This window comes from Moschus berezovskii, chromosome 24 (genome assembly GCF_049115385.1).
Source record: "Moschus berezovskii isolate FMDL1 chromosome 24, NW_MosBer_1.0, whole genome shotgun sequence".
Lineage (NCBI taxonomy): Eukaryota > Metazoa > Chordata > Mammalia > Artiodactyla > Moschidae > Moschus > Moschus berezovskii.
Window position 1 is genome coordinate 12,703,999 of NC_142483.1, and position 141,274 is coordinate 12,845,272.

At 49.3% G+C, this 141,274-nt stretch overlaps 3 protein-coding genes, 1 long non-coding RNA gene and 1 pseudogene across 7 annotated transcripts in view; 3 read left to right on the forward strand and 2 right to left on the reverse strand.

Moving 5' to 3' along the window:
- The first annotated feature begins 5,287 nt into the window (after nt 1-5,287).
- Nucleotides 5,288-10,279, forward strand: LOC148773998 (uncharacterized). The gene is made up of 3 exons (XR_016036119.1): nt 5,288-5,368; nt 9,177-9,421; nt 9,814-10,279. It is a non-coding gene; the product is annotated as an uncharacterized LOC148773998 (long non-coding RNA).
- A 6,275-nt stretch (nt 10,280-16,554) lies between these two features.
- Nucleotides 16,555-47,090, forward strand: PRKCD (protein kinase C delta). Of its 2 annotated transcripts, none has more exons than XM_055414072.2 (19): nt 16,555-16,790; nt 20,237-20,349; nt 34,134-34,267; nt 35,384-35,583; nt 36,876-36,936; nt 37,103-37,265; nt 37,365-37,396; nt 38,600-38,685; nt 38,947-39,076; nt 39,647-39,747; nt 40,439-40,532; nt 40,719-40,816; nt 40,981-41,154; nt 41,452-41,543; nt 42,106-42,168; nt 42,927-43,065; nt 43,217-43,405; nt 44,007-44,135; nt 46,592-47,090. In XM_055414072.2, exons 3-19 carry the CDS (start codon nt 34,153-34,155, stop codon nt 46,748-46,750), a joined length of 2,025 nt encoding a protein of 674 aa, XP_055270047.1. In that variant the 5' UTR covers nt 16,555-16,790; nt 20,237-20,349; nt 34,134-34,152; the 3' UTR covers nt 46,751-47,090. The 2 variants fall into 2 exon arrangements, with proteins under 2 accessions (XP_055270047.1, XP_055270049.1); XM_055414074.2 differs by lacking the exon at nt 16,555-16,790 and adding an exon at nt 16,907-17,039.
- A 4,041-nt stretch (nt 47,091-51,131) lies between these two features.
- Nucleotides 51,132-58,627, forward strand: LOC148773999 (PRELI domain containing protein 3B pseudogene; annotated as a pseudogene). Its single transcript, XR_016036162.1, has 2 exons — nt 51,132-53,380; nt 54,307-58,627. The product of XR_016036162.1 is annotated as a PRELI domain containing protein 3B pseudogene (transcript).
- Nucleotides 58,628-66,369: 7,742 nt separating this feature from the next.
- Nucleotides 66,370-90,405, reverse strand: TKT (transketolase). Its single transcript, XM_055414076.2, has 14 exons — nt 90,175-90,405; nt 80,309-80,426; nt 79,465-79,578; nt 78,701-78,798; nt 74,355-74,546; nt 72,743-72,861; nt 71,263-71,456; nt 70,801-70,965; nt 69,511-69,667; nt 69,260-69,390; nt 68,561-68,644; nt 68,359-68,452; nt 67,641-67,763; nt 66,370-66,666 (listed from the first exon to the last, which is right to left on the reverse strand). The coding sequence occupies exons 1-14, from the start codon at nt 90,279-90,281 to the stop codon at nt 66,491-66,493; spliced, it is 1,872 nt and encodes a 623-aa protein (XP_055270051.1). The 5' UTR covers nt 90,282-90,405; the 3' UTR covers nt 66,370-66,490.
- Nucleotides 90,406-100,743: 10,338 nt separating this feature from the next.
- The window catches only part of DCP1A (decapping mRNA 1A), a 42,785-nt gene continuing 2,254 nt past the window's right edge, over nt 100,744-141,274 (reverse strand). The window contains exons 2-10 of one of the 2 annotated variants that reach the window (XM_088831985.1): nt 140,782-140,822; nt 138,145-138,272; nt 122,609-122,675; nt 117,609-117,747; nt 115,586-115,699; nt 109,780-110,529; nt 106,906-106,971; nt 104,997-105,215; nt 100,744-104,660 (exon numbers count right to left, since the gene is read on the reverse strand). In XM_088831985.1, coding sequence (XP_088688111.1) covers nt 104,553-104,660; nt 104,997-105,215; nt 106,906-106,971; nt 109,780-110,529; nt 115,586-115,699; nt 117,609-117,747; nt 122,609-122,675; nt 138,145-138,272; nt 140,782-140,822 — 1,632 coding nt within the window. In that variant the 3' untranslated portion in view covers nt 100,744-104,552. Of the gene's footprint in view, nt 104,706-104,996; nt 105,216-106,905; nt 106,972-109,779; nt 110,530-115,585; nt 115,700-117,608; nt 117,748-122,608; nt 122,676-138,144; nt 138,273-140,781; nt 140,823-141,274 lie in introns of both variants that reach the window. The other variant, XM_055414077.2, reaches the window with a different exon arrangement.

Sequence of the window (141,274 nt, forward strand, 5' to 3'; positions counted from 1 at the left end):
GTGGTGCTGGAGAAGACTCTTGAGAGTCCCTTGGACTGCAAGGAGATCCAACCAGTCCATTCTAAAGGAGATCAATCCTGGGTGTTCATTGGAAGGACTGATGCTAAAGCTGAAACTCCAATATTTTGGCCACCTCATGCGACGAGTTGACTCACTGGAAGAGTCTGATGCTGGGAGGGATTGGGGGTGGGAGGAGAAGGGGACGACAGAGAATGAGATGGCTGAATGGCATCACCGACTCGATGGACATGAGTTTGAGTGAACTCCAGGAGTTGGTGATGGACAGGGAGGCCTGGCGTGCTGTGATTCATGGGGTCGCAAAGAGTTGGACACGACTGAGCGACTGAACTGAACTGAACTGAGGACACTTGCTCTCTGAAATTCCACGGATCTGTGACTCTTAGAGCAATTGCATGGATTCCCCCACGTTCTGCTCCCATTCTGATCCTGCACGGCCTGCTGATCCCTACTCTCTCTGGCCTTAGTTTGGCATCTGCTCAATGGTAAGGCTGGTCAGGTTGGTCCAGGCAGGCCCTGGAAGAAGACCCTGCGTGTGTGGGCTGATTTCTCATCCATGTCCACACCACAGTTGTCCAGAAGCTGCTTTCAGGAATCTGCTGACCTCACTGTACCTGCCCATCTGATGTCTTGTCCGTCCTGCTGTCTCAGGTTGGAGGCACCCAGCCCAGTGCCCTCTTCTCCTTGTGGTCCAATCTTCATGAGCCTGCCAGCCCATCAGCTATGGGGCCAGATCTCCCACCCCAGATCCACCTTCACTGGCTGAGGGCTGTTCCCTCTCAGAGCAGGAGGAGGCACCACCCAACCTGGGCCGGGTTCCCCTCAAGCCTTCCGCCCCACCTCCCTCCCTCTATCTGGGGCTTCTCCCTTTTTTCCTTTCCAGAAATGGACAGGAAAGTGGGCCAGTTCTAAAGATATTATAAGATTTTTAGAAGGATTCTGAGAGAGGTGCTGAGCCAAGAGGACAGCAAGTCACCTTCCGCTGGAGGCTGAGGTCAGGCCCGTCTAAGGTTTCCGCAGGCTCTTGGCTCTCAACCCCAACAAGTTAAAAGGCGCCTGCTTCCCACATAAAACATGTCTGAATCACTTTATAAGAGCTGTGCTCTTCTCTTACGTGTGCTCCAGGTGACAGGTTGTCCTAATATTACACTTCGCAGACATTTAAAGAAACGTAAGAGTTGCAAGCTTCCTGTCCCTGAGCTAACACCCTGTGCTGTGTGACCTCAATCTACTCCTCCAAACACGGTACCACCACGAAAGCCAGGGAGCTCTGGGCCACCGTCTGTCTGGGTCTGCCCCTCCCCATAGCCCAGACCTTTGCTACCCTGGATTCCCGGCTCTGCCGCGGGGATTCTGGGGTGTGGACTTGAGGCCTGTGGGGTTCACACCTCATTAGAAGAGCTCGGAGCTGCTGAATGGCCTGGCCTGCTGGACAGAGCCCTCCTCCTGGCCCAGTTAGATGCTTGATGCAGATGCCCTGGGACTCCTCCCAAGGGTGAGCTGCAGGGCACGTGGTTTACCTGCCAGGAGCCCGGAGGCAGGAAAACAAACACCATAAATCATCAGGAAGCCCGTGTAAATATTTTATAGATGGGGCAGTAAATAATGCAGCTCCCTGGATGCACCCGACCTAGTTCATCTGCCCCACATTTCGTACTCAGGTCAGTCTGTCTGGGCCCCCTCTCCTGCCTTGCACTTTTTAAACAAATGCTGAGGCCCAGTGCTGAGCCCTTTCATATGCACCATCTTCACTGCTAAACTTTTGCTCAGGCTGCTCCCTCTGCCTGGAACACCTTTCTCCCTAAGTCTGGCTAATTCATCCTCCTCCTTCAAGAGTCACCTCCTCCAGGAAGCCTTCTTTGATTTCCTAGGTGGAGTCAGGCATTCTCCTGGCTCTCATAGTACCTAAGCTTCCCCAGTGTGAGCTCTGCTTCCTGGAGGTGGTCATTTCCTAGTGACTTGCCTGCTCTCCTTCTGATTCTCAGCTCCAAGAGAGCAATCGTTTCCCTGGAACTAAAGTCAAAGCTTGGCATATAGTAGGTGCTCAACAAACAGTGTTGAAGACTAGCAAAAATTATCTTGTTTAGCCTTTAAATAAGTCTGTGAAGTCTTATTGGAGTTACTGAGTTTCTTATTACAATCATCCTTATTTTACACCGGAGAAAACTGAGGCCCATTGGCAGCGCTGGGATTGACTTTCCACCTGTCTGACCCTGAGGCTTTCTCAATTACCTTCCTGGGAACACATCTCTCTTATGCAGACCTCAAGCTCCTTGAATCAGGGACCCTATATTTCTGCTGGGAGGGCTTTGACCCCTGCCACAGGCTCTGGCATCCAGTAAATGTTAATTCATTTGTGTGAACGGCTACAAAAGGCAAGGCAGCAGTCAGGATCTTGCCCTCAAGCTGGGAAAGAATGCACAGTGAGCACCTTGGGAGCAGGAGACCAGGCCAGGGGACTTTCTGGACTCCAGAGCATCTCTGAAAAGATGTGTTTCTGGGGAGGGTCTTGGGCCCCTGATGGAGGTGGCCTTGGAAGGTACTGACACTTAGTGGCCCACATGCCTTCCATACAAAGGCACTGCACCACTTTGGGGCCAAGTCCCTAACCAGGCCATCACAGCCTCAGAGGAAGCTGAGATGCAAAGACAGATGATCCTGTCTGCCCTCTCCCCAGCCTGTGTCAGGTGCTGAGAACGAGGACAAGGAAATCAGGGCACAGACTGTGAGAGGTGGGACAGGACAGGGACAGCTTTGCCCAAGGCCTGACCTTGGCCTCAATCCTTGGCAGGAGGTGGGCTCCAGAAAGGAGGGAGGGTAAATGGATTTCAGCGTATGTGTTGATTCCAGCTGGTTGCCAAGGGTTCCCTAGAGCTGTGTTAAGGATTTGAGCTGTATCCCTCCAGGCTCAGAAATGCTGTGATCAATTGGTAATATCAGCCACCAGTACAGAGGGGGACACAGTAGCCCATGTCACAATTTGTCAGCCCCTCCTTTCACCTCTCCTCTACTCTCAGCACAGAGTAGGGACCCAATAAAGTTCTGAAGTTTCACTGTTTTGTTTAAGGTTGTTCTTTTTTTTGTTTGTTTGTTTTTTTAATGTGGACCATTTTTAAAGCCTTTGTTGTTTTGATTATTTTTTTTTTTTTGCCCCAAGGCATGTGGGATCTTAGGTCTCCAACCAGGGATCGAACCCACACCCCCTGCATTGGAAGGCAAAGTCTTAACCACTGGAAGTCCTGTGGTTCTTTGTTGACTACTAAGGTCAGGACAGAAGTCATTTCTGCCTTAGTTATTTGTGGAGATGGAGATATGAACCCAGGGACTCTTTACTACTGCATTTGCAAGAACCAGAAAGGGAACAAGGAAAAGAGACTAGAAAAGAATGACAGACAGTAAGTGAGAAGTTAGATGCGCAAGAGAACTTCTGGGCACTGTGGACTGAGATCCTGAACCCAGGCACAGATCTGCCCTCACCAGTCAGCAAGAACCAAGAGTTTTCAGAGGCAAGTTCCAGAGATAAATCTTGGCAAGGACCCAGAGGGTGGTGCTTTGTGCTGCAGGAGGTGGGGCCCGGCCTTCTATGAAGTCCCGCAGACTCAGGCATCCCCATTGGGCCTGGGGCAATGCAAGGGGCACATAGGGGTACCAGACGCAATTCCTGCATGAGCCCCTCCCTCACACAGCTTCCCAGGTTGTCAGGAAGGAACGTTGTTGGAGCCAGAGCAGGTGGGGCCAGGCAGGATGCTCCCTTTGGGTTGGGAGAACCTGGGCAGGTTTCCAGGGAAGGGGAAGGGCCCAGAGAGCTGATGGTGGGGCAGCCTGTGTGTGCCTACCCGGGTTCCCTCAGCCTCTCATTGCCTCTTGCACATCCACCCTGTGAGGCCACATAGAAAGGTCTGCACAAGCCTTCACTGCTGGGGAACTAGCCTCCGGAAGGGGTGTCATGTCCTCGCCCTGTTAGCAGCCAACACCTCCACACCCATTGCTCATCTGACTTCACCCAGACCAGTTACCAACTGCTCCCCCAGCCCCAACTGCTCCCCCAGCCCCAACTGCTCCTGTGACTTTAGCGGTAGCCTGGCCTAGGGGCTATGAGCTCTGGCCTGGAATTCAGAGTAGTCTGGGATGTGAGGCTCAGTCTGGCCGCATTGTAGCTGTGTGAGAATCGGCATGTCATTTTGCCTCTGTGGGCCTCAGTTTCCTCTCCCGTAAAATGGGGCTAATGATGGTCCCCACATCATAAAGGCTTTGTGGAAAGATTGTGAGTTAATAAACATCAAGGGTTAGTTCAGGGCCTGGTAGGTAGTGAATACTTGATATGCGAGGGTTGGAGTTATTGTTCCTGTTATGATTCTAATCGGAGACCAAGTTCACGTTTACCTCCTAGGGGCCCTCTTCTAAGATTGGTAGGCATCAAGGCTGGTGGAGGGCTGGGGACTTGGGATGCCCTGAAACTGAAGGCCTGGGGCAGAGTCCGATGGGCCAGGCAGAGGTTCTGTGCAGCCCTGAGGCCTCTGGGCCTGCTGAGCTCTGGGTTGTGGGCAGAGTCAGCCATCCCAGACCATCTATAATTACCTTCCAGCAGAGCTCTGTGGCACTGGGCGGGGGAAACCATTGTCAAGTTTTACGTTGCTGCCCATTCAGTGACCTTGGGCAGCCCCACACCTGCTGGCCACTATTAGACGTAGATGAAGATTGAGTTCTTTGGGAAGGAGACCCTTCCAAGGAGGCTGACCTCTGAGTGCAGGCTCCAAGAGTTCAGGATCCCCACAGTCTCCAGAGATCCACCTCTGCCCAGGCCCGGGGGCAAAGACTACTCTGGGGAGCCAGGAGAATTTGTGGAGAGCTCTCCAGGGCCTCCTGGACACAGTGTGAAGCCAGAATGTGAAGGAGGCTGAGGACCCAAAGTACATTCTCCATCCTTGTCCTCCTAGCCCCTGTCCCCTTTCCCTCCTCCCCTGACACCCAGGCCTTGATTTTATGAGGACAGTTGCTGGCCATTGGGGTGGTGGCTGGGAATGATGGTGCCTCAAGGGCAAACCTGGAGCCTGAGCCTGAGCCATCTCTGGAGGTCGCGCACCCTTGCTTGGCTGGAGTCTGACCTTCCACTCTACACCGTGTGCACTTGCACCCTCTGGCTCTCCCACGCTCCAGGCCTCTCACACGTCCTTGTCCAATCAACCACGTCAGCAATTGCAGGGTGATGAAGGAGGAACTAATGGTGATTTCCCACCCCAGACTTCCTCATCTTAAAGCAGCAAGAGGTGGAGACTCCAAGAGTCAGGCTTGGGGTTGCAGAGAGGATCCTGCGTCTGAATGCTATGGACACTCTCGGGCATCAGCAGAGGTGGGTCTACCCTGAGCTGCTTCATCGTGTATTGCTGCTCCTGATTCTTCTGGGCACATCCCCCCCCACCTAATGTATCTTTCTCCCCATGACAGGGCTGGGTGTCCCTGGATCCACAGGAGGGCTTCCAAGGCTGGGGTACAGGACAGGGAGCCCCAGAGGCTCAGGCCAACCCCAGCCACCCTGACTTCCTTGGGGAAAGGTCTCCTGCCCCGGCCCCATTGCCCTGTGGAGACCCAGAGGAAGCCAACAGGTGCAATGAACAGATGCTGCTGAGCACTGCTTGGGCTTTGGGTACCACCCCGGGAAAGCCAGTCTTCACTAAGCACCTACAGTGTGCCTGACCCTCATGGGCTGGCAGTCATGTGTGTGGAGGTAGGAAGAGGGCTCAGGAGGAAAGGACATAGGCTCAAGGGGATGTGGCCCTACGGCTAGGGAAAGAAGAAAGACATACAAGCTCAACCCTCCAGGCACCAAGAAGGTCACATGCCAGAACCACGACACCAGGGAGCCCAGAGACCCATAGGCAAAGGTTCCAAAACAAATAGTGAAAGAAAGGAAGGGTGTTTGAGGTGGTGCAGGAACCCCATACACACACCCACACTCTCACCCCTAAATCTGTTGCTCAGAGTCCCAGAAACTCAGCGCTCAGGGCTGCACCTCCAAGCTCACAGAGCAAAGGTCAGAAGGGCAAAGATCGGAGAAGTCTCCCTGGACCCACACCTGTGTGCCCTTTCATGTGGGCAAACCTTGTGCTCAGGGAGCAGGCTGTCACCAGCCTGGCAGCAGCAGGGGAGGGGTGGGCGGGGGGGGGGTGCGTGGAGGGCTCTGCGTGGCTCTATGTCTCCACCCCTGCCCTACAGGCGCCGTCAGCAGGAGGGGGTAGGGTACTCTGATCCTCACCGTTCTGGACCCACAGGGCAGCATGAGTGATAAAGGCCATGCTGCACTTACTCACTCATTTAAAGGTGCTTACTGCAGCCGGGCCTCCTCCAGATCCCTGCCCTTTTCTCTACCTAGGATGCCTGTCTTCCCAATCTTCTCACCTCCAGTTTCTGTCTGGAAAGTGCCTTTCCCAAATCTTCATTTCCCATTATCTTCAGCACAGGGCCCAAATGTAGGTCCTGCCCTTGCATGGCATCCAAGACCCCTGAGAATGTGAATCCCCCACTGACCCCTAGGGTCCCCTGTGCACCCCATGCTCCAGCCTTCCAGGCTCACCTCGATGTACCTAGGATTGGTCTTGGACATTGTCTTTGCTCCAGCTGTGTGTGCCTCTTCTGCCTCCTCACCACTGTCTGAGAAGGAATTCCTCCTTGTCCTTTCTGGCCCAGGCCAGGGGCACCCTGCGGTGGAGCCATCCTTGCTTCTTCAGCTCTAGTACAGGCTCAGGCACACAGTAGGTGCTTGCTAAACAATTGCTGGAGGGAATGAATGAATTAGGTTCTATTCCAGGCTCTGTTGGAGTCTGTGCTGGTTACCTAGGCAAGTTACTTGGCCTCTTGGGACCTTAGTCTCCCATCTATACGATGGGAAGTTAATGGGGAGTTAGATGAGATGGTTGTATTAAGCTTCTAAGAGCCTTAGGTTTCATATATATATGTATATTTACTTGTTTAAGATGGTAAAGAATCTGCCCACAGTGCGGGAGACTCAGGTTCGATCCCTGGGTTGGGAAGATCCCCTGGAGTAGGAAATGGCAACCCACTCCAGCATACTTGCCTGGAGAATTCTGTGGACAGAGAAGCCTGGCAGACTACAGTCCATGGGGTCACAGAGAGTCAGACATGACTGAGCGACTAACACTTTCGCTTTAATTTGTTTATTTATTTGGCTGCACTGGGTCTAAGGTGTGGCATGTGGGAACTTTTAGTTGTGGCATGTAGGATCTAGTTCCCTGACCAGGGATTGAACCTGGGCCCCCTGCATTGGAGGTGCAGACTCTTAGCCACTGGACCACGAGGGAAGTCTCACAGCCTTAGGTTTTATGCAGAGGACTTCAGGCCATGTAGGCTTCCCCTCCCATCCCTAAACACATCCTAGTAATATTAAATCATATAACAAAAATAGCAGTAATCTATTGAGAGTTCACTCTGACCTAAGCCCAGTGCTAGACCTCCTCTGTCTACATTCCCTGACCCTCTGAGGGGTATTAACAACCCCAATGAGAGATAAGGAAGATGAAACCAGAGAGGGGAGATGACAGTCCAAGGTCACACTGCAAGAAACCAGCTCCCAGTGGCCAGGAGACTCCTGGTCTCAGACTTGGGCCTCCTGAGCTCAGCCACTGCCTTCTAAAACCACCTATAAGGATAGGCCCTTTTTGGGAGGCTCAGGCTCAGGGCCCTGGGCTGCACTGTGGACTGGAACCCCACAGGCACATGGAAGGGAAGAGGGAACCCTGAAGGGCAGTCACCCAAGAAGGTGGCCTCTCACATCTGACATCTGGGCCAGGCAGAGAAAAACAGGTGCCCAGCCCCCAAAATCATGCTGGACTCCATCCCTTCCTCTGGTGGGGATACTGGCCAAAGTCCCGGTTGCCATCTGGGCTCAGCCAGGCCAGACAAAACAGCTGCCCCTGTTCCAGTTTCCTGAGAAACTGTCCTGAATCTGCCCCTCTCAGAACCAACTGGAGGGCAGCAGAGCTGTCTCCCACCACACCATCCAGCCTTTGTCTAGGGAAGGGGCAGGAACCTTTTTACAGGACATGTGGACAGGCAAGGCCTTGGACTGCTGCCTCAGTCTCTTCCAACAACCCTGGCCTTGTGTGGCCTTGGCCAGGGATGCACCAGAGCCTCAGTTTTCTCATCTGTGGGGTGGGCTCAGAATGCTTAGTCTATCTAGGTGGAAGCAATTAGAAAGCAATCAGGGGACTCACCATGGTGCCTGAGTGAGGCTCCTAGCCAAGGGATAAAGAGAAGAAAGTATCAGGGTAGAACTGTAGGATTGTGGGAACCTGTCCACGCTCCCAGCAGGTCCTCCTGTGGACCTGAGGAGTGGGGAGAGATGGGACAGGGATGTCTGTGGCCTCCTCCTTACCCTCACTGGGTCAGTTAACCCTCACGGCCACTGAAAGCTGGAGCTCTTAACATCCTTCATCATGTTTCAGAGAAGTTGAGCCACCTGACCAGCTGTCAAACAAGCAGAGAAGGCTGAGCTGGGAGGGAAACCCAGAAGCCTGTGGCCCAGGTTTAACTACCAGGTGCCCCTGTGTCTGAAGCCACCAGATCCTCCTCCTGAAGTTGAAAGTCTAGTTCATCTTCTTTGCAAGGCTCCCAAGCAGGGTCCTCAGATATCCCTGTGATCTGAGGCCCCCCTTCCAGTGCCCATCTGGGGCAACTTAGAGCACCTGGATATAGCCTGGCCGGAGTCTTCATGCCCCCTCTTCCTGTCTAGAGTGAGGGTGTAAAGGGTCTCACATGGCCTGAACCTGAGGGTTTAAATTATATATCCCAGCCTCTGACCCAAATGTCACCCCCATCCGGAAATTTCAGCCTTCTTCTGGAACTCCTCGTTCTATTGCCCTGGGATGACCGCCTGGTGCCCACAGATCCTGAGGGGCTGGCCTGGGAACCGGCTGTGTTTCTAGCCCCAACGGCTCACCATCCTGCTGTCCAAGTCCTGCCCAGTAGCCTGGCCACCTGCCTAGCCACTGTGGCCAAGATGGCCGCAGCCTGTGCCTGCAGAAGCCTATGGGCAGAGGCAAGGCCAAGGCATGTGAAAGTGGAAGGGTGGGCAAGTAGCCTAAGGGTGAGCCTCAGCTCCCTGGGGAGGCTCCTCCATGTCAACCTGACTCTTTCCACTGCAGGCTGCTGGACGTTGACGAGGAGGCATATGCCTGCCTAGGGAGCTCAGAGCCTGGGGAGACAGACACGAACAGCCCAGCTGCCTGTTTCCAGTGCTGGGCACAGGTCTGGACACTCTGCAACCAACATTTCAATCCATCCTCAGAGCAGCCTCAAGGGCTCTGGATTTTACAAATGAGGAAACTGAGGCTCCGAGATGGCTGGCACTTGCTCAAGGTCACACAGCCAGTTAGTGTGGAAGTGGCATGTGAGTTCTTCCTACTGTGGAGCCTCTGTACATGTGGTCAGCGCCCCAGGAAAGACCCTGAACCGCGCCAGTAGTGGGATGGAGGTGAAGGCAGAGCTCATAGGAAGTAGAGGCCCTCCTCAGAGACAGAAATCTAGAGGAGGACCTTTTGCATGGGGTCCTGTTAGACGGTTAAGAGCTTAATGGAATGGCATTTTAAGAGCAAAGCATAACCTGAGCAGTGGCCTTGAGGTAGAGCGTGGGGGGGTTGGGGATGGTGGGTGAGTTGAAAGGGCTCTCCTGGCGCCCCAGTGCCTCTCAGATTCCTGGAGGAGTCAGAATGGAAGGTGCCGGCTGTGCAGGTACCTTGCTCAGGCTCTGCTGGTCCAACTGGCCTAACCACTTCTCACCAGGCACTGCTCATCGCCTCTGCTTACAGCCTTGCCAAGCGTTGATGGCAATCCCTGGGTGAAGCTTGGTCAGGAGCCTGGGATCCCTCATCCTGGTACCAAGGTAAAATGATCTCGGGGTCTTGAGGCCGTGACTGCTCTGCCACCACCACACAGCCACCTTCTCCAGGAAGCCTGCCCTGATTGTGCCTTCCAGTAAGACAGTTTTTAAGATGCAATGACCGTGTGGAGTGTAGGTCGGACTGAGGAGATGAAATTATCCGTGCAATAACGACAAATTTCTACTTATCTCTGTAATCTTGTCTTTGTTTTCCGTAACTTGCTCTATTTTTCATCACAACAGCCACTGTGTGCCATTCATTTCTTTTCTAGGTTTCTGTGACTTTCCGTCTCCATCTGGCATCCCCCATCCAGCCCCCTGTCTTCCCAGACAGGGAGCTGGTTGAGGTGCCTTGGACAACACTCTCGCCCGGGCTCTCGGTTACGCCATCCATGAAATGGGCGTGCCCGAGTCTCTGTGCCTCTCGAGGACTGAGCCAGCAGCTAAGGGCGAGAGGGCGCCGCCTCGGCCCAGGAGGCGGCGCCACTCCAGCCTCCAGGTGGCGGCCCGACCCGGGAATAGAGCCGGGTCTTTTATAGCCGGGCCCGAGTCACGTGACGGGGCGGACGCCTCCGCCCGCAGCTGAGAAAGGCCTCCCGGGGGCCAGGCGGGGCGGGGCCCGGGGCGCGGTAGACGCGCCTGCGGGGGCGTGTGCGCGGCGGCCGCTGCTGGGGGCGAAACTGCCGGGGCGGGGGCGGGGTGTGCCTGGCGGTCGCTCTGCACCCTGTCAGCTCAGGGCCGCTGCTGCCCGCGGTGCCTGTTTCCCACCCGCCAAACCGGGCTTGGAGAGCTGCCCGCTGCGGAGGGAGACTGAGGCAGGTGAGCAAGCCAGGGAGCTGATGAAGCCCGCGGCCCTTCACGCCCTGTGGGTGACGGAGCCCCCTACCACCCCCGACTCCTCAAGTGTCAGAGCCTAGAGTGAGACCTGGCAGATCTTAGCGGCCGCGGGTACTGCTGTGTGCGGGTGATGGGAGAGGTAGGGGTGGTGCTGGAAAGCTGGGAGTTCCTCTGGGTCTCCTTGCCAGGGAATATCTATTACTCTGTGACTGCCCCTGACAACATCAACACCCACCCACGCCCCTTTGGTGGGCAAAGGGGGAGAGGAGGCGGAAGAGCAGACCCAGATGAGCAGGGGTTGTGCGGTGGTCAGAGCAGGACCAGGGTAGTCCAGGGTCTGCTTACCCTGTAAGAACCCCAGGAAAGCCCTGTGCCCCGAACTCCCAGAAAGCACCTTCCCCTTGTCTACTCCAAGTATTTCTGAAGTTCCACCCAAACACAGATGTATTGAGGACAGAACTTGTGAACCATTAGCTGGCCTCACTAAGCCTTTCCCAGTTAACACAAGTATGGATTGAGCTCTGCTCCCAGAGTACCCCGAAAGCTTGATCTTGTCCATCTTCTCAGCCACCCACCAGGCCAGTATTACTGTTATCTTGCCCATTCCACAGTTGAGAAAGCTGAGGCACAGTTAAGACATAGGGCCAGGGTGGAGCCAGGGTGTAAACTTGACCACTGGAGGCCCCTAATCTGGCACTTCCTGCCATTTGGTACTACCCCCAAGGCCTCTGCCTTTACTACCCAGTGTCTGAGGCAGAAATCCGGGCCCACGATCATCTCGGTGACCTGAGGCACTGCTACATGTTGGACTATGTTGCCAGTGCCCTTCTCACTTGCTCTAGACCCAGCAGGATCCATCCAGGTTCTGCCATCCCTAGGAGTTGCCCAGGAGCACCATCTCTGCTAGCCTGGCCTTTTTAACCTGAAACATGAGCCCCACTCTCCCTTGGCCAGCCTAGTGCTCTGGGTGTGATGGGGTGGTGCTGGCAGCCAAAGCCTCAGGGAGAGGGATGGTGATACAGAGAAGCAGAAACAGAGGGAGCAGAGGCAGAGAGGCTAGATCAAGGACCAGCTCTTGGCAGGGCTCAAGTGAGGGACCCCTTCCTGCCGGCTCAGGTGGACAGTCCACCCCCAGAGATTGAGGGATGTCCAGGTCCTTTCCAGGTTGCTTGGCTGAGTCCTGGACTTCCTGTGGAGGGGTCTGAGGGCCTCCAGGGTTCGTGGCCTCTGTGGCGTAGTGGTTGCAGGGGTCAGGCTGCCCCTCCTCTGGACTAACCCTCCGGGAGTCTTCAGGGGCACAGGGTGGATGCTGGGGGTGGGAGTCTGGTGGCTGGCTGCTCAGTGCTGCCTCTGATGAGCCCATTTCCTTGGCTGCAAACCTAGAGAGGGAAGAAGGGAAAGTACCACTTATGGGTGGCTGCTGTGGACCCAGCCGTGCTTGGGGATTTATGCCCCATGTCATGACAGGCTATTGAGGACTCTTCCAAGGCTGACAGCTTGTGACTCGGCAAAGTGACCTTATCTGTGCCGTGGCTAAGTTGAGCTGAGCCTCACCAGGTGTCCACCCTGGCTGAGGCTCCACGCACATCATCTCACACAACACTTAGCCCCCAAAGTGGTGGTTTGTCATCAACCCATTTCACAGGTGAGAACTCAGGATCAGAGAGGTGTGGTCACCTGCTGAGAGTCATACAGTTAGCATGTGACACAGCCCAGGCTTGCTCCCAAGCCTCAACAGGCCCTACTAAGGTCAGTACCATTCAGGTTGTGGGGGCATAGAGGCCAGCTCATCTGGACCGTGCCCTTGCACATCCAGTGTAGCACCAGAGGGCAACTCCAAAGTGCAGAACCACTCCAGCCCAGCTTGGCAAGGATTCCCTGGGTCCTAGATCCCAGCACCTGTCTCTAGACGGGAGCCCATCTGCATCCCATCTCTGCCTTGACCACAGTGTGATCTGCACAGCCTCAGCCCCTCCACCTTCTCTGAGGACATCTTGCCTTCCCTTGGAGTCTCCAGGGGAGAAAGGTTGGCTGAGGCCAGTGTATGCTTGCAGCCCCTGAGTTCCCGAGTCTGCATAATCCTGAGGGCAAGGAAAGTGCTTCCTGTTGTCTACTTTATAAATCCTTGTTCCTACAACACTAACCCTGCTTTAGAGTAATGGTTCTCAAAAAAGGGTGGTTTTGCCCCCTAGGGGTCATTTGACAGTGTCTGCTGCTACTGCTGCTAAGTCACTTCAGTTGTGTCCGACTCTGTGCAACCCCATAGATGGCAGCCTACCAGGCTCCCCTGTCCCTGGGATTCTCCAGGCAAGAACACTGGAGTGGGTTGCCATTTCCTTCTTCAGTGCACGAAAGTGAAACGTGAAAGTGAAGTCGCTCCGTCGTGTCCAACTCGTCGCGACCCCATGGACTGCAGCCCACCAGGCTCCTCCATCCATGGGTTTTTCTAGGCAAGAGTACTGGAGTGGCTTGTCATTACCTTCTCCGTTGACTGTGTCTGGAGACATTTTTTTTAATGTTATTTTATTGAAAGATAGTTGATTTACAATATTGTCTTAATTTCTGCTGTGCAGCAAAGTGATTCAGTTTATATATAAACTATTCTTTCCATCATGGTTTATCACAGGACATCGAATATATTTCCCTGTGCTGTATACCTTGTTGTTTATCCATCCTGTATATAATACTTTGCACCTGCTAATCCCAAACTCCCAATCCATCCTTCCCTCATCCCCCTTCCCCCTCAGCAACCACAAATCTGTTCTCTATGTCTGTGAGTCTGTTTCTCTTTTGTAGATAGGTTCATTTTTGCCATATTTTAGATTTCCTTGTGTACCTGGTATCATATGGTATTTGTTTTTCTCTTTCTGACTTACTTCACTTAGTATGATAGTCTCTAGGTTCGTCTCCATGTTGCTGCAGTGGTATTATTTTGTTCCTTTTTATGGCTGAGTAGTATTCCATATGTGGGTTTCCCTGGTGGCTCAGTGGTAAAGAACCTGCCTGCCAGTGCAAGACACGTGGGTTTGATCCCTGGGTCAGGAAGTTTCCCTGAAGAAGGAAATGGTAACCCACTCCAGTATTCTTGCCTGGGAAATCCCATGGACAGAAGACTTGGGCTGGCTACAGTCCTTGGGGTTGCAAAAGAGTTGGACATGACTTAGCAACTAAGCAGCAACGATATTCCATAAGTACCACTTCTTCTTTGTCCATTCATCTGTTGATGGATAGTTATGTTGTTTTCTTGTCTTGGCTATTATGAATAGTACTGCTCTGAACATAGGGGTGCATGTGTCTTTTCGCATTATAGTTTTATCTGGGTATATGCCCAGGAATGGGATTGCTTGGTCATATAGCAACTTTATTTCATTTTTACTTTAGTTTTTTTTTTTTTTTTTGAGGAACCTCCATACTGTTTTCCATAGTGGCTGCACCAATTTATATTTCCACCAACAGTGTAGGGGGGGTTCCCTTTTTTGGAGACATTTTTAGTGGGTAGAGGCCAGAGATGCTGCTAAACATCCTCCAGTGCTGAGAACAGCCCCCACAGCAAAGAATGATCTGACCCAAAGGTTAGCAGTGCTGAGACTGAGAACCCTTGAGGTAAAACATGGACTTTGGAGCCTGGCAGACCTTGGTTTGAATCTCACTTCTGCCATTTACTAGCTGTGTCTCCTTGGGCAATTTGAGACTCAGTTTACTCATCACCAAAACTGGCACTCATAGTGACCTTCACTGTGAAGGGTCTTAGGGTCTGATCAGGTGCCCAGATCCAGTACCCAGCACAGGACCTGTCACTGGGACAGCTCCATCACTGATGGCCATTATTCTTCTTTTCCATTTTCCAAGGTGAACCTCAGGGTGTGGGAGCAAAGGTCCAGTGACTGGACCTAGAAATCTCCAAGTGGCAGCCCTCATTGCCCTCCTTTCAGTGGTCCCTGGCAGCAACTGGGCCTACTGTTGACATTGAGGGAGAGGCTCAGCTGGCCACTGTGGACATGGAGGGAGGAGCCAGAGAGGAAACTTGATTCCAGGGGAGCAAAAGTCACCTGAAGCTCATCTTGCTCACCCTTTCTTCAGCTCAAGCCCAAGTAAGCCATGGGGTGGGGGTGGGGACTAAGACACAAAACACACTAATGAATGGAGTCCTTTATTTCAAGGAGGTCCCATGGATTCACAGCTGGACATCAGGGAGGAGTGGCATTTGAATGGACACAACCAAGACAGGTAGAGATTTGGGAATGGGTGGGAAATGACATTCAGGCCCAGGGAACAGTGTGTACAAAAAATTGGTTGTAAGCAGTAAGGCATAAGATTTCTTTCCTAAATGATGGTCCAGTGTGACCTGAAGGGTCCATCTTGATGGACAGAGCCAACCCCAGTGGGGTAAGGGACACGCATCAGAGCTGGGAACTTAGACATTAAGCAGTTTTCAAACGAGGTCTTCTTTCTGGAATGTAGGGTAGCATGCATCCCCACCCCCCATGTGTGGGAAAGATCATTGTGTCAACAGTATTCTTCTTTCCAGCTCAGACACACCCCTGCCACACACACACAGAGTTTCAGATTCACATCTTGGCCAGGGCTCTGCATCCCTGGAGGTGTCATTAGACAACCCCTCCCTCCCCATCCCCACAGCCCTGTAACCCAGAAGGTCTGGCCCCTTCTTCCCACCCATCTTCCCCAACCTAGGGTCCCCCCACCTGAGCAACACGGCAGCTCTTCTGGCCCTATCCAGCCCTCCTCTTCTCCTCATCTATTTCCCATCCATTTCCTCCACAAGCACGTTCCATTCTAACGGCTGCCAGCACTCGCTCCTTGAGAAGACTAATGTCCTGGCCATGGCCTGTGTTGGCCATGGGCCCCTTGATCAGCTCAGGCCTCCTCAGGGGTTGTCTTCCATTTTCATCCCTTTGTCTCAGCTGGAAGGAGCTGTCCAGACCGTCTGCATGACCTTAAGGTGGTCCCCCAGGAGGATAGGTCTGGAACTGGAACCCTCTTCTTTCCCTCTGAAAACTGCCATTTCTTTGGAGTATGGAATCGTTATGGAATGGTTTTCTGATATTTGGGGGCAAAGGAATGGATTCCCTGGGCCTTACTCTCTCTCCAGACTTGAGGCCCAGAGGATACTCAGTGAATGAATGAATGAGTTATGCCAGATAATCAAGTTCTGAGTCTAGAAAGGAAGCTCAGAAGCCTCCCAGAGGCGATGGGGAACTCTGAAAAGCAGGGGCAGGGGAAGGAATACTCATGGATCAGGGTAGGAGCTGCTCTCAGAATCGCTTGACTAGCATCGGTGGACCAGTCGACTAGAGCCTCCCGCCCTGGTGTCTTCCCATTCGTCTCCGGGCACAGAGCCGGGACTAGCCGGCCTGGCGGCGGGCACCGAGCCCGGCCGCGTCCGCACTCCAGCCAACAGGAAGAGAAAAGAGCGAAGGCCCGGCGAGGAGGGCCAGCTGGCGGGCAGGGAGTCCCGGGCGCCAGCGCTGGGAACTGGGGAACCCCCGCTGTCGCCTCCCCGGCTCCGTGTGCGGGTAGGGTGGGGAAAGCGCCCCCGGGGCCTCCGCGCCCTCAGTAAAATGAGGCCCCTTCTGAGGGCCCGTTCGTGCCCTAAGTGGGGCGAGGGGTGCTCGGGCCGGCGGAGAGGCCCAGACACTGAGTGGCGGGCCCGGGGAAGCAGTGCTGCTGGACCCCCAGGGCTGGCCGGCGGAGGCGGGGCCTCGGAGGGGGCGGGCCTACGTGGGGGCGGGCCCAGGGCGGGGGCGGGCCGAGACTGGGGCCGGCACCTGGGTGAGGTCGCGCCGCCCCGCCCCCTCGCACTTCCGTGTGCCGCTGCGCGGGAGCGGGAGGCGGCGGACCTGGGATCTCTTGAGCGACCCCCGGCGTTCGCCCGCCGCGCCGAGGCCCGGGTGGTAACTCACCGGCCGCCGGGCCCGTCCGGGTCTGGCGCGCACCGACCCCTCTCCGCGAGCGCTCCCGGGAGCCGCGCCGCGATCCGGACCCCAGCCACCGCGACCCCTGACGCCTGGCCCTGCCCCCGGAGGTGAGTGCGGGCCCGGCCGCAGGATCGGGCCATAGGATCGGGCTGCCCCGAGGGCGCGCCGCCCCTCCCTTCCCTTCCCCGCTCCGGTTCCCGTTTCCGAAACTAAGAAACTGAGCTGCGGCCGGCGAAAGTCCCGCCGCGCTCCGAGACCCGCCGGTGCCTCCGTAACCCTGTCCGTCAGTCTGGCCCTTTGTCCAGCGGTGGGGGCCGAGGGGCTCTCATCCGTCTGCTTTCGGCCCTTCTCTATCCGTAAGTGTCTCCAGCGCCTCTGAGGGTCCGCTCGTCCGTTCCAAATTTCTCGAGCTCTCTGTCCGTCCATCCGTCCCACTCCCTCAGTGTTCCCCCCCGCCTCTCCCTGGTCCCCATCTGTCTGCCCTTTGCCCTGCTGGTTCCCCATCACCCCATCCGACCCTGACTCCCGCTACCCTCTAGATCCTCTCCTCAGGGAGCTGCGCCCCCGGCCCACGCTCGTCGCCCCCTGCCTGTCCGCCGCCTCTCTTTTTTACCACGGGGCTGAGACCAGGCTATATCCACTGGGCCTCGCCTCCCGCCCCTGGGACCCTGCCCGGCCCAGCCGCCGAGGCGCCTCCTCTTCGCTTGCACTCTTCTTGTAGTCTCTGTCTTTCTCCCCATCTGTCTCCGGGCTGGGCGTGGCTCCAGTCTCCACCATCCTCCCCCCTTCCGTCGTTCCCTGCGCCCCCTCCTCTGGTGGTCCCTTCCCAATCCAGATGCTTCCCCTGTAGGGGCCCAGCCAGGAGAGGGGAAGGGGTGGAGGAGTGGAGAGGTGAAGAGGCAGGCGATAGAATTGCCCCACTTCCCCAACTCCCCTGTTTGTCCTTGTCAGGGAGGGGAGAGCCCACTGAGCCCCCTACTTGAACCCGGTGAGAAGGATTTGGAGTGAGTAGAGGGACATTCCTTTCTCTTCTGGCCCCTACACTATGCGCCTGGACCTTATCTTCTTGTGCTCAGTTGCCTGTACCTGTCACGTAGGTATGTTGTGTATCTGTGCCTCCTTGTGTATTCTTTGTCCCCAGGTCTGGGACTTGCCCCTGTGTGTCCTTTTAAACATGTGTGACTTGCCTGTGTGTATGTGTGTGTGTTTGTTTGGGTGTCCTGAAGCTCTTTGTGCTCTTTGCAGCTATGTATGGACTATGTTTTTTGTCACCAGACTCCCCTCTGTGTGTTGGGATGTGTGCCCATGTGCTTGGAGGGTCCTGTGTTGCACACTGGGTCTGTCATGGTGAGCCACTGACCATGAATACATACAGCCTTCAGTGTTAGTGTCCGCCCCCCAGGCTCGTGTGTGTGTGCGCACGCGCACACTTACATGCTCTTCTCTGCACTGAGCCGCTGTGACCAGGCTGACCTGGTCACTGAGGGAGGTGACTGGTCCCTTGGGTTTCCTCGTTCCTGCTGTGGACTGAACTGGGGTGTGGTGGACAAGCCAATAGAGAGCAGTTGTGTGTGTGTGTGTGTGTGTGAGATGTGGAGGTGTTTAGATAGTTGTACTTGACTGTAGGGTGGTATGAGGGATCTGGCGTGTGACAGGAGTTTGGCTGGGGGCGAGGCTAAGCGAATGACTGGTGGGAGACTCACACTGTGGTTATATGAAATTGTGCGGATGTGTGCTTGGGGAGTCACTGTGACTGTGGGGAACCGAGAGTGCTTGGGCGTGGGTGTCAGTAGCAGAAGGAGGTGCAGCAAGGTGTGTGTTGTCTGTGCCCTGGGGTGGCAGTGCTGGGAGGGAAGGGAAGAGCCCTGTGTGTGTGCGTGCACGTGTGTATGTACATGTGGGAGGTCATGAGGTTGTGGATGTGCATGTGACACACTCAAGCCCAGTGCTGGCTCCTGGGAAGATGGGGAAAACCCTCCACCTCTCACCTTCCTCCACTCTCTCAAGTTCACAGACACCCCAGGTCACCATGTTGTGAGCAAGACCTTGGGCTTGACTGAAGAAAGATTTAAGCTCAACTACTCACTGTGCCTTTTAAGAACAAGAGCCGGGAACTAGGCCTCTCTAAGGTGGTTTCCTTATCTACAGAGTGGACAAAGTTGTGAGGACCAGAGGTCCTCTAGCCTTGGTCCATAGTGAAAGCTCAGCAGATGCTAAATTTTGTTTGGTGAACACTTACCTCCCCTCAAATGGTGGTGTTGTCGTCATCATCATCGTTGTTGTTGTTTAGTCACTAAGTCATGTCTGACTCTTGCGACCCCATAGGCTGTAGCCCACCAGTCTCCTCTGTCCATGGGATTTCCCAAGCAAGAGTACTGGAGTGGGTTGCCATTTCCTTCTCCAGGGGATCTTCCCCCACCCAGGGATTGAACCTGTGTCTCCTGCATTAGCAGGTCAATTCTTTAAAACTGAGCCGCCAGGGAAGCCCCTCCAAACTGTATGGTACCCATTCTCCTGGGAGTTGGAGCTGCTAAAAGCCCAGATAGCCCTGTGATGTAGCTCTTGCCCCCTCCGATCTGCTTGGAGGGAAGATGGCTGACAGAGACCCTACCTACAGCCAGCCCTGTTGAGGCCAGCCCTCATGATACCCTCCACCAGTCTCAGCAGCAGCAGTGGTGCTAGTGGAGGTGATTCGGAGCTGTGACCGCAGGGCACTGACACCGTTTAGCTGGCGCAGCTAATTGGAGTTTAAAATTAGAAATAACTTAAAGTGCAGACCAAAAGATAAAGCTCGAGGATGCCTCGGCCTGGAGGGAGTGGAGATGGGGGTCTTCAGTGGGAAGAGGGGCTTGCATCTGGGAAGGAGAATCTTTTGTGGAGACCTGGCCTGGTCTGCAGAGAAAGTGCTTAGGCCTTTCAGCCAGGAGACCTGAGGTATCCTGCTGCCTTTGCTGTTCCTTCCTTCTAGGATCTTTCTGGGCCTCTGTTTTTAAAGCTGTATAACGGGCATAACAGTAATGAGAGAATCACCTGAACTAGAAGGTACAAAACAAAGAATGAAAAAGTGTCATTGTTCGTTTGGCACTCCAGTGAGTTCAGTACAGCAGCCAGCATACCACATCATTGGAACCTCGCAACCACTTGAGACATCTCCCTACTTCAGAGATGAGACAAACTGAGGCTCAGAGGAATTGCCCCAGGCCACAAAGCAGTGGTCCCTGATTGTACCGTAGGCCTCCAAGCCCACAGGGCAGGCTCTTGAAGACGAGAGGATTGGGGACAGCTTTTTTGCTGTGTCTGTCACCTGGAAATGCTCCAAGGTCTCAGACATAGTCTTCCGACCCCTAGCATAGAGTAGATGCATAGCGGGTGCCCTGGAAAAGATGGCCCCAATACCCCACTTCACAGAAGAGACAGCCAGGCCCAAAGAGGCCAAGGTCTCAGAACCAGACGAGGCTGACCCAGGCCTGTGTCAGCCATGCTGGGGCTGACAGATGGGGAGAGCCTGTTTGGTGGCGCCTACCGGCTTAGCTGTTTTCTTTTGTTCTTGCAGGTCTGCTGGGAACTGGCCCAGGTGAGGGCACAGGCCTACTTCTGGTGGTGGTTGTGTGGCAGTGGAGGCAGCGGCAGCCAAGTCTAGAGGCCAAGGGGATCTGGGAGCCTCAGGTAAGACTGGGTCCTTTTAGGCAGGTGGACAGATGGACAGTGTACAGGTATGGCCTTCCGCTTTGGGCTTCTCCCCTTCTGCCCTGGGCCTGGAGTCGGTATGGGGTTGGGGGGGGCGTTGCACACAGAGTCCTTAGTCTGGGTATGGGGTCTGGGCACCCAGGGAAAGTAGCAGTTCACTCTGGCCCTGAAAGCTCCCTGCCTGGAAGTGGCTTCTGGCCCAGGGAAGGCTTTGGCCTTGAAGCTCAGAGACCTGGGGCCCACTGGTGGTTGGGTGCCAAGAGTGGTGACACTGTGCTGGTCGGTCAGAGAGGAGGTGGTGTTTGAGCTGGAGTGAGAGCGGACGTATCAGCTTTCCCATGGCCCCTTTCTCTGCCTCAGGCTATCCTCATCACCACACAGGGAAACTGAGGTTTGCCCTGGGCCTTCTAGGGTTTGGACACAAGGTCTTCCAGCTCCTGGCACAACCAAACTCTCTTCCACATCCCCAGTTCCCTCTGTTTCCCTGGTCTTTCTGGGGCCAGAGGAGAGACCTGAAATCCCCGTCTGCAGCCCCCAGATTCAGGGTGGGAGTCTCTGTAGAATGCTGGGGAAGGCTGTACTCTCTCAGGCGTCTTATAAAGCTCAAAGTTCCCTCCTTCGGGTCACACTTGCCTCCTTCCACCTGCATTAGAGTACAGAAGTGAAAATTACCCTTTGGGTATCCAGAGTCCAGTGAACAGGGTCCTGGGGGACACTGGAGGCTGCTGAGGGTGGCAAAGATATTCTTTCCCCCAAGAGTCCTCCTGGATCAACCCCTCAGTCCCACCCTTCCTGGCTCTCAGGCACCTACACAGATTTTGAGGGTGAAGAGATGGTGGGGGTTGGGGTCCCCCTTGGAGGGAGGGCAGGACATCAGTGCCCTGACTCCTGGAGTGGGAGTCGGGGCTGAACAAGGGCAGGGTCTATGCTGGGTCTTCTGTTTATTCAGCCTCTCCCCAAACTTGGTGGGAAGGGGGTGATCTGTCCTTGGTTGGCTGGGGAACTCTGCTATGTGAGGTCAGGGGGCCATTCCCGCCCACCACTGAGCCTCATTCCCTAAGAAGTCCAATTAATTAACCTTGAAGCCAGCCTACTTTCTGCTCTCAGAGGTCACCTACCTCAATGGCATAGGCATATAAACACACACAGGGATACAGAAGCTGAACCGTTCTCTGCCCCCATACCCGCAAACCCGCAAGTGCCTGCACACGCACCACACATGCGCACACACGTACACAGGTGTTCACATGCACTCACTCGCAGGCACGCTGAAACACGCACACAGACGCTCACCCGCTCACCCAGTCATCCGTGCACTCAGACGCCTGCCCACACATACCACACTGTGCCCATTCTGGGTCAGGAAGGCGGGGGGGCGGGGGGGGGCGGTCCTTGGTCAGGGTCACAGCTCAGCCTGCATCTGGCACTGAGGGTGAGGTTTGAGATGTAACCGTGACCACAGGCACTCCAGGGGACACCGCCACCCTGGGAGGTGAGCTTTGCCTAGACCAGTTATCCCGCCTCGGCCAGGCCCCCAGGCTCAACGTTGAGGGGGCGGGGGGATGAGTGCGGGGAGGAGCCATGTCAGCTGTGCCGTTTGTGGCTGCTGCCACAGAGGAGGAAGCGGGCTGTCTGTGGTCATGGGCCCAAGGTGCTCACAAGTGGGTGGGCGGTTCTATCAGCTTGTCTGTCCCCTGCAGTGTCCACGCCTGGTACACGCGGAGTTGCTGGGCCCCGGGGACTGGGAGGCTGGCAGGGGACTTCTCCCGGGGCAGTCTGTGCACTTTCCAAGGCCTGGGCCCAAGGAGAAACCGTCTGAGGTGTTTCCGGAGGCCCACTTCCTCTGGGCTGCCCAGGAAGTGGTTTTAAAGCGGGACTGACCAGCTTTCCATCTGCGGCTCGTTCCGCCCCAGCTTGGCCCCCGAGGGGAACGGTGTCTGGACAGTGGGTTAGGTCGACCGATTGGGCTTTCCATGGCCAGGGCTGGCCAGCCCAGGATGGAGAATCAAGGAGGGGAGTGGGGGTGCTGAGGCCACAGAGTCCCCCGCAGCCCCCATGACCCAGCTCCTCCTTTCCTCCAAGCTGTAAGCCGAGGCTCAGAGCACAAGCTCTGGCCGGAAGGGCACCTTGTGTGTGAAAAATGCTGGGCTACATCTCTGGGATTCGGCAGCTCTAAGCAGCTGTATGAATGGACCTGGGCAAGTGGCTTTGACTCCCACTGACTCAGTGTCCCCCTCTGACACCTCAGACCACGACAGCATCCACCTTTACTGGGTTGGCTGGAAACAACAGATGATGTATGCAAAGTAGCCAGCACTGTGCCTGGCATGCTGTTCATGTTTAAGGAGTAGCAGTGGTTTAGTCGCCAAGTCGTGTCTTTGCAATCCCATGGATGGTAGCCTGCCAGGCTCCTCTGTCCATGGGATTTCCCAGGCAAGAATACTGGAGTGGGTTGTCATTTCCTTCTCCATGAAGAAGTAGAAACTGTAGTTACATAAAGCACGCAGCTCCCGGTTTGTGGTAACTGCTCGAAGAACAGCAAGTGGTACTGATGATGGGATTATTATCGGCTGATGGCCTGGGCACGGGCCCAGTGTCACAGGGCCAAGTGGCTGCGGAGCCTGACTGAGAAGCCAGGTCTTGATTCTGCCTCCGGTGGCAACGCTGCAGGGTGGGGAGGGTTCTGTTGTTTCAATCTGCTCTGGGTCCTCCAAGGAGAAGAACTCCAGGGTGGAGCAGCTGTGCCCACTCAATGGCCCAGCCTTCTCCTGCTCTTCTCCCCCTCACTCCCTTTCAAAAGGAGCAAAACAGATCTCCTGACAAATGGATGCAGGGAAGGGAAAGGCAGGCACAGCTGCCTGCTGCCCCCACAGGCCTCCCCCAGACCCCTCCCCTGCTCTGGCTCCCTGCGGGACATGGGGCTTGGAAAAGCTGAGGCTGATGGTGTAGGAGTAGCTGCTGAGCCCTCCTGCTAGCCTGCCTCCACTTGGGACCCTTGAAGTCAGTCTTTGGGCTGGGGAAGGAGGCGGACATCGGGGCTGATGGAGCCTGGAGGGGTGGGGAGAGCTGGAGATCGCCTCACACACATTAATGCACACAGGTGGCAGCTGGTGGCAGGACCCTGCCTGTCCCAGGGACATGCAGGTCAGCCCTGTGAGGGGGTTGCTGAGCTTCGGCTTTTGCTAGCCAGGGCTAAGGGGCTGGGGGCCTCAGGTGTTGAGTGGTAATGATGATGTTGTAGTAGGAAGAGGCCAGAAGCCTGGAGGGTGAGAGGGGCAGGGGCCTGGACTGGGAGTGTAAGTAAGGGTCTCCTGAAGGTTTAGGAACAAGACTTCCGCAGGCATCGACAGATCTGACTTCAAATCCTTGCTTGATATTTACTGGCTGTGGACTGAAGCCAGGGACTAGGCTGCTTGAAGGCTCAGTCATATCATCTGTGAAATGGGCAGATCCAGGAGTGTGCATCAGAGACCTGAATGATGAGAAAGAGCCAGTGTGTGTTTTGGGAGAGGAGCAGGAAGATGAAACAATGAATTTGGAGGCTCCTGAGCAGAAAGGAATGTGGTTGTTTAGGGGACCAAAAGTGGTTTGCTGGGGTTGGGGCTGAGGAGCAGGGTGGAGTATGGCCAGGAGGTCAGGGAGAGGGGTCTGGGAAAAACCAGGGCCTTGAACAAGGGGTGACAAGATCTGCTGTACTATCTCAGGAGATCTCTGTAGTCACTGGGGCAGAGGGAACTTGGAGGTTAGAGCAGAGACTGGAGGATAGTGAGCAGGCTGGCGCAGGCCTGGGGAGGGCGATGGTGCTGGGATGGGGTGGTGATGGAGAGAAGAGAGGACTTCAGGACAGACAGGAGGCAAAAGTGATAGCCTTGCTATGGGGGGAGGAAGGGGAGGGTGGAAATGACCCCCAGGTGTCTGACCTGAGTGCTGTTGCTGCTAGGAGACCAGGGTACTTGTATGGGGAATGTGTTTGGATGTATTTGAGCACTTCCAGAGCATGGTGGAGTTAGGGATATTACAGTTCAGGAGGGTCTGGGCTGAAAGCGGAGACTTGAGAGTCGAGATCTAGCACATAAAGCCGGGACTGAGGGAGGAGAGAGTTCAGCAGGCCTTCGGTGGGCAAGTCCAGGAGGCCCTGGTTATAGGACTGGGATGCCTGTCCCTCGAAGGTCCCTGCCAAGGTGCCCATGAAGGCAGGCTTGTGGTGGCTGAGCCACTGTTTTCACAACAGCCCCGGAAGCTTTGGATCATGTCTGTGGCTGTGTTGGGTAAACAGGCACACTGGAGTAGCCAGTCACCAAGACCTGAGGCTGGACCAAATGTCCGCTAGAGGCAGGCTGTCGGGGCTGGGATCTGGGGGGAGACAGGAGGAGAATTGCAGGGTCATTCAGCGTCAGAGCTGGAGAAAGCTGAGAGATGTCCATTGTCAAGATAGGGAGACTGAGGCCCTGAGAGAGACAGTAGCTGGCCTGGGGTCTGCCAGTGGACTCAGCTACCTTTGCTCAGCCCGGTCTCTTCTCAGAGCAGCAGAGCAGGGGATCATGGGGCTTGCGGCTCTAGAGAGCCTCTTTCCCCACTGATCCAGGGAAGTCTGGAGGCCCCTGTGACTATAGGACAGCTGGAAAGGGGCAGTGGGGAAGGTGGGGAGAGGTCATGGTGTGAGGATGATGGTGCTGACAAGGATGCCGCCGCAGCCCATGCTGATCCGTGGGCAGGCCACGATCACCCCCTTCACAGGTAATGCCAGAGCACCTTGACCAAGGTCACAGGGCACCCAGGGCAGACACGTCCTGAACTAGACTTGCCCAGCCTCACCCAGCCCACACCCAGCCCCTGCTCGCCACTTCCTCTGTTCACTACCCGCCGTGGGATGGCACACCACAGTCCTGCCTCCCACCAGCTTGCTCCCCATCACTAAAGTGGGGAGGCATCCTAGGGGCCCTGCTCGCCTCCTGGTGCTCTGCTGTGCTTAGTCGCTCAGTAATGTCCAACTCTTTAGGACCTCATGGACTGCAGCCCACCAGGCTCCTCTGTCTATGGAATTCTCCAGGCAAGAATACTGGAGTGGGTTGCCGTGCTCTCCTCCAGGGGATCTTCCCAACCCAGGGATGGAACTCAGATCTCCCACATTGCAGGCGGATTCTTTACCATCTGAGCCACCAGGGAAGAGATGGAGGCAAAAGCCTTTAGATGGCCATCTCTCCTCCTCCCGGACACAAAGGCTACTGTCGACAACTAGGAAAACCACAGGGACTCTAGGACGAGGTGCACTGAGAGAGGGCTGGGGAGTGGTCTCTGGGGGTTGGCAGAGGGGCCATTCCCTGCATCTGGCACTGGCCCTTGTCTCCCTCAAAGCCAGACACGCAGTTCTGGGGCTGGAAACAGAGAGTCCCCTCTCCGTCCCCCTGGGGACCACCCCGTTGAGTTCACGGCTTTGGGTGAATTACCCACTCTCTCCTTGTCAGTTTCTTCCCAGTGAGTCTGGAGGTCCTGGATGGGGTGCCCGCACAGCTGCCCCACCTACACAGGAGCACCCACCCCTCCTTCTGTGCACCAGGCCTTTATCTGCACCTGCGACCCCGGCCTGTTCCCAGCCTCCAAGGACCTCCCCTCTTAGAAGGAGGAGGGCTACCCAGGGAGGAGCCTGACCGGCCCACTCCTTCCTCTGTGTCCTTTGGACTTTGCCTGGGGCCAGGAGGGACTTTCTCCACCTCCCTCAGTAGGGGAAACCCAGCCCGCCTGACATCCAGTGGCCCTTCCCTCCCCTGTCCCCTGCCACTGGGCCCCAGCGGCTGCAGTAGAAAAAGCCACGTTGGGACTTTCTGGTGGCGGCCCCTCGTCAGGCACATGTGGGTCCTTCCTGGCTTGTGAGTTGATCTCTGCCTGCCTGGAGCGTCTCCGTTCCTGTGTGTACCTTGTATGTATGCAGATCTCTCTGCTGGTGAATGAGGGTGTGAATGTCCCGTGTGATCTGTGTGGGCCTGGATGTCTGTCAACATGTGAGAGCCGCTGCACGGGGGTGTGTTTCTCTGTTTGTGCTACTCAGTTGTCATAGGAGTGTGTGAGTGCCTATGGTTACAGCTGTGCCTATGTGAGGGTGAGGGTGTGTTCAGCTGCAAGCAGGGTCCCCACATGTAACGGTGTGTTTGCTTTGGTGGGTGTGCCCATGTGACGTTATTCCGAGAAAGGCCCAGATGTACCCCCCACCCCGGCTCCTCACAGAGGCCCCCTTGTTCTCAGTCTGGCTGTGAAGGGGCTCTTGTTCCTCCCTCAGGGGTACCTGGGGCCCTCCCTCTGGCTGAACCCAGGGCTTCCCCAATCCGAGGGCCAGCTGAGTGATTCAGGCCTGTACCTCACAGGTCCTGCATGCCATACTTGCTGGCAGGGGTGAGCGTGAGCCAGGAACAGCCAGTGTCCCAAGACCTGCCCCTTTAACCCTTCCAGACCCTCTGGCTAGGTGGCCCTGTGTCATGCTGGGCGTCTCCCACTGAAGCCCTTCCTGATGTCCTCCCACCGACAGGCCCCTTTGGCCCCCATTCCACCCCAGCCCCTCTCGCTGCCTGAGCGGTGGTCCTGTCCTCCTCTATAATGGCATGTTTGTTTGCATGTCCTCTGTCAGGCTATCCCATGGGCCTGGTGTATCTTGTCACTGTGGTGCCCACTGGCTGTGTCTGAGGAGGGCTGAGGGTGACCTGGGGCCAGGCTGGGCGTTGGAGCCCTAGAGCCAGCATGCTATCCCGTGCAGAATCATGCGTCCCCAGGCACGGGTTTCCCTGCGGGGGAAAACCAGGTCTTTCATTGGTTCTGAGGGAACGACAATGGCAAAAGGTTGAGTTGTGATGCCCCGGCCTCTCCTCTGATTCTTGTCTGCGGGCCAGGTTGACCAGCAGTGGAGGTGTTTAGTGTCCCCGAGACAGTCAGATGTGTGGCCAGAGCTGGGAAGGCTGAATTCCAGGCAGACGCTCAGATCCTCCGCTGAGCATGATCCCAGACACCTGCCCGGGGAACCTGCTGGGGCCTGTGAGGTGGAGGAGCTGCTGACCTCCTGGAAAGAGGGGAAGAAAGGACTGGACTTCAGAGCAATCTGTAAGGATACGTAGGAATTCAGGGGGACATTCGGGCTGAGAGAACAGTGTGTGCAAAAGCATGGGGGAGCTGCAGACAGAGGCAGGTGAGATTTGAGGTGGCGAGCAGGCCAGGGCCAGGCTGAGAGGTGGGCCTTCTCCAGGAGGTTCCGAGCTGTGACAATGGAACAGGGAGGGACCAGGAGTGGTGACGGGCAGGAAGGGTCACTGGGGAAGAGGAGGACAGTCCACAGTGATTGGAGTCTCAGCTGGGGGATAGGTGCTAGTCCTGACCTGGGGTGGGGGCAACATGTCTCCTGCTCTGGGCCTTGCCCATGACCTGAGACTGTGGCTGGTCCTCCTCCCAGGATGTGGGGGCTGGGGTCACAGGCCCAAGGGGAAGGCCCTTGGAGAGCTTTGCTAGCCCTTCCCTCCCCCACCTCCTTTTCTTGCTGAGCCCATTTCCTGGGTTGTGAAACCCCTGTGGCCTCTTTAACTTGCTTCCGTCTGGGAAGGCCATCTGGGGAAGCCAGCCTCCCAGCTGAACTGCTGCCTGCCTGCCTGCCTGCCCTGCCTGACTGCCCGCCTGCCTGCCCTGCCCGGCAGCTTCTGCCACGCCCAGCCCCCTCACCCTGTTGCAACCCTACCGGGGCCAACCCTGCTCCCTGCTGCCATCACACTGCCTCTCTCGTTCCTTCCTTTCCACTACCTGGGCTTCCTGGGTCCTCCTCCCTCCGGTCACCCCTCAGGACTGATGTGGCCTGGACTTTGAGCCCCCACTAGGCAGGGTTTGCATCCCCAGAGGTCCTAGGCTGACACTGCCCCACTTTGCTTTGCTGCTGCCCCCACCCGCCTTGACTGGCAGCAGGTGGTGCCTTTCATGGGGAGGTGGCAAAGGCCGCCCCGAGCTGGGCAGGTGTGTGTCTAGAGGGAGGGTGGCATGGGAAGGGAGTATTCCTCACCCCTCAGGGGTCCGTTCAAGGGAGCCAGAGCCTGGACTCACCAGAGCCTCATCTGATCCTGCTCACCCTTGCTTTGCTTGACCTCAGCCTGCCTCCTCTTGTTCCCCTGGCTGACTTGGAGAGGACCCTCCCTTTATGTTTTCACACTATCCCCCAAAAGTCTGCCCGAAGCCTCTTTTCTCGGGCTCTGCTTTGTTCCTCAGTCCAACAGGCACTCCCCTGTGGCTTGTGAGGCAGAACCAAATGCTAGGGAAGGACTAGGGTGGAAGGGAACCAGCTGAATCTAGGGACCAGGGAACCTTTATGGCAGGACCCCGTCCTCAGTTCCCCCTGGGTATAAAGAGGAGGTGGACAGGTCAGTTTCTGAAGGCCCATCTCTTGGGAGATATTTTGGCTTGATGGGTTTTATTTTTTACCTCTAACAAAATGGTTACACGTGATTGTTGTAGAAAAATGAGAAAGCTCATCCTTGTTCCTGAGAACGCCCCTCGGGCCATGTTCCTATTCGCCCCCTTTACTTCCTGGAACACACTCACCCTGACACACACACACAGGGCGATATAATGTGCACGATCGTCCTCCATGCACCAGTAACTTCGGCTGGCGTAGTCACTCTGGTCACCTTGAGGTTGGTCTTGCCCACTGCTCCTGACTGGCTGGGAGCAGGTTTCCACCGCCCTGGAGGAGGCGGGCTGCCTGCTCTGGCCTGGCCCGGTACCACCTTTCCTCACCTGTGGGCTGCAGTCTGGGGCAGGAGAAGTAGTAGCAGTTCAGGAGTCTGTACCCACCTTCTTTGTACAGTAGTGGGGGGGTCCCCAAGGTAAGGCCTGGAGAGGGTTGGGTGGTCAAACATGGGAGACTTATATTCTGGTCCCCTCATCCCCTTCTTGTTTTCTCTATCCTCACGGATGTGTTTCTGTACACTGCCCCCAGCACGTTTATCTATCTCTACCTTTGTCCCCTCTTGCCCTTCATCTCCTCTTCCTGACATGGCAGACCAGGAAGAACGTGGGCTGCAACATCAGACAGGCCTGGATTCAGACCCTTCTTCTAGCACTTGTTAACAGTGTGATCTTGGGCAAATCCCTTGGCCTCTCTGAGCCTGTTTCTTCATCAGTAAATTACCCACCTCTGGGATCTACACAAGGATAAAGTGAGTTAATTCCATTAGAAGCTTGATCTGGTGTGTGTTGGCCTCAGAGAAGGATGAATTCTTTTTTTAAATTCTAATTTATCTTTTTTTCTTAGATCCTTTTTTAAAAAACTCTTAATTGGAGGATAATCGCTTTACAGTGTTGCGTTGGTTTCTGCCATACATCAACATCAATCAGCCATGCATATGTCCCCTCCCTCCTGGACCCTCCCTCCCATCCCATCCCATCCCATCCCAGGCCACCCCTCTTGGTTGTCACAGAGCACAGGTTGAGCTCCCTGTGTTATATACCAAATTCCCACTGGCTAATCTGCTTTACATGTGGTAATGTGCATGTTTCAGCACTACTTTCTCAATTCGTGCCAGTCTCCTTTCCCCATTGTGTCCCAAGTCTGTTCTCTGTGTCTCTATTGCTGCTGTACAAATAGGTTCATCGGTACCATTTTTCTAGATTCCGTATATGTGCATTAATATACGATATTTGTTTTTCTCTTTCTGTATTGTTTCACTCTAACAGGCTCTGGGTTCATCCACCTCACAGATCTGACTCAGATTCATTCCTTCTTATGGCTGAGTAATATTCTGTTGTATATATGTATACAACTTCTTTATCCATTCATCTGTTGATGGACATCTAGGTTGCTTCCACATCCTGACTGTTATAAATAGTGCTGCAGTGAACACTGTGGTACACGTGTCTTTTAGAATGGTTTTCTCAGGATACATGCCCAGTAGTGGGGTTGTTGTGTCACATAGAAGTTTTATTCCTAGTTTTTAAAGAAATCTCCATATTGTTTTCCATAATGATTTTATCAATTTATATTCCCACCAACAGTATAAGAGGGTTCCCTTTTCTCCACACCCTGCCCAGCATTTATTGTTTGTAGATTTTTTGATGATGGCTGTTCTGACCAGTGTGGGTGATACCTCATTGTAGTTTTGATTTGCGTTTTTCTAATAAGTGATATTAGGCATTTTTTCATGTGTTTATTAGCCATCTGTATGGAGATGATCTTTTTTTTTCTAAGTGAGGGTACTGATTCACACCCAGGCCCTTTGACTCCAAGTCCAGTGCTCTCTGCTTCATAGGGCTGCCTCTATTGTGGGCTAGAGAAGCAGAAGAGACAGGTGGTCGGGAAGGGCTTGGCTGGCTTCGGCTGGCTCCAAGAAGCTGGTCCCCATGGAGGCCTATGAGGAGTCCAACCCCTGCTGCCTACAGGGTCCTGCAGAGCAGGGATGAGGTTGAGCCAGTGGCCTTCCTTTGGGGCCTGTGGACCTGAGCCAATTTGCATGAGGGCTATAAATAGTTGCCTCACCTTGTTTTTGTGCCATCACTCTACCCCCTGGCCTTCCCACCAGTGTTCAGATGCTTTGCAAGGTAGGTGAGTGATTCTGGCTCCGCTGTGCAGGGAGTCCCGGTGTGCCGGGGCCCAGGACCTCTCTTAGGATCTCATGGCGATCGATGGAAGATGATGTCCGCTTCCAGTGTCTCTCTTCCTCTGGGGATCCACACAGTGCAGTTGGGGTGGAGATGGTGCTGGGAACCTGGCTGGGGCCCGTGCTCTACTTTTAATCCTCGGTAGTTGGGGCTATGTGACCTCACCCTAGGTTACTGCCAGGTAGTCCCGGGGCAGTCCGTGGTCCTCTTCCTCATGACGCTGCGGTAAAGCTGTGCAGGTCTGGGGCCAGGACAGGGCCCACTGTGGTTGTGGTTTTCCCTCCGGTGGCTTCTAACTGACTGCAAGCACCAGCTGTTCTGAGTGCTGCAGGGCTGGAGGCAGACTGATGACTGTCTCTGCCATGGTCCTGTGGACGGCTGGCTCCTGCTAGGTGACGCAGAGCCCATGGGCCCTGAGGGGAGACAGGGATGGGGGGGAGGGGGATGAGGAGCCAGCCTGCAGGTGCTGAGCCCATTGACCACTTCAGGATGAGCAACTGTGTTCCTGGAGACAAGTTTTCCTCTCTGAGAGATAGGGTCAGTTATCAGGACTGTCTTCCCAGGCTACTAGGAGCCTGGAGACCTGGATGTGGTGAGGATGTTAGTGTACTTTGTAAGCTGTGAAGGATGGTCCATAGAGGAAAGAGGGATGCTATTAGCAAGAAGGGATGATAGTGGCAAGAGGCGCCCCCACCCTGAGTCTTGTGGGGTTGGTGTTGGCTGTACAAGTTCTCATCAATGCAGCCGCCCTCCAGCAAGGCACTGTGCCTCATCCGGGGGATAGGGGTGACCGAGACTCGGGCTGGGTGACTCTCAGAGTCCCCTCGCCAGGATGGTTTATCCTGTTGGGAAGCCTGAGGCTGAGCCATGTCTGCTGAGGGTCAGGCCCTGGAATGTGGTTGCAGACACGAGGCAAGTGTGTGCTGTGTAGGGGTCATGCTGATCCTTCTGGAACCCTAGACTGCATAGGGTAACAGGATGAGCGCAATAGCCTTTTGCTTAGAAATCTTGAGACCCTCACCCGGGCTCTGACATGCACTCCCAGCCAGGCCTGTGTAGCTCACTGTCCACAGCAACACCGACTGTGTGCCCACCGCCCGCCACGCACTCACACATCCTCACAGGCACACACATCTCCATGGCCATGGAGTCACACCCCCATGTACGCCCCCCCTTCCCCTCACACCAGCTTGCATACTCATGCCTGCTTGGGGCCCAGGGAGGGGGCGGCAGCAGCCCACAGACGGCTTTCCCTCCCTGCCTGCTGAGTGGTCAGTGCGGCTGGTCTCTGACGTGAGCTCACACACCCACGCTCACTCCTTCTAAGTAGGAGCCAGGCCCGGGCAAGGGACGTGGTGGAGTCTGCCCTGCCTGGTCCCTCTTCTGTATTCTGGTGACTGGCTTCAGAGGACTGGCTGGACCATTGGGCTGGGCTGCAGGCTGAGGTCAGTGTTTCCTGTGAGCTCATCTGGGCTTGGAACTCCCAGCAGGCCTGGCTGCTGCTCTGCGCAATGTGGAGGAGCTGGGGGAGACATCCCAGGGCCAAGGTGGTGTTGCCTGTGCAGACGGGCATGTGTGGCAGGGGGATAGGGATGCGTGTCTTAGTCTGCCTCTGTGCCATCTTATGTTCAGGATGGAACAAGACTGTGGATATGTGGATATACATGAGTGAGCATTCCTGTAGCCATGGTGGTGGAGCTCCCCGCTATGGACCCTAGACTTGGAGCCAGTGTTCGGGCAGGTATATGAGTGTGCACCTGTGGGCTTTCACAGCTGAGCATCCTTCACGATGACAAGCCAAAAGACCCTCAGGGTCACCTGTCATGACCATTGATTTGAGGAACTGTGAGGAATGGGGGTGTGTGGAGCCAACGTGTGTGGTATAAGATGCAAATTCAGCATTATGTTTAATATTAAAAGTTATATATTTGGGAAAAAGTTCATTTAAGTGTGCAGGCAACTTTCCAGGTAGGCGAGAGGTGCCTGAACCCAAGGGGCTCGGGTTCAGAAGTGTCAGGCATACTGATCTGGGTGGGGATTTTCACTACCCTGGTCCCAGACGAAATGGGGACTTAATTAGTAAAATCCCAGCTTTAGGTTCTGTTTCATCCTCAGGATTTCAGTTTCCTGTAGGAAAAGTGGGGGTGATCCTCTTGACCCTGGTTGTCTACTTGGGTGCTGTGCTTAGTTGCTAAGTCATGTTGGACTCTTTGCGACTCCATGGTCTGCAGCTCACCAGGCTCCTCTGTCCATGGGATTTCCCAGGCAAGAATATTGGAGTGGGTTGGGCGACGAGTTGACTCACTGGAAAAGACTCTGATGCTGGGAAAGGTTGGGGGCGGGAGGAGAAGGGGACGACGGAGAATGAGATGGCTGGATGGCATCACCGACTCTGTGGACATGAGTTTGAGTGAACTCCGGGAGTTGGTGATGGACAGGGAAGCCTGGCGTGCTGTGATTCATGGGATCGCGGAGAGTCGGACACGACTGAGCGACTGAACTGAACTGAACTGAACTGCCATTTCCTTCTCCAGGGAATCTTTCTGACCCAGGGATCGAACTTGTGTTTCCTGCATTATAGGTAGATTCTTTACCACTGAGCCATCAGGGAAGCCCTGTCTGCCTAGGTAGTTATGAGCAAAAAACAAACTATGAAAACCAAGGAGGGCTGCAAGGGGCAAGGAGGATGGGGTACTGTCCTTCCCATCTTGGCTGCCACTGAGGTGCTGGGGCCCAGCATGTACTAGGTACCTGCACATAGTAGGTGCCCAGCCATTGGCTATTAAAGGAGGCATTGAATGACTGACTCTCCAAATAAATGAGATGGAAGTCACAGGCTCATATGTCACCAGGGCCCAGGTAGGATTTGGAGAGAAGTGAAAGCAGGGCTTTGAACTAGAGTGAACTGGCAGGGGTGCTCAACCAAGGGGGTGGTGCCAGCCAGATACTGCCCAGTGGCCTGATGTCACACCTTCTAGTTTCATCAGGGAAGTCACAAATCTCGTCTTACGTAAAACTCAATTTTAATGTTGGCAACTAGGACTAGTGCCTTTTAAGCAGCATGTGGGAGCTGTGAGGGGAGTGGGTACCTGATCACCCTCCCCAGGCTGTGCCTGCTGCCTGCCTCAGGTCTTCTGTCTCCGCAGCCCCACTGCAGGCCCCAACATGGCACCATTCCTGCGTATCTCCTTCAACTCCTACGAGCTGGGCTCCCTGAAGGCCGCGGACGAGGCAAGCCAGCCCTTCTGTGCTGTGAAGATGAAGGAGGCTCTCAGCACAGGTAGTGCTGGAGGCTGGACCCCACCCATGCTGCAGCCACTGGCAACAGGGAATTTCCAGTGGGACAGGGAATTCAGAGCCAGGAGGCGACGGCAGTGGATGGAACTGTGTCTTGTTCTTCTAGAACCTTTGAGGGATCCTTCTCTTCCTTGTCCTCATCTCCCTGCCCAGCTCACCTAGCAGTGCAGGACTGTAGAGACTACCCACTTGCTTATAGGACCTACTGCACTGGCTATACGGAACCTTTTCTGGGGGCCAAGGCTTCTGGTTCCTCCCCATTAGTTGTTTTGCCCAAGAATGGGCTCCTTGCAGGAGCTCCATGTGTCCGTCTGTGCCAGGCCCTGTGCTGGGAACAGAGGACACTGCCATGCTCCAAGGCTGACCAGGCTTTGCCCTCATGGGGCTCACAGTCAGGTGGGGTAGCCAGACAGTGAATCCTGTGACAGGGAAATCCAGACGAGGTACCATCCCAGGCTGCAGTCAGGGAGGGCTTCCTGGAAGAAGCAAACATCTCACATCATTCCTGCTTGCTTCTGTCCTTGCCTGGTGAACCCTGGCTCATCCTTTAGGTCTCAGCTGAGCTGTCCTTTTGTTTAGGAAGCCTTCCCTGACTCTTAGGCTGGGGCAGGCCACCTGACCATGGGTAGGTCTAGACTCACTGACTTGCCCTCTTCAGTCTCATCACAGCTATGATTTAATATTCACTTGAGGGGTGAATTGATTCATGTCTCTGCCAAGGACTGGGGCTCTAGGACAGGTACCGTGTTCTTCGCCTCCAGTATCATGTCTGGCACGTGGGAGCCCGCAGCAGAGTTCACTGAGTGAATGTGTAAGGGAAGGTGACATCTAAGAGGGGCTGGAGGAAGAGGGTCACAGGAAAAGGAAATAGCGAGAACGAAGGCTCAGGCTGGAACCTGGGCCGGTGTTTCTGTGCTCTGGAACGGATCATGAGTGAGGTGGTGAGGCCTGCAGAGCGCAGTCGTGAGAGCTGAGGCGTGGAGACCTGGGCCCTCGGGGAGAGAACAGGCAGATTCCACAGGGTGGAAGGCCGTGGGGAGGCCAGGGAGGGCGGGACAGAGGGGCCCTAGCCCGACCTTGCCTGCCTGGCCCATTGCAGAGCGCGGGAAGACGCTGGTACAGAAGAAGCCCACCATGTACCCTGAGTGGAAGTCCACGTTCGACGCTCACATCTACGAGGGCCGCGTTATCCAGATCGTGCTGATGCGAGCTGCCGAGGAGCCAATGTCCGAGGTGACGGTGGGTGTGTCAGTGCTGGCCGAGCGCTGCAAGAAGAACAATGGCAAGGCCGAGTTCTGGGTGAGGGGCACAGCCACGGGCACACAGCATGGGTGGGCAGAGGGAGAGGGGATGGCCAAGGGCACCCCACGCTCTGGCCACCAAACAACCTGGGTTTGAATCCTGGTCCTGCGAGTCATCAAATCCTTAGCTTCTCTGAGTCCGTTTCTGAATCTGTAAAAGGCGAAGCTGCTAAAGAGACCTACCTTAGGGCCGATTGTTTCAGGGAATGTAAAGCTGAAAGTGAAGGGCTTACTGCAGCACCTGGCCCTCAGGCAACTCTCGAGAGAGCCCTTCTATTGTGGCTGATTTTTTCCCTTTTGATTTTGCAAAGGCAGGATGTACAGAGTTAAACATCTCATGCTGTACGAAAGGGCAGCTCCTGGCCCCAACACCAGGCCCCAGTCCCCGCTTCCCAGAGGCCCCCATTGTTCCCAGTTCTGTTTGGAATCTTCGCCGATATTCTAGGCCTGGGCAGGCACTGGGGAACACCAGTTATGATCTTCCACAGCAAAGGGGTGGGGAGCAGGATCATAGCCTGCCACTCACCTGCCCAAACCTTGACTTTGCACCTACACGTGGCCGTGTGTCCCTTGTGGCCACAGGATACCCATGCTGGCAGAGCATCCCTACCCCCTTGGGTTACATGTGGGCTCCTGCAGCCAAGATGCCACCCCCCCAGGAAAGACCCTGTGACCATAGAGACTCTGCTCAGCCTCCAATGAGGGGTGAAGGAACTGGCCAGGACAGAGGTTGACCTGGGGCTGCACCCAGTCTTGAATAATCAGGCAGAGACACCTCGTGTGTCTGTCCAGTACCCCAACGGACAGAGTCAGGCTCCAGGCCCCGGGTCTGGGGAAGCTGAGGGTCCTGTCCTGAGGACCAGTCAGTCTGTGTGAGGAGACTGGCCACAGAGAGAGAACCAGCACCCCCGTTTCAGTGCACATGTGCCTGTGTATGTCGGGGGGTGGGGAGGGGTACCTCCATTCTAAGATCCTTGTGAAGGGGGTGGCCAGGGTTGAGGGTGGGGAGTTTCCCTTCCCACTCTGTTCCCAGGGCCATGTGGCCAAGTTGGGTGTGGGCTGGATCCTTTCACTTCCCCAAATGTAATAATACCCCAGGATGAGGGGTGGGGGCGGGGCTCAGGGGTGGGGCCCTGGCTCAGAGGTGGGGCCCTGCCCTCTCTGGGCAGACAGGTGGCCGGCCGGAGGCCAGGACTCCCTGGGCCTTGAGGGACCAACCATGGGGGCGGGTTCTGAGTCTGGCTTGGCCCAGGCCCGCCCTCATTGACTACCCTACCCTCACCCCTGCAGCTGGACTTGCAACCCCAAGCCAAGGTGTTGATGTCAGTGCAGTATTTCCTGGAAGACGTAGGTAAGCCCCTCCCTACCTGGGCTGGGGATGGAGGTTCAGAGGCCAGAATGGAGGTTTAGGGAAGCAGCCTCCATCAGCGGTCTGGCTGGGACTGCCCTGGGAGGGACTGAAAGGGTGAGGCCCCTCCCAAGGGCCAGGGTTGACTTCTCTGCTCACCGGCCCCCAGATTGCAAGCAGTCTATGCGGGGTGAAGACGAGGCCAAGTTCCCAACAATGAACCGCCGTGGAGCTATCAAACAGGCCAAAATTCACTACATCAGGAACCATGAGTTCATTGCCACCTTCTTTGGGCAGCCCACATTCTGCTCCGTGTGCAGAGAGTTTGTTTGGTGAGACTGGTTGTGCCCACTGGGATGGGGCAGCGGGGAAGGAGGACCCCCATCCCTGGCCTTCCCCACACTCACCCAGACTGGCCACTTGCCTTTCAGGGGTCTCAACAAGCAAGGCTACAAGTGCAGGCGTAAGTGTCTCCATGGCTCGGTGTGTATGCGCATGTGTGCGCACATGTGTGCCTGCGTGCATTCACAGCAAAGTCTGCGTCCCTGTGTTGCGATGGCGTGTCTGCATGAAGCCTGTGTGTGTGTTTGCGTGTGTGGTGTTCCAGGTGGGTGGGCATGTGTGGACGATAACTGCAGCAGTGAGTGCCAGAGCTGGAGTGTCTCTTCCCAACATTTCCCATTTGGTGATGTCACATTGGTGGCCTGGAAGAGGCCCCAGTGGAGTGCGCACACAGAACCCGCCAGCACTGCACATCAGGGCTCTTTCCCCCCAGAGAGGCTCTCAGAGCTTTGCCGGTGCGTCCCTGGCTACACATGTGCTCCTGTTTAGACCCATGTGCATCTGGGTACACACATCACCAGCACACCATGACAGTGCGTGCACACAGTGGTGTGGGCCTCTGCTGGTGAGCAGAGGTTCTGCAGCCAGCCTGCCTGGGTCTGAACCCCAGCTCTGCCACTGCCTTGCTGTCAGACCTTTGGCACAGTTGCTTAACTTCTCTGTGTCTCAGTTTCCTCATCTGTGAAATGGGGATAATAGAGTCATTGTGAAGACCAAATGGGGTAAAATCTGTAAAGCTGTGTTCTAAGTGTGAGTGGCGCACTGTAAGCGTTCTGTGTAAGAAGTCTTGTCCTTACTTCCCTGCTGTGTATGTGTGCCCGAGGCTCTCTGTAGGGGTGCATCAGTGTGTGTGTGTGTGTGTCAGTGTGTGTGTGTGTGTGTGTGTGTCCGTGTGTGTGTGTGTCCGTGTGTGTGTGTTGGGGGCGGTTAGAGGGTGAGAGAGCTTAGGAGCTGTATGCTGTCTGGGGCCACAACAAGGACTCCCCTGCCTCCAGTTCTCTCAGTGCCATCCTCACCCCATCCTTCACTTCCGCCCCACTCCCTGCCCACTGAGACTCCCTGAGCCTTCCCTAATCTCTGAGGACTCCCCACCCCAGATCAGCCTGTCCTCCTTGCTCCATCCTTCCCAGGCTCCACCCACAGGGACTGGCGGGAGGAGAGAAAAATCAAGCTCCGGGCGAGGCCTCTGTGGAGTGAGGGTGTGGGTGGTCGGGGAGAACGGTGGCTTTGTGTAGAGGGCAGGCCTGGGGCGGCAGGCCCCAGCTCACAGACTCTGCCCCTCCTGGGCCTTCCCGTCCCCCTCCTGGGCCTGTGCCTCCTCAAGAATGTAACGCTGCCATCCACAAGAAATGCATCGACAAGATCATCGGCCGGTGTACAGGCACTGCAGCCAACAGTCGGGACACCATAGTGAGGCTGGGCCCAGGGCGGGGGTGGGGGGGTGGGGGCATCTGAGCTGTCCTCTCCCCTTCCCTGTCGGGTCACCCTTCCTCCCAGTTTTCCTTCATCCTTCCCTCTCCTGGCTTGACCCCTGGGATCCCTGGATTTCCCATTCCCCATGGGGCCCTCTTGGGAAATCTACCATGTGTGGCATTGGGTTGGGGAGAGTTAGGGGGTGAGGAAGGGGCTGGAGCTGGCATATGACCTTTGACCTGTGACCCTGCATCCCAGTTCCAGAAAGAACGTTTCAACATCGACATGCCGCACCGGTTCAAGGTTTATAACTACATGAGCCCCACCTTCTGTGACCACTGTGGCAGCCTGCTCTGGGGCCTGGTGAAGCAGGGATTAAAGTGTGAAGGTGCATGCCGGCGAGGGCAGGGGTGGGTGGGAGGGGAGGGCCACCCCACCCAGACCCTGGAAACCATGACCAGCTAAGGTTGCCTTTGCTTCCTCACTTGGGGAATCTCACGTGGGTGAGGCCTCCTGGCCCCTCCCCACTGGCCCCACCGACTACCCTTTACTGCTGTGAGACCATCAGAAGGTGGCCCTACCGCTCTAAGCTCCGTGTCTTCAGTTATAAAGCGGGGCTTCAAGTCAAGTTGGCCCCAGTCCCTGAGGAGAATGGTGCAGAAGGTGCTCAGTCGGAGGGGCCTGTCTCAGCAGCTTAAAACACGCCCCTCACTGGCCCTCCCCCACCTCCAGCTTCACTGTAGCAGGAGACCTCTGGGGGAAAAGGGACTTCTCTAGTTTGTCCCAGACGTTTGTTTTTCGTTTTTTAAGTAAGAAAAGATTCGTGGTGATGATTTCAGACACATCTTTTTCTAAAGGCAGGAAACCCAGCAGACCCTGCCCTCCTTTCTCCTCCGTCCCTCCCTGTTCCTGCCAGCGGGGCCAGCGCCCTGATGGTCTGCTTCTCTGCCCACCACAGACTGTGGCATGAATGTGCATCACAAGTGCCAGACGAAGGTGGCCAACCTCTGCGGCATCAACCAGAAGCTCTTGGCCGAGGCCTTGAGCCAAGTTAGCCAGGTGGGCAGGGCTCTGTGCGGAGCCTGGACCGAGGGCCTTGGGGCTGGGGACCAGTCAGGCTCGTGCTCACTCCTGGGGGGGTGAGCTGCAGTGAGGGGCATTTATACCTAAGACCCCACTTCTGGAAGGTCCATTCCAAGGTCTGGTCATTAGAAAGTGGTGGGCTTGTTCTCCTAAGATATTCGTTATTCAAGCAGTGCTCTGAGGGTGAACCTGGAGGACTGCAAGTTTGGAACTCTTGGAACTAAAGCCTTTATATGTGTATGTTTTTTGTGTGTGTGTTTGGGTGTGTGGGTGGAACTTGAAGGATTTCACAAAACTTCAAAATTGTAGAATCCATCACAAGTGAAGGAAAAAAACAACAACAAAAAAACCAAGTACAGGTTCTATTATTAAGTGGTTGGGCGCGTAGGATTCAATTGCCAAAACTTTTGTTTGTAACCCGTGCCTTTCAGACCTCCAAGGCATCTCTGGCTAGAAGTGTGTGTGTGTGTGTCTCTGTGTGTACTCTCTCACACATGTGTGCATGCAGATGCTCCACCTAGGGGTCCTGGGCTCTGCCCCTCGCTGTCCCCCGTTGGTATTGAGGGTGGGGTTATGGATGGTTGGGGTCCTCCCTCTGGTTTGGGAGTTCTGACCATGCTATGACCTCTGGGCGCCTCCCCCCCAACCCCCCCACCCCCTCCTCCAGAGATCTTTAAGGAAGGAATCAGAGACCCAAGACACTGTTGGGATCTACCAGAATTTTGAGAAGAAGCCAGGAATCTCTGGAGATGATCTTGCAGGTAAAGCTATGCCCATGCCTTCCAAGAAAGCCCCTCTCCTCTCCCACCAGCATGGGGCCCTGTCTCCCCACACAGTCGAGTGCACCTGTAGAGGAGGCCCCTCTGCTGGGAGGGATCCAGCAGGGCAGGGCCACCCTCTGGGCCTCTGGGCAGAGACCAGAGTCAGAAGCATCTATGTCTCGGCAGAAACGGGGACCTACGGCAAGATCTGGGAGAGCAGCACCAGGTGCAACATTGACAACTTCACCTTCATCAAGGTCCTGGGCAAAGGCAGCTTCGGGAAGGTGAGAGCCCAGGGCCCCAAGGCAGGCGGCCCGAGCCGCCTGAGCCCAGGATCCCGGGTACACCTGCTTCCCACCCTCTGTCTGCTTCCCGGTTGGGTGGGGCTGTGCACCCTGGGCTTGGTTCTGGCCCTTCCCCTGCTCAGCACCCCTGTTACATCCATCAGGTGCTGCTCGCCGAGCTGAAGGGCAAAAAGGAATTCTTCGCCATCAAGGCGCTCAAGAAAGACGTGGTCTTGATCGATGACGACGTGGAGTGCACCATGGTGGAGAAGCGGGTGCTGGCGCTGGCCGGGGATCACCCGTTTCTCACCCACCTCTTCTGCACCTTCCAGACCAAGGTGCCTGCCCCCCACTGTCGGTGCCCCTGGCCCAGAGCCCTCCTCAGCTGCTCAGGTCAGGGCCATATCTCCCATTGAGACTCACCAGAACAGGGCCCCTTCTTCTTTTCAGGTGACTTAAGGCAGGGCTGAGTTCCTCCATCCTCAGATGTCTCAGGGTAGGGCCAGTCTTTCCCCCGCAGGTCCCCCAGGGCAGAGTCGTTCCCTGCTCCCTGTTAGGACTGACTCTGGTGATCCTGTCAGGGTGCCTCCCTTCGCTTTCTGTCCCTCTGCTCACCATCCTCCGTGCCTCCGCAGGACCACCTGTTCTTTGTGATGGAGTTCCTCAATGGGGGCGACCTGATGTACCACATCCAGGACAAAGGCCGCTTCGAGCTCTCCCGTGCCACGTACGCGAGTCCTGGTGTGGGGAAGAGCCCTCTGCCCGCCTGCCTTCCATTCCTTCTTCTCGCCCCCTGGAGAAGCTAGCCTGGGCTGGAGCTGGGGTTGGAGAGACTTGGGGTGGCCAGGGCCATCCCCTGCCCAGTGTGGGAAGCCAGGGGTGGTGGGTGAGCTGTGGCTGGGAACCCAGCCTGGTCATATGCCAGATCCTGTCCGCTCCTTGGGCCTCAGCCAGGTGGTTGATCTTGTTCAATCCAGGACCCAGGGTGGGTGGGCCTTACCATGCACCACTAAACTGTGTGTGTGTGCATAAGCATATCTGTATAAACACATACACTCTTAGGACAGAATAGTCTCCTTTGGAGCTTTTTCCTTCTTAATTTTCTTTCCTGTCTTGGCTACCAGCCCCTACTTGCCCGACACAAGATGTACTTGATGAGGCCCAGGTTGTCTGTGAAGTTATGCACAGCATTTCCTGTCCCTCGGGGGACAGAAGAAGACCTAGGGAGAAGCAGGGGCTGCTCACAGAAATCTCAAGATGTGTGTGTGTGTGTGTGTTGTCTCATCCAGGTTTTATGCGGCTGAGATAGTCTGTGGACTACAGTTTCTGCACCAGAAGGGGATCATTTACAGGTGTGGGGATCGGGAGATGCGGGCTGTTTAGGAGGGGAGGCCCCAACCACATCATATCCTCTGAAGTGCTCTGAATGGGGACCGGTCCAGCTGTGGCCCCCTGCATGGAGTCGGTCTTTTAGTTGGGTATTTACCTAAACCACCTACTCCATTGCTAGAATTCCTTGTGGCCCTTTAGCTGAGGCTAGCACAGCTTCAGGAACTGGGAACTCCCAAAGCATACTTGATGCCAGTCAGGGAGTGCAGCAGTGACTAGTATGGTGTCTTCCTCCCTGTGGTGTCTCCCTCTAAAGCCCCATCCGAGCACTCTGAACTTCCACCCATAGGGACTGGTTTCATAAAGTCTCACCCAACAAATGACAGTCCTATCCTGCTGTTAAAACATATCCATGCCAAAGGATGAGGCCGGGCTCTGTGCTGTTGTGGGATGATGCCAGGGGATGCCATCAAGTGGAAAACCAATCCATGGGACAGTGTGTACTGAGTACTAAGGTCCAGGCTTTGAAAGGTGGTGTGAGATGCACATTATAACATGCCGTCCATGCCTAGACTTACTCTAGGGAAGCAGGATAGTGTGTGTCGAACATGCAGTAGCCAGCTTGCAGGAAGCACTTATATTTAGGACTTCTTTGCCCTTCTCTTCCTCATTCCCCCATCCCCGTGGGAGAGTGCTAGACCGACAGTGGGGACATGGGAGGGAGCTGCCTGGAGGAGGGGAGTGGGCCCTAACGACTCCTTCTCCTGTCCTTTCCCCGCAGGGACCTAAAGCTGGACAATGTGTTGCTGGACCACAATGGCCACATCAAGATTGCCGACTTCGGCATGTGCAAGGAGAACATGTCCGGGGACAAACAGGCCAGCACCTTCTGCGGCACCCCTGACTACATCGCCCCCGAGGTGAGCAGCACCCTCCTGGCCCCAGCCAACACCTTGCTTCCACAGGGTGGGCGTGACTGGTGATGTCTGAACCGCAACTGGGAGGCTGAGGAGATCCGGCTGGGGCTTGTGTTCCGGGGCCCCCTCAGCTCCGACGCTTTGTCTGCTCCAGATCCTGCAGGGCCTGAAATACTCGTTCTCCGTCGACTGGTGGTCCTTCGGAGTCCTTCTCTACGAGATGCTCATTGGTCAGTCCCCCTTCCATGGTGATGATGAGGACGAACTCTTCGAGTCCATCCGTTTGGACTCACCATACTATCCTCGCTGGATCACCAAGGAGTCCAAGGACATCCTGGAGAAGGTGGGAGGCCCTGGGCGGGGCTGGCCCAGGGTAGGGGCTGGCAGATACCAGGTCTCAGGAGTGCCAGAAGCCCCCTGTCTCAGGGATGGTGGCCTCGCTGATGCTTTGGTCCTCACCCACCCAGGGGAGTCACCCTCCTGCTGCGATCCCAGGACCTCCTGTCTGGGTTCCCTGCACTGAGTCAGTCTGGCATGGCAGTGACAGGCTTGGGGTCAGGAGACAGACGGACCCTAGGCTAAACTCTGAGTCTGTCTCCTTATCTACAAAATGAGGCTAGGAAAGAATCTTTCTCACAGACTTCTGGGGTGGGGGGAAACATAAATGTGTGATGCTCAGGCCTGTGCCAGGCAGACGGTAAACACCCAGTAAATGACCACTGCTTTGACTCACAAATCCCACCCGCTGAGAGTACCAGCAGCCCCCATCCATGCAGACTTGGGAGCAGAGACAAGAGAGGACTCCTCCACCCCGGAGGCTCTGGAGTGTGATGCCGGGCTGAGCCAGACTGGCCCGGGTACCACTGGGCCTGCTTGGGGGTTTTCTGAGGAACCCATTTTCTGCAGCCCTTGGGTGCTAACCGGGTTCCTTTGCTGGGTTGCAGCTGCTTGAACGGGACGTAAGCAGGAGACTGGGAGTGACAGGGAACATCAAAATCCACCCCTTCTTCAAGACCATCAACTGGGTTCTGTTGGAGAAACGTGCAGTGGAGCCGCCCTTCAAGCCCAAAGTGGTATGTGATCCTACTCTGGTGGGGGCTGCCACTCCACATTGCCCCCTGCTGTCTTCCCGGGTGGGCTTCTCCTGCTTTGCCCTTCCCCGCTCCTGTGTCATTGACGTGCTCTCCTCCTCTCCCTTCCTCTGACGAACCCGCCTTCCCAGCCCTTCCTCTGACGAACCCGCCTTCCCAGCCCTTCCGGCAGGCTGAGTCACAGTCTCTGCCCTTGTGCTCTCGTGGTCTCTCCCCAGTCAGTCAGCCATTCAACAAACATCTGGTAACAGTGGGTCCAGCACCCTTCACCATACATTCTCTTCTATTTATTTCTTTATGGTTGCACTGAGACTTTGTTGCGTCATGCAGGCTTTCTCTAGTTGCAGCAGCCGGGGGCTGCTCTTTGGTGGTGTGCGGGCTTTTCATAGTGGTGGCTTACCGCTGTGAAGCACAGGCTCCAGGCACACAGACTTCAGTAGTTGTGGTGTACAGGCTTAGTTACCGAGGCATTGTGGAATCTTCCCAGACTAGGGATGGAACGCATGTCCCCTGCCTTGGCAGGTGGATTTTTATCCACTGCGCCACCAGGGAAGTCCAACCATACATTCTTTAACTGTGTGCAGGGGAGTATGCTTTGGTAATCAGAGTTAAGGTCTCCCTCCCTCCATCTATCTATCCACCCATTCAATACATTTTGCAATAAATATCGAAAATGCTGAGTGCTTTCTGAGTGCAGAGCACTGAGCTGGGCTGCACGCACAGCAGAGTAGGAGGCCCAGTCCCAGGACTGGAGGGCCCCAGCTCCGCAGAGAGATAAGAAACTTGCATGCTGATGATCATTTATGATAAAAGACATCAGTATGAGAGATGTCACGAGGCCACACACGATCAGTTGCCATGCGGAGGGTCTGTTGGCAGGAGCCAGGATCCAGAGTTTGGAGTAGGTCTGAGAGGAAATGGGATGCGGGCAGGGCTGAGGAGGCTCGGCCAGGCTGGGGCCAGATGCTTTCCAGGGAAAGCAGGGTTGCTGTACACAACAGCCTAGAATCTAGAGAAGCCTCCAAGAGCAAGCGGGAGAGCAGAGGCAGGCTGGACTTCTCAGAAGTCAGACACCAAGGCCCTTCTCTGGTCACAGCTCTTCCCTCCTTCCTCTTTCTCTCCTTTGCTCCCCTCGCTCCTTGAGGACACTGGCACCACCCAGCGGCCTGTGTAACGTGCTCCAGTGTTCGTGCCTTAAAACCGCAGAGAACTCCCCCGACTCCAGGGACCTAAAATTCGCTGCCTCCTGCACTGGGCACATTACTACCAGGCAAGGCAGGCTGTAGGAATATCCCACAGCCTGCTTTTAGTGTCATGCTTTTGATAGAGGAATGCACTGATTTTAAACAACCCCAGGCATATGTGCTAATCAGCAGCAATCCCTCTCGGAAGGAAGAGGTGGGGGCCTGTGATGAACTGGCCTCAAGGAGTTTCAGCAGCAAGAGTTAACAGACCTGCCAGGAAACTGGCCCAAACTGCTCTGCTCTGTCAGTTTTTCAAAGAAGCCAGAAACCTGGATTTAAAAAATTTTTGGGGGGCTGCACCGCACAGCACTTGGGATCTTACTTCCCCAACCAGGGATTGAACCCATGGTTTTGGGAAGTCCCAAAAACTTGATTTTGATGTCATATTGCCTAATTTAAAAATATTGGCTCAGGAATTTCCTGGCAGTCCAATGGTTAGGACTCTGAGCTTTCACTGCCTAGGGCCCAGGTTCAGTCCTTGGCTAGGGAGCTAAGATCCCACAAGCCACGTGGTGCGGCCAAAAAAAAATTGGCTCAGATGCCATTAAAACTCATGGCTAGTCAAAATGGTTGTACCTGCAGCTCAGTTTGGCCTGAGGGCCACCAGCTTGAGATCTCTTTCTGTCACACTTTCACTGTACCCTGAGAACCAGAGTTGGCAGACTTTTCCTGTGAACAGCCTGATAGGAAATATTGTAGGCTTTGCAGGACAGATAGTCCCAAAGTGGCCATAGATGTAACCATAGACATAGCAGCATGTCAGTTAGTAGGCATGGTTGTGTACTAATAAAACTTTATTTATGGATGCTGAACCATTGAATTTCATTTAATTTTTACATGTCATGAAATTTTGTTCTCCTTTGTTTTTTTTCTAAACTTTTAAAAATGCAAAATCCAATCTGGGCTTGTGGGACCTACAGAAACAGGTCGTGGGAGGGGTTTGACCCAGGGCTGTATTGCCTGCTTGGGCAAATGCCCACCTTTCCTGCACCAGGCCTCCTGCTGGCTTCCCTCAGCCCCTTGGGTAACAGCATCCCTCTTCCAGCAGAGAGGCTCCCTTTTGTGTTCTCAATAAGGATGGCTCTGCTTGGCCCAGCCCAACAGGGATTCTGGTCCCAGGGGTGGATCCCTGGAACCTTAGGAACCTTCGCCCTTTGAGTTCTGCTTACACACCCCTGCCCTCTGTGCTTGCAGAAGTCACCCGGAGACTACAGCAACTTCGACCAGGAGTTCCTGAATGAGAAACCGCGCCTCTCCTACAGCGACAAGAACCTCATTGACTCCATGGACCAAGCAGCATTTGCTGGCTTCTCCTTCGTGAACCCCAAATTTGAGAGGCTCCTGGAAAACTGAGGTTCCTGAACGTGTGCCCCAAAAGCCCATCCCAGCCCGGGAGCCTGGGTCAGCCAGCACTGCCTGCTGACCCGGCAGCGCAGGTGGGGCCCACACTTCATCGGCACCTGCCTGCCCCCCACGATAAGCAGCCGTGCAGTTGTGATTTCTGCTGCTACCCGCCCCCTATGTCCCCCAGAGGGGCCTCAGCTCCTGTCCGGCTGGGCTTTCATGGTACTTCCTCTGTGAATTGTGTGTGAATTTGCTTTTCCTCTGCCCTCAGAGGGAAATTGTAAATCCTGTGTTTCATGACTTGAATGTAGTTATCTATTGAAAAAAATATATATATATATTATATATATATGCACATACATATATATATATATATATAGGCTGTATATATTGCTCAGTAGAGAAAAAATGTGGGGGACCGGTGATATGTTTATCTTTTAAAATATATATATTATATATATATATGACACACACCCTCCTGACCTCCTACCCCATGCAAAAGAAAAAGGAGCACAAGCTGTTTGAACCACCAGGTGCTTTGATTTGTCTGTCTAATAAACTCCAAGTGGTACCGACCTGGCTGTTGGGACACATTTGTCCCAGGAAGCTGGTGGCCGCTGCTCCCCGCTTCCGGCAGCTGTCTTGGCTGCTAAACCTATCTGTTAGCTGCAGATGCAGAACCCCTGGGCTTTCATGCAAATGTGTTTGTATTTATGGGTTTCCTCTAGCTCCAGAGCTGGGGGCCAAAAGCTGAAAACTTTTCTGGGTGGCTGAGAGAGCCCCAGTTGTCTCTTTGGGGTGATGGGACCAGCTGCAGAAAGTCCATCTCAGAAGAATGAGGGGCGAGTGTGAAAGAGCAGGACAGTGCAAGGCCCGGCCCGAAGACATAAGCAAAGGTGGCGAGGCCAGCCCGGACCGGGGAGAAGAGGAGGGGAGAGGAAGGAAATACAGCTCAGACTTCAGGCAGATGTGGATTCAAATCGCAGAAGAGCCAAAAGATGTGGCTTTTCAGATGTCACTTAATCATCCGAAATCTCCATTTCCTCATCTGTACAACGGGCCTGAGTTATTCAGTGTAACTCCTCAAGTTTGTCCCCACCCTTGCCACAAAGGAGTCTGTGTCTGAGTTCTAGAATCTATTCCCCAGGAGCCCTGGGGACAGGGAGGGGAGCAAGGGAGGAGAAAAAAGGGAGAAAATGCCAAGTGGCTGGGTCAGGGTCGAGAGCCTTGCCCCAGTGTGCCCTCGTGCAGCCAGGAAACGGGGTGGCCGCTGCCCACTGAGCCTGCAGGTCTCTGACCCCAACACCTCAGTGGCCTGCTCTTGGCTTCCTGTTTCTTCCTGTCTGTCTCTCTCGGGGCACAGGCCTTGGGGATGGTCCACCTTCCAGCCCTTCAGATCCAGCCGCCTCAGCCCTCGTCCCTGGAGGTAGTGAGGTGCCCCCAGAGCCTGATTGGCTGGCCCTGGCAGCCAAGCAGGTGGCTTCCAGCAAGTTCATTTCTCTGAGCTGAGGTACAAGATTCCACAGCTGGAGAGGAGTCGGATGTGGAGGGGGGCTGGTGCTGGCCAGGGGAGGGGGCTGGGGGCTGTCGAACCTTCCCTGGAGAGACCAAGTGTCCCCTTCCCCTCTCCCCGCCTGCCATCTTCTCAGGAAACGCTTGAATCCCAGCTCTGTGTCCAGAAGTGGGGCTTTGTCCCCTTGGGCTCACAGGTCGGGGAGACACCGGGTGACATGGGCTGTGCTGGGGCATGCTGGGGCCATGAGAGCCCAGAGGAGGAGCCTGGGGACCCCTGTTCCCCACCTCTGCTGCCCAGGCCCCAGAAAGACTTGGGCTGGTCCAGAGTGGGTTTAGAACAGAAATACAGTTGGTGTGTGAATTCAGAGCCTCTCGCCATCTTTCTGCAGCTCCAAGGTGGGGCCATGACCCAGACCTCATTTCCTCCAGCGTGGGCTGGGGGAATAAGTAGTTTTTCAGCCAGAGGCAGTGGAGGGTGGCAGGAAGAATGGGAGTGTGTGTTTAGTCCACCACCCACACACTGTAACTGCCATGAGTTTCTTCGGTGGACCTCAGTTCCTCATCTGTAAAATGGCACCATTACTCCCTGCTGCCTCGTGGAGCTCCTGCCTCTGAGGGACCTGTTGGAGACTGATGCTGAGTACCTGGTGGTGCTGGGCGAAGCCTAAGAGACAGAAGAGCAAGCTACCAGAGATGCTACAAAACTGCCTGGAAAGTCGTGCAGCTCCAGACCTGTTCCCAGAGTTGGGTAGGCACCAGGCCTGCCTGGCAGCCCAGGAAATGCCTGCAGTGGCTGGGCCCAGAGTCACACTTTCACTGGGATCGGGGGTCCAGAAACAGGCAGACAGGCCTCCACTAGCCAAGTAGGTTTGCCGGCAGAGCAGCAAGCTCCGGTCCTACCTCAAATGTGTAGCAGGCCTCACACTCATGCCAAGCAGACTAACACAGATGCAGGAGGTCCTGGGGGCAGGGGCAGGAGCAGGGCTCTGCTGTCACATGCCCCTGGTTTCAAACCTGGCACGTCCCCAGTTGTGTGGCCTCAGTATGTGACAGCCTCCTGGAGCTCCAGTTTCCTTTACTGTAAATCGGGGATAGAGGCAGCAGACCGTGTTTCGTTGCGCTTCACTTTAGTGCATTCTGCAGACATTGTGTTCTTTACAAATGTAAGGTCTGTGGCAGTCGTGCATGGAGCAAGTAGATCAGTGCTGTTTCTCCAATGGCAGTTGCTCACTTTGTGTTTCTGTGTCACATTTTGGTGATTTTCTGGATATTTCAAACTTTTAGATAATTATTATATCTCTGATGTTACTATTGTAATTGTTTGGCAGTACCACAAACTGCACCCATATAAGAACTTAACCCGTAAATGCTACGTGTGTTCTGTCTGCTCCACTGACTGGCTGTCTCCCCATCTCTCTTCCTTTCCTTGGCCTCCCTATTCTCTGAGACACAGCAGTATTGTGTTTTGTTTTGTTTAACATGTTTTCTTTTTAAAAAATATTTATTATTTATTTTTGACTGCATTGGATCTTAGTTGCAACACTCAGGATATTTTTTTGCATTGCACGGGCTCAGTAGCTGTAGCTTGCAGGCTTAGTTGCCCCACGGCACGTGGGATCTTAGTTCTGTGACCAGGGATCAAACCCATGTCCTCTGCATCGGAAGGCAGATTCTTAACCACTGGACCGCCATGAAAGTCCCAAGACACAACAGTTTTGAAGTTCGTCCGATTAACAACCCTTCAGTGGCTTCTAAATGTTCAAGTGAAAGGAAAGAGTCGCACATTCCTTTAAACCCAAAGCTAGAAGTGATTAAGCTCAGTGAGGAAGGCATGTGGAAAGCTGAAACAGGCTGAAAGTTAGGCCTCTTTGGCCAGTTAGCCAAGTTGGGAATGTAAAGGAGTTCTTGAAGGAAATTAAAAGTGTTAATCCTGTGACTGTATGAATGATAAAGTGGAACAGCCTTATTGCTGATGTGGAGAAAGTGTTAGTGGTCTGGAAAGAACATCAAACTAGCCATAGCATTCCTTTAAGCCAAAGCCTAATCTAGAGTAAGGCCCTGAAAAAAAAGTAGAAGTGTTAGTTGCTTCCCTTGTAGCTCAGCTGGTAAAGAATCCGCCCGCAATGCGGAAGACCTGGGTTTGATCCCTGGGTTGGGAAGATCCCCTGGAGAAGGGGAAGGCTACCCACTCCAGTATTCTGGCCTGGAGAATTCCATGGACTGTATAGTCCATGGGGTCGCAAAGAGTCGGACACGACAGCAACTTTCACAGTCAGTCGCTCAGTCATGTCCGATTCTTTGAGACTCCATAGACTGTAGCCTGCCTGGCTCCTCTGCCCATGGGATTCTCGGGTCTCCTGCATTGCAGGCAGATTCTTTACCGTCTGAGCCACCAGGGAAACCCAGACTAAGGTCCTCTCTTCAGATCTGTGAAGGCTGAAAGAAGTGAGCAAGCTGCAGAAGAAAAGTTTGAAACTAGCAGAGGTTGGCTTAGGAGGTTTCAGGAAAGACCTTTCTCCAAAGAAGTGCAAGGAGAAGTAGCAAGTGCTGCTGTAGAAGCTGCAGCAAGTTATCCAGGAGAGCTAACCAAGATAATTACTGAAAGTGATTACATTAAGCAACTGATTTTCATTGTAGATAAAACAGCCTTATCTTGGAAGAAAATGCCGTCTAGAACATTCATGAAATGAATGAAAGTCGCTCAGTCGTGACCGACTCTTTGCGACTCCATAGACTATACAGTCCATGGAATTCTCCAGGCCAGAATACTGAAGTGGGTAGCCTTTCCCTTCTCCAGGGGATCTTCCCAACCCAGGGATCGAACCCAGGTCTCCCACATTGCAGGCAGATTATTTACCAGTTGAGCCACAAGGGAGCTAGACGTTATTGCCTGGCCTCAAAGCTTCAAAGGACAAGCTGACTCTCTTGTTAGGGGCTATTACAGCTGGTGAGCTTAAGCCAAAGCCAGTGCTTATTTACATTTACAAAAATCCTAGGGCCCTTAAGAATGATGCTAAACCTACTCTGCCCGTGCTTTGTAAATGGAACAATAAAGCTTGGATGATAGCACATCTGTTTACAACATGGTTTACTGAACACTTTAAGCATATTGTTGAAACCTACTGCTCAGAAAAAAAAGATTCCTTTCAAAATATTACTGTTTATTGACAGTGTACCTAGTCACTCAAGACTTCTGATAGATATGGACGAGATTGATGTTGTTTTCGTTCCCACTGAAACAACATCCCACCTATGAACCAGAGAGTAATTTTGACTTTAAAGTCTTATCTTGTTAAAAATTACCTTTCAGGGACTTCTCTGGTGGTACAGAGCATAAGAATCCATTTGCCAATGCAGGGGACACAGGTTCAATCCCTGGTCCAGGAAGATTCCACAAGCCATGGAGCAACTAAGCCCATGTGCCACAATCACTGAGCCCATGTGCTCCGACTACTGAAGCCTGTGTACCTGGAGCCAGTGCTCCACAGCAAGAGAAGTGACTGCAGTGGGAAGCCTGTGCACCTCAATGAAGGAGTAGCCCCTGCACACTGCAACTAAACAACAAGGACCCAGCACAACCAAAATAAATTTGAAAAGCTACACTATCTGTAGCTGCCACAGATAGTGATTCCTCTGATGGATCTGAAAATTGAAACCCTGCTGGAAAAGATTTACCATTCTAGATGCCATGTGATCCACGGGAAGATGACCGAACATCAACATTAACAGGAGTTTGGAAGAATTTGATTCCAACCCTCATGGATGACTTTGAGTGGTTCAGATTTCACTGAAGGACATCATTGCAGATATGGAAATCACAGAAGCCCTAGAATTAGAGCCTGAACACAACTGAATTGCTGCAATCTCATGATAAAACTTTTAACGAACAAGGAATTACTTCTTATGGACAAGCAAAGGAAGTGGTTTCTTGGAACAGAATCTACTCCTGGTGAGGATGCTGTGACGATTGTTGAAAGGATTTGGAATGCTGTTACATAAACGTAGTTGATAAAGCAGTGGCAGGGCTTGAGAGAACCAACTCCAAGTTTGCAAGTTCTACTGTGAGTACAGTGCTATCAAACAGCACTGTGTACTCCCAAAAAATTGCTTGTGAACGGAAGAGTCATTTGATACAGCAGACTTCATTGCTGTCTTATTGTGAGAAATTGCCACTAGCGCCGCCCTGACACCGTGCTGGCCACCAGTCCCATGAAGATCTGGACTTCAGAGCACGACTTTGACCACCCATGGGAAACTGTTACAACAGCTGTGGTTCAAACCCTTTGAACCTGAGTGTGGTTGGAGTTGATGTACTGGACAGACACGTAGATCCCTCTGGAAAGTTGCACAGCCACAGACTTCTCAGCACAGAGTGGGGACTGCCTTCCATTGTGAAATCTATTATTGGTGCAGCAAGAACCAAAACATCTGTGCAAGAATATTCTGTAGTGGATCCTGTAGAGAAAACAATGGAATTTAAGTCTACAAATATTTCACTTACAAATATGGTTTCAATAGATGGGAGACTTACAAACCACATCCTTAAGACTCAGAAAAACTGTTTTGACTCACGAAGTCGTAATTACTGTGAAAAGAGTCAGTCTCAGCCATTACCTTGAAGGGCTGATGGCAAGTACGATATCATCAAACACTAATAAAGGCCAAGAAGCAATGGAGTGGGTAATACATAAATTAAATGCTGAAACTGAGGAACTGACAGCTTCGGCAAGAGGAAGCATATGGACGCCAATGGCAGCGGCAGCAGCATTTGGGGAGAAATGATAATGGAAGTTAATACACAGCACCCGGTCCCCAGCTCACAAGCTGGCAGTGTATTTGTTATTTAAAAAATACAACTCTATTTTAGGTAGAATGTTTTTTTTAATAAGTTGAAGAAAAGCTAAGTGACTTGATCAAAGCAAAGAGGTGCAGGGTTTCTAAATAAAAGGGATCAGCTGAAAAAAAAATTGCCACAGCTTCCTCAGTCTTCAAGCCGCCAACACCTTGATCCGTCAGCATCCATCAACCTCGAGGCAAGACCCTCCACCAGCAAAAAGATTATGAGTTGCTGAAGGCTCAGATGATGGCTAGCATTTTTTAGCAATAAAGTACTATATAAGTGAGGTATGTACCTTTTTAAATTTTAAAATTATTTTGTTATTATTTTACTTTTTGGCACAGTATGTGGGATCTTACTTCCACAACAAGGGATCAAACCCATGCCCCCTGTAGTGGAAGTGTGGAGTCTTAACCACTGGACTACCAGGGAAGTCCCTGTACACTTTTTTCAGACCGAATGCTATTGCATACTTAATAGACAACAGTATAATCTAAACACAACTTTTATGTGCACTGGGAAGCCAAAAACTCTGTGTGATTCATGCTTTATTTTGGTGTCCTGGAACCAAACTTGTAATATTGCCAAGTTATGCCTGTAACTATGATGCTGCTTGTGGACTAGGATGCTTTCTGTAAGTGCATCCCATGGGCTCCAGATACAGTAGATGCTTAGTAAATAGCAGCCTCTGTGACCCCATCCCCTCAAGGGGATGAAAGTTGCTTAGGACAGCAGCCTGTCAGTTGCACATTGGAACCCCTGGGCCTTCTGACCAGACTGCAGGAGGACACCTTGGCAGTTTCAGTTAAAACCTAAAATGCACCCACCCCATGAGTCAGCAGTCCCCCTTCCCAAGCAGTTACCCAAAGGAGACTCACCCAGAGGCCCTAGGGAACTGATCAGGATACCCACCACCTCATGGATTAATTGGGGAAAACCGGAAGCAAGCAGGACCCTCAACAGCTAGGGCGGTGGGGTGGTGGTTAAATACTTCCCTGATGTGGAAAGTGGTGCAGGCCAAAGGGATCGAGAAAGCAAGTTAGAGAACCATAATTTCAGAGTGACTCCACTCTGTGGTTCCATGTGCCAGCTTATGAGGGCACCCAAAAGGGAAGGATGAATGAATGGGCTGCGCAAACCACAATCCCTTCACAGCAGTGGCTCTCACAATCAGCCTGCAGCGCATCCTGACAAGATACGTCCTTTATGCCAGATTCTAACCAACAGGTCTCAGCCCTGACTGTGCGCTGGAACATGATGCCCAGGCCGCCCTGGGTCTAGTTCTACGTGATCTCTGGAGGGGACCCCACATCAGTATTGCAAAATCGCCCCACAATCCAATGGGTACCACGACTGAGAATCACTTGGTTGAGATTCAGGAATCTACATTTTGCCCAGTCATCCTGTCGGAGCAGGGAGATGCTGCTGTGAGCGGGCCACACCCTGGAAGGCAAAGTCACCAACCAGTACCATCCAGCCGCTGTGTGAGGAAGACTCCACTGCTGGACCCTGCTACCCCTGTGGGAGCGACCACCATAGGCGGAAGATTGGTGGGTCAAACGGGCACAGGGGAGGGAGCCTGCAGCGGCTGGGGTGGCTATAGCGCCCTCTGGCGGGAGGTAGGCTCTCGGGCCCAGGGAGGACCGTTTTGTGCTAGACATATACTCAGAGCTGCAACCCACCTACTGTCATTACTCTCTGGGTAAATATTCCAGCAACAAGGTGCCTCAGGACCATTTTGCAAAGAGTCAGAGATGTGGAGATTACGCATCTAGACAGCTCCCGTGGCATTAAGAGGGTCTCTGGACTGCCCCAAACCTCAAACCCATTCCCTAGCATCCATCACCCAATTAGAATCCCATTTCCCCCAATTTATTCCTTACTAAGGTGTGAATGACTGATATGAGTTCCCTTAACCCTGCTCTGGGCACTCAGTAAAGAGCAGGTAAAAACGGGTGGCTGCCGGTCCTGCTTTGTGGCGTTAGCAACAGCAGGTGACCAAACCCCAGGAACTCAGAAATCAATGTCCTCCAGCTGACAGGTGGCATTGGCCCACTGCTCCAGCTGAGGGTTGGGGCCTGGCTCAAGAGCAAGACAGCTGTAGCCAGCCACAGCCCATTAGAAACTTGCCATCAAGGGTATCGGCAAAACCTCTCTGAGCCATTTCCTGGGTTTAAATCATGAGCTGAGAAAAAATTAAGCGAATTAGATGCATTTTGCATCGATGACAAGTTAAAAAATAACGCACTTCACAAAATGCTTGCATTTCATTAAAAATGGGTCAGTTAGTTTAATTGTTCTTGAGTACTCTGGAAACAAGGTATGCTTTTTTTAAAGGAAAAAAAAAGGTTGCCTTTAAACCCTGGCTCAAGTTTGTAATAGCTGGATAGCAAATGCCCCTGTTTATATTGGACCCATACTCAGACTCAGCCTACCATGGGACAGGAAGTGGAGGCGCTGATGACAAACCGTGAGACGCAGACTTGGAGTCAGATCTGGTTCTGTGCCTGCTTGCCCCATCCTCCTCCCCATGCATCCATCCAAGCATCCATCCATCCTTACCTGGCCTCTCTGAGCCTCAGTTTCCTCCCCTGTCACTGCGCATAATCATACCTGCTTTATAGGGTTGTTAGGAGGCCAAAGCTTGGAAAACTCTTCATGCAGCTTGGCACCCAGTGAGTGCTCAGGAAATCTAAGAATATTGTTCTTAACTCCATGAACATCTTCCATGTTTCCAAGCATGTCTGCCTCAGAACAGTGCTGTAAGTACAAAGCATGGCTGGGCCCAGGCTAGTGTTCAGGAATCTTACAGAAAGGGGACACAATTTTCCTGGATGGGAGTGGAGTGAAGAGCCCTGGATTTTGAGTCAGGAGTGGGTTCCAACAGGGCCCATCCCCTCCTCCCTCGCCTTGGGCTTTGGGCCAGAAAATGAGAGTCTAAAACTGACATGAGTGGCAGGTAGGTTTCATGTGGTTTTAAATTATGAAAAAGAAATTTAGAATGTCAAATACCCCCAGTTCTTGGCACAAACTAAAACCAAATGACATGAAAGGTAGTAATTCCCACTGTCACAAAAATCCATTGAAAGTTGCCACAGCAGCAGGAAGAGCAGCCGATGCCTGGAGGGCACCCCTTCTCTGCCTCCTCTTGTTTGATGTCAGGGCCACAGCAAAACCTTTCCCTTGACCCTCATGACCTTCCCCAGCATGTTTCCGAGGCAGAGCTGGAGAGTCTCCAGGGGGTCCCCAAATAGCATCCGAGATGCAGACATACACAGGTTCGGTTGATGTTTCTTGAACAGCCACTAAGGTCAGATCCTGCACTGGATGCTTCTTTAGGACATTTGTGGTCAGGACTCTGAAATGAAGGCTGGATTTATCAGTTCACTCTGTGAGCATTTAGTAAGCGCTGACTGTATGTCAGGGATTCTACAGGATGGTGGGAAACTGTGCAAATGAGGAACAGGTTCGTGGTTTCCTGGGGGAGGCATATCTGTAAGCAATTACGATACTAGGGAAGGTGGGGGTCAGGGTGCCCGCTGGGGCTGTGGGTGCACAGAGGAGGTGCCAGTGCTTCCTGAGAGGGCAGCAGGAACTGGCAAGACCTCCTGGAAAAGGAGAAGTTTAATCCTGAGGTCCAAAGAAAGAGTCGGTCCAGTTGTTGGGCCAGCAACACTTTTAAAGTCTGCTAATACAAGGTATTGCAGAGATGTGAAGCTGTGGGTCCCTGTTAGCAAGCAGTGGGAAGGAAATTGGCTTCACTCCTCCAGAAGGCAACTTGACACCCTTGGGAACTGCTGAAGATCTTCTAGCTAGAGAAAGTCTTGGTCGCAGTATTGATGGCCAGGCAGGAAGATTTTTCCTGGGCACATTGTAAAGTGCAAAACTGGAAACAGCTGAATGTCCACACAGAAGACTACATGGAGAAATGGAAGTGAGTCCACGCAGTGGGTGTGGCTCATCTGCCTTCGCAGTGGCCAGAGCTGCCAGCTTCAGTGCTGACAGACCTCAAGCCCACGTTAAGGGGAAATGTGGAAGGATATGTGTGGGGTGCTGGCTCCTCTGAAATAGGTGGGGGAGGCCTAGACTCCAGAGGCTACCTAAGGGCTGGGCTTTTCTGCCTGTAAGGCTTTACCTCACTAAAAAACATCTGAAGCATGTACAAAAACCCCATAGAGGTTCACAGAGCTAAGTGGAGGGTCTGCAGATGCTTATTTTATTCTCTGCGCTTCACGCTCCTTTTTTTTAAGAGAACAGGTAGATGTTGTTTCTTGACCTGACTGCTGGTTACCCAGGTGTCCCTTTAGCATGACTTTTTTACACTGCACATTTGTGCTTTTCTTTACAGAAGTGACATTTCACAGGTTTTTTTTTTTTTTTTTTAAGTTAAAAAGAATGAGTAGGCGACAGGCTGGGTTCGGGGAAGCCATTCAAGGCTGAGGAACTGGCAGAGCAAAGGCCTGGGCACCGGGAAGGGCCCTGGGAGCCCTGGCCTGAGGCTGAGTAGGGTCCCCTGAAAACAGCCCTGCACCCAGCCCTGGCCCGCGGGTGGTCTGTCTCTCTGCACTGGGGGACCAGCAGGGCTGATTCCTGCGTGAGGCTGAATAGAAAGTGGGGGCTCAAGCAGGGGCACTGGCTGGAGTGAGAGGAGGGGCTTAATGAAGTGGTTTAAGCCCCTCCTGGTGTGGTAGTGGGGGGTGTGAGGTCCCCAGGCGGGGCTTATCATGATGCTGGCATTTCTCACTGCAGGCAGTAGCTGAGCTAATGCAAGAACTCATGGCCAGGGTTTGGCAGCTTGACAGGCTGCAAAAAGAGGGCTGAGGACCCTGGACGCAGAGTAGCAGCGGCCCCACTGGGCCCCTGAGGTTCTGCTGATGGCCACCTGCACCAGCTCGGTAGGCTTTTCTGCAGCTTTGGGAAGGTTTAGGAAGACACAGAATGGGCGAGAGTGATGGGCGGCTAGTTGAGTTTTCCCAAGGGAAGCCGGAAGCAAGCTCAAGAGTTGTTTTTAAAACTCTCTGGTGTTCTTTCTGCATCAGTGATGGGAAATCAGGCTCTCTGGGGCGGGTGTTCCCAGTAGGGTGCTGGGCCTGCCCAGGGATGGAGGGGCACAATCGGTGGAAATGGGGCTGATTTATCTGACAAGCCATCTTCTTAAGAAAACTTAAAAAACAGGGTAACACGTCTCCCCTGATAACTTCCTCATTTCCTCTGCATTTTTCCAGAGGGAACCAGCAGCTGGTTTCGGTGTGTGGAGCGTTTCTCTGTACCGTAAGCGACCCTGAACATCGCCTAGGCAATTGTTTTGCATGTTTTTTAAACGTCATTATAAATAGAGTTCATGCACAGAGGATCCTTCTGCCCCCAGATTTCCCCTCAAACCCCCCCACCCACGCATGCTTTTAAAATTTACCTTTACTAAGCCCTTGTAGCTCAAGTGTATTTCCTTCCTTCTTGTGAGAGCTTTGAGATATAATTCATATATACCATACAATTCCTCCACTCAAAGTGTACAATTGAATTGTTTTCAGTATGCGCATGCTGCTGCTGCTGCTGCTAAGTCACTTCAGTCGTGTCCGACTCTGTGCGACCCCATAGACAGCAGCCCACCAGGCTCCCCCGTCCCTGGGATTCTCCAGGCAAGAACACTGGAGTGGGTTGCCATTTCCTTCTCCATCAGTATGCGCATAGTATTATATAAATCATTACCACAGTCGATTTTAGAACACTTTCATCACCCAAAAAAGAAACCCCATACCCTTTAGCCCTCAGCTTCCCACTTCCCCCATATCCCCAGCTCTTGGCAACCACTAATCTACTTTCTGACTGTATAGATTTGCCTATTTCAGGATGCGTCATATAAATAGAATCATGCCATATGTAGTCTCTTGTGACTGGCTAAGGCATTTCTTTCAGGATTGTGTGATATTCTATCTTATACAATGACCACACTTCATACAAATAAATGCTGTAGAACCCTGCTTTTATCCTTCCAAGATGGAGTAAAAGGGACTATGTTTACCTTCCAGTCCTGCCTGAGCAGGGAGAAAACAAAACAAAACTTAAAAACACAGACAAGATAAGATCAATGAAACAGTTCTCAAGATTCTGGACATGAGGCAACAAAAGACAGTGTTCCTCAAGAGACGTGAAACACGGGATGTGAGTCCCATGCTTTACTGCCTTAAGACAGTCCTCAGGCTGAGGCTCCAGGAGGGGAACCCAGGGAGTGCCCTGTGGGGTCCCCAAGCTGGGAAGATGAAACTGGGTGTTCAGGGAAGCCAAGGTGGCTAGAATTCACAACGTAGTCCTTGGGGGATGAGAGAGAAAAGCCTGGAGGTTTGTAGAAAATTCTCCTGGAGTACTCAGCAGTACATGTGCGTGAGAAACACTCTAAGGCAAGGCTCATCTGAATGGGTGAGAGGGAGCAATCCTCAGAATTCACTTGTCAGGAACAGTACCTGTTCCCCAGCAGCCAGACTGGAAATCCTCATGATTCAGGGTCATTGTGTGGAGTACCCAGAAGGTACCTAGAACAAAGCCTACGAATATTTATGGGAATGTAGAAAACATCCAACACCCAATCAGGTTAAACCCCCAATGTCTGGTATCCAATCAAAAATGACCAGGCATGAAAATATACAGGAAAATTATCAGTCAATTGAAATGGACCCAGGACCAACACAAATCTTAGAATTTGTGGAAGAGGACACTAAAATCATAACTCTTTTATATTTCAAGAAATAGAGGAAGAAAAGGACAGTGGATTTTTTAAGCAATGAGTAAAAATCTAATAATATATTGATACATTTCATTATACATTTATTCAAACTCATAGAATATATAACACCAAGAGTGAACTTTAATGTAAATATGGACTTTGGGTGATAATGATGTGTCAATATAGGCTCATCAATTGTGACAGATGTACCGCTCTGATTGGGGATGTCAATAGTGAAGGAAACTATGCACATGTGGGGGCAGGGGGTATCTGGAACTCTCCCTTCCACTCAGTTTTGCTGTGAACCTAAAACTGCTTTTAAAAAATAAAGCCCACGTTCAAAAAAAAAAAAAAGCAGAATATATGTTTGATATTTAAAAAGATCCCAATGACACAGTGATGTCTGAGATTTTAAAGTATGCTGGCTGGGATTCACTGCAGATTAGACATTACAGTTAAAAACCTGAAGACACAGCAATAGAAAATATCCAAAATGAAACCTGGGAGATGGGTGGTGGTGGTGGTGGAATTAATAGCACCAGTAAGTCGTGGTACAATTTCAAGCAATCTAATGTCTATCTACGTGGATTCTGCGAAGTATAAGGAGATGATGGTACAGAAAAAATACTGGAAGAAATAATGGCAGAAAAATTTCTAAACTTGATGAAAACAAGATCCAAGAAGCTCAGTGAATCCCAAGCACAATAGTATGGATGACCTGGTATAGTAATGAAGTTTTGGTGAACTATTTTCTAGAATTGCAAATGGAGGCCATCTTAGTTCCAGAGGTCACATGATTTAACACGGCTTTATAAAAATGTCACTATTGCTATAAGGGTGGATCCAAGGCAGGAAACTGTTTCTGTAGACAATGAAGTACAGGAAATTAGCAATGCATCTTCATGCACCTTTCTTAACCACCATAATGAAATTTTCTCAGGTTACTTGTACTCTTTTGCTATTCATTTCTATTTATTTGCTAAAAAAATAATTCGGCCACATCCCATGGCATGTGGGACCTTAGTTCCCCAACTAGGGATCAAACCCACTCCCCCTACATTGGACCTCCTGTATTAACCACTGGACTGCCAGGAGGTCCAAGCTACTCACATGGCCATTCATGTGACATCTGTCTTGTACACAATACAGCATGCTACTGGCTATGTAGAGAAAAAGATGAGCCAGAAAATTACCCAGGTTTTAAGGATTTCACAACCTAGATTAAATCACCATGAGAGAAGGTAATAAGTATAATTGCTTTATGAAAGGAAGAAATACAGAAGAGGCCAGGAGGGATTTCTCCCAATCAGAGATCTAAGAAAGGCTATTTCCTAGGTAACCCTCCAAAGCACGAGAATTTAGAAATATTTACTTAAGAAAGGCTGCACCTTATCTGTCATTTGCTGGCAACTGCTGATTAAAATATTAAATGCTTAAAATATAAAATTTCTCCCCCTGCTTCATGCTCTAGCCTTCTGTTACTTTACTATGTTTGAAACTGGAGGGGAATGGAAGGGAGATGGGGAGAGAATGCACGGATAGTGGATGGTGAGGCAACAACGTGGAGGAACACAGTTTTCACCACCAGAATATCCTGATTACCTCCAAAGGCGGTGGGTAAGAGGGTGAGTGGACTTGGAAATCATGACTGTTGTTTGGGCTTGCTTGCAGATTTCTCAGCTGTTGTTCAGTCACTCAGTCGTGTCCCTGCAACCCCGTGGACTGCAATATACCAGCCTTCCCTGTCCTTCACCACCTCCTGGAGTTGGCTCAAATTCATGTCCATTGAGTTGGTGATGCCATCCAACCATCTCATCCTCTGTCATCCCCTTCTCCTCCTGCCCTCAATCTTTCCCAGCATCAGGGTCTTTTTTAATGAGTCAGCTCTTCACATCAGGTGGCCAAAGGATTGAAGCTTGAGCATCAGTCCTTCCAATGCATATTCAGGGTTGATTTCCTTTAGGATTGACTGTTGTAGGGGGTGTGAGCAGAAAGATGACCTTTTTGGTTTGGGAGGTTCAATCTGTGGAAAAGTCTAATTAATGTTATACTCCAAGGGAATTATTCCCTGGCAGTCCAGTGGTTAGGACTCCATGCTTTCACTGCTAAGAGGCCACAAGCCACGTGGCATGGCCATAAAGAAAAAAAATGTATTTCAACTACTCTACGCACTTATACTTTTTGCTTTCTCTTGGTTTAGTGGATCCTTCTATGAGAATTTCAGCCCATCTGTCTTTGCTAAGAAAAGTCACAGAAAGGTGATTTTCTGGGCCTAGGACTTGATTTGTGTGGCAATCTCCCATTCTGTTCATTAGCCAAGTTTGGGGAATCACTGGCCTGGATTTTGGGCCAGTCCAGCTTTGGATTATTTGCACAGGACCCACGCCGTGGAAAGCATTCAATAAAATATTGGTTGGAAAAGGAAACCAAGAAGTTCCTCTTCCTGTGAAAGTAAAATTGGAAGTCTTTTTAGGCAGAGTTGAGATCTAAATTAGTGAAGCTAGCATTCAAGGGTGCATTCTTCCTCTCCCCACATCCCCTACCGAATCCCCACCCCGCAACGTGTGCCCTCTAGTCACACTAGGCGTGGGCTGTCACCCAAATAGGCTGTGCCATCCTCCTAAGAGGCCCTCGCCCGCGTCCCCGTGCCTCCGGCAACTCACGCTCTGGTCAGAACCCAGTCTGCCCCTGAAGGCTTGGCTTAGGTGCCATCTCCTCCCAGAAGTCTTTTCTGATTCCCACCCCCTCCCAGAGCTTTCTCTTCCTCCTCTTGGGTCCCCGTTTCTTCCTACTGTCAGACTGCCTCGTGTCTTCCCCAGCACCGTGTTCCAGCACCGACACAGCCGGGGTGGGGCGCGCGTGCGTGGCGAGGGGGGCAGAGGAGGAAGTGGGAGAGAGCATGGCGGAAGCCACAGAAACTGGGCTGGGGCTGGGGCTGGAGAGCCAGCGGGAGATGGTTTGAAGTGAGGCTGGAGCAGGAGGTCATTCAGGGGCTCAGCCAGAGGCTGGTCTTCATCCAGTGGGAGTCGTGACGAGGCAATGTGCTTGACCAGTAAGTGCTTGTGTCAGGTTCTAGAAGGTTTTCCTTGAGTTGCTATGTAGAGAATGAGCTGGAGGCAGGGGCTGAGGTCAGAAGGCATCCTCACTGACCGTGCTCTGTGTAAGAAGAGATGACGGAGGTCTGGAGCAGGATGAAGACAGAAGCTGGCATATTTGGGAGAAATAAGAGACCTGGGTTCAATCCCTGGGTTGGGAAGATCCCCTGGCAGAGGAAATGGCACCCCACTCCAGTATTCTTGCCGGGAGAATCCCATGGACAGAGGAACCTGGTGGGCTGCAGTCCACAGGGTCACAGAGTTGGACATGACTGAGCAGCGAAGCCACAGTAAGCAAAGTCAGTGAGGCCTGGAGTTACTGGAAGAGAATTCTGTCCAGGCCCATGGGCAGGGTTGGCGGGGTGGTAGGGATTGGGGGTGAGTAATTGCCCCAAACCTTCCTGTTTGTCCCAGGATGCATCTTGAAGCCTCAGTGCTGTGTGACTACTGGGAACCATTGCTGCAACCCAGGGTCTTGGTCCATGAGTCAGCCCCTCCCTGACCCTGTCACTGGGGTGCAGGCTCCTCCTCCACACGGGCCCCTGCTTCCCACAAAGTGATGTGACTTGGACCTCTGAGGTGATGGAGAGACAGGCTAGTTGCTGAGGTCTGTGTTCCCGGGATCAGCTAAAATGGAATGCCTGGTGAGCCTAAACTTCAACCCTCCTCATCCTTGGCCTAGTGGACCTGGGCTCATCCAGGTGTAGAGGCCCTGGCTTGTCTCCAAATACCTCTTGTGGGGATAGACCTGCTCAACCAGGGACTTCCCTGGCAGTCCAGTGGCTAAGAATCCACACTCCCAATGCAGGGGGCCAGAGTTCAATCCCTGATCAGGGAACTAGATCCTGCATTGCCTCAACTAAGATCTGGTGCAGCCAAATAAATTTATGAAAAGAGAAAGAAAAGAAAAAAATAAAAAGAGAAAGAGTGAGCAACGGTATAAAACAATAGCAACAAAAAACTACTCATCCAGTTCTGAACTGGGTGGTGGTTTTCTGTCTTTTGGGCATGGGGGAGCAGAGGTGCAAACGTCTTGAATTTAAGGTGCTGTGTACGGATAGGACGTTTTTGTTAAAACTCTGATTGGCTGCCTCCTACCCCCGTGAAGATATGTGAAAAAAATAGCATGTTGAGATCTGAAAGCAACATAAAAATGGGCAGGGTACAACTTATGTACTAATAAACTCACCCTTGGTATTTTGAGGACCGAGGCAGAAAGATCTTTTCTGGGGAAAAACATTTGCCAATGTTGGAAACTCTTTGTTTTTTTGCAGTGAGACCTGGATAATGGGGGCTCTGGGTTTCCACCACCCTTGGCCTGAGTGTGTGTTGGAGGGTGGTCAGTGACCTGTGGATGCATTTCCGTTCCCCTCCTTCTGCTTAAAAAATATATATATTTCTTTCTGGCTGTGGTGGGTCTTCTTGGCTGAGAGGGCTTTCTCTAGCTGTGGTGTCTTCCCCTGTTGCGGAGCATGGACTCTAGGCACACAGGCTTCAGTAGTTGTGGCTCACAGGCTTAGTGGGTCTGAAGCATGTGGGATCGTCTCAGGCCAGGGATTGAACTTGTGTCCCTTGCATTGGCAGACTGATTCTTAACCACTGGACCACCAGGAAAGTCTCATCGATTGCTTCTGGAAACTTCTCTGCATGGGCCTTAGGCCCCGAGGACCACAGGTGGCTTTGCTGACAGGTGACAGAATCTGAGCTCCAGGCTACTCCCTCCACATTCCCACGGTCATAGTCCTGCAGGAGGACCCAAGACCCTTCTCCAGGGGGGCCAAGGGGCAGTAAGGTGCAGATGTCAGGGCCTCTGGAATCAGAGAGATGTAGCTTCCAGTCCCAGCTCTGCCCTTTGCTGTGCTGGGGTAACTGGTGTCTCATTCGAGTCTCAGTTGTCTTCTGAAAGATGGGGATAATCCCTTGCAAGTGCTACTTAGATATGTACACATAAAGCGCTGGCTTGCAGGTGTTAGGCCATGTCACCTTCACTCCCCTTCACTCCCCACTCCCCATCCATCCTGACTGGCTGCTGCCCCACTCCCATTTTCAGCCCTACCTTAGGGAGCCATTCCAAGCATCACAATACCAGGGATGACCACCAGATGGCACCCACCCCTCTAGCTCCCTGTCCCCAGGCTCAGCTTTGCAGACTACCATGGATTTCCTTTACTCTTCTTCTATGGTTTATATTCAATAAAAGGGGCATCGTGGTTACATCAGGATCCAGAGTTCTGGCTGAGAACTCTCTCCTTCCCCCACCCCCTGGGGCAGGCAGAAGAGAGGGCTTGTCTGTTCCTCTCCTCCCTCTACCCACGTGGGCTTTCTATGGTGCCTGGGGCCAGCCTCCCTGGTATTCACCCTGACTTTGGCTTCTTCTGTTTTAAGTCACCTCGAGTTGGTGCCAGCAGGCAAACAAGCCCTGGCCCAGGGCTCTTCTCTACCCCTGCTCTTCCTGGCACCCTCTAGAATTGGTATCAAAAGGCACACAGCCCCTGGCCCAGCCAAACCTGGCTGAGTACCTGTGATCAGCAGCTTGCTGAATGTGGGTGTGACTTGGTTCATACTGTCCAGATTGTTAGGCGGACAAATGGACATGCCTGTGAATGTCTCATCTTCCCGAAGACTCAGGATTTCCTGGGAACCCTGCCAGTGGCTGGGAGTACCCAGCCCTCTTTCCCTGGCATCAGTTTGTCCTAGGTCAGAATAAGATTCTATACATTTGGCTATAAGCAAGATTCCCTGATGGCTCAGCAGATAAAGAATCTGCCTGCAAAGCAGGCAACAAAGGAGACGAGGGTTCAATCTCTGGGTTGGGAGGACCCCCTGGAGGAGGAAATGGCAACCCACTCTAGTATTCTTCCTGAAAAACCCCATGGACAGAGTGGCCTAGTGAGCTACAGCCCAAAAAGGTCGCAAAGAGTCGGGCATGACAGAGTGACTAAGCACAACATGGACTACCCCAGCTGAGCCAAGGGAGCGAGGGGGAAATCAGCGGTGGTCCTGGGAGCTCAGGCCTGCAGCGCTAAGTGTGAGCAGAAGCTCCTGGACGGTAGAGTCCCCGGCCCCACAGGCAAGGCATTTTCACAAGTTGAAGGGAGTTCTGCACACATGGAATTGAGGAGAGCTGGTCTGCGGTGCTGGGTGAGAGCTTTGTTTTTTTTGCCACCTGCAGTTCTGATGCCAACCTGAGAAGCACCTTCTTCCCCAGGATAAGCTGCTTCTCTGGGGCTGACGGGACTTAGATTGTAAAGCCAGCCGAGGGTGAGGGTTTCTGCCTCTGGGCTGGAAGGTGGTGCCTGAGAGGTAGCAACAGCGCGGACAGCGTGGGGCAGATGAGGGGCTTTCCTGGGTTGTAGTCCAGAACCAAGTGCACCAAGCTCCCCACCTTTCCCTCTAGCCTTCTTCCTCTGAACCAGCACCGGCTGCATTCACATCCAAGAAGAAACATTTCAGGAGCCAATTCATTTTTCTCAAAACATATATTTTATGACTCCTTCAGTACATCTTTTGAGCACCTTCGCCAGGATCTCAGGAATGTGTAGAACTCACTCCCACACCATACCCCATACCCCACGCCCTCCCTAGGCCCTGGTCACCAGGCCCCGCACAGCCTGCGTGATGGCGTCCCTGTCAATGCCAAACATCTTCAGCAGCTCCGCTGGTTTCCCGCTTCTTGGCACCTGGCTGACCGCCAGGCGGGTGACGGTGACGCCAGGCTCTCCCACAACTGCAGAGGCCACTGCCTCACCTATACCACCTGGACAAAGGAAAGGAGGTGAGTAAGGGGATGCCGCCTCAGGGTGAGTGGTGGGCAGATCACCGCTGGTTGCCCCCCAGCCCCGAATCAGTCTGAGTTTATTCCCTTTCCCAAGGATGTGGGAAGGGCATATACTCCACCCTGCCCCATGCCTGTAACCAGACCAGACGTCACCAATCACAGCACTTTTTTTTTCCCCATAAGCCCAAATATGGCCTCTGAATCACTTTTAACACCATTCTCTGGGCATCAACCAATCAGAGTATGCACTTGACTTCAGGATCTAAGCCTATCTCTTCCCCAGGGGAGGAATGGCTTGTGGAGGATGGCTTTGTGAAGAACTACTAAAAGCTTCCCAGATGTATGTTAGTCACTCAGTCACGTCTGACTCTTTCAAACCCCAGGGACTGCAGCTCGCCAGGCTCCTCTGTCTGTTGATTCTTCAGACAAGAATACTGGAGTGGGTTGCCACTCCCTTCTCCAGGTGGCTCAGTGGTAAAGAATCTGCCTACAATGCAGAAGACCCAGGTTCGATACCTGGGTCAGGACAGGAAGATCCCCTGAAGGAGGAAATGGCAACCCACTCCAGTATTTCTGTCTGGAGAACCCCAGCAACAGAGGTGTTTGGTGGAGTCCATGGGTTCGCAGAGTCGGACACAACTGAAGCAACTAATAAGCAAACACACATAAAAGTCTGATATTTGTCTTGCTTTCCCAGCTTGATTGTCCACAACAGCCTTAACTTTCAAGAACTTCAGGGACATAACCACCGTGTGTTCTTAGCAAGGCTGGAACCCTTGCAGGTTTCCTGGATCGGGCAGGGATCCAAGGAGCCGTTCCTGCCATTGAGTTGACTGGTCCACAACCCAAGCCTGAGGTCTAATAAGAAACCAAGTGCCAGCTGCTCTGGGTTTCCGGGCTGCAGCTACCCTCCTGGGGCAGGATGTCCAGCTGCGGGCCCCGAGCTCTCTCACCTTCATGGTAGTGATCCTCCACTGTGAGGATCCTGCCCTTTGTAGCACGGGCACTGTCGAGAATGAGCTTCTTATCCAGGGGCTTGATGGTGAAAGGGTCCAACACACGAATGCTGATCTTCTCTGTGAGGGGAGAAGAGGCGTGGGCGAAGGCAAAGGAGCTGGTGCTGTGGGTCTGCCCTTTAGGGCCTTGGATGGGCACCCCGGGACACAGCCTGTCACATAGCTACCCACCCCTAATAGCTCACTCCCTCCTCTGTCAACCTGTGACGCCATGTCCTCCGCCACCCACCCCTCCACCTGGGAGCCTGCCTGGCCTGATTTGGGAGCAACTGGTCTCCAGGAAGATGAGAGCACCCCTCCTCTCCCCTCCTGCCCTGGGCTGCAGGATTTTAGCATTTGGACTTTCAGGAAACTCCATCAAAGATGCTTTTCAAGCTAAAGAGGAAGCCAGAGGGACATTCCAAGAGTGCCCTGAGGTAAGGTAAGGCACAGTGATTCTGAATAACATACTTAGAGGCCAGCTAAGTAGATTCAAGTCCTATGGTCAGGCCCCAGGGCTTCTGATCTGGTCACCATGCTGGGCACACAATAAGGGCTCCAAGTCTGGCTTTTGTTAATATTCTCATCATTTAATTTATGAGATTCTTCCTCACCCCCAAGACCTGGTCTGCAGTCAGTGCCCCGCCTAAGACTTTGCGGGTCCCACCCCTCTTACCTCTCTTTAGCAGGTCAGCAGCTGCCAAAGCCTCGTGCAGGGTCACCCCAGCACCAATCACAGTCACCTGGTCATCCTTGCTCTTCAGGACCACCTGGGGGCAACATGGGGGCCAGTGAGGCTCAGAAACTGGTGGCCTGGGGTAGGTCCCGACCTCGGGTTCACTCTACGGGGTCTCACTGGGGCATAAACTGCAACTGACCTTGGCTTGTCCGATTTGGAAATCTTCATTGTTGTTGTAGATGATGGCATTTTCTGGGCGGCTGGTCCGGATGAAGCAGATACCCTGGAATGAAACAGAATAATGAAGGATTTCAGGATGTAGGACATCTAATCTCAAGGGCAGGAGTCTTTCCTCTGCAGCATGTGCCTCTCCAAATACTCCTCTTGTGTGAGAGCCAGCCCCAAGTCCCAGACAGAAGAGTCTCCGTCAGGTAGACTAGCTTCCAGGAAGGGCTGCCCCAACCAAGTGCTGTGCCTCGGTCCCTGTCCTCAGACAGAGGAACGAGAACCACGTGGGGGCTGTCGGGTCAACAGCAGGTCGCTCTTGGTCAGGACTCAGTTCATTCTGTTTTGGAGAATCCAACTCAGGAAGGGCAGATAAGCCTCAACTGCTGGATTGGAGGCAGGGAGCCAGACTGGAGTATCCCAGGAGCTGCTGGGATGCTCAATGGGCAAAGAGTGCGGTGATCAATTAGCAATGTCTGCCACATAGCAGGAAGGGTGGTGTGTATTTCATTTTTCCTGGTCTAACTCCTCCAAGCTACACCACCAGTGCAAAGTCAGGAGATACCCATTCTGGGGCAGCAAATGATCTGCTCTGGGCTGGCATGCTGGCTTCCCCTCCTGTCTCTCTAGGGAAGGACTAGCTGCAGCCGAAGAAAGAAGTCACATGACCCACCTTTGTATTGGCTGCTAATTCTACTGCCTTCTCCGTAGCCACCCCATCACTTGGGTAAAAGACAGTTGACATGGGGACAGATCGAAACATGGCCAGATCTTCCAGGGCCATCTGGGAGGGCCCGTCTTCTCCTAGGGTGTGGGAAAGGATATGTCAATGTAAGACCCCATGCATGTAATGGAATCCTGGCCCCATACCCTGCTCCAGAAGTCTGAGGATGTCACAGGTATAAGCACCCCAGCTCCACTCACCGATGGACACGCCGCAGTGGGAGCCGCAGAGGTTGATGTTGCTCTCAGAGATGGCTGCCATGCGAATTTGGTCAAAGGCCCGTGTAAAGAAGGCTGCGAAGGTGCTGCAGAAGGGCACCGTCCTGTCGCGTGTGGCACAGCCCACGGCGATGCTCACCTGGGGACAGAGCAGACGGTGTCAGCCCCAAGGGAGAGCCCCAGGACCTCTCAGGGCCCCCTCCTGGGAGGTGAGTGTCCTGTTATCCTAGTAACCTAGTAACTGTTAATTCTCCTCCTCTCATCCAAGTGATTCAGTGCACCTAGGGACTCCAGTCTGTTTCCAGACTTCTTTGAACTGATATAACCATTTCAAAAGTTCTCTTAAAAAAATCACTCTCCTGGGGAATACTTTTCTACCAGCAAGCAAAGCCTTTCACAAAGCAAGCTAGTCAGCTTGGGCATGGATGGTTCATCCTTCCCAGGCCCGTGCAAGTTCACCTCCACCATCTCCCTGCTGCCCCAAGGCCTCTGCAAAGAGAAGTCCTTGCACCCCTAAGCTCCAGAAGCTCCAGGCCCCAAATAGCACTGAGTGCAGACATCGGTTCCAAATCGGCACCACCTCCACAGCTATGACATCCATTAGCCGACATGAGCCCTCCTTCCCGAGCACACCTGGGGCCTCCCCAGCCCCCACTCTCTCCACACCTCACCAGTTTAGTCTGGATCTTCCAGCTGCCAAGGCCAGAAGCCAGAGACAACTTCCAGTTCAGCTATTAAGAGGAAGAATGTTGGCTGCAATAGAGCCAAGTGGCCACCAGGGGGCGGAAGCTCCCAGCTCCTAGGGGCCTGCAGGCCCTGCTGGGCTCCTCTGCAGAAAGGAGGGGATATTTTGAAAAAACGGGACAAAACATTGTTCCTTATTTAACAACCACTGTTCCTGACGTGGAGTTGTGAATACAGCCATGCACATGGTAGAGGTCCACCAAATTCTGTCATCTCTGTATCCCGCAGGGTGGCAAGAGCCAGAGCCTTGTGCATGAGTTCAACGGCCTTTGCTAAAACTGCCAGCCTCCTGGCCATGCCTGCCCTTCCATCTGCAGAGCCCTTTACCCCCATAGAAAGTCCATCCACCAGAATACCTGACTGGCGTGCAGCATCCCCTGTTTCCACTCACCCAGCCCTTGGGTGTCACATCACCCCATCAGTCACTTGAGGTCATGGGTCCATGCTGGGTCAAGGGCCATATAGCTGCTCAAGGGAGTGGGAGGCTTCAGCCCTACCCCTCACCCCACAGACCCCAGCTCTACCTACCATGTTCTGCTCAGCAATGTAACACTCAATGAAACGGTCTGGGTGCTCCTTTTTGAAGAGTTCTGAGAAGGTGGAGTTCTTGGTGTCCCCATCCAGGGCGATGATGCGGTCGCTGGCATGGCCCAACTTGGCCAGGGCCTGTCCGTAGGCCTTGCGGGTAGCTATCTGGGGGGAGGAAAGAGTGGGTAGGGTGAGCACCTTAGGAGGCATGAGGCCTGGAGCTCTGCTCAGCCCCTGGGCTACAGCTTCCACCATGGAGAAAAGGGATAAAACATAGGGACAGAAAAGTAAATAACTCCAGAGCTGGCTGTCCCCATGAAAGAATTGCAAGGAGCAACATCTCAGGGTTCCTCCTCAACCTGAACTAATCTCTTTTCTCTCTCCCGGCCCCACTCTCCAGAAAGTAGAGTACTGTTGCCACCCCAGCCTAGCCAGTCCAGAAAATTGGAGTCAACTGGGTACCTTGTCCCCAACTTTGTAGCTGGGTGGGGTGGGCATTCGGATGTTGGTGATGTCCACTGAGGGGGCATCCTCCTGCGGGGGGGTCGCCAGGATCTTCTTCTTGCTCTGGATCTGACCGTAGATTTCCTGGACGATCTGATCGGCCATATTTTTGGGGAGGGGCTTCCCATGCCAAGACTCCTTATCTTCTATCCCTACAGGTACAACACAGGAGGACAGAGGGACAGGTAAGGTGACAGCTCCCAGGGGACCAGGAAGCTGCTTGGGGGAGCCTGGTCCTCCATGTGAGGGCAGACCACCACCACAGAGGGTAAGGAGAGGGCTGTGTTGACCAGCGCTCAACTGCAGGCCCCTACTGAGCAGCGGCCCAGAGCTCCCAGTGGGAGGGGGCATGCGCGGGTGGACGAATGTTGCTGGCATGCTGGCCCAACCCGTTCTCTGCGTCACCTCCCCACCCCCAAGCTTGCAGAGAGTGGGGTCTGCTGCAGAAATCATACTCTGTTGAAGAAGTTGGGAGGGAAGCTGAGGACCAGGGCAGGGTCAGCACTGCCAAAAGGCATCCCCTGCCATGGTGCCTGTGGGAGGGCCAGTGAGGCTTAGCACCCCCTCTCCTCTGAGGTCACCTCAGATGTCACCACAACCCAGGGAAAGCCAAGGACACAGGCCACCCCCAGGAGCTGTTAGCAGTAACACCTAAAGGGTGAGTGTCAGTAGCACCAAGGCTATGGCAGTATCCCAGAGGCTCAGAGGGCTGTACACCTCCCCAGATTCCAGTGAAATGTCCTCAACTGCCCCAAGTCCACGAAGGCAGAGAGGGACGTGACCCCTGGCGGGCAGGGGGCCAGCTGGGCACAATGCACAGTGAAGTCAGCCCAGGGTCTGCAGTTAGTTCTCTTAGTGCCAGACTCCATAGTCAAGTTCCTGGCCACTTTTAGCCCCATCTTCCCTTCTTTACAATGGGCAATGACCATCCTAGCCCCAAACAAGAGTCTGGAACCCATGGCTGGATGCTAGGGAGGGACTTAATGCCTGCAGAGCTCTCAGGCCCTGCTTAGGAACTATCTTCCAGACCCTCCTGCACAAGCCTCTGGAATCCCTTTTCCATTGCATGAGGGGTACCCTGCTCACCTGAGGGGAGAATCTAGGTCTCCCCAAGCTCTCCTGGGGCTCCCTGCCTCAGCCCTTCAGCTCAGGGCAGACAGCTGGAGCTGCCAAGGTTGCTCTGCGAAAGCCAGGTAGTGTCCTTTCTCCTTACCCAGAGGCCTCTCAAAGTCCTCCTGCCCATACATGGCCACCCAACCAGGGTCCTAAATCCCAGCTCAGCCACCCTGCCCACCGAGTCTCCTTCACCTCCTTCCCCACACTGGGTACACTCCACTGAGCACGCTCTTCAGTGGTACCCCCTGAAACCGCCAGCTCTAAAGTCAGCTGCAGGGCCCAGTCCCGGGAAGGGCAGGGAGTAGAAGGCTCACGTACAGACCTGTGATGCCTCGGCCCTTGAAGGTCTTGGCAATGATGGCTGTTGGCTGGTTCTTCACCTGCCCGAAGGCCTTGCACAGTTCCTCCACGCTGTGTCCATCTACGATGACAGCGTTCCAGCTGGGAACAGAGAAGGGAGGGGTATGAGGGGCAAGGGCCCTGATAAGGGTCCCAGGAAAAGGCCTGCCCTCCTTCCACTGCATAGAAGGACCTGGAGGAGCTGGGATGGCTCAAACCTGTCTGTTTCCAATTTGGGTTTAATTTTCTCTTTGCACATTGTTTTACTTCCTCTTGTTTGCCTTTGGACCGACCTTCCTCCTCTCTTCTAAGTAATGCACAGCCCAGTGTGCTTATTGTCTTTCATTCCTGAGCTATTCATTTCCTACTGAAAGCTGCTCTTGGGACAGTGTGCTGAGTTTGGAATCTACTACTAGATTTTTGATGAATTTTTATTTAAGCTGACCTCTCCATGGCTGCTGGATGCAGTGTTAGAAACTTGTATAAAACAAGCTATGTTGTCAAACATCCAGAAGGAAACTTCCTTTCAGCCAGTCCTTTCTGGAATTCTTTTTGGCAGATTAATAGTAATAGAAGTGGCAGCTCACACTTACTGAGCACCCACTCTGTAAAGCATGGAGCCGAGCACCTATTAATTCACTTAAGCCTGTTGTTGTCCCCATTTTATAGACAAGTAAACTGAGATACTGAAGGTGGAGCAACCTGCCCAAGGTCACAAAAGCAAGTGGTGGAGTCAGGACTTAAGGAATCTGGTTTCATAATCACAAGGTTATGGACACAGACCCAAGGACACTGCCAGGGTTATTCTCTAAGTCCCCAGGTCCATGTGGTTTTGGGGAGGTCTGTCCCTGAGGCATTTTGTGGCTCTGTTTCTTCCTTCATCCAGAGAAAGCTTTCCTCTCTTCATTTTCTCCCTCTATAAGGTCACAAAAGAGGTAACAGCCCTGTATCTATGTGACCAGCTACTGCAACTCCACCCCCACCTTCCCTGGCCATCAGTTCATCTCTGCAGGGTGGCCTTGGAGGCCCAGGGCCCTCAGATCCCAACTGCAGAGCAGCTTGTACCTGGGGCAGGGGAAGGACATCAAGGTGGGGGCCCCTCTGGATGCCACCCACCCAGACAGACCTCCTTGCTTTGTAATAGGTGACTCTGTACTCACAACCATCCGAGGCCCAGGGAGAGATCTGGAAATCCTATCTCCCATGTCCCTAGAAGAAGGGCCCGCTCCTCCTCCCCAGGCTGGCTGGTCGTAGGTGACCAGTGGACTGATGTACGGAGTTAGCCTGGCCTACACTGTACCTCCTGCCCCCTCACCCAAGAAGAAGTAAGGATGTGTGAGATCGCATCACGTGGAAGCTCTGAGAGCCATCACACCAGTGTGCAAACACAGGAACTCAGCTGCATCTCAGCCCACAAACCCATGGCACTGGCTAAGGCGGCCCCTTTAAGCCCAAATGCCATGTGAGTCGAACTCTCAAGTGAGGCTGCATCATAACGCAGCTTAACCTCCGGCTCAGCCCCTGCATTTACAAAGCTTCTGGCATAAGAGGTTTCCTTCGCTATGAGGGTCCTCAGGCCACTGCCCCATACGTACCCGAAGGCCTCGCAGCGCTTCTGGTAGATGTCCATCTGGTGCTGCAGTGGCGCAGGGTCACTCTGGCCCAGGCGGTTGATGTCAAGAATGGCGACAAGGTTGTCCAGCTTGTAGATGCTGGCGAAGGCCATGGCCTCCCACACGGAGCCCTCTGACAGCTCCCCGTCTCCCAGCACGCAGTAGACCCGGTAGCTGTGGGTGGGGGCGCGGGTTAGAGGCTGTCCCCGTGCCCCTGGCCTCTCCGCCTGGGACATGCAACAGCTGTGCCAAACCCAAGTCCACACCCAGTGAGCAAAGGACCGCGATGGAAACTGTCAGGAGCTCCAGAAAGTAGTACCGGCTGCCAAGAAAAGAGCTCCGGACAGCAGTCTGGCCAGTAAGATCCAGACAATCAGGAGTTGTTAGGGCATGAAGAAAACGGTGAGGTTCATGGGGGCTAACTACTCACCCTGGGTGGGAGCCACCCACCACAGGGGTGCATCCGCTTCTCTCTACCCCAGTTTGAACCAGGGCTGCTGGGGGAGCCCTGGGACTCACTGGGCGGGCCAGAGGGACAGGAGACCTTTCTGCTCAGAGGAGGTGGGCTGGCGAGGCTGCCTGTGAGCACACCGGGCAGCAGCCTAGAGGCAGGCTTCAGGTGAAGATGAGCACACACAGGAGGCTTAAAGGGCAAGGTCACTGTGGGTGCAGGTGCCTCCTAGGACAGGCTTCTCCCCAGGTTCTGGGGCTGGTTTTTGCCCAAGACTAAGGCTGGGCTTAGGAGAAGGTAATGGCACCCCACTCCAGTACTCTTGCCTGGAAAATCCCATGGACGGAGGAGCCTGGTAGCCTGCAGTCCACGGAGTTGCTAAGAGTCAGATACGACTGAGCGACTTCACTTTCACGCATTGGAGAAGGAAATGGCAACCCACTCCAGTGTCCTTGCCTGGAGAATCCCAGGGACGGCGGAGCCTGGTGGCTGCCTTTTATGGGATCGCACAGAGTCAGACACAACTGAAGTGACTTAGCAGCAGCAGAGCTGGGCTTAGGCTTTCTGCCCCTCCAGGGGCCATCTCCTGCCCTCAACCCAGGTAGCCATGATTTTCCAAAGGCAGTATGACACAGTATAAAGGGCAATGAGGTTGGGATAAATTACCCAGTAATAGAACCTTCCGTGGGGAGGGTGGAGCCGAGAGTGAGGCTGGAGGCAGGGAGAGCAAGTCAGAGACCTTGACCCCACCTCCTACCCCCTAACTGTGCTTAGCACTGAGTAACCCTCTCAAGAAGGTAAAGTTAAAGGGAAAGGTGCTCAATCGTGTCCAAGTCTTTGCCACCCCCATGGACTATACAATCCATGGAATTCTCCAGGCCAGCATACTGGAGTGAGTAGTCTTTCCCTTCTCCAGGGGGTCTTCCCAACCCAGGGATCGAATCCAGGTCTCCCGCTTTGCGGGTGCATTCTTTCCCAGCTGAGCCACAAGGGAAGCCCCTTGTGAAGGTAAGCCCCTTGTGAAGGTAAGCCCCACAAGAAGGTAAGTGCAGTTGTTATTCCCAAAAAAACACACAGATAAGGAAACAGGCTCAAAGGCTGAGGGACTTGTCTAAAGATCAGCTGAGCAGCTGAGTGGGGATTCAAACCCGGGCCTGACTGCCCACTCCTTGCTGACTAGGATTGCACGTAGCAGAAGGAGCGCCCGGATGTGGAGAGCCCCCTCGCCTGCTCAGGGTCAACTATGTGAAACCAGGAAGTGAGGCTGCTGCCGGGATGGGTCAGAGAGGACACAGCCTGCCTGCTGCTGAGTGGGTCGGGCCTCCAAGCCTCCCTATTGCAGGGCCAAGGCAGGAGGAGCTGGAGAAGAGGCGGGGCCAGCCCTGCTGGTCAGCATGACTCAGCACCACCACAGGCCTCTAGGTCACAGAGAGCTCCTTCATCCTCTCCGTGTCACGTCAGGCCTGCATCTTCCCTTCTGCGGCCTCCAGTGGGCCAGGCCACTGGTTCCTCTACCCGGTGCAGGGGTTCCTGCACAGCCGTCCCCCAAAATGACCAGTCTGATGGGGCTGAGCAGAGAGGCCGGTAGGGAACTTGACTTCTCCAGAAAGGGATTCCAGGGAAGCTGACCAGCTACCCTCCCAACTCCACACCCACTTCCAAGGAAGTTGACCTGAGGCCAAGAGCAGAGTCACAGCACAACCTCAGATTGAGGTCAGGAGGGCAGCCTGGGGAGACACTGGACTGGAGAGAACAGAATGGGCACCCTGCAGAAGCTGGAGCTAACCCTGAGGCTGTGTATTGCCTGAAGCTGTGAGATTTGGGGCAAAAGTGGCAAATACCCACAGTCCTGAGCGACCATGAAGAAACCGTAATGAGAAGGCCAATATTTGGTGCAGGAGTTGGGAAACCACTTCAAATGTCCAACAACAAGTGACGGTCTAAACGCATTATAGCATCCCCATGAAACAGAATGGACATTAAAACTAGCTCTTGACAGTGCGTGAAGAAATGTTCAGATTTTCCCAAAAAGCATTAGGTAAAAGTGTATAAATACTAGGATGATAAATCTGTAAGTTCCTTCTCACAATAACATGGAGGAAATAGAATGCATTGTTGTTAAGAAGGCTGAAATGGGGCTGGGGGGTTAAGAATAGGGAAAATGTTCATTTCTTTTTAATGCATTCCTGTGTTTCAGATTAGTACGTATTGTATAATCCCCCCAAAAAATTATTTAAAAGAAAAATGGGGAAATTCCCTGGTGGGCCAGTAGTCAGGACTCCACCGTCTCACTGCCCGGGGCCCCAGGTTTGGTGCCTGGTCGGGGAACTAACATCCCACAAGCTGCAGATGCAGCCAAGAAAAAGAGAGGGAGAAATGGAAAAGAGCCAGAAGGCTGTGTGCTCCCCGGCTGCTGGCTGGACAGACCGGACTGGAGGCTGGATCTGCTCTGCCAGGAACTCTGGCAGCCGGCACAGCCCGATAATTCCCTCGACCCCTCAGCCTTAGCCAACCCCGGCTGCCGAGAACCCCGCTAAACCCCTTCTCCCTCTACTGGCTTCTCCCATTCTGTTAAGGGTCAGGAAATGACCCTTCACGAGGAATTATTTCAACCAACTGTAGAGAATAATTAACTCACAACTCTGGTTCTGTGCCAAATAAAATACTCTTAAACACACATCCCATTCTTTGTGACTTTCTTCACTTCACGGTGCATCACGTCTGGGTGGAGCTGAGCCCGGCCTGGAGCCCAGCCGGGGAGGCTGTGCAGTCAGTTGACATCGGCCTGAGTCTGGAAGGCCTCAGAGCCCCAGTCTACCTCCCGGAGAAAACTGTCTCAGCAGCTTCCCCTGAAAAAGTAGGTGCTCACTGAGGAGCAGCATCCAGTCAGGCTCCCTGCAGCCACCTGCCACCTGCAGGCCAGGATCCCTCAGCCTCTCCTCTGGGAAGCTTCCCACTCGCAGGGCCCCCGACCCACCTGTGCTTCCCTCGGGCACCTCAGAGCAGCCTTGGGGACCCTGAACATGGACTCTCGATGCACACCCTGGGTTCAAAATGGTGCCTCCACCACAAGGCAAACATCTTACCTCTGTTTCCTCATTTGTGTGGAGGGACAGATGTATGCATGTCACCTCCCAGCCCATGGGGCTTATCAAGGTGGAACCCTAGAAAGCTCTGAGCAGAGTAGAGAGCCCCAAAGGGTAAAGGAATGCAGAAACGACCTTAACAGCCTGTAGCCAACACTCCTCCCCTCCAGAGCAGACTCACCTGCAGGCCATGGCGGACAGCCTTGTGGCTGAAACCTGCCTCAAGGGGCATCTCCCCTAAACTGCCTGAGTGCTGGAGCAGCAAAGCTCTGACCAGGCTGCTCACTCCCTACAGACCAACCTCTCCAGGCTTCACCGCTTCCCTGGCTGACAGTTGGGGCTCAGGGAGGCCCAGAATTCCCCAGAACACACATCTACACCTTTCCTGAGGTAAGGTCGAGTGGCTCAGGCCTTGGTTTGTGGCACCTGGTCAGGCACTGTGGGATGGGGCCTCCTAAGACTTCCAAGGTCCAGGAGCTGGGCTCAAGAAGGCGACAAGGAAATGAGTCAAAGCATTCTGGCCAAGGAGCACGTGGCCTTGGATGCAAAGCTGGCCCTGCTGGCCACTCTCCAGGGACTCTGGACACATCCCTTCATTCCTCTGAGCCGATTTCTTCATCTTAAAAGGGGACTAGCCCTGGTACCAGCCTCACACCACACACGCAGTTAATGATACAGCTTCTACTCAGTCTCCACCAGGCAAGGAGGTGCTTGGGGGCGGAGAGTAAAACTGGGCCCCCAGGACCACCCACCAAACCACTGTGGGTGGGGTTGGGGAGTGGGAGCATTACCTGGCTTTGTCGAAGTATTTGCCTGTGTAGGCCATCCCGCAAGCGGCTCCAAGGCCCTGGCCCAGGGAGCCAGTGGCCACATCAGTGAAAGCTTGTTTCTGTCATGACAGAGGGCTTCAGTTACCACAGGCGATGTTTCCTAGAAGTGCCTCCCAGGATCTTGGCCATGACAGTCTTGCAGCCACGCCCCACCCATCCTAGCGGGTGTGATTTCCCACTCTCCCTGCAGCAGTAATTGTGGGTGTGGTTCAAATACCAGCTCAGTCCACAGGGAGCTGTGTGACCTCAGGCCATGGACTGAATCTGTCCCCTCACCTGTAGAAGAGCCCACCTTGTGAAGTGGGTGGGAGAACTCAGGACAAAACTGAATATTTAGCCTTAGTGTGACAGTTTTCATGGTAACCTCTAAGGAACACACAGGGCCCTTCCTTGGATATCACCAGTATCCTGCTGCCACCCCTTTAGTGAACCCCATCTCCCAAGCTATGTCGACATGGCCGAGGAGGCCCAGCATGGAAGGGAAGCTGGTATTTGGGGCTGGGGAAAGGCCCTCCTGGCGGTCAGCCCAGAGCACCCTAGGTTGGGGCTTGAAAGGCCTCAGACTTCAGCATAAGCTTGGGGCAAACAGAGTTCCCCAAGCACCCACTGAGTCTGCCGTCTAACAACCTCAGTTCCTCCGTGTGCGCCCTGCCCCCTTCCCACAAGCCTTGAGAAACAGGAAATGGAGGCAGAGGCCTGCAGGGCTCCTGGTGAGGTGCACTTACCGGGACAGGGTGCCCATCCAAGTCGGAGCTGACCTTCCGCAGGTTCAGCAGCTCTGACTCCGGCAGGAAGCCGGCTTCAGCCCAGACGGCATACAGGATGGGCGCCGCGTGGCCCTGTAGGGACGGACCGTGGGGAGAGGTCAGATGAGGAGCTGTTCCCGCCGGGGCCTGGCCGAGCCTGCCGGCCAGGATATCCCTTTCAGAGAAGGAAGCAAGCAAAGGCCACTTCCCCTCCCTTCATCCTTCTCTAGCCCGAGGTTCCCACAGTCGAGGCCGAGCGGAGCCCAGGACAGGTGCAGGGGGAACACAGCTGTGAGGCTGCAGAGGCCAAAACCCCAGCAGGCAGCCAGCCGCCCTAATCCCTGGATTCTGGCATGTGAGCCCACTTGGACAGACTTCTAAGCTCTCATGCCTGCCTCGAGAGACCAGAGGCCACGGAGCCAGGCCTGGGTACTGGTGGACTTGGGGGGTTCGTGGCATAGCTTGCGGCTGCGGCTCTCACGTGGTGGGTGGGGTGGGGGGCGGTCAGGGCTCCCCATCCCAAACTCTGTTGCAGGGCACCCCCACTCCTGAGGGAGAGAGCATGGCCTGGGTATTCGAACAGCAGAGACGCCTGCAGAAAGCCACCAAGCTGTACCCCAGACCTGGACTCCAGTCCTGCCAGTCAACACCAAACACGAGTGGAACTCCCAAGACCATTTCCATTCTCTCCTACGAATTCAGTCATTTATTTCTTAGTTAAACTTTACCCTCAGGGTCAGCACAGAGCAAGATGGGGCCAGGCCGGGTGGGGCAGGTGAAGAAGGAGCCCGGGGTGAGGAAGGGTGGTGGGCCGGCCTCCTACCTTGGAGAGAACAAAGCGGTCATTGTGAGGGTTCCGGGGATCCAGGGCCTTGTAGCGCATGGTGTGGAAGAAGAGGACAGCCATGATCTCAGCAGCGCTGCAGCATGACGTGGGGTGGCTGTGGCCCGGGAGAGACATGGACACATGTATCACGGCCCCAGATCCCCAACCTCAGGGCTCACCACACCTGAGCAATGGGGGTGCCGGTGTCAAGGAGTCACAGGCCTGATTTATCAAGGAGTCACGTGATCTGGGCCCTGGGAGGGCTGTATGGGGTGTCAAGGAGGCCACTGCTGACAGCATGGGGGTTGCACCCTGAGAGATATGGAGGAGGAGGGGCCCAGGAGACTGAGGAAGCCCCTCTAGGACCAGTGAGCTAAATCCCAGTGCGACTGCCCCAGACTCTGCCCACCTGTCAGGGCAACTTGGCCTCCATGGCCCTCACGGATCCAGGGCCCTCCATGGCCACGATCAGAGGTGAATGGACTGACACTTCCGGTAGACGCCACCCATAGGGTGGGTAGTCTGGCAACTGGGGCTTTAGGCTCTCCAAGAGCATCACTGGGCTACTCAGCAGCCTTTTAACGGGTATTCTGAGGGCTGGTGTAGCACCAGAAACCATGCTTTCGTACAGAAGCGAAAAGGCAAAAGCAATCTCTTATCTTCTACAAAGGACACAATTCTAAAAAAATAAAAATTCCTTCCGCCTTAGACAAGAGCTGGGGTGGGGCCGACAGTAGCCAAGAGCCTGTCCTTCCAGATCCTGGTGGGGTCAAGAGGGCTGCCTTTATTGGGTTCTTTTTCTATTCATCGCATACTTACTTGAATGGCGACTGGGCAGAGGGCTTAGCTAGAGATAGTACATCTTAGAAATGAGACTTGTTCAGGGTTCTCAGGACCCACTTGGTTGATTCAGCCCCAGCCCCCAGGAGTAGAGACTAGGGCTCCTGACAGGACATGCTATAATTCCTGAAGCCCTCTGGTCCACAGTCTGATTACAACGTCAGCCTCAGGGCACGTGTCTCCCAGCCGCCCCCTCCACACTGCAACATGCCCACTGCCAAACCCAAGGGCACATGCACCATCTGGAGTTCACGTGGGCCTCCCTCCTCCCTGCAGCCGGCTCCCCGCATGGGTTAGGGGTGAGTCACTCCCAGAGCAGACACATTAGTGGAGAAGAAACCCGGCACTGTCCATGCTGGTTTAGTAGTCAGATCCCCAGCACACAGTTGTCTTATACTTAACCACTTCTATGAACTCCTGGGTCACGGGGAAAGACACTAGACCTGAAAGAGGGAGGCGAGGAAATGTGAACGAGAAACCTCTTCCCTGCCTGGCAGGAGCTCAGCTTCCCTTGTCCCTGGCACAGAATTCAGCGGGGCAAGGGGGGGAAGGTGAACACCCCAGTCAACACCGGCCAGGCTGTCCTCCTGTCTTCCCCTCCCTCCGAGGGCAGCCTCATCCCTGAGGAACCTTGTTTCAAAAATCAAGATCCTGTGAGGAGAACAGTGGGGGAAGGATGCGGGTGGACAGCTGGCCAAATTGCTCCAAGAGATAGAAGGCAGGCATAGGATGGGGCTCAGCCTCTCCTGCCCATCAGTGGTTTCCAGGAAGGGACTTCAGGGATAAAAGGCCTGGCAAAAGTACTTTCTGCGCAAGGCAAAAGCATGACTGCCTGGGCAAAGCTGGTGTGGAGGGAGGGAGGTCATCTACGAAGAGAACCCAGAAACTGAAAAGTACTTGATTTTAACCAGGCTTCCTTAGTAGCTCAGTTGGTAAAGGATCTGCCTGCACTGCAGGAGACCTGGGTTCAATCCCTGGGTTGGGAAGATCCCCTGGAGAAGGAAATGGCAACCCACTCCAGTACTCTTGCCTGGAGAATTCCATGGACAGAGGAGCCTGGCAGGTTAAGTCCATGGGATTGCAAAGAAGAAAGCCTGCATGATGGACACACTGTTGGCCCTACCTTCACACCTGCCAAATAAAAACATACAGAGTAAGGGGTGCTTAGGGTCCAGGCATCTGCCCACCCCGCCACCCCAGAGCTTTCAGGGAATTCCCCGAGATGTGTCCCATGGTGGGGATATGCGCCACTCCGGCTGTGTGACTTCAGCCTGTGTTTCAGCCCCCTGTGGCTCAGCTTCCTCACTTGTAAATGGGATGCTATGTGGGGACATCCACGGTCAAGGAACTAAGGCAGTGAACTCAAAGTGCCCAGGTCACCATCAGCCACCACCCTCTGCTGGAAGGCCAGATGCCACACTGTGGTCTTCAACAGCGCCTCCCACTCATCAGCAGGCTGAGACTGAGACCCTCTGCTGACCACGGGGCAGGCAGGAGGGAAGAAAGCTGCGGATTGAGATGGGGCTCTGCTGAACACATGGGAGACAGTTACTTTTAGGCTCAACTTACTAGAGGAGCTCCAGTGTACAGACTCTGGGGCCCGAAGACCTGTGTTTCCCCAGCAACTCCAGCCTTCCCTGGGGGGGACAACTGTGGTTGGGGGGGGCCTACCTCACATGCTGCTCAGGACACGTCTATGAATATAAACTGGCTAGAGATGGGGAAGGGCAGGGACAGGGTGGGCAGCTGCAGGGAACTTTATCCACTAAGCAACTCTTTGTAATGCATGGGAGTTACACGGTTGTTCTAAAACCTGTCTACTTACTCCCAATTAGTTTAGTCTATGAAGGTGGTGCTGAGGGAGCACGGCCTAAGTAAGCCTCCCAAAGCCCTGTCCACCCACCCCAGGGGAGGACACACCTTCCAGATGTTCCCTTCTCCCTTCCATTCCACACTCTGCCTGCTCACAGGTTTTCCTACAGAAAAAGTGCTGAGAAGATCCCTCAGCCCTCTGGCTCAGGCTCCGCTCCATTATCAAGAGATAATACTGCCAGCTACCATGATGGCCCTTCTCCCCGCCCTACACATACCTCAAGACCTCAAAAAATGAACAAACCTGGGAGGTGAGCATGGCCACAGCCTCTCTCATGCCTCAAAACAGGAAGAAAAATAATCTGTTATGAATTAAAAACTAAGTTCCTGAAGGAAAAAGTAAGAAATGTGAGTTGAAAACCCAACAGTGAAGATCCAATCTAAAAAGTTAAAAAATGCACTGAGCTCAAAGAGAGTAGAAAGATAAAAACATAAATTTATGAAATACGGAGCAAATGTACGATCTTTAAAAATCAAAGCCAAAAGTTAGCTCTTCAGAAAAGAAAAAAAGATGAAAGGCTTAGCTAACTTCTGTTAAGGCAAGATCCAGAAAAAGGAAAGGGTGCTATTAGAAGTAGAGGGATGGGCATAAGAACAGATGATAAAATACTCCAAACAACCCGATGCAAATAAATTTGGAGACAGGAAAATGTCTAGGGAAAAATGATTTACCAAAACTGACTCAGGAAGAGATAGAAAATCTAAGTAACCTTTTAACTATTAAAAAGACCAAATCAACAGCTGTAAATGCACATTCCCTAAGGCCCAGCATCTCCACTTCTAAGACCACATTCACAGAGAAATGTGCAATGATCAGATCTGAAAGCTACCTTCATGTCTATCAAGGAGATATTTGATGACAACATATTTCTGGAATACTATGGTGGCTCAGATGGTAAAGCGTCTGCCTGCAATGCGGGAGACCCAGGTTTGATCCCTGGGTTGGGAAGATCTCCTGGAGAAGGAAACGGCAACCCACTCCAGTACTCTTGCCTGGAGAATCCCACGGATGGAGGAGCCTGGTAGGCTACAGTCCATGGGGTCACAAAGAGTTGGACACGACTAAGCGACTTCACTTCACATGCAGCAATCTCAATAAAATCTCACAAATACGACACGTGAACAAAGCTCACTGCAGACCGATCTCTACCAGGGAAGACCATACTGTCCATGAACTTATACTATAAGGAAAATAATAAAATGCAAAACTCAGGGTATATCTCTTGCTTGGGGGAACCCTCCTTCTATGAGGAGGGAGAGACACCCAGTAGGTTCTAAAGCCCTGTAATATCCAAGTTCTTAGGCCTGGTGGAAGGTATACAATCAGGTTCTTTTTTATAATACGGACATTAGTTATACTCTTTTTTTAGGCATATGTTAAAAAAAAAACTCACGAGAGAACCCTAGGATGCCAAGGCAGAAGCAAACCTTTTAGAAGCCATCCTTGTTCTTCCTGTTCCAGGAACCATGAGGGGTGGCTCCTGCCTGAGAAGACTGCCTCCACGCCTCAGATTGAGCCTTTTCACTGTAGTAGCCTTGGGGCCTGAAGAGCATCTGGCACAAACAGTGCACAAATAAATGATGTGTCAAGGCTCTAAGACTCCAGGGGTGTGAACTCTCTGAGCCTCAGTTTCCTCCGTGTAAAATGGAGATATAGCAGAATCTGAATGAGGTAGTTTCTGTGTGTAAAGAGCCTGGCACGGTGCATAAAAAATGGCAACTGCTCAGTAAAATCCTAGCTCTAAAAATATCAGATATGAAGTCTAAACTCATTTGAGGATAAGACCACTGAGGTCCACAGAAAGGAAGTGCCTTGCCCAAGGTTGCAGTCTACCATCAGAAGAGCCAGGAGAAAAGCAAAATGCTAAGAGCAAGGGAAGAATGAATGGATAAACAAAATGTAGTTTATCCAAACACCTGACTACCCAGCAATGAAAACAAAGTCCATTCACCACCTGCCACAACATAACAACCTTCCAAACATTGTGCTAAGTGAAAACAGCCAGACCCTCAAAGACCTCATTCCATAGGACCCCATTTATATGAAATATCCAGAAGAGTTAAAATGGGAAGCGGTAAATTCACCAAAACTGCATTAATAACTCACAGTCAATACATTCAATCTGCTAGAAGCCACTGAACCGTACACTAAGAATGCCATGATATGAAAATTATACCTCACTAGAGCTGTAAACGGAGAAGGCAATGGCAAGCCACTCCAGTACTCTTGCCTAGAAAATCCCATGGATGGAGGAGCCTGGTGGGCTGCAGTCCGTGGGGTCGCTAAGGGTCGGACACGACTGAGCGACTTCACTTTCACACATTGGAGAAGGAAATGGCAACCCACTCCAGTGTTCTTGCCTGGAGAATCCCAGGGACGGGGGAGTCTGGTGGGCTGCCATCTCTGGGGTCGCACAGAGTTGGACACGACTGAAGTGACTTAGCAGCAGCAGCAGAGCTATAAAAGGATGGTGTTTAAAAGGAAGAAGGTGCTCAGGGCCCAGATGAGGAAGTTCTGGAGGCCACACTCCCTTACCCAGTTGTGCAGTCCTTAGAGATTACAGCCAGGCCATGGGTGCAACTGACTTCTGAGCAAGAAGGTCAAACAGTGCAGCCAGACCCACATACCGGGGGAGCTACCAGCTCCTGCACGCCCACCTCAAGGAGTGGACTTGACCTCACTGTTTAGGGAAAAAGTACTGCGGAAGAGTCTGCAGAAGGACCCAGAAACCAGGGCAGGCAGCTGTGTCATGGGCACAATAAGGGAGTTCCTGAAGTTGTGGGACTGGGCTCTAGTGACAACAGACCTACCCACAGAGGCCAAGTCCAGGGAGGGGTCAGAGAGATGGTGGCCCAGGGGCCACAGTGCCATCAGCTCATGGGAAGCCAGGAGAATGTCTCAGACCCTAACTAGGGGCACCAGGTTCTCAGCTTCAGGAAGCTTCCCACCAGCCCTGCTGAGCTCAGAGGCAGAGAACAGAGTCACTGCAGGACAGCCAGGTGTCCTCACAGGGAGTTGAGAAATGCTGCTTGCTGCTGGGGTAATCCCAACAGGCTTGTTCTTGCCTCAGTCAGGGCCAAGCTGGGGTGAAGACAGACCAAATGGAGAAGGCCTGGGCAGCCGTTCTCTGCCCAGATAGGCTGGGCCCACAGGGTCCCTCTGGGCACTCCAAGCCCCTAATCACCAGAGCTGGGTGACAAGGATGCACTTTCAGCCACTTTAAGGTCACAGGGACATGAAACCCACTAGAGGTGGTGGCAGGACCCCAGGACATGAAACCCACTAGAGGTGGTGGCAGGACCCCAGAGCTCACTCATTCTGGTTCCCCAGCCCCGCTCTCAAGAAACCCAGTTTGAAAACCACCTAGCTATAAACTTCTTTAGAGATGGGGAAACTGAGGCCTCAGACGGAACAGGGTCTTTTCAACAAAGGCACAGTCACTCGGCACACAGCTACGGTGAGATTCTTGTCTCTCTGTGCCCACCAGCCAGGCCTGGCCAGACCTTCTGTTCCTGAGTACTCGCCCCAACGCTGTGGGTCAGAGCCCTGGGGACCTCTAAGCACAGCCTGAGCCTTCAGATTCAGGTTTGATTCTGATGGAGTCCTCAGATAACACTTAGCACTGTTTGGATACTGTGAGTCTAGCACGGTTGGTGAGAACTATGAAATCTCCGCCAAGAGCCTTAGCAGTCAGGGCCCCTCTGACAAGGCCACTGAGTGTCACATTTTTTTTTTTTTTTGGCTGCACGATGTCTTTTTTGCAGCATGTGGGATCTAGTTTCCTGACGAGGGATCGAACCCAGGTTTCCTGCACTGGGAGCTCTATGTCTTATCCACTGGACCACCCGGGAATTCCCTGAGTATCATCTTTTAAAGACTGGGTGAATTGGACCCTTGCCACGGCTGCCACAGCTCCTCCGGCACACGGAGGGAGGGTGAGGTGACCTGGAGCAGCCTTGGCTGCTGCACAATGAGCCCTCTGTGCAGGCTGTCCCTCAGCTCCACGACACAGAGGCCAGTGTCCTCACTTCCCAGGCCTGGGGAGGTTCACTGTCACTTGCCCAGAGACGGCAGAGGAAGGGGAAAGCCACCAAGATATCAGGACCCCACGGTCCTCACTGACCCGCTATCAATCCAGCATCTGCAATGACCGTGCAAAGACTTTTGGTCAAAGTACTGTTTACATCACTGGGGATGTAAGCTCCGCTAGGAAGGAGACAGCCTGGCAGGATGGTCACTTTGACCATGATTGCACAGCGCCAAGGCCTCAAAGCTGCACCTTCACTTTGCAGAGCTTATCTACTGTCATGAGGTAACTGCCTCAAAACAAACATCTTGGAGGTCTGTTCAAGTCTTCCTTTATTGTTTTTTTTTTTTTTGCACACAGAACTCTTGGCACATGCCTTTCAAAATCTCTTTTGACAGAGGTTACATAGTAATGCTACTTCCTTCTGAAAATTCAGTTTTCTAAGAATTTCTTTCTTCCTTTTTTTTTTGTCTTGAGGCATGTTTCTCTAAGTATTTCTTTCCTGAATTTTTTAGGCTTGCTCACCATGCACAGGAATCACTGTATCTTTTACTTTTTTTCTCTTTGTAAATGGACACTTTGAGTTCAGTGAGTTCCTCCTTCAGGCTTTACAGTATAAACCTGCCTGTAACTCAGTTGCCAAATCCAGTATCTTTTCCCTATAGAAATCAGAGTTAACTATCTAACAAAGACCTAGGCAGGAGTCCCACTAGACACCCTCTCCCTTTGGAAGCCCCCCATTCCAAGTTGTAAATATTTGTTTCATTTCTCACCAAGTGCCTTCAAACTGCCCGAGATGCCCATCACTGATCCTGGTCTCCCCCTTTCCAGTCTCTCTCCATTCTCTGGCCTGGTGCTTCCCACCTGTCCAAGAAGTCTTCCTGGTAACATAAGCCCCTCACTGGAGCTTAGGATTTACTCATTAAAAACGTCCTAGGAGAGGGTGAGATGTATGGAAAGAGTAACATGGAAACTTACATTACCACACGTAAAAGAGACAGCCAACGGGAATTTGCTGTATGGCTCAGGAAACTCAAACAGGGGCTCTGTATCAACCTAAAGGGGTGGGATGGGGAGGCAGATGGGAGGGAGGTTCAAGAGGGAGGAGATATACGTATACCTATGGCATCCGGCCCCATTACTTCATGGCAAATAGATGGGGAAACAGTGGCTGACTTTATTTTTCTGGGCTCCAAAATCACTGCAGATGGTGATGGCAGCCATGAAATTAAAAGACACTTACTCCTTGGAAGGAAAGTTATGACCAACCTAGACAGCATATTAAAAAGCAGAGACATTGCTTTGTCAACAAAGGTCCATCTAGTCAAGGCTATTGTTTTTCCAGTGGTCATGTATAGATGTGAGAGTTGAACTATAAAGAAAGCTGAGCGCCGAAGAATTGATGCTTTTGTACTGTGGTGTTGGAGAAGACTCTGAGAGTCCCTTGGACTGCAAGGAGATCCAACCAGTCCATCCTAAAGGAGATCAGTCCTGGGTGTTCACTGGAAGGACTGATGTTGAAGCTGAAACTCCAATACTCTGGCCACCTGATGCAAAGAGTTGACTCATTTGAAAAGACCCTGATGCTGGGAAGGATTGAGAGGGGGAGGAGAAGGGGACGACAGAGGATGAGATGGTTGGATGGCATCACCGACTCAATGGACATGGGTTTGCAGGACTCCGGGAGTTGGTGATGGACAGAGAGGCCTGGTGTGCTATGGTTCATGGGGTCGCAAAGAGTCGGACATGACTGAGCAACTGAACTGAACTGACGGCTGATTCAAGTTGAGGTCTGACAGAGGACAAAATTTTGTAAGGCAATTATCCTTCAATAAAAAAAATATATATATCCTGTAAGAAATTAGCCAGAAGGTAGAATCTTGTCTTTGTTCTACAGACTTAATTTGGGAAGGTCCCTGGAAACCATCCCCCACCCAGACTTCAAAATCATTTCATGAACCCATCATGAAATGTTGTCTGGGCAGCCTGGTCCCAAGCCCTAAAGGGCTGAAATTCTGGAAACCACAGAGTTGTGCAGGAGCTACTATTGTTCCCATTTTACAGAGGGGGAAACAGGATCTGAAGTGACTTACTGGCTGACTTTCTTAAGTACCCCAGCAGACGCCTCCGGCTGCAGTGACCGGTTATCATTACTGTCCCCGCAACTGGCCACCTGCAGGGAAGGCTCCCTGAGATGGAGAGCAGCCTTTCTCCGCCTCTGAGCCACCAGGGCTGGCGGGAAAGAGCGTTGGGGGATGGGCCTGTCTTGGGGAAAGTGCATGTGGAGGCTGGCCCTGCATGTTCACCCCAAGGCCCTGAGACGTGGTTCTTGGTTCTCTTAGCCTTTCAAACCTCTCTTCCTCCACCCCATCCCCTTCTCCTGTCCCCGCCCCAGAGGAGGTCTCACTTAGACCTTCAGTTCACAAGGTATGCAACGGCTCTGCATCCACGTGGCCACCTCCCTCCTCACCCTTACTCCCCTGGAGTCGCAGCACTCTCGCTCGAAACCCAAGGTGGCAGGAATTTGATTCTTAACAGGAATGTGAGGTGGCGACAGGGACGGGTACTTTGAGGTAGGGACTAAGGCCAGGGGCCCAGGCTTCCCAGCAAGATGAGGGGTTAAAACAGGCGCTCCCGTCTCGGGCAGAGCCGGTTCAAATTCCAGCTCTCGCCGCGCCCGATCCCGGCCAATTGACAAATTCGGAGCCTCGGTTTCCTCACGTGTGCGTGGAACGTTATCAATTACCAGGGGGTAAAGGGTCCAGGGGCCGCGTGTGCCGATCCCAAGCACGGGGCCTGGCTCTCGGCGAGAGCGCACTAATGGTGGCCCTCTGCGCACGGCGGTCGAGAGGTTTGCGCACTGCCAAGCCGCGTCTCTCGCGCCTTAGAGCCGAGGGGAAGGAGGGGCCGAGCCGGCCTAAGGCGCGGGGCCGCAGCGGACGGAAGCCGGGCCGAGGACCCGGGCGGCGGAAGGATCCTCCGCTCCAGACCTCCGCGGCGCGCGCTCCGCCCGGCGACCGCGCCCCCACCCCCAGCCCCGGCGCCTCCCCCGCGGCGGCTCTGCAGCGCGACCCGGAGCCGGCGTGCCCGCACCCGGCGCCGCCGCCCCGCGTCCCGGCTCACCCCGATCCGGCCGCCGTGGTGGCTTGGATGGAGCTGATACGCAGGCGGTTGGCCGTGTCCTTCAGGGCCTGCAGTTTCTGCTGGTCAGGCTTATGGTAGGCCTCCATGGTGCGGCCGGGCGAACGCACGGGTGGCGGGGCAGAGGACGCAGACTGGGACGCTGGGACGCAGGGTCGCGGAGCTGCAAGCAGCGGCCGACGCCGGAGGCCGCTCGCGGGCGCGTTAAGAGTCCCGGGAGCCGCCCGCGGGGCGGGGCGCCGGCATCACCCCAGGTTGCCCCGCCCCGCCCCGCCCCCGGACCTGGGCAGGCAGCTCCGCCCCAGCCCTCCAGCGCTGATAGGGATACTGAGGCCGCCGCGAGCCTGGGCGTCTTGCTACCCGACCCGACGCTGTCCACCCGCCTCACCTCTCGGTTCCTCTTTCCTTCCCCCCGAAATCTGCGGAGCAGCTTCGAGCTGCCAGGCTCCTGAGTCAAGCGGCACTGCCCTGCTCGGATTAACCACACACACAAATAATGTGATCATAACTCCAGGTTCTAGGCCAGGTCCAGAATTCTCCTTTTGATTCGAATCCTCCCTGCAGACAGCTCTCCTCCCTCCCCATAGCCCTGAGCGAAACTGACAGGGGAGGCGTCACTGGTAATCCAGTTTTAAAAATGAGCAAATTGAAACTGGCAAGGTCAATTAAAGTCACAGGGTTGTTGGGTATTGGGTTCAATACTAGCAAACGTGCCCCATCCTAGAGAGGGAGCCCAGGGCTTGAGCCTCTAGGGGGATGAGGACTATGAAAATGAGATTACATAATAGTGGTAATGGATAGGGGTAAAGTACCCGCCTGACAATGCAGAAGACGAAAATGTCGCAAGTTCGATCCCTGGGTCGGGCAGATCTCCTGAAGTAGGAAATGGCAACCCATTCCAATATTCCTGACTGGAGAATCCCATGGACAGAGGAGCCTGGCCGGCTGCTGTCCACTGGGTCACAAAGAGTCCGACACAACTGAAGCGACTTAGCACTAGCAATAATAATATCAGCTAGTGTTAACTGAGAAATTGCTAGAGGCAAGCCCTTCACAGTTATTAGGACCGGATAACACGGCTGACTCAGGGAGATCATTGGGTTTGGTCCCAACACCTACAGGGTGTGGGGACAGGAGCACTCACCTCTGCTCTCACCATGTCGCCTGAACCCCCAGGGATGAGGGTCCCCAGTGTGGGAGTCAGGAGGGGACAGGTATCACAGATTCTGTCGGTGGAGTCCACCCACCTCACTTGCCCCATGAGGCAGATGCCCTTTACTATGTCTTGTACAGGAAGGAGCTCCATTTTACATTACAGAGGACAGAGAAAGGGATCCCCTTAAATCAGTGGCTGAGGAGGCTCTATCAGATCTGCGGGAGGCAAGTGGCCAGGCCTTGCTCGCCTGTGCCCTCTTGTCTTTTGCATGGCCCACACTCAGAGCTCTGGGTCATGAGGAACAATGTGAGTGTGAGTCCTGCACCCCACCTCAGTTGCTCCTTGGCTGTTCCTCTGCTGGCCTGGCACCCAGATGCCCAGCCAGACCCTAAGCCAGGTGCATCCCATGGCCCTTGGCTCCTGCTGGCCCAAACCACGGAGGCCTGCCCACCCAAGTTTGGCCCCAAAGCTGGCAATGGCTGCAGGCTAGATCAGAGTGAGATAGTCCCAAGGGTATGCCACATCAGAGACCGGACATGTGCCTCTGCCCTCAGTCTGATAAGAAAGGACATACTTTTGAAACCTTTGTAAGCTCTGTGCCTTCCTGAAGCAGTTATTCTACATACAATCCCTGGTCACCACATCTAACCTTCTGAATCAGAATCTCTGGAGAAGGATTGCTGTTGTTGTTTAGTCACTAAGTCGAGTCTGACTCTACAACTCCATGGACCAGCCCACCAGGTTCCTCTGTCCATGGGATTTCCTAAGCCAGTATACTGGGGTGGGTTGCCATTTCCTTCTCCAGGGAATCTTCCCAACCCAGGGACTGAAACACCACTGAGCCACCAGGGAAGCCCTATGGGGCAGGGCCTAGGACTCTGCATTTTATGAAGGCCCTCAGGCAGTTCTGTTTTGGTGTTCTGTGAACTCTCCAAAGGAAAACACCAGGGAGATCTGAGTCTAGTGCCTTGCTGGTTGCCCCATGGGGCTGAGTGAAGCCCTGAAAGATCAGCTATGGTGGGGAGATGTCTGTGCCATGTTGTAAACGGAGTAAAGCAAGGTGTGGAACAGCCTGTAGAGTGTGATCCTGTTTCTCTCAAAAATAAACGAAAGCGTGCACACACATGCATGTGTTCTCATGCACATGGATGTTCGTAAGTGTGCCTGGGCAAAGCAGAGGCTGCAAGGATGCACTCCAAGTCACAGGGGACTTTGGAGGAATTTGGACCTTATGGTAAAAGCTATAATTTCCACCTGTGGAAGCTGGATAATTATCTTGCAGCCATAAATGTGCCAGAAAAACCCATTGGTTAATTTTTCTCTTCAGCAAGAGTATTCGGTTTCTATGAATTTTTCTTTGGTTGTAACTTAGTGAACTTAGTGTTGACTTTTATAATCCGCCACCCCCGCCCCCCCAAAAAAAACAGCCAGCAAAACCAAATTCTGTCTTGAAAAAATTACTGTGTCAATTGGGAAATGCACTTTTATGAATGTACTTTTTCTCATCATTTCTCGTGATTATGTAAAGCTGCTTCTGTGTTTCATAAGCCAGGCCATTGCCCTGTATGTTTTTGAGTTGGGAGCAAACCTCCAGGCGGTGCGGGTGCTCACCAGTGGGGGCCCCTCCTGCCCTTGCCCAGCTGTCTGCATGAAAGGCAGGGCTGAGCTATCCTGATGTGCTCCTGCACGTCCCCTGAGTGGACACCAATGAGGCGTGAACGGGCCCTGAGCAGCTGTGTTCCTGAGTGACAGCACTGGGCATCACTTTGGCAGCTCTGGTCTGTGTGCATGCTCCTGGGGCAGGCCTGGGCTGGCACAGGGGGCCCAAGCCAGCACTGAGCTTGCAGTGGAGCCAACAAGCCAGTCCAGGTCTTCAGGACACTTTCTTTGATTCACATCCAGGATTGAAGGCCCGTGGGGGCCTGAAGTGATTCCTGTGTGAGTGTATGTTTGTGAGTCCAGCCTGGTGTTCCCTAACACCCTGCAGAGGGCCCATTCTCAGACACTCTCTAACAGGGGTGTAGGTTGATGAAGAACCGAGCTTTAATAAATCCATCTCTCCTCTTTTTTTTTTTTTGTTTAATTTTATTTATTTGGCTTTGGGTCTTAGTTGTAGTATATGGATCTAGCTCCCTGACCAGGGATTGAACCTGGGCCCCCTGCACTGGGAACTCAAGAGTCTTAGCCACCGGACCACCAGGGAAGTCCCCATCTCTCCTCTTAGTGCCCCAGATTTCCTTCCAGAGGCGTTTTTGGTGAAATGCTTCTTTTAATAATGATGCCCCCAGGAATGTGAGCTCTCACACAGTTAACTCACAGAACCTCTGACTTTTCTGATTTGACTTTTGTTATTGTTCTTGCTTTTTAAAACACGTTTCCCCCCTACAAAGGTAAAAGGAAAGCATGCTCATTGTAAAAACCTGGAAGGTATAGAAAATTTAAAAGTAAACTAAAATTGCACATAATTCCACTCAAAGAGGCCCACTGTTAAAAGTCATTTGTTCACTTGAGATTTTTTCTTGGCCACATCGTGCTGCATGCAGGATCTTAGTTCCTCAACCAGGAATCAAACCCGTGTCCTCTGTAGTGGAAGCTTGGAGTCCTAACCACTGGACCAGGACTTCACTCATTTGACAAATATTGATTTATTACAGTTGTGTAGAGAATAGAAGAGGGTCAAGGGTTAGGGAGAAGGGCTGGAGAGTAGAATTGGGCATCCCCTCAATAGGTGTTTGCTTTTTTTTTTAATATTGTCAAGATCATATAAAATTTACCATTTTCTTTTACATTCTCCCATTGGCATTCTCAAATTCTTCAAAGACGTCATATTGATTAGCTGTGTATTGTCATATCATGGAGCTATGTCCTCATTTATGAACCATTCCTTAGTGATGGGTCTTTGGAGTGCCTCCAGGTTTTCACAAAGATATATTACCCTGCAGTTAACATGGGGTACCTAAATCCTTGGTGTCCTGGCAGCTTAGCTCTGAACTGGGAGTTCTCAACTAGGAAACTTCTAAGTCAGAGGGTGGCCAACCATTCTAAAGCCCTTGATACATGTTTGGCAAAGAGCTCTCCAGCAAGTCTGGTTCTGTGACTCTGGTACTTCTGCCTCTTAGTAGATCCGTCCCAGACTGTGCCTGGGGGAGAGGGTGGAGGGAGGGAATCCAAGACCCCCACGGCCTTGGATGGATCCCTCACGTCTGTAAAATGGGCTCATTCTTACCACAAACAGAGATGTATTCTTGTTTTCCCTTTCTTTGCCTAGGGGAAGCACACTCAAGGGTGGGAGCCTGCCTTCATTTAACAGGACTGTAAGTTCTATCTGGTAGTGGTATGTAGGCAGCAGGAGTGACTGGAGACTGTACCTTCCGAGAGAATTCTGAGATGACTTTTGTAGATGGTTTTCTCCAGGACACCTGCAAACGCTGGGACGTGGGCACTGGCGGGCGCTCCAGGATAGGAAGGCAGTGGTGGGGAAAGGGAACCAGGTATATATGTGTCCTTGGGTACACATTGTGGAACAAACTGTTTTCCTAAGTGACTGCACCATTATATAATTTCACCAGCAATGGATGCCAGTTCTGATTTCTGCACATTCTAGTCAATCCTTGTTATTGTCTTTTCTTTTTTAATCAGCCTTGTAGGTGCAAAGTGGTATCTCATGGTGGTTTTGTCATTTACTGCTTTTTAAAAAAATTATACAAGTTAACAACACATGCCCCTTGCAGAAAATTTGAGAATATAACAAAAATATTGTGATGGTCTGTTTTATGTCATTCAGCTATGCTGTAGTCCCCAATTATTCAATTAAACTCTGTGAAGATATCTTATAGATGTGATTAAATTCCATAGTCAGTTGATTTTAAGTAAAAGAGATTGTTTTAGATAACCTGGGTGGTTATCTAGAATATCTGATTCAGTTGGTTGAAAAGCTGGAGAAGAAAAACTCCTTCAATGGCAGTTCCACCTGAGCCCCAGGGTCTAGCCTGCACTTCCTGACAGGTTGCCCTGCAATTTGTGACTTACCAGATCAGCCACTCCCCACCCTCCCTGCCATAGAACAATTCAATTCCTTGTACCAAATCTTTTAATGTAGACAGTTTCTGCTTCTCTGCTTGAACTCTGATACACAAAGAGGAAAACTTCATCCCCCATAATCCCACCATCCAAGGTCACTGAGGACAACATTTAGGTTATTTCCTTCCAGTCTTTTTTCTCCTTTAAATATTTCAAATAAGGTCATGACCCCTCTGGTTTACATCACTGTGCATCTGAAATTCTTTTCTGGAGTCCATGTGCTTTTCTCCCTCAGGATTATCACTGGGCTGCTGCTGCTGCTAAGTCACTTCAGTCGTGTCCGACTCTGTGTGACCCCATAGACAGCAGCCCACCAGGCTCCCCCATCCCTGGGATTCTCCAGGCAAGAACAGTGGAGTGGGTTGCCATTTCCTTCTCCAATGTGTGAAAGTGAAAAGTGAAAGTGAAGTCGCTCAGTCATGTCCGACCCTCAGCGATCCCACGGACTGCAGCCTACCAGGCTCCTTCATCCATAGGATTCTCCAGGCAAGATTACTGGGCAGAGCAAGGTTATCCACTGGCCCCGCCTTGGTTGGTCATTGCTTTGGCATTTGCACTGTAACAAACAATGTGTGTGCTTTCAGAACAGCTAGCACTAGCTTCCAGGAGAGAGGACTTTTTTTTTCTGGTTTTCACTGCGTGTCTGTGGCCAATCTCAGGACCAAATTGGGTGGTTGACCCTCTTAGTCACCACCAAAGGCCAGGGCTGAAGGCACCTGGCATTCCTAACAGGTGAGCACCAGGCTGGAGCCCGGCCAAGCCAGGCCTGCTTTTCTTGCACACAAAAGAAAAGTGCCTAGTCACTGCAGCTTGTAATCTGAGTAGCGGAGCCTGGGCACCTCCCCTGCGTTGGGAGCAAGGAGTCATTTCCCCCATCAGCTCCTGTCTGGGGGCACCATGCCAGGCTGGGCTCTGATAGTGCTATCGACAATCGGGCACTTCTAGGGCAGCTGGCCTGGCCTGCAGCATGGAGTGGGGAGAGATGTCACCTTGTGCCTTGATTGTTCCTGTCTCCCTGAGCAAGCCGGGCAGCAGGAGTGGCTTTTGTTCCAGTGGCTATTACAGATGACCGTTTTTTTTGTTTTGTTGTAGTGAGATTAAGTGGATTTCCTCCTGGGCAGTTATTGAATAGCTGAAGTGGTAGTTTTTTAGGCGAGGACTCTGGAGAAAGGCATGGAGAAGGATCGTTTCCCTGTTCAGAGCCACACAGCTCCTCCTAGGAAACTTTAAGCCGTAGGAGTGCTTGGCTGGGAGGAGCAGTCAGCAGTTATAGGAAGTCCTGTGCCCGAGTTGGCTGCTCCTCACCAGGGGGAGATGCCCAGGCTCTGCTACTCAGATTACAACACAATGGTTTTTTTCTCCCCACCCCACCCTCAGAATTAGCAATGACACCTAGTCAGCCTTCCTTTTGGTGACTTTGATGAGGCCTCAAATGACGTTTTGATTCACTCATGAATTTACTCGTTTGTTGCATTTGTCAAGACCTTTGTGCAGGTACTGTGCTAGATGTTTGGAGAAGATGATCCTGTATCAGTTCTCAGCTCAGAGGTCATAGGTCAGTGGGGGCCATGCGGCTGTCCCTGTGATCTACAAAAAAATTGCCTCCTGAGGGTGCAGAGCAGGGAAGGCTCTAAGGAGATGACCACTGACAGCAAATTTGCCCCCAAACAACCTGTGTCAAGCTGGCATGGGTGATGGGGATTGAGACAATAAACTGATTTCAGATCTGGGCCTTGGCTTTCCTGCTTGGCCGGTGTCCTGGCAGGATGCCTCTAATCCACTCTCCCACTTTCTCACCCTCTCTGGCTTAGGGCTGAGAAAGCCCTCTGAGAACTATACCTGTGAGTGAGGAATAACAGAAGGGGACTGGGAGCAAGGCTGATGTCACTTCCAAATATGCTCCAAAATTCTCCAGGGACCCGAAGCCTTTCTCCATGGTCCACAAACCCAGAGGGAGGTGGCGGGCATAAGTCCACTTCAACTCTTGCCTCTGCTGCCCTCTAGCTGGGTGAACTTGGACGGATGGTCTTTGGCCAATCACTCAACAGCCAGTTCCCTCATCTGTGTCCCCCAGGTGGTCGGGAGGGTGAAAGTCACTCTGTTCCACAGTGCCCTGCATCCCTGCTCTGTGCCATACTGTGGATACAGAGCGGCTCCCCAGTTCACAGTTTCCTACGGAGCCACAGTCTAAGGGGACAGGCAGGCGTGTGTGCATATGGTGTCCAGCACTGGGTTTGAGACAGAATAGCTCTTACCGACAGCCCCGAGGGTCAGATGGGGACCAACAAATAGGGTCTGTGTGTGTGTGTCTCTCTCTCTCCCATCTTCCCTCTTAACTTCCTCTGAGGGTGAGCCACCAGCCATTGCACTGGTCCATCATTTAAGGGTGCTAAAGTCTTTGGGAGGCGTTAATAACCTCACCATCTTGGGCTGAAGCGCAAACAGCTCCTCAGTCTCCTTTTGGGCACAGGAGCCCAGGGAGAAGACAGAGTGGGCAGTGGAGGCATGGGGGAGCAGGCTCCCAGGAGTGTCGGCCTTGGACAGGCCCGCTATGGGAGAGCCGCTGTCTTTTATAGGGGAGGGGAAGTGTCGGAGTGAAGGCCAGGGCTCTAATTTATGGGGGCATTCTGAGAATTTGTGTAGTCATGCCCAAGCATTTACATATTTAATACAGAACATCTGATTATAAATCACTTTTAAACTTCTCCTTTGTATTACAATTAAGATATAAAATTATGTAGGCCTAGGTTACAGTCTCTGAATTCGCGGTCAGAATGGTAAAGGTGAGGGACTTCCCTGGTGGTCTAGTGGCTGGGGATCTGTGCTCCCAAAGCAAGGGGCCTGGGTTTGATCCCCAGTCAGGGAGCTGGACCCCACATGCCTCAACTGAGACCTGGCACAAAGAAACAAATAAAGCAAACAAATATTTTTCAAAAATGGTAAAGGTGAAATGACAAAATATTTGTTTAAAATGGGGTGAGGTGCCTGCTGGGGTGCACGCAGCCCGTGGTGCAGACCACAAGGTAACTGGTGTCGCCGGCACCATTGCTGGAGCCCCCTTTCCCATTGGGGGGCCTGTCAGGGTAAGGGGTCAACTGGAAGTCAAGAAAGCCTCTGGGTGCCAGCAGGACAGGAGATGTTAGCCTGAGAGAGGCTGGAGGGTGAACCTCTTGGGGGAGGGACACCTCAGATATTGTTGTTCAGTCGCTAAGTCATTTCTGAGTCTTTGTGACCCCATGGACTGCTTTCTTGTCTTTCACCGTTTCCTGGAGCTTCCTCAAATTCACGTCCATCCAGTCGGTGATGCCATCTAATCATCTCATCCTCTGTTGTCCCCTTCTCCTCCTGCCCTCCATCCTTCCCAGCATCAGGGTCATTTCCAATGAGTCGGCTCTTCCCATCAGGTGGCCAAAGTATTGGAGCTTCAGCTTCAGCATCAGTCCTTGCAATGAATATTCAGGGTTGATTTCCTTTAGAATTGACTGCTCTGATCTCCTTGCAGTCCAAGGGACTCTCAAGTCTTCCCCAGCACCGCAGTTCGAAAGCATCAACTCAGATGCCAGATATAGAAACAATAAATGGGGCTTGGGTCACAAAACGTGTAGGGATCCAGATTTTGTACTTGCTTCAGAAGCCAGGGCCCCATTGCCAACACTGTGAGAAACTTCACAGAAAATGGCATGTGGCTTGCTGGGGGTGTCTCTAGAGCTCTGGCAGGGCTCAAGCAGTGCCAGACTCATCTTTCTGGAGTGGCAGGGACCTGGGTAGAAAGACACCAGTTCCTGTGGAGTGTGGCTGCCTTCTCGGCTCCACGTTCTGGAGCTCTTTTCAGATGGATGGGTTGACGTTGGTCTAACCAGAGCCCATACCCCTTCTTCCCCTTCTCAGGATGACAGGAAGCTGGTGTGTTTCCGGGAGGCTGCACTTTGAATGGCCTCCTCCTCCCAGGGATGTGGGGAGGATTAACAAACAATGCACACAATCACACAGCACACAACAAATGCTGGTTATGATTACTCATGGGACTGTATTTCAAATTTATTCCAACTTAACTGAAAGAAATGTTTGTGAAACATGATGTGACTGTCATGTTGCTTTTGTTATCACCTCCTTCTGAGCCATTTTACCAGTTGGGCATAACATATCTCTTAGCAGTCATCCATAGAGATGAACCTGAAGTGATGTGTGTAAGCCCCATCCTCCTGCCAGGTGGGAGGCTTATGTCATGAGTTCTATTTGCGTTGAGTATGGCAGCACACTCTAGGAGGTGAGGATCTTGAATTAAGCCCTTTAGAAACCTGTTGACTTCTTCCCATTACAGATAACAGAGACCCCCAAATGCACTGTCTGAAAGGGGGAATGCAGGCTGAGCTCCAGGGTTTGCTTGATTTAGTGACTGTTTCTTGCTGCTTTTCTCTTCTGCTTTTCAAGAACCCTGCTTCATCTTTAGAGGAAACCCTGTGGCTGGATTTTCAGCTGCTCATCTAGGAGAGACAGGCTGCTTCCTGTAGCTCTGACAAACATAAAAGCTCCAGCAACAGCAATCTAGAATAATTTTATCATGGCGGTAATGGAATCAAGAAAGGAATTCTAGACCAGCGCTCCAGTCTGCATGGCTTCAGTTCCTTAACTCAGTGCTGGCTTAATAAGCAGCAGCCTTTGGCACATCCTTGTCACTCTTGGCTTCAACTCCCTTCTCTCTAAAATGGGTTATTGTAAAGATCAAGAAAACAGTCGCAGTGTTTATGTGTTGAATGAGCATGAGTGTGTGTATAAAAGTCATAAAGCAAGGTTTAAGCATATGCTCTGCTCCATGAAAGCAGGCAGGTAAAGCAAACATTTTAAGGAGAATTTCATTTGGAAACATACTGTGTTGGCCAAAACGTTTATTCAGGTTTTTTCTGTAAGGTGTTATGGAAAAATGCGAATGAACTTTTTGGCCAACCCAATACTTAACGTGAACAGTTATCAGGGACTTATATGATAAACACTTTTCCACCCTCTTCCCTATTTCCCGTAACAATCACAGTTTATTTTCTTCTCTCCCTCTTTCCTTCTTTATCAGCCTAGACACCAGGCACATGACTTGAGTGAATGTGAGAAGTGACTCAGAAGATAAAAGTCCCCTATAAAAGACTATTTCTCATCCTGTTTAGACCTGTTTCCTCCATCTGGGGAAACCTTCTAGAAATAAATGGATTTGTTTTGTTCTCTCACCCCACTCCCTCTCAGCAGTAGGAGTAGCAACTCATCCCAAAGTTCCTACTTCTTTAAGTTCAATAAAAACACAATTAAAATTGAGTAGGTGCTAAAACTTGGTTTTGAACTTTTATTAAAAAAATATATTTGCAAACATATAAAATTTAGGATGAAAAATGCTCATCTGAAAACAGGTAATAACTTAATATTTGCAAACATACACAGATGGTATAAAATCCACACCATTAAAAATGTTAATGATGCTGCATTGCGCTCATGGAACAAAAATCTTGCCATAGTCCCAGAGCTTCTCACGCCCACATTCAGGGCAGTGAGACTCTGGTACACTGAAGGTCATGAGAGCCACATGGCCAAAGCAGGAATACAGAATAAAAAACCATTGAGAACATATATTTTAAAAACACGTTTCTGAAGGAATCACACAGATAAAGGGGAAACACAACGCTGCATTTCCCCCTTTCAAAGTGAACGGTATTGCATCAGAGCATTTCAAATGAAGATGTCATATACAAAACCAAGTGAAACATTGCACGTGTCTCTCTTGCTGAAGAAAACAGGCTCCTGGAGGCCCCGGCCCACTCAGGGAAATGTTCTCAAGCACAGTTTTTAAAGAGCTCAGTGTAAGTTGCTTTCCTTCTTTCAGATCTTAACATTTTAGACACCTGAAAACACAGGGCGCTACTGGTTCCAGCAGCCCTTTGAATACAACTGAAGAAAACCAAAGACAGGTAAGAAAGAAACATGTGCTCAGCAGCAAACGTGCAGCAGGAATCAGGACACACTTCCCTGTGATTCCTCGTTTCCACTCACACGGACTGAGCCTACCCGTGCCTGTGCCGCCTCTCACTCCTCTGTGCTTCATTGTGCCCAGAGTTACAGTATGATGGCTGATTTTGTTTTTTAAGCAGTTAGGCACCTTCAATTTCATGTTGCATTATTAGTAATACAATGGCAGTTATGGCCTCTACTACCAAAATGAGAAAAATGTCAAACTACATTCTTTGGGGAGGAGAGTAATAAAGCTGCGTGGTTTAAAAATATTTACCTAGTAGAAGATTTGATGGGGTTTAAGATTTTTTACAAGAACACACAGGTGGAATAAGAACAATTCTTGACATGCAAAATCAGGTCCTATTCTCAACTAAGCCTGTGCCTCCTCCGGCAGAGAAGTACCCAGGTCAACTTGGGCTCTTAACAAAACCCAGCTCCCGAAAGCCTTCCAAAGCAAGCCGTGGACATTCACACTCACATGCAGACGGCATGAATGTTTCTCCTGGAGTTGACGGTCACTGGACCACATGGGATTCCATGTCACACCTCACCAACCTGGGGGGAGGTGCACGACGAGGAGGGGCTTCTGCCTTAAAGGAGCGAGGCTGTTTGGGGGGTGGGAGACCGCTCAAAGACACCACAGAACTGCAACAAAAGGAGAGCAGGGCTGCCCACTCGGGCGAGGGAGGCTCTACAGACAGACACGGTGCCCTAAGCGCAGGGCACCTGGAGCTCTGCAAACCGAAAGAAGCGTCTCTGTTGTGGTGTCCATTTTGACTCAACTAAGGTTTAAAAGTTAAGATTCCAGTAAAGTTACTGCAGCAACGTAAACATGCCGCCTAAAGGAGCATGCGGTTCTGGACAGAAGTCTGAATGAGAGGTAAGGCAACTGCGCTGCGACCTTCGGCCCGGGCCATCCAGCTGCCACTGTTCAGGCTTGGCCTGACTTCTCCACTGACTCATTATGGCCTGAGCTTCCTGGTTCTCATGGCGGTGAACCTCTGGCTTCTGAATTTTCAAAATGCTTTGAATACATAAATTTGGGAGTTGAAACAGGCTTACCCTTTTCAAGTCTCCATGACTTGGGCACTTAAAAGTTTATTTTCACACTAAGGAAACCTCATCCCAGATTCTCTACTGTCTATCCTACTCATTCCTTGAATTAAAGGGTGAAAATGAACAGATTTGATTACAGACCCTCTTCAGGACAGTCTCTCAACTCTCTTGTAACACTGATCCTACTCAAAGCATCATTTCAACTCAAACGTCTATCATAATAAGAACCCCTCAATTCTGCTTTCCAAAGCCCACAGAGACTTACACCTGGGATGCCTGCTAACCTGCCAGGGCAACTGTCTTCTGAGAACAGTCACGGGGGCGCCCTGGACACCATCTCCTGGGGTCAGCAACATTTCACATCTTACTGTAACTTTCTCTTTCCTGGGTGATGCGCAAGCAATTCATTTTTGGTTGCTGAATTTACACACTACCTTTGAAAACAAACTATTTCTAATTCCTAATTGAGTATGAGAACTTAGAAGCTTCCTTGACTTCTGCACAATTCACAAATAATAGGTAGACACAATAGAAGACACTAAACTTGGAAGCAGAAAAGTTGCCCAGGAAGCACGTTTAGATTAACAAAAGCCAATCAAGGTATTCTTTATGCTAAAAAACCAAAAAACAGAAAACAACCTAAGCGCAAACTAAAACAAGTATGTAATTCACAAGTAATTTTCTAAAATCTCAGCTAAAAGAAAAAAACCTATGGATTTATGATTGAGTTACCATTAAAGCTTAAATGATTGTTCCCAAGGAACCATCATATCTGTCAGCATTATTCACAGCTAATCCTTAAGCTAGCTGGTTGAGCCAATTGGGTTTTTACCCCATCATTAAATAGTGCTCAAAAAGGAAGCAGTGCATCTTAATTGGTTAAATACTACAAAATGACCTGTATCATAGAAATGAAGACACTTTCATTCAAAGAATATCTTAAAATTACTATTGCTGAAATAAATCAAATCTACATTAAAATATTACTAATCACCATTACATGCCATAAAAGAATAAATATAAATCATGGCAGATCAATAGCAGCATAACAAAGCATCTTTACATATTTTCAGACTTTGGGCTGCAGAAGTACTCACAGCCTAAGAATACATTGGTAAAGTTCCGAATATCACACTTGGTTTTTAATTCCATGTTCTATAATAAAGTAAGGGCAGTGTGAGTAACAGTTCCCTTTTCTGCATAGCTTTAAAACTATTCTCAGTAGACTTGAGGAATGGAACCAGAATGGCTTTGTCAGATTGGTCCACTGGTCCTTTTGTCAAAGTGTTAAGGGAAACAATTAACAATGACTTCTCACTGTGTTTAGACAGAAAAGGAAAATAAGGCTATGATTCACACACAAGCTTAACATTTTCAAAACCACTGGAGAGTTTAACTTAAAGTGAAGATTGCTGATAGAATTTGGGTCTTACCAGTCCCAGCCTTTACTTCAAAGGTGTGCCACACCTGCTCCCACCTCACCACAGGGCCAGCAGGGCCCTATTCAAACATATCCTCACAGTGGGAGCCCTCTGCGTGGCATCACCGGGGACACTTAAAAACAGAACGCAATTAATAAACTTCAGAACTTTTAAGGCCCAAAAGGGGCATTCATATAAAATACACTTCACTTGAACAAACCAGTCCTAATTTGTCAGCTTAACCTCTGACCCTTAAAACGCAAAGCTACTTTGCACAGAGCTGACTTCTGCTCTGTTCAGAACTTGACTACCAGCCCAAGGCTCAAGTTTTTAGATGGAAGTGCGGGAGGGGAATGGGGGTATGGGCTGGGTTGACTGCCGTAGGGCTGGTGACCTCTTTTCCCTAAGACCTTGAATATGAAAGTGAGCTGAAAATCAGATTCCTTATTTCACAAACTTGTTTAGAGCTGACGAAAACACCCACACAACTGAACACAATGGTTTCTTTTTTTTTTCCCCCAAAACAAAGGTCTGCTGGTGATGCTTCACAGTGAAACCTCCATTATCACTGAGAACGTCACTTGGAAAACATTCTTACGCAATGAGTCTCTTTCTCATAGGCTCAATTTTAGAATTCTCAAAACTCAATGCTCCGTTTAGAAGTCTCCACGACGAGGCCTATTTGCTTCTGAGGTCGGCACTCTGCCTTCGGAATCACTCTGCTCGAGCCATAGGCTGTGGCTGTCTCTGCTCTTGGTCAGAACCTGCAAGTAGACTTCGTGAAGTGTGCTGAGGAAGCTGGGATCGTTCTGGAAGAGACGGTCATGTCACGTTTACCTCCTTAGAGCTCACTGTCAGACAACAGCTTAGGGGGAAGTTATATACACGCTCTGTATAACAACTATACCAAGAAGCCCACCACCCAGAGACAATCATGAGGAATATTTTGGAATTCATGCTTTTTCCACTTTGAGAATTTTTCCACAGGGAGAGAGAAACACTGGTCCTAGATTTTCTTTATGAATTGATTTTTTTTAAGAATTCATAAACTATTTTTTTACAGAATGAAAATCCAAAGACTAAACTAAAATCCTACATACCTTGATTAGATGTATTAATGTATCCTGGAGCTGAGACTTGCTGAGGATAATGGAAGGCTTTCTTTGATTTTCTGTTGTCCCAACAGTGAGAGGAGAAGGGGAGCTGGCTTTCCTCTCAAGGTCTGAGGACCTTGTAACTGTCTGCTGGAAAACACTGGGGGACAGCAGGACTGAGGAGGCTGCCGAGGTTGTTGCAGGAACCAGAGGGGGGCCTGCCACCTGCAGGGGAACAGTGTTCATTTTGCAACAAAGAGTGTGGAAGCCAGCAGCCAGGCCCAGAGCAGGGGACGCCTGATAACAAGCGTAAGCAGCAGGAGACTGGAATGCAGAGTCTAATGCTAACTATTTCAGATAAAGATTCAGAAGCAGTATCTAAGCATTTAATGTCTGGTTAGGAAGCTTGTTAGCTGAAGGGTGAACACCCCATTTACATGACAAGGATGGCCTAGAGCTATTATGAGAAGCCAAGCCCCATCACTAGAGAAGGGGAATCTGATAACTAACAGCAGGGTAGGTAGGCACAGTAAGAACAGTCCTGAGATGAGCTGAATATGTAAAGTTTTTCCATGAGGGACACAGAAATGCTTGGAGGAGGGTGTGAAGGAACTTTCTGAGGTGATGGAAGTGTTACATAACTTGGTTGGGTTACTACCCAAGGGATATACTCAATTTAAGAAATCTGCATTTTATTATACATAAATTTTAATTCAATAAAAAGAGAATTATATGAAGCATTAGTTTCTTCAGTCGTGTTCAATGTATTAATTATGCCACCATCGTCATCAAAAATACAATTTTAACGACATAAAACTAATATTTACCTCCTTCTTTCATTTAGATATACTTCTGGGCTAACTGGCTAACCAGCAGAATACACAAAACAGCAATAATATTTTTTTGTGAAAGTTGCTCAGTTGTGTCCGACTCTTTTCGATCCCGTGGACTGTATAGTCCCTGGACTTCTCCAGGCCAGAATACTGGAGTGGGTAGCCTTTCCCTTCTCCAGGGGATCTTTCCAACCCAGGGATGGAATCCAGGTCTCCCGCATCATAGGCAGATTCTTACCAACTGAGCTATGAGGGAAGCCCATTTTTTTTTTTTAACTAATTCTCATATTTTGATACACTCAACAAGAAAACTGTGTATTTCTTCCCTCCTATCTGTCACCCTCCTCATTTATAAAGAACCAAAGCTGTCCACAGTTTTGAGGGTGCAGTTTCTGGGTTCCGAGCCATCTAAGGTTATTTCTGGTGCAACAGCAGGCTGAGAGATCACCCAGAAGTGATATGCCGATCACCATGCAGCAGGACAGCGACAAAGAAGACCTGCTAAGACCAGTCAGAAGGTGGCTTTAGCTTAAAATCTTAGGCTTCAGCAGAGGTGTTAAGGCTCAAAGGCAAATGGAACCTAGAAGTTTGGGAACTGAAAAAGATAAGTGTGCCTGTCAAAGCTGGTGGGGAATGGAGGACGAGGACAACTTCTGAAAAATGAGGCAGGGGAGAAGCAGCAAGACGCAGAGCACACAGGCCTGGGAGGCTTTGTCAACAGGGCAATGGGAGCCAACGAGCAGGGTAGTGACACTGCCTTGTTTACTGGGACACCATGGTTCTTAAAGGGCAAAGACTGTCTCCTATCCATAGGGACGGGGCTGACTTGCTCTCAGCAGTCGCCCGTTCACAACACAGAGGGAGTGAGTGCATGCCCCTGCCGTGGCCGACCTTGCCCTCCCATACACACACTCAGGGAAGACAGGACTTGAGGACCGCAGAGGCCACGGAAGAGAGCTCTGCCGGGGGAAGTGGGGCGGGACATTTAAGGGGGCCGAGGTTGGAAAGCTGAAACGTTTCACTTCACACTCAGCAAAAGAACTTAAGACATACTATGCTCTTTAGAAAAAAGGGATCCTTACCGGGATGGCACTGGATAACACCTTAGGCTGGGCAAAAACTTCAGGATCCTGGTTTTGCTGCATAGACTGCAATGTTTAAACAGAAAAGATGAACAGATGTGGCAACTTTTCATTTAAGATTTCTTAGTTATTGGGGAAAAATCTAGGTTAGCAGCTATAAGGAGTTCAAACATGACTTGGTTCCTAGATTCCTGAGGGAAGTGGGCTGACCAGTATTTGTGACAATGCAGGACAGGAGCTTAGGGACAGCCCCCAACCCCCTTCATTTCCACCAGAGAAAAGGGGTGTGCAAAGCCTTGAAAACCACTCTACAGAAAAAGCTGAAACCTGTGTGTCTTATAAGAGCTGGGACAGACCAAGCATGTTTTTGCTGTTGAGACTGTAGAAATGCAAGATCCTGACAGCATGAAACCTCCTGATAAGGCAGTTCACACTCTGGACAGGTGGCACTAAACAGTCTTCACACAGAGCCACACACTTCCACAGGTAAATGTTACACCTATTCCCTGGGAAACACAGAGCTTCCTGTAGCAGAGCAAATACATTAGGACTCAATACGGTCCCAGGTCCTGAAATTCGATACAGTCACATAAATGAGAAAGAACATGTTTGTAAACTTCCTCTGCCAGAAGGCATGCTGGAGAGCAGGGTTCTGTCCCAGAGGCCAAATCTAGAGGGGGCGGTATTCACGACTGCTGGTTTTATTTCTAGAACAATAGGAATAGTGGCAGCAGACACATTTCAGGGATGTTTTATCAAACAGAACATTCTCGCTGCTCCTTATACCGCAGACAGAAATGGCAAAAATGACAATTTAATCATGTAACCAGGACACTAGGTTTCTTTTTCTGTACAGAATTTTAACGGAATGGAACAAAACACTCCATTAACTAAGAAATAATATTATACAGAAGAGCCAATATAATATTATTTGGTAAAATGTTAAAGAGCTGGGGATTATAATTATTATTTTTTTGGGGGGATTATAATTATTAAAGGGCATGAGACTAAAATCTTAAAAGGCTCTACCCCTTTCAGTTCTGTGATCTTGCACAAGTCACTTCAACTGTGACCCGATTTCCTCATTTGTAAACTCACAAACCTTGTAAGTTACTGAGGGACAAACCTCTTCTTCAACCCTATATCCAATCCCCCACCAAGTCCCACTCATCCTCCGCCTTAATAAATCCACACGTCCACACCCCCCAGTACAGGCCCACACCAGCTCAAGCCTGGGTGACGGCCCCGACCTCCTTTCTCATGGGTCGTCCTCCTTCCATCGTCTCCTTTCCCAGTGTGCCACCCTTGGCTCATGTACTTAAGACTCCCCAGGGCCCTTAGAACAAACCTCTGACTCCTTGACACTACTGACAAAGTTTTGCTGCTGTGCTGCTGCGTCACTTCAGTCATGTCCGACTCTGTGTAACCCCCATAGACGGCAGCCAATCAGGCTCCCCTGTCCCTGGGATTCTCCAGGCAAGAACACTGGAGTGGGTTGCCATTTCCTTCTCCAATGCATAAAAGTGAAAAGTGAAAGTGAAGTCGCTCAGTCGTGTCCGACTTTTAGCGACCCCATGGACTGCAGCCCACCAGGCTCCTCCATCCATGGGATTTTCCAGGCAAGAGTACTGGAGTGGGGTGCCATTGCCTTTTACCCATCACCAATACCTGCTCCCCCGTTTCTTTACACATAGATCCAGTCACACCACAGTTCAAGTTCAACAAACGCCCTCTCGTGTCTAGGCTTCTGCACCTACTATTTTCCTTGCCTTCACACACTCTTCCCACCTCTGCTACTGCTGCTAAGTCACTTCAGTCGTGTACGACTCTGTGTGACCCCATAGACGGAAGCCCACCAGGCTCCCCCTTCCCTGGGATTCTCCAGGCAAGAACACTGGAGTGGGTTGCCATTTCCTTCTCCAATGTGTGAAAGTGGAAAGTGAAAAGTGAAAGTGAAGTCGCTCAGTCGTGTCCGACCCTTAGCGACCCCACGGACTGCAGCCTACCAGGCTCCTCCATCCATGGGATTTTCTAGGCAAGAGTACTGGAGTGGCTTGCCATTGCCTTCTCCGCTTCCCACCTCTAGGTCTGGCTAATTTCTACTGAGTCTTCAGATCTCAGCTGATGGCCAGTTTCTCAGGGAAGCTTTCTTTGACCTCAGACCTCCAAATGTGGGATGCTCTTATGGCAGCCCTAATGGGTGTTCATTGGAAGGACTGATGCTAAAGCTGAAACTCCAATACTTTGGCCACCTCATGTGACGAGTTGACTCACTGGAAAAGAGTCTGATGCTGGGAGGGATTGGGGGCGGGAGGAGAAGGGGACGACAGAGAATGAGATGGTTGGATGGTATTACCGCCTCGATGGACATGAGTTTGTGTGAACTCCGGGAGTTGGTGATGGGCAGGGAGGCCTGGAGTGCTGTGATTCATGGGGTTGCAGAGAGTTGGACACGACTGAGCGACTGAACTGAACTGAACTGAATGCACCTGGCACAAGGCGGGCACTCAGTGAGAGTACTGAGGGAGCAGGGGATGGAACAAACTTTGGGATAATCTGGATCCATGGTCTTGAGTCAAATAAGGACTCCTAGAACTGTCAGGCAAAAACAAACAAACAAACACGCTAAAATGCACACCCAGGAAGGAAAATACAGTTTCTCAGCCTTTCTCAGCTGAAATTATTTTGGGAAATGGAACTGAGTTACGCCACCAGTTACTGATGGTCTGGCTGATCGCTGCAGGGCTTCTCACCTCTCCTTTCTTCTAGCCCCTGACACACTCAACGGTTGTCTCTTTAAACAACTCTGTCTCCAGTCAATCAAAATCCAGTTTCATCCCGCTAGGTTACAGCCACCCAATCTCCCCCCAGTACCTGAAGGGGGGCAAGCACCATGTTGCTCAGGGAGGCCGAGGCTCTTGCTGCTGTCGCTTTAGGGGAAGGCTCTGTGAAGCTCTCAGGGGTGGCCAGCTGGCCGGCCGCTGGAGAAAAGCTGGGTGCCGCTGCACCTTTCCCAAGTGGCTGTGTCTGTATTTGGTCATGCTGCGGGGTCAACCTGAGTTTCTGGAGAAGATCAACACTTGGGAGAGATGGACTGGTTGTGTTTGTCACGCTCAACGGGGCCCTGAATGGGCTCTGGCTGGCAGTCAGGCTGGCGTGGCTCAGCTCAGGGACAGGCTGACTCAGGAGTGGAGACCTCTGCCTAGGTGTGGTCTTCACTGTTTGCATCATGGTGGTTTTTCGGGGTAGGCTGGGGGGAGCCTGTCCAGTAGAAGCTTCTGCTGGTAGACTGGGACTGAGCACAGAGTGCAATGGGATGGCATAGCTGGGGGCCTGCTTTTCACTGGACTGAGTGATGGAAGCAGGAGTGATTAGCACCGGGGTGGTGACTTCGGGCTGGACTGAGGGGAGGGCAGCAGGATGGACACCCAGGTTTTCCGACTGAGGGGCCCCTCCAGGCTCAAAGGAAAATGGTAGGAATGAGTTGGGTTCTTTCTGGGAGGCATCTCCTGGCAGCTTCTCCACTTCTTCTGAATCCAGACCCACAACTGTTGGCTGTTCCTTTGACAAAGAGGTTCCAAATAATTCTTCCACTGTCAGATGTTTATGTCCAGATGAAGCAGACTGAGAAACAAATCAAACCACCCAATGAGAGAAAACTCTTGCAAACCAGTGTAACTAAATTTCTTTTCCATCAACCAAATCAGTTTGCAGAAGCAAGGATAGGTAGAGTCTGAAAATAGGAAATGGAACAAGCTGAAGATGTCCTCAGGATTAAGGCCAAGAATGCACCTGGTATCCCCAAGGTGGTGAAGAGATATCTACATTTGTAATAAAAATAAAATTTTAGGGACTCAGGTGATAGTTTAGAATTCACCTTTTTTGCTTCACAAACAGATGTAAGGTAAAGGGGCAATTACTTTGCTCCAAGTTAATTTGCCCCACGCCAGTCAATAGGGTAGGGAAATTACATTCAAGAGGATATAAGGACCAAATGATGATCAAGCAATCCTACCTTTATGTTCATAATTTTTTTATTAAAAGGCAAGCATTGCACCTTAAGGACTAGGCCTCGAATACTAGAAAGTAAATTTAATTATTAAAAAAAATTAAAGTATAGGTGATATAACATTATATTAGTTTCAGGTATACAACGAAGTGATTCAATATTTTTATAGACTGTACTTCACTTAAAGTTACTATAAAATATTGGCTATATTCCCTGTGCTGTACAACTTATTGTTGTATCCTATTTATTTTATACCTAATAAGTTTATACCATTTAATCTCTTACCCCTATACTGCCCCTCCCAATTTAACCATTTTTTAAATAGCAACCTTCCTATTCTCAAATCACAGATGCTGAAGGAAAAGGAAAGCATTTAAGCCTGAAAATGTTAAATTTACTTATATTTTAGTGATCTGGTTTACTGATATCACTGCAATGATTCAGAGGAGATATATTCATAGTTCCCACTTGAGAGCTTTCCTGCACCTTCCCTTCAAGCAGTACTGCTAAATTCATTTAACCTTTATTTGCTGGGTATGCAGAGGGTGCCAGGCCCTGCTCTGACCTGGGCCCAAAGGACTCCTTTCATTTATTTTATTTTTTGGCTGCACTGTATGACTTGCAGGGTCTTAGTTCCCCAGTCACTGATTGAACCAGTACTCTCTGCAGTGGAAGTGCAGAGTCCTAACCACTGGACCCTCAGGGAAATCCCAATTACGTAGCTCTTAACCACCAAATTCTTTTACATATACATCAAACCAACATTTAGATATACCTACTTTAGAAAACACAGATCATACTGGAATGATCTTGTAGAAACTTAAGAGTCTTTTCCAGTGAAGAATACTATTTTATAAGAAAAGGAACAATCAGAAACCAGACATGGAGAAACCTCACCAAGAAATACACCTTAGGCTTCAAAAATGATCCAGGTAGCAATTTTTAACTATCTAGTGGAACAAAAATGAACTCTTAAAAAACTAAAATTACTCACATTTACATGTGAAATGTTTCTATGCTTGAACTTAAGAACAGGTATTTCTGATCATTTAAAATCTACTTCATATTAAAAAATTAAGTCATATGGTAGTACGCAAGAGCAGCAGCAAGTTTCCAATTTTTCCATGCTGCCTCCCTGCAATATCTTCCAGGCCAGAGACAGGCAGTACTATTATTATCGCCATTTATGGATGATGCCCAAGTACAACAGAACCAGATGCCAACCTAGTTCTAACAAGACAATCCACATTCTTTACCACTATGCCACTGCACCATTACGTCGGCCGTGCAGATGACAGGTTGTCTAGTTAACTGAATGGTGACATGATCCTTTGGAAAAGAGAGGTGCGAGGAAGACCTGAATAACTAAGAGCTGGTGACTGGTCAGACTGTGCCGGCGTCTGGAGCCATGGAACTGGCTGAGTTAGTCACTAGAGGCTGAGGGGGCAGAGCATCTGTCTCTACACAAACTCCCCAAAGCTTTATTGTCTCTGAGCTGGTTTGGACAGGACCCTTTCCATTCTCCTCTGCCTCTGACAAGAAAAACTGGCTGCATTCGTCCAGCTGTTGGGCTTATTTATTCACGGATTCATCTTCCATCATCCACAGAAAAGGTGAAATTTAATTCTTTACTCGTGTCTGAATATACTTACAGCCTGGATTCTGAGTTCAGTAATGTCTCACTTAAACCAAACTTTAATCTGACCATTCCCTTGTGAAATGGAATTCAGTGAGTGATAGTATGTATGTGACTGAAAAAAATTTTTTTTAAGAAACTATATCACGTTTTCCATTGCTCCTCTCTCACCCCACAGCTCTTGATGTTTACAGAATTTCCTATTTCTGTTTGAATTTACTGTGTCCATGCCAGATTTCCTACTCATTGGTGCCCTGGGCACACTAGAAGGTGTGGTTATTCTCAACCACAGGAACAAAAAAAAACAAAAACAAAACAAAATAAACTAGGGAAATTGTCTCAAGGATATTTTAGTAAGTGAATAATGAAACTGAAATAAAATTTAATACTACTATTAAGGCCTGACAGCATTATTTGCTCCTCAGCACTAGATGGCAGTGTTACTAAACCAATGTACTATGCTGTGTACAGGGCTGGTTATGGATCTGACCTAATTTTAGACAATCACGTGGCTCCACAATATCCAGATCTCAGTATTTTACAAAATGCTGTCACTTTGGCCTATAAAATGGAGTCTTTTGGGGTTCATTTTTTCATTTTTGTTTCACAGTAAATCTGTGAGTCAGGTACTGCCAGAATCTTTAAACCCATGATTCAGAAATGGAAGGGAAAGTGACTAGCCCACTGGACATTCATGGCTGATAAGCCAGATCAGAAGGAATTTGCTCCTCCACTTGCTGCTTCGCTTAACACATATTTTTAAAAAATTAAATTTTACATAACACTTTCTCTTTAAATGTTTGACCTTCATGATCTTAAATTCAAACACAGTAAAAATGAAGCAAAGAAATGTAGTATACAATATCTGGTTTAAATAATTTACCACCTGCATCCCTAGAAACATTATACATACATTGCTGACAGGAATGTAAAATGGTATATAGCCTCTTGGAAAACAGTATGGTAGGGCAATTTCTAAACTAAAACTTGTAATTATGAAATTACCCAACATTTGTACTCTTGGGCATTTAACCCAGAGTAAAGGAAATTTAGGGCTTCCCTGGTGTCTCAGCAGTAAAGAATCTGCCATCTGCCTTCCAATGCAGGAGACACAGGTTCAGTCCCTGGGTTGGGAAGATACCCTGGAGAAGGAAATGGAAACCCACTCCAGTATTCTTGCCTGGGAAATCGCATGGACAGGGGAGCTGGCAGGCTACAGTTCATAGGGTTGGAAAGAGTCGAACATGATTTAGTAACGCAAAGGACAAAGGAACAGAGGAAATGTGTGTACAAAAATCTGTATACAAATGTTCATGGAAATGTCATTCATGATAGCCCCAAACTGATAACAACACATCCGTCCTTTAACGGGTGTTAATTCCACTCAGCAATGAGATTTGGAACTATATGTAACAATTTCAGTGAATCTCTTCAATGAGTTATGCTGAGTGACGAAACATACTCTCAAAAGGTTATATATTGCATGATTCCATTTATAGAAAATTCTTGAAATGACAGCGTTATAGAGCTGGAGATGTCTCAGTCACTGCTGGGGTTAGGGATGCCAGAGGAAGGCTACGGAGGTGTGACATAGAAGTCAGTGTGATAACAAATGAGCAACACAAAGGATTCTTGTGGTGATGAAGTCCTCTGTCTTGACTGCGGTGGTAGATACACAAAGCTCTCCACGAGATAAAATTTCACAGAACTAAACCACACAAATGAGGCTTCCCAAGTGCTGCGAGTGGTAAAGAACTCGCCTGCCAATGCAGGAGACATAAGAGACATGGGTTCGATCACTGGGTCGGGAGGGTCCCGTGGAGAAGGGCATTGCCTAGAGAATCCCAAGGACAGAGGAGCCTGGAGGGCAGTCCACAGGGCTGCACAGAGTTGGATACGACTGAAGCAACTTAGCATGCACGCAAACACACACGTGCACAAACCCACAGAAACGCATATGAATAAAACACCTGAGGAGTGTGAACAAGATGGGCATACTGGGTTAATGCTCTGGTTGTGAGTATTTTTCAAGCTGTAGTCAGTGGAGGAAAAGGTGAAAGGAACAAGGCTCTTTCTGCATTATTTAACAACACAGGAATCTGCAATTATCTTAAAATAAAAAGCTTAAAAAACTATGGCTTTTACTTGATATCTGTTCACTTATCAGGTCATCAGTTTTAAACTGAATTACTTCATAAAAACATAAACAATAAAATAAAAAGAAATAAAAACAAAGAGAACGATTTCATTCAAGAAATATTTACAGTGCTGGGTGCTGAGGATATAGCAGCAAACAAGGCGGGCAAAACCGCCTGCCCGCTGTGATACCTGGATTTCGGTCGGGAGGAGACAATCAAAAAACTTTAAAAAACCACAAACCCTGCTAGTGGGAAGAAAACAAAGCACAGCAGAACAGGGGTAGGCAAGGATTGTTATTTAAAATACGGTGGTGTGAAAGGCCCTCACCTATATGGAAGACACTAGAATGGGAGCAAAATACTTCTAGGAGGCAAATCTTTCAGGCTGTGGGGACTGCAAAGCCCTGTCCTGAGGCAGGGGCAGGTCTGACACATCTGTGAAAAGGCAGAAAAGTCTATGAGGCTGGGAACAAGGCAGAAAGATGAGGCCAGCGGTAGGGGGGCCAGATCAGATAGGGCCTTAGGGGTTACTGTCGTGACCCTGGCTTTTATTTGAGTGAGATGAGACACCACTGGAGGAAAGCTACGGTCTAATTCAGGTTAAACCAGGATTACTTTGACCCCTGGGTCAAGAAGAGGAAAGGGAGTGGCTAGGGCAAAAGCTGGGAAACCAGATGGGAGGCTACTGCAAAACCCGGATGAAAGACACTTGCGTGGACCAGGGGAAATGACAGGAGAGGATGACATCACTTGTACATCACCTGTGTGCTACCACCTGTATGCACACACTCTGACAGCTGATCAACGGATCAAACTTGTACTGCACCAAAACCCTTACAAAATGCTGACTCTGCGTTAGGTTACTTTGGACAAAGCTAGGGCGTGAGCTGTACAAACCTTATCTTGCAACGCAGATGGTGTCTCTTCTAGCGTCTCAGTGCTTCCCAGATTGGAGATCTGAGTACTTGGCTGCAGCCCAGGGCTGGAGATATTTGAGTCACCCATCTGATTCTTAAATAAAAGGAAAAGTACATCACGTGAAAAAACTTGCTGTTGTTTGGTTTACAAAACAGCATTCAAGGTTACTGTTAACAGAAATATTATTTTAAAAGTCACTGGATAACCCCCCACACACAAATGCCAAATGTTTGCTTTGGACCTGCATGTAAATATGTAAATTAATTGGACAATAAAATTTCTAGAAAGCTGAGCACATGATTTTAGACAATAGTGTTCGTAACAACTATTGTTTTTATAAGCCCTTTAAGGACAAGCAAACAACATTACTTTATTATGTATTCCTTTTTTATTTTAAAGTTCATATATGGTAAAATTAACTTTTGTTATGTATCACCAGGCTTCCCTGGTGGCTCATATTGTAAAGAATCTGCCTGTAATGCAGGAGACCCTGGTTAGATCCCTGGGTTGGGAATATCCCCTGGAGAAGGAAATGGCAATCCACTCTAGTACTCTTGCCTGGAGAATTCCATGGAGAGAGGAGCCTGGAGGGCTACCATTTCTTTCACTTTCAAAATTAACTTTTGAAATGTATAGTTTTGTGTACCCATTACCACAATCAGGATATCCGACCACCTCCCCAAACTCCCTTGTGCTATCCCAATGCAGTCGTGCCCTCCTTCCACTCCTGGCAACCAGTGACTGTTCTTTGGCACTAGTTCCATCTTTTCGAGATTGTCATCTAAATGGAATGCTGGCTTCCTTAACTTAGCATAATGCCTTTGAGATTCATCCAAGTTGTTGCATAGATGAATCTGGCAATCTCCCAAGTCTCTACCTAAAGATAAAGGGTCTATTTGGAACCATCTGAGGCAGAGAAGAGCTCATCCAAACACTAAAAAGTGAACTCATGGGCCACTGCTAAGACTAACACCATATGATTAGGTGACAGGCGAGTGCAGACAAGCAACAATACTCCTGTTTAAGGAAGTGCCACCTATTTATGGATGGCTTCAAAAATAGAAAGAACACATTATGAAGGAAATATCAAAGATTTAACTAAATCCCTCAAGGTTTAGTCTTAATCCAACCGCAGAAATTTTATTTACTCCATACCGTACCAGAAGAATTTTGTTTACAGCAGTAATTATTGCGCTCTCCGTATTTTCTACCCTTGCAATGTGCATTAAGAAATCATGTCAGATTTTTATACTGCTTGTGGGACCTAGAGTTCCTTTGTGGCTCTGCGCACAGAAGGAAGGCTTCAGTTCCTTCTTTCCTCTGGAGATGACTTGCTTCCTAGCCTGAGGAGGGGCGGGCCATCTCCTGGAGGGTCTGCTCCAGCATGTAGCACCTGTACTTTCTGTCCTACGTGGCACCTTGATCTCGTCATCACTAGAAATGGGTGACTGAGCTCTTATGAGCTGTTACCACAACACAGAAAGGTCTCTATAAAAACAGAAGAAGGCATCTGTGTAGATAACCCATAGGGGATGAGAGGGAATTTATGGTAATACATGGTAACTTAAAAGCTCAGAAATGGTTCTTGAAATTTATTTACTTCATCCAGTTTCCTAAGAATCAATGAATTCATTATAGAGATGACTGCCTTTCCTGTATTAATTTTCATAGATCCATAAATTCTTCGTAATTCTCTAAGACAGACATTGAGGAATCTGGTAAAACTTGGAATGTCTCATGGGTTCTAATGTACATTTCTTTACCCCGGAAGTGGGACCTTTTATTTTCCAAAATCCTTTTCTCCCACAGTAATTTTTTAGGAACAGAAAAAGAACACTCTGAATTTTCAGAGGTAAGAAGATCCCCTTCTTTATCTATAAGGCATGTTTTCTTTCTGAACTACTTATTCCCGCTGGCCCTGGAGGTGACCTCCCCAGTGCACCAGACCCGCCGCAGGTCTCCTCCCTGCTCTGGTCCTCCTGCTCAGCGCGCAGAGCCTCACCCGCTCATACTCATCCTTGGCTCTGCTCAGCATCTCCAGGATGTCGATGGGTCTGTGGTCATTGCAGCCATTGGCCTGGCTGGGACTCTGCTTATCCCGAGCTGCTTGCTGGGACCGCCGTGTCTCCTCTTCTACCACGCTAGAGGAAGAGAGCGAGTTTTAGAAAGACCTTTTTGACACAATATGACCCAAGATTTTGGCATCCATCTTCCAAGGATACTGGAAGACTGCCTCATGGTAACAATGCCTTCCTCACAATACAGAACACAGAAACTCAGCTACCTCATCCCAGGAAGACATGACTGACTACTTGCACCATCTCACTCACAACAGTACCAACCAATATAGTTCACCGTTAGAAGGCCAAAAATACAGAACTCCTTTCCAGATTTGGTAGAAGTAGATACCTTTAAAATCTACTAAATCACTCACCATTTCTCTCTCTCTCTTTCCTACAAGTATCTCAGGATCAGTCAAACTAACTGGTAAAGTAAATCTGAACATGGACAATGCCACCAAGACAAAGGAAGGCTGTACAGGTGAACAACTCCTATGGGGAGTGTATATTAATAATGGGGAGCAAGGAAAAAGATTAGCATCTTGAAAATGAAGATCTTCGTGAATCTTCAAAAATCAGCAATACCTCTACAAGCAAATAATGTTGTCTCCTTAAAAAATCACTAGGTGGGTAACTAACCTCAGGGTGATTGTGGCAATGCTCTTCATCTTGACTAGTGCTACTTAAGCTAATTTTGCACTTGAAAATATACAGAAAAAAAGCATGAAAAGTCAAGGTCGAAGTCAAGGGTTGCGGTCTGCAAATCTATCTGAGGGGTTTCATTTCTTAGGAACATCCTCTCTCCCTGCCACATCTTAAAGTCTGAAGCAAAATGTGAGAAACTAAAAGCTGGGTGGTGAGCACATGAATGTTTTATCGCTCTTATATTTTTCTTCAAGCTTGAAATTAATGTAATAAATTTTAATAAGATAACTAATCTTTTTTTTTTTTTATACATCCATTCAGGTTTCAAGTCCAACTGTAATGAACAGGCCTATAGTACAGGCACAGTCACAACTTGATAATTGAATTAATTTGAGAACTTTCAGAGAGTGATGATGACAGGCAATAAAATAATTCAGTAGTAAAAGGCTTTTTTTAAATTTTATGGACTAAGAGGCACAGAACAGGGTACCCAATGTCAGTTTACTGCTTTAAAACAGCCTGCCTAAGAACTCCCATTAGTGTGTGTGGGATGGTTCTTTTATTTGAAAACATAGGATTAAACAATATTAAACACAGATTTTTATTTTTATAAACAGCAACATTATTCTGAGTTTTTAACAAGCTACAATGTATTATAATTCTCCAAGAATGGGTTTAAAGCTTTCCCCAAACTGGGAAGTCCCTGGTGGTCCACTAGTTAGAATCCCACGCTTTCACTGCCAAGGGCCTGGGGTTCAATCACTGGTGGGGGAACTAAGATTCCACAAACCTAGTGATGCAGCCAAAACCAAAAAATACTTATTATTTAATATTTAGTTATAGGCCACGCCAACCATCAAGGACTGGTCACACAGCCCGTTTCTACCCCCCACCTCCTACTGTCTGGCTTACCCATGCTGGTATTCACTTCTCTCTGACCTGGACTGGATTTGTGATCTTCATTCAAAAGAAAAATATTTCTAATAATCACGATTGTCCATCCACCCAGTGGGCTATCTTTTAAAGCTCTTCATTGCTGAAAGCAGAAACTGGCTGGAGGCATGGAAGGGACACCCAGCTTTGGACTCTTAAGGCCTCTTCCAATTCACACTCTGGGAAGTACAACCCTGCCCCTCTCCCTTCCTCTCAAACCCCCAAGTATGCCCCAAGACTATTTGTAAGATCAGGAATAGGGCTCACTTCTATGAGCTCTCCAAATTTTATAGTCTATGTGTAGGCAAACATTCAGACTAGGTTTTGTTAAAAACACTTTCTGGCAGACTGAATTTCCTCTTTATGAGAGGCGACATTTTTCAAGTTTAGGGAATTTTCAATTTTGCTACTGATCACAGAGAATTTCCGGATTTATTTATAGAACAGGTCTAGAAGTTTACCTGTTCTATATATCTTCTCAGTTCTTATTAACAACGTTTTGGAATAAAGCAATGTTTTACTTCAAGAATTTTTATTGTATTACAGCTGTCAAAACAGGGGTAGAAAGAACTAGATTTAACAGAGCGGGCAGTGGCAGGCACTTTTATTTAGATGCACAATATGTCCCAAAGAATTTTACCTGAATCTCTGGCTAACAGAGATGATATTCTGAAATATGCAGCGAAAAGAGGCTCTATGCAGGCAAAGTCAGAGCAAAGAAAGACAAAAATAACCTTTTTATCTTTGGTGACCAGAACGCCATTTATCACAAAGTTAATGTGAACATATTTGGTATTCTCTTCAGCCATAAATAGGCCAGACACTTGAAAACTCACTATCAACAGTTTCATGCAGGCATTTGCTAATCACTTTCAATACCACTGCTTTTAGTAAAACAAGCTGAAAGTTTAAGCAAATGTCCCTCTTTTGGGCATCTCTAGTGAAGGAAACATGAATGCCTTTCTTTTACCTTTCTGCTTCCTGTTTCTACTTCCTCATCCTATTTTTCTGTTCACTACAGTATTTTCAGATAAGCCTTGCGTCTTCTGCTTTATCTATGATCTGAAGTCTTGCCTTACAGGTACTGCCTACTGATAGAGAATACAGTTCAAAATGGTTTCGTGCAAATAACTGTTAGAGCTGAAAGACCCAGGGTCTCTCAATTTGGGCCCAAAAGCTCTCAATCTGCAGGAGACAAGTCTATGTATTAACATACTCCAAAATATAGATATTTAAGAAAAATACTATCTTAAATCAACAAATCTCTGTCTTCTAAGTTATCAAAAACTACCTCTGCTGTTCCTTTCAAAACTACCGATTCAGTTCAGTTCAGTTCAGTCACTCAGTTGTGTACTGATAGTGGTCATTAAATAAACGGCTTTGTAAAAAAGTAGCTTTTATCTTTTCTTTTTAAGAGAAAAGTTCTGAAAAGAAAAGTCTGGTTGTGGCAAGCCAATGCATTTTCAAATGAATGACACAAGTTCACGTGGAACAGTGTCCGTGGGGTCACACCCACAGCAAGCAAAGTGGGAAGCAGATAAAAACCCAACTGAGACATGTTAGCAGTCCTGGACTAATGTGGCCTTAGCCATGCTCACTTCTTTTAAAATGCAAATATACCTGGGGATGTGATGTGGGGCCTAATATTTATTTATAGTTTAACAGGATTTAGTTTAATATTAGACAAAATAAAAAGAAAAAAATCAACTGTTTTCTCCCAAACATGTAGGTAAAAATTTTGCAGAAGAGCAAAGGGAATTCTGATTTGATGGAGGGGGAAGAGAGGCCACCATTTCTGAGGAGATGCAGGCAGAAATTGAAAAGAAAACTTAAATCCACCAGAACTCACTGCCCACTGCAGCATTCTGTCCAGGGCGTGGTAGCACCTCAGGCCCCTCTAACACCTAAGTGTCTTGGATTCCCAGAAGCAGAATGGCAGTACCAGCAGTACTGAGCGATGGCTTCTGTGGGCCAGTCTGAGAAAGGACAACAATCACCCCTCAGAACATCAATGCAATGAAAATTAGTTTCCAAATTCCAAGATTTTGATTTATAAAAGCTCTCCTGGGACATAACCCATTAGAGGATTGGGGATTCTAAACCTGGAATCTGTGTCAAAAATAAGTTCTCTTAAAGGAAGTAGCCATGGATGCGTGTGGGAGCCCTCTGTCAGTTAGCGAACACGGCTCCACCTGCTGAAGTGGAAATCTGGAGAGAACTGAAGTCAGATGCACTGCATGTGGTGGTGAAGCTGTGCTCTGGAGCGAGGCAGCTGGACGGTTCTAACCACTTGTTTAACAGCAAGGCTCTGGTTAAATTAGGATCTGTCTGCAGAACAGAATACAAAGCAGACATAAATACTAGAGAAGACTATCTAATGTCCTGGAAAAATGCTGTGGACGTGAAAAGTCCGATGCACAGTGTAATCTTACTTTTGGAAGTGTAAAGAAAAAAAGTGTTGCCTGCCATTCCAGTTCAAGAAGGATCAAGCCTATGGGCCACTGCAGTTACCCAGGAGTGCGCAGTGAGAGGAACTCAGGATGGAGAAAAACAGGAAACATTCTGGGCTCTGGATATAATGGCCCATAGAAAATTAAGATGCATACCCAAGGAATCATTTCACTGACCCCAGATTCTTTCATCTTCCCACATATAGGAAAGCACTAAAATCTTCATCATGAGATGTCTGTTTTTTATTACTAGGAGTAATCTTTCGATACTTGACTATACGTTTTTCTCAGCAAAAAAATTCACCTATCCTCATTTTATTGACATTCTCTTCTCTAGCTCCCTTGTCTTTGTTTTTATTTTTTTCCAGAAGTTATTTTAAAATTCTTGTTACTATTGCTGGGGATCATATTTTAAATTCTTTTTCTGTGATATGATGACTACACTAAATACCATTTTTTTGTTTGATTAATTTGGTAACAAAGCAGTCTTTAGATGATTCCAATTATGTAAATATTTTTCCCAGATATTCTCCTCTTGGAGGTAGTATCTCTTAAATAATTAGATGAGGCTGCCTCCCAGGCTATAGGCCTTAATACAGTCACTTAATAAAAATTAGCTCATAACTTTTTTGTTTTGCATTTTTCTTTCAGTGAACATAAACAAAACAATAAAAAAACAATCACACACATCAACCCAAGGTACACATGAAAAAAGACTGGTGGTAGTAGGATTATTGATAATTTGATATTTCTTTAAGCTTTTCTGCTTTTTTCAAAACTCTGACAATAAAAGGAAATTGGGGGAAAAAATATATGAGTTAGTGGACTCCAGTAACAAAGAGAAGGGGGAAACGTTATTTTTTCATCTCCCATATATCACTAATTAAAATCAATGGTGTAACAGAAATACTTACTCGGCCATGAGTTTGGCTATGCGGTGACAGTCATTCTTGTCATAAAACCAGATACTGTATATTGACACTTGAAAAACAAAAAAGAAAGATAAGGAGAAATGAGGTTTCAGTACTTGAGTATATGGCAGTAATATATTATTGCCATAAAATGTCACAGAATTTACCATCAGACCCTCAAACTGTTAACAGTTCCTCTAAAGAAAAAAAAAAAGCCTCCCCACAAAATGTTAATAATAAATTAACAAAGTTGGGCCAGGTAAAGTATAGAGATAGTTGGTTTTAAACATCATTATCAGATCTCACTGAGCTTAAGATGACACTAAACTATAAGATACGTTATTATTTTATGTATTAGCAAGGGAACAAATGCCGCCAATTAAACTAGGAGTTTCCAGGTGGCACATTAGTAAAGACTGCCTGCCAATGCAGGAGACACAAGAGACTAGTGTTTGATCCCTGGGTCAGGAAGATTCCCTGCCTGGAATAGGAAATGGCAACCCACTCCAGTATGTTTGCCCAGAAAATTCCATGGACAGAGGAGCCTGGCAGGCTACAGCCCGTAGGGTCGCACAGAGTCGGACACGACTCTGCAACTAAGATACACACGACAAACTAAGGAACAACAATGATTGTGTGGAAAGGGAATGGTGTCTACCATTCCAGGAAATAAGGAATGCTGTCCTTCCCTGCTGGCAAGCCATCAGCCACTGCAGCGCCCCCACGGTGAGTGCTACGGGAAATTCAGGATGGAGACAGAGAGCGATGTGCTTTGGATACTACGGCCCTGGACAGCTGTGTCTAAGATGCCTACCTAAGGAAGAATTTCAACGAGCCCAGTCTCTTGCATGTACCCGCACAGAGAAAAGCACAAAAGTCGCTAACCTGCAGTATCTGATTTTGGTGATCAGCAGTAATATTTCGATGTTTGACTGCATGTTTTCAGCAAAAACTCCTATACACCCTGGCTCCTCCCTCATCTCTTCACAGCCTTCTTCAGAGTTATCTGAGCCTATCCCCTAGGCCTTAGTTCTCAGAAAAGTCTCTGGATAAAATTTAACCTGCAACTTTTAGGTTTTATTTTTCTTCACTTGGTAACTAACTACAAATGCCTTCCAAATTGACAGTCAAATGTGGAGAGAAAAATTAGTGAAAACTGCATTAAACCACATTCCAAAATGAAACACCAGAACCTTTGAGTCTCTTGAAATTAAAAAATATAAAATTAATACCATGTTATGGTAAAACAAAGCTTTAAAATCAAACACCCACCCCAGAACCTTCTATGATCAACTCTACTCACACGTGAAATGGAAGTGCCCAGGGTGAGCGCCATATCACACTTCTTTTCCAATCTTTTATTCCCAATATGGTGATCATGGCTAAGAAAGCTCCCCAAAACAGTGGTGAATAATAAACAAAAGGTCCTACTGTATATGCAATATCCTGAGATAAGCCAGGATATATTAAAAAAATAGGATATATAAAAAATATAGAAAAGAATGCATATATGTGTATAACTGACTCACTTTGCCAAATAGCAGAAATTAATATAACACTGTAAATCAACTATACTTCAATAAAAACATAGAGAAAAACCTGGTGGATGGATAGATGGAACTTTATTATAAAGAATATAAATATAAATACTTCTCAAATATATTTTTACTTTTACTTTTTTATACAATTTTAAAGGTTACTTTCCATTTATAGTTACTATACAATTTTGGCTAGATTGCCTGTGTTGTACACGTAAATACTTCTTGCATAAGGAGGACCCTTACTGCCAAATTCAGACTTAAATTGAAGAAAGGAGGGAAAACCACTAGACCATTCAGGTATGACCTAAATCAAATCCCTTAGGACTATACAGTGGAAGTGAGAAATAGATTTAAGGGACTAGATCTGATAGACAGAGTGCATGATGAACCTCGGACAGAGGTTCGTGACACTGTACAGGAGACAGGGGTCAAGACCATTCCCAAGAAAAAGAAATGCAAAAAAAGCAAAATGGCTGTCTGAAGAGGCATTACAAATAGCTGTGAAAAAATGAGAAACGAAAAGCAAAGGAGAAAAGGAAAGAGATACCCATTTGAATGCAGAGTTCCAAAGAACAGCAAGGAGAGATAAGAAAGCCTTCCTCAGGGATCAGTGCAAAGAAATAAAAGGAAAACAATAGAATGGGAAAGACGAGATCTCTTCAAGAAAATTAGAGATACCAAGGGAACGTTTCATGCAAAGATGGGCTCGATAAAGGACAGAAATGGTATGGACCTAACAGAAGCAGAAGATATTAAGAAGAGGTGGCAAGAATACACAGAAGAACTGTACAAAAAAGATCTTCATGACCCAGATAATCACGATGGTGTGATCACTCACCTAGAGCCAGACATCCTGGAATGTGAAGTCAAGCGGGCCTTAGGAAGCATCACTACGAACAAAGTTAGTGGAGGTGATGGAATTCCAGTTGAGCTATTTCAAATCTTGAAAGATGATGCTGTGAAAGTGCTGCACTCAATATGCCAGCAAATTTGGAAAACTCAGCAGTGGCCAAAGGACTGGAAAAAGTCAGTTTTCATTCCAATCCCAAAGAAAGGCAATGCCAAAGAATGATCAAACTACCACACAACTGTACTCATCTCACACGCTAGCAAAGTAATGCTCAAAATTCTCCAAGCCAGGCTTCAGTAATACGTGAACCGTGAATTTCCAGATGTTAATGTTGGTTTTAGAAAAGGCAGAAGAACCAGAGATCAAATTGCCAACATCTGCTGAATCATCAAAAAAGCAAAAGAGTTCCAGAAAAACATCTATTTCTGCTTTATTGACTATGCCAAAGCCTTTGACTGTGTGGATCACAATACACTGTGGAAAATTCTGAAAGAGATGGGAATACCAGACCACCTGACCTGCCTCTTGAGAAATCTGTATGCAGGTCAGGAAGCAACAGTTAGAACTTAACATGGAACAACAGACTGGTTCCAAACAGGAAAAGGAGTACGCCAAGGAGTACACTGTCACCCTGCTTATTTAACTTATATGCAGAGTACATCATGAGAAACGCTGGGCTGAATGAAGCACAAGCTGGAATCAAGATTGCTGGGAGAAATATCAATAATCTCAGATATGCAGATGATACTACACTTATGGCAGAAAGTGAAGAACTAAAGAGCCTCTTGATGAAAGTGAAAGAGGAGAGTGAAAAAGTTGGCTTAAAGCTCAACATTCAGGAAACTAAGATCATGGCATCCGGTCCCATCACTTCATGGCAGATAGGTAGGGAAACAGTGGCAGACTTTATTTTCTTGGGCTCCAAAGTCACTGCAGATGATGACTGCAGCCATGAAATTAAAAGACACTTGTTTACTCCTTGGAAGGAAAGTTATGACCAACCTAGACAGCATGTTAAAAAGCAGAGACATTACTCTGCCAACAAAGGTTCGTTGAGTGAAGGCTATGGTTTTTCCAGTAGTCGTGTATGGATGTGAGAGTTGGACTATAAAGAAGGCTGAGCGCCGAAGAATTGATGCTTTTGAACTGTGGTGTTAGAAAAGACTCTTGAGAGTCCCTTGGACTGCAAGGAGATCCAACCAGTCCATTCTAAAGGAGATCAGTCCTGAGTATTCATTGGAAGGACTGATGTTGAAGCTGAAACTCCAATACTTTGGCCACCTCATGGGAAGAGCTGACTCATTGGAAAAGACCCCGATGCTGGCAAAGATTGAAGGCAGGAGGAGAAGTGGATGACAGAAGATGAGATGGCTGGACGGCATCACCAACTCAATGGACATGAATCTGAATAAACTCTAGGAGTTGGTGATGGACAGGGAGGCCTGGCATGCTGCAGTCTGTGGGGTCACAAAGAGTCGGACACAATTGAGTGACTGAACTGAACTGAGACTAGAAATACTGAAAACATAAGTTAAAGTAAACACATAGACAGGCATGGCTCATTGCTACCAGGTGTACCCACTGTGACACAGCATATCCCAGGCTGCATTCCATTTCATATGACTCTGGCACAAGAAGGGTAGGTATGTTTTTATTTTTTTAAATTAAACTTTCAGTTTTGAAACAATTGTAACTTCATACATATTGTAAAAAATAAACAGAGATGCTGTGTGCCCTTTATTTCTTCCAACAGTAACATTTTGTAAAACTATAATATTACAGCCAGATTACTGACATGGATACAATCAAGATACAAAACATTTCTTTTGCCATAGAGACCCCTGTTGCCCTTTGATGGCCACACCCATCTCCCTTGGTACCCCTCCCCCATCTCTGACCCCTGGCAAACACTCTGATCTCTCTATTTCTATATTATAATGTTGCCATTTCGAGAAATGTATTACAAATGGAATCACAGAGGATGCAACTTCTTGAGAGTTACTTTTCCGATTCAATGTAACTCTCTGGATATTCATCTACAGTTGTTACTTGCATCAACAGTTGCTCTCCTATTTTTTGCTGAGTAGTATTTCTGGGTCTGGATGTACCAGTTTATTTAACCATTTATCCACTGAAGGTCATCTGCAGTGTTTCCACTTTGGGGCTATTATGCATAAGGCTGCTATGTTTGTGTATAGGTTTTTGTGAACCTAAGTTTTCATTTTTCCGGGTTAAATGTCCAAAAGTATAGTTACTGAGTCATAGTAATTGCATGCTTAAAAAAAAAAACTGTTACGCTGTTTTCCAGTTTTACACTCCTGCCAACAATGGATGAGCCATTTAGTCTTTCTGCATCCTTGCCAGCATTTGCTGTTCTATTTTTAATATTACTCATTCTGATAGGTGTGTAGTGGTATCTCATGGTGGTTTTAATTTACATTTCCCTAATGGCTAATAATACAGAATGTCTTTTCATGTGCTTGTCATCTATATATCCTCTTTAATCAAATGTCTATTCATATATTTTGCCCCAATGGATTGTTTTCTAAACTGTTCAGTTGAGAATTCTTCATATATTCAAGAAACCAATTCTTTGTCAGATATGGTTTGAAAATATTTTCTCTTTTGTCAATAGCTCTTTTTTTTTTTTCATCCTCTTCATCAGACCCTTCTAGAGAAAAAGGTTTAATTCTGACAAAGTCCAATTTATGAGTTATGCCTTCTGTGGATTTCAAGTCTAAAAACTCTTTGCTGACCCCTAGTAAATAGGATTGGGGCTCTGAAAAAACTCCATTTATGGCAATTACACACAATCACCTTTCTCTAATATGCCTCTTCTGACCTGGCTACAGAACACACAAAACACAAGAGACCAAATACAAAAGACACTAATTTTTCTCTAATGGACACAAGGATGATATGCAATACATCAGGCTCAGAAATGAACACACAACATTTTGAGGGGGCTAAGCAGAGGCATTTAAGTTTTCATAGAGGGGTTTGTAAACCAAACTCTTAGGAAAGAATTCCATATCAATAATTAAAATAAGTCCACCAGAGCTGTTGACTTACTCTTGACAAATCTTTACCTAAAGTCCCACTCTCTTTCCTTTGAAGAAATACACTATATTAGAAATAAGATGCACATTTTCCACATTTGTGCATTATCAAATAAACTCCCAAAAAAGAGTCAAACACTTTCAAAGGCATGCTGCAGAAGAAACAGAGATAAGGAAGCCATAATGATAGCTTAATGGGTAAAGGATAAGAGTCACACTCAATTCTGCCAAAAGCAGACATGCAGAGGTTCAGACACGCGTCCAAGAATCAGCTCTGTCTGCCAACATATCAGATGCTCAGTGCATGCAACTGGCAAGGAGGCCCAGGGAGCTGCCACTGAGCCTGTCGCTGTCACCGTGAGCAAAGACAGACAAGTCCACCAGATAGCCAGAACCACGGAAGACCAAAGCTAAGTACTCTTCCCTCAAGGGAACTTACACTCTAAGGCCCAACATACTCTGCCAACCATCTGCTTGCTAAAACATCCTGAAATAATTTTCCTTGATTAATTATGCCACAGAGGATTTAGACATTTGGCAATACAGTACAATATTGCTATGGTCAATAATAATGGCATCATCTTTTCTGAAGATGAAAGCAAACTATTCAGTTACTGGATACCCACCACATATGATGGCTGTTAACCACTGTCCCAATCAGTCACGCTGTCACTGAAGAGTTAGGGGGTGTGACAGGACCTTTAAATACCTTTATGTTGTACTTCCATAAAAAATGTCAAAATGCAGAAAAGCATATTCAAAATTGACTGTTTCCCTTGCTTCTCAAATGACAGCCCTCTTCTTCTGAACGTATGAAAAGTGCAACTGACAAAGATCAAATTGTTGGATTATTTAATGCTGAGAAATTTTCAAAAGCTGAAGGGCAAGTCATCTGTTTCCCTGGAGAGTCCTGTTTGAAGATTCAGCAGCCAATTATGATCTGATCTTATACCTCATTCTGCTTCTCATCAGGAGTGGTGTATGACACACACGAGGTCAGGAAAATCCAAATTAATTTGGAGCCCTTACAAAATCCCTTGAGACTTCTAGCAATCTGGTAAAATGTCACTAAAACAGAGCTGGGGACCACTTTCATGCACGTGCTGTCTTTTTGATTCATTTATTAGTTAGATCTGACCTACTTTCTAAAAGGATCTGAGGAGGCTGCAGATGTTCTCAGTATGCTGCCAAGCTGAAAAGGGGGTTTGATAAAGCTTTTGACAATGGTGTTATGACTTATAACATTTCTGAAGATGGCACCGACAAAGATCCTCTAGACCAGGAAACAAACACAACAAAATGCACTTTGAACATAACCAAAAATACTGACTCTGGAATAAGGAAGACTCTTCTGATTACAAAAGGACTGTAAGAACAGAATAGATGACATATACATAAGCATGCCCTGACAAGTGAAAAAACAATTTGCTTTGACAGGTCATTTCCTTTAAGATAAGAATAAGCCTGGTGGCTCCATAGAAATATCAAAAGGTTGGGAAAGAGACAGAAGAGAAAGTCTCTGGGGTGGAGGTTAGAATACACACATACAGGTGAAACGTTGCAGAGCCAAAGACGGCTGGACCTGGGATTACAACACAACAGTGTGGTAGGTGGCAAATAGGCAGGTGAGGAAATGCTGGGCATCTATAAGTAGGGCTGCTAAGTGTAACTGGGTTGTAGCAGCAGCTTAACTTTTGGGGGCCAAAAAGTAGACAGACTTAAACACCACTGAACACTAACAGGGCAGAAAAAGAGCCCACTTTCTAAAATTTAAATTATGTCTATTTAGTAAACATTGATTAAAAGACTTCTTCCAGGAAATTAAAAATGCTATTCTGCAAGCTCTTTATTTTTAAATTTGGTACCCTTCTCTAAATCAAGTCCAAAAATATTTACCAGCAACACTGCTTCCACAGTTCCTTTTAACTGTAATTTCCGTATAGGATTCAGACATATGAAATGACCACTAAACTTTTTTGGGGCCTAGGAAAATAAACCCAAGAATATCACAAGTGATGATTCCTATTTATAAACTTTTTACTCTGTAGTGATGGGTAACCCTGAATAAAACAGAGAATCATACTAGGATTTCACCTCTGCTTTTAGGATTTATCGTCACTATTGCCGCATAGCACTTGCCATGAACAGAGCATACATGGTCAACTTTTAAAATCTTTACAATTAAGATAATACATGATAAAAATTGCTTTCACCTGAAAACACTACTGGGGGCAGGGGGAAGCCAGTAATTGGACAAAAAGAAAAGAATCTGCTTTGGAAATTCTCAACTGTTCACGGACTCAAGTTAACAAGAAGGTACCTGATGGATGCTCTATTGGAACACTAAGCAGCGACCTCCAACAGCTAGGGAGCATTAAAGATTTTTGATATGTCTGACCTAACAGTGTCACCAGGTCAACCCTGGAGTCTAAGTCACTGTTTTCATGGTGTTTTTCCTCTTCAGTCTACGTTATGTGACAACAGCAAGGCTCTTTCTTTATCTTGGTTCAGAAGGCCAGACGAATGCAGCGCCAAAGATTTCTTCCTCTTAACGCTGATTGCAGAATCATACCAGCCGCAGCAGCTGCTGATGATGGGGGAAGGCTGCCTGCCTCTCTTCAAGCTACGTAAGAAGCAGTGTGTACTGGACTCAAAGATCACAAAGTACGGGCTGTGGAACTTTAGAAACTGTTCATAAAGTCTTCTTTTAGCCTGGTGGTAGAACTCACATTTTTGGAGTTGCCAAACTGTAAAACTACTCTTGCAAGGAAATTTCCTGTATTGTGCTTTAAGTTTGAAGATCTGCACCAAATGCCAACAGCCACCTAGCATCTCTACTGCTCTTGCCCTTGAACTGAGCAAGGCCAAGCAGAGACCAAGAAAAACAAATGTACACACTACAGTATTTCTTCTAATAAAACTTACCATTTGGCAGCTACATTTTCAACGCTATGGAAATGAATCTCCCTGCTTTTTCTAGTGATCTAATTTTAATTAAAAATGCTCTATATCAAGAGACTGATGCTCGATATAAAGGAAAAGTGACGAGTGAAGTGGAAACGAAAGGGTACTTCACACAGATTTTTGGAGGTAAGTTTTTCAAAATATTAAACAGTAATAAGATTTTTATTTTCAATTGTTCCTGGTGTGGTGATCTGCTATTGCTGTTGAGCTGGTTACAGGGTGTCTATGCCTTAAAGTCCCCTCTCTTCTCACATCAAACTTTATTCTGTCCTAAGACAAGTGTGTGATGGTGGTTTTAACCAAAAGGGAAGTGATTATTTTACTCTGTGTGCATGTTAGTCTTGACATCTCATAATTAAGTCACAAGTACATATACATATATATACACAACAAATTCCAGGTTACCATGTTAACCCTGAAAGATACCCACAGAAATGAAAATGAAAGTACCCGACACTGGTCTTGGGGGAAAGCACCTTTTAAGACAAATGTACTTAGTGAGGTTCTGTTGCTTGAAGCCAATGCTCGCCAAATGCCTGAAGGAATAGTGGATAATATGAAGCTCGATTTCCTTTCTATGGAGATAAGTGTTCCTGTGGTTAAGATCAGAAATGTGAAGATCCTATAGTTACTTTTTCAGAGGCCCATTGCTATATGGACAATTAGTTTAGTACCACTTACTGAACTGGAGAAAACATTCTTCTCAGCATTCTTTTTAGATGAGATGGAAGAAATTTTAAAACTACTGACCCAATTATTTTACTGAATCCATTTACTCCTAAGTTTTGTTACACTGTTTTTTTCCCAGGAAATTGTCTATATAACCCAAATTTTAAACTTCTATGCAAAAGTTCTTTACAGTGGTTTCTTATTCTCTATCCTCAGTTGCTATATATATATATATATATATATATATACATAGTATATGCTATTCCTTCCTAATATTGTCATTTATGTCTCTCCTCTTCTTGCTGTTGGATCAATCAGGTCATTAGGGGAGAGCTTTTGTTTTGTTGATCTGCTCTGCTGCAATTCCTACCTATGTATGATAATTTAAAAAAATTCTATACATACTTGAAAAGAATGCAAATTCTTGAACTGTTATAAGCAGGGTTTTTTCCTTTGTCCATTAGACCAAGTCTAACTGTGTTGTTTAACTATCCCATAACCTCACTAAATCTGCCTTATCTGTTAATTACTGAGGTGGTCTGTTTATATTTCCCACTATAATTATGGATTTTAAATATTTGATGTGTAATGCTGATAAATACAAGGTACACATCCGTTTAGAACTGTTTTTTCTTGTAGGCGATTTACTTCTTTTGTCATTATGGGATAACTTTTATTCCTGATGTTTCCTACCACAGATTCTACGACATGTGATTAATACAGCTACATCAGTCTTGTTTCGCTAATAGTTACCTGACATGTATCATCCTATCCTTTACTTTCAACTTTTCCTGGCTTTGGAGTTTTAAGCTTTTTGAAAATAGCATTATTGGCAAATTCTGTATCTTTATCCAATCTCAGAATCTCTTTTAACTGTCAAATATAGTTCGCTTAACATTTGTTTTAATTACTGGTTTATTTATTTCTGCCATTTTATTAGAACTGGGCTATTTCCCATAGTATCTATTTACTTTTCTATCTCAATTTGTACTGGTTTAAAACTAAGACATCCTATTTCTGTTCTGCAGTGATTACCCTGAATCTTTTGATCAAAACATAGCTTGACTTACAAGTCTACTGGTCATCAATTTATTTACCCTCACCTCAGTCTTCGTAATTTTTCAGTTTGGAAAGTTTTTATCTTACATTATTGCTGTGTGATATTTTTGCTTTAGCTTTTTAGTACCTCTAACTCAAGCTAGGCATTTTATTTTTTTATACAGTCAATGCTTATTTTGTTTTACTGTTGCTTAAACCTAATTACTTCTGTATTCACTTTTTTTCTTTCTTAACTATAGCCTTTAGAGCGGCACTGTAAAAATAAATTGACTAAACTAAGAACTTATAGTTAAAAACAGTTGTACTAGGCACATTTCAAAGGTTCAATTGCTACCATACAGTACTGCTTTGGAAGCACATATGACAAAGGTCTGCTGGAGTTAACTTCTGTTTTTGTTGAAAAATGTCTTAGTTTGCTCTCTTGAATTACTAAATTGATGGTTAATTTTTTTTTCCTTTAGTACTCTGAAAATAAAATTCCTTTGTCTTCTAAACTCAGTAGCTGTAATTAAATATGCTGTCAGTCTAACTGACGCTCTTCCTAAATAATAAATCTCAAGCAGCTTTGGCTGCTTACGTCTTTGCCTTTGATCCAGGTCTGTATTTATTTTGCCCTGTGTTCAAGTCTGTATTTATTTCTATTTATTTTGCTTGGGGCCTTATTTTATTGCCTAAATTCGAGACTTATGTCTTTCATGTATTCCGGAAAATTCTGTTATAATCTCCTTAAATATTCCCTCTTAAAAAAAAAAATTCCCCCTCTACATATTTTATCATTCTGAAATTCTTCTCTGTCATATGTTAAACTTTCTAAGACTTTCCAACCCTTTGCTCTCTGTCAAGTTTTCCATTTTTCCCCTTTCTGGACTGCATTCTGGATAATTTCCTCAGATGTCTCTTCCAGGTACCCAATTCTCTTTTCAGTCTTTATAAATTAACTGTTAAATCAGGTAGAGAGTTTACTTCAACAACTAAAATTTTAATTTCTAGAAAGTTTTACTTAGCTATTTTTCAAATCTACTTGTCACTTTATTTTATAATCTACATCTGATATTCCTATCCATTAAAGTCTCAAACTGAGCATATTATTAACCAAAATTTCTGGGAAGGGCTGGCTGTTTGTTTTACCATATGCTTTACCGACTGTGAATTATGTCTTTGTATATATTGTAATTTTTGGACCATGAGGCTTACCAGTAAGATCCTGGGGCAATTTTGATTAAGAATATTCTCTCCAAAAAAGTTTTGCATTTGCTTTTGCCAAGTGTTCTAGAGTATTCAACAGGTGAGAATCAATTTTATGTTAATTTTTTGGCCTGGGTAAGAAATTACACCAAATGAATATTATAACTTGAATCTCAAATCTGAAATATGAGAGAGGCCTCTGGCTACAATTTTTAGGGGGGGAATCTTCCCTCTAGTTCATAGTACAGATTGAGGTAGATAAGCTTGCCTGTCATCTCCCTAGGTTGATGGGCTGATATCTTCCTAATTTACTAATATACAACTCATTAGGGGACCTGGATAATAAAGCCTTTAAGATCTTTCACTAATAAGACCACTTGGTTTAAGTCCAAGATAGAGACAGAGTCTATAATATTTTAATCTGTAAGTGCCTGACAAATTACCTTTACATATATGATGCTTTCTTAAGATAAGCAGGTCACATCAGTGGTTTAAGTGATTTATCCAAAGTTATAGTTGGGAAAATGGCAAAGCCTAGAATAGAATTCTTTTCTGCAAATTAAATTCCACAGCAAAGAGTGTTACCATGGCAAACCCACCCTCAGGGATATCTTCTGCAGCCCTTGCATCTAGAAATCATTTGTAAATTTTAAGAAGAAATGATTAAATGAGAGGCATACAAATCTAAAGCTGCCCAAGTATGTTTCTGCATGGATCGATGCTTCAGAACTCTGGTGTCCAATATGGTAGCCACTAGTCTCATATGGCTATTTAAATGCAAATTGATTCAATATACTTTAAAAATCTGTTTTTTCTTGGCTGCACCAGCCACATTTTAAGTGTCCCACAGTCACATGTGGCTGACTGGTGACTACTATATGGGACAGTATCAATACAGAGCATTTCCATCATCACAGAGGTCTACAGGACAGCACTGCTCTAGAGAGTGGACTGATGGAATAAGTTATTTTACTGTTGTAGCAAAGTAGAAAGAACATTTATTTTGAAGCTCAAGAGACCTAGATTTGACTTCTGCCTGTTACTTATAAACTTCGTTGACTCTTGAGCAAGTTTCTTAACTTCTCTGGGACTCTTGTTTCCTCATCTGTAAGTGGGGAATCAGAAATAAGGTGTTGGGAATATAATTTTCGCTTAGTAACTACAGAATCTGCAGTCTCCTCAACCCTTATTGGGGTCTTGTGGCTGGCAAAAGGTATAAAAATAAGCTGTTTCCAAAAGGTGCAAGAGAATCACCAAAGCTAAACTTCTAGCAGGTGCAAGTATTTCCTTTGTAAGATTTTACCTTTCTCTTGGGATGGTGGGGTGGGGTGTTAAAGAAAAACTAGGGAACTCCCTGGCAGTTCAGTGGTTAGGACTCTGTGCTCTCACTGCTGTGGGTCTGAATTTCATCCTTGATTGGAGAACTAAGATCCTACAAGCCACTCAGTGCATGCCCCCCGCCCCCCAAAAAAAGTTAGAACTGGAAAAAGTTATAGCTCAATATTCTATCTTGAGATATTTTATCTTCTATCTAACTCTAAAAACTGATTTAAGAGGAAGAGGCTGGATCTGAGGGTGCAGCTGGAATAAAATGGGTCAGGTGTCTTGGTGGTATTTCCTATGAGAAAATGACAGAACAGCTACAGAATATGTATAATTACCTGTATACATATCAGACACTAATTAACTTTTTATTTAAAGAACAAATCCCTAAACAATTCAGTAGCTTGCTGACCTGACAAGACTACTCGATACTTTTAAGACTAGGGAGACAAAACATACTCAGCAGAGGCTTTAACACTCTCAGAATCACTTTATGCTGCCCTGTCACTTCTCCCCAGTACAGAAAGGCCTCTAAATACTTTCCCCACGCTCTTCTTCTAGACTATTTCTAATATATCCACAGTATTGTTCTTGACCTTTACAGGCTTTTCTCTGGCTTAAAAACAAACTGATGTGCTCTTGAATATCTAATTAGCAATACCAGAAACTGTTAGGCCCTTAAGAAATAAATCAGTGCCTCAATTAACAGAGAAGTGGAATGATCTAGGTTAAGTGAGTCTTATGTTTAACTAAGGAAACCTTTGTTTCAACCTTTTGTTGAAAATCTTTCTACAATAAAAAGCATTAGTGCACTATCCCCCTCAAGAATATTCTAATTAATGTAAGAAACACTCCTGATGATTTCAGGTCTTATCATTACAGCAAATCAATCTATGACACTATAGTGTGGTAAAACTTATAGCACTGATCCCAAGTAACACATGAGAAATTTGATAGATTTTCACAAAATAAAACATTAGCCTTTTTTCTTTACAATTTGCCTTCACTTCTTCCACACATGGATTATAGAGATATTTCCAGATATTTCAGACTCTGATTGGTTACATTTTGGTTAATCAACACAACACTAGAAATCAACTACACTCCGACAAAAATTACTTTAAAAAACTTTTTGGTTAATCATGGTTCATTTTTATTTATGTTATCTTGCACTTCAACTTCATAGGTACCTTTACTTGTTCAATACAATTCATTTCAGGCTTACGCTAAATGGTAATTAAGTCCATGGGCCTCTGATAATTTCCCCTACTGACTACTTGGAGAAGGCAATGGCACCCCACTCCAGTACTCTTGCCTAGAAAATCCCATGGACGGAGGAGCCTGGTAGGTTGCAGTCCATGGGGTTGCTAAGAGTTGGACACGACTGAGTGACTTCACTTTCACTTTTCACTTTCATGCATTGGAGAAGGAAATGGCGACCCACTCCAGTGTTCTTGCCTGGAGAATCTCAGGGATGAGGGAGCCTGGTTGGCTGCCGTCTATGGGGTCGCAGACTCGGACATGACTGAAGTGACTTGGCTGCAGCAGTAGCAGACTACTTTACTAATCAAACTTATATTAGAGGCAACAGCTAGATTAAGTTTTCAGGTAATAAAAAGCAGAATTAAACCAATTTTCCTTAAATAAAAAATTGGATCTGCGCTGCTTTGCAGACTTTCCCTTTTAACAGAATAGTCAGCATAAAGAAAACAGCTATTTGAAATAATTCTTACTGTTAATAATAGTTAAAATTAATCCATCCATTCAAACTAAGAGCGATAATTACCTGGACAAATTGTCTACTGAAAAGTCAAGAGATAGATTTTATTTTGCTTAAAAGTGAGCTAGGGAGAAGAATTTGGGGCTTTTAGTTTCAACAAAGATTTGTCACTTCTCATTCAGGGAATGAAAAGATGCATACTTTCTAGTAGGTTTTTTTTTTAAACATTTTATATTGAAGACATTCCCCCAATACTAGTTACCTCACACTCAAGTGAAGTAACTAGAAAGAAATTCATACTTTTAGGTTTTGAGTTAGAAGCAAAGCCTTTCCAGCAGTCTCCTCAGATGATGGCTGCAGCACAGTCCCCTTACCAGCAGAACCAGTGCTGATATTCCTACCAGCAATGCCAGACAAATTGTCTGTCTTCTGTTCCCAAAGACTCATACCTCCAATTCCCATATTGAAATAGAAGAACCAGGTGTACTTTTTAGTATTTACTTCTTAAAAAGGCCAATCTGGCTTTGCTGACTACACCCAACCATTTTTCGTGTCTGTAAGATGCCTGAAAGGACCCTGCACTAGGAAGCAGCAAAAAGGGTTACATCCTCTCTCTCCAACCAAGCAGCCGCCATTCACCTCTGAGTCTCAGCTGACGTAATGGCCTGTCTACCCTAAAAGTACAATAGCTCTTGGCCCAGCACTTGTATCCAACACTCAACTAAATAAACAGACTGAAATATACCACAATCAGGCCAAAGGCAGTACGTACTTTGTGCACAGAAATATTAGTATCTGTCTTTAAGTTCTTTTGCTCAGTGGCATGGGCAGCCAGTAACACATATTACAACAAAAACAAAGGGTGAAATTTATTTTTTTTTTGAAATTTATTTTCATAGAACAAATAGTAGGAATATAATGTAATATAATTATACAGAATAATATAACTATTACTAAAATAACAAGTTACTGTATACAAAAGAGTGTTTCAATTTTAGAAGTTCAATTCAAAAGCTCTGATCTTAGCAAGAGACTCACTTATAACCACAAGAGTATAGACCGTAGTTTTTATTGTACCCTGAATTTCCAAGAACACTGTGCTTACAGAAACTAAAGTCACTCAATTAAGCGGCAAACACATGAACTATAATTAACAGATAGATACTCACAACTTGCATTTCTATACAGAAGAAATGGTTCATGGAGCTGAAATTCCAAATCTTTATTCACTGGTTCAACTAGATTGTGCATATTCAGTCGATTCACAATGGTGAAACCATGGTAAGGTGAAGCTGACCTTAGATTTAATAGAAGACAAAAAAAAAGAAGTCATTAAATGTGCTGAAATATTATCTATTCTTTAGTTCCATTTCAAAGAATGAATGGAATACTGCATTATATGATATTATTAGCACTTAAAATCATAAACAAAAAATTTAAGTCAGATCATACCCCTCCCCATCTCAGGAGCTTTCGAGGACTGTCCCTCAGAATAAAGGCCAAGGTCCTAACTAAGGCCACCCACCCAAGGTCTTAAGTGATATGTGCCCCCCCCGACTTCAACTCCTGTGCTTCTTCCCTGCTCTTCCTGCTCCAGCCACACTGGACTCCTTACCATTCTTCCTATAGGTATGTTTCTACCTAAAGTCCTCTATCTGGGCTACTTGCCCACAATCTACAGTTATCTCATTTCCCACAAACCTCTGAACAAATGTCCCATTCTCAGTGAGGTCTGCTACAGAACTACCCTTTTCAATGCTCCCAAGCTCAATACCTCTAACCCTTCTCTTTTTCCATACCACTATTTTTTGTATTTATCATCCTTCTCCACTAAACTGTACCATGCAAATAGGATTCTTATTTTTTTCAGATAAGTACCAAGAAAGACATATAGGAGATACTTAGTGAATATATGCTCAATAAAAATATCATTTATTTTAAATATTGTACAGGACTGGTTACAATAATTATTGCCCACCATCACAATGATTATGCTTATATCAAATGGGAGAACTATGGAAAGACTTGAGCTAGTAAGAAAATGTTTTGACTCCTACAAGAAACATCTTTGGTTCCCATGTCAGGGTGATTCAGCACACAATCCTTTAGGTACTTCTCACTTGTATATGACACATTTCTCTGTGTACATGGAGAGGTTTTAGAATTCTATTCTACAGATTAGAAAACAAGCTTAGGATGATTCAGGCCTGCACCCAAAGTCACACAAATAATAACCAGGATTCAGCTTTTAGGTGTTCTGATTCCAAATCCATGATTCTTCTGTGTTAAGTTCTCTCCAAAGGGACATTCTGACATCTGGTATATATTTATCCATTTCATCCATAACATGTTCTCACATTTCCCAAACAGAGTCTCTCTGGTCTCCTTTTATTGGAATCAATACAGGTGGAAGCTTCCATAAATTTTATTCAATCAAGTAAGTCACTAAATTAAATTTCCTTTTCTGTAATTGGTGAATCCACACTGTTAAAATAAGGCCAGGAAAGTGCTTACCAAGTACCAAGGTTCTAATAACAGTAGACGAGCTTCTAGAGATTTATATCGGTAATGAATGTTACCAGGTAAAGGGTAAAGGTCTTGGAGAAAGATGAGTAACAGGAACAAAATGTCAAAAAGAAAGAGTCCATTCTAGAGGAGATCAATCCTGGATGTTCATTGGAGGGACTGATGCTAAAGCTGAAGCTGCAATACTTTGGCCACCTCATGCGGCGAGTTGACTCACTGGAAAAGACTCTGATGCTGGGAAAGGTTGGGGGCGGGAGGAGAAGGGGACGACAGAGAATGAGATGGCTGGATGGCATCACTGACTCTGTGGACATGAGTTTGAGTGAACTCCGGGAGTTGGTGATGGACAGGGAGGCCTGGCGTGCTGTGATTCATGGGGTCGCGGAGAGTCGGACACGACTGAGTGACTGAACTGAACTGAACATTAAAGCACTTTAAGTACTTTAAGGAAGAAAAAAAATCAGTGTTTTTTAGACAAGATCTCAGAGCTGCACAACACAATTTAGAAGAATATTTGACAAATTCTTGTTGCAATCCATCAATAATTTACCACACACACACACACACACACGAAAAGAACCAGGTATCAGTAATCCTGCTGAGTTTCCTAAGCTTTAGAAACCAAGAGAAGGCATCTACCCCAATCAGAGCAAGAGTTAAGAGGGATCCAGGAAAACAAGAAACTCCAATGACTAACATACCCTTGTCAAATGCCTTTAGGCCAAGAAAGTTGCCAAACAAAACCAAACCTGCAATTCACAAACCAATCATGTTTAAGACAATTAATTCGCAGAAAAGTTGAAAGTTAAAAATGTGCAGTTATGAGTAATCCAGGCTTTCTAAAGGACTCTCAAACTAAAAATACATATTACTATGTACACAACTCATAGTTGGAATGGGGAAAGAACCAGAGTCTTAGAAGATAACCTTTTTGTTCAGTAATCACAGAATAGTTAGTCCCTGTATTATTTTTTTCTCAGTTACATATCTCTGTTTTCCTAATATGGGGGGAAGGAGAAAGGCATCTGTTTTAGATTCATTCATTACTACAAAATGTTTTCTATTTTGCTTGGTTCCTAAATAAGTTCTGTTTGATTCTGAATCACGGGAACTGTCAAAGAAGGGACATTACTTGGTTAAGATTTCACAGCAAGGGATGAATGAATACTTGGAAGGGTCAAGCAGGAAAGTTCCAAAGACAAATTACAATAGGGCTGAATCACTCTACATGACATTGTTCACCATCAAATTAAAAAATAATAATTTTTTTAAAAGCTTACCTTCGATACACAAATAAGGTCCCTTCTATATCGGTCTTCTCCTGCAACAGACAATGAGTCAATTAGTTTTTTCCCCCATAATCTAATCCCAAGTTGTCCCAATGGAGAAGTACTTCACGTTTAAGATCAACTTATTTATTTTAAAATTAATTACTCTGAACAGGTCAAGCCTCTCTCCACAAACTACTGTTACCAGTTTCTTTTGTATCCTTTCTAGTCTACTGACTCATGCTAATTGATATGCAACTCTATCCAGCAACATGGCTGTATCTACAGTAACTTTCCTTTTCTTTTTTAAAATTTAAAGGAGAAAAAAATCTAGAATTAGCTTTCATTTTTTAAAACGAAAATGTTTTAGCAAAATTTCTTAATTTTAAAGCCAAAGTCCGTACACAGTCATTACTTCACCTTTAAAGTTTATTACAGTTAGTAGGAGAAAAAAAAGGAATTTTATCTTACAGGACACTGTTTCATCACTTGGGAGATTTTGGCA

Coding starts and splice junctions, on each gene's coding strand:
- PRKCD (XM_055414072.2), top strand. CDS start 34,153: ATGGCACCATTCCTGCGTATCTCCTTCAACTCCTACGAGCTGGGCTCC. Junction 39,748..40,438: donor CCTTGAGCCAAGTTAGCCAG/GTGGGCAGGGCT, acceptor CCCCTCCTCCAG/AGATCTTTAAGGAAGGAATC. Junction 41,544..42,105: donor TTCGAGCTCTCCCGTGCCAC/GTACGCGAGTCC, acceptor TGTCTCATCCAG/GTTTTATGCGGCTGAGATAG.
- TKT (XM_055414076.2), bottom strand. CDS start 90,281: ATGGAGGCCTACCATAAGCCTGACCAGCAGAAACTGCAGGCCCTGAAG. Junction 80,427..90,174: donor ACCACGGCGGCCGGATCGGG/GTGAGCCGGGAC, acceptor CCCGGGCCACAG/CCACCCCACGTCATGCTGCA. Junction 69,391..69,510: donor CCACTGCGGCGTGTCCATCG/GTGAGTGGAGCT, acceptor CCCACACCCTAG/GAGAAGACGGGCCCTCCCAG.